Genomic DNA, 144,179 nt, shown 5'->3' on the forward strand with positions numbered 1-144,179 from the left:
TTGATGATATTCTAATTTTGTGAGAAGCCCTTGCAATAGCGGTCTTCAAATATCTGAAGGGCAGTCACAGTGTAGAGGGATCATCATTATTCTCATCTGCTCATGGAAACACGAGAAGCAATGGGATGAAACTGAAAGGGGGGAGATACAGATTAGAAACAACTTTTTGACAATGAGGTAGATCAATAAGTGTAACAGGCGGCCATGAGAAGCGGTGAGATCTCCTTCAATGGAAGTCTTCACACAGAGGCTGGACAGACATCTGTCTGAGATGGTTTAGTGACTCCTGCATTGAACAGGGGGTTGGACACGATGACCCTGGAGGTCCTGATGACCCTGGAGGTCCTGATGATCCTGGAAGTCCTGATGATCCTGGAGGTCCTGATGACACTGGAGGTTCTTATGAGCCTGGAGGTCCTGATGACCCTGGAGGTCCTGATGACCCTGGAATGTTATGTAGGCAATCCAGTGACACAGTGTGCCAGCAATCAGAGCACATACAGTGAACTGACAATAACCCAAAAACAATAGAACGAGCTCTGAGACGTGGAATCTCTGTAGACCGCAATACCTGAACCTAACCTTAACACAACTAAAGGCAGCTGTGGATTGCGCCTGACACTACCTATGCAACTCGGCACAGCCTGAGGAGCTGACTAGCCTGAAGATAGAAAAACAAGCCTGACTTGCCTCAGAGAAATACCCCAAAGGAAAAGGCAGCCCCCCACATATAATGACTGTTAGCAAGATGAAAAGACAAACGTAGGGATGAAATAGATTCAGCAAAGTGAGGCCCGATATTCTAGATAGAGCGAGGATAGCAAAGAGAACTTTGCAGTCTACAAAAAACCCTAAAGCAAAAAACCACGCAAAGGGGGCAAAAAGACCCACCGTGCCGAACTAACGGCACGGAGGTACACCCTTTGCGTCTCAGAGCTTCCAGCAAAACGAAATGACAAGCTGGACAGAAAAAGTAGCAACAAAAGCAAAAAGCACTTATCTAAGCAGAGCAGCAGGCCACAGGAAAGATCCAGAAGCTCAGATCCAACACTGGAACATAGACAAGGAGCAAGGAAGACAGAATCAGGTGGAGTTAAATAACAAAGCAGCCAACAAGCTCACCAGAACACCTGAGAGAGGAAGCTCAGAAGCTGCAGTACCACTTGTGACCACAGGAGTGAATTCAGCCACAGAATTCACAACAGTACCCCCCCCTTGAGGAGGGGTCACCGAACCCTCACCAGAGCCCCCAGGCCGACCAGGATGAGCCACATGAAAGGCACGAACAAGATCTGGAGCATGGACATCAGAGGCAAAAACCCAGGAATTATCTTCCTGAGCATAACCCTTCCATTTAACCAGATACTGGAGTTTCCGTCTAGAAACACGAGAATCCCAAATTTTCTCCACAATATACTCCAATTCCCCCTCCACCAAAACCGGGGCAGGAGGCTCAACAGATGGAACCATAGGTGCCACGTATCTCCGCAACAACGACCTATGGAATACATTATGTATGGAAAAGGAGTCTGGGAGGGTCAGACGAAAAGACACAGGATTGAGTATCTCAGAAATCCTATACGGACCAATAAAACGAGGTTTAAATTTAGGAGAGGAAACCTTCATAGGAATATGACGAGAAGATAACCAAACCAGATCCCCAACACGAAGTCGGGGACCCACACGGCGTCTGCGATTAGCGAAAAGTTGAGCCTTCTCCTGGGACAAGGTCAAATTGTCCACTACCTGAGTCCAGATCTGCTGCAACCTGTCCACCACAGAATCCACACCAGGACAGTCCGAAGACTCAACCTGTCCTGAAGAGAAACGAGGATGGAACCCAGAATTGCAGAAAAATGGAGAGACCAAGGTAGCCGAGTTGGCCCGATTATTAAGGGCGAACTCAGCCAACGGCAAAAAGGACACCCAATCATCCTGGTCTGCAGAAACAAAACATCTCAGATATGTTTCCAAGGTCTGATTGGTTCGTTCGGTCTGGCCATTAGTCTGAGGATGGAAAGCCGAGGAAAAAGATAGGTCAATGCCCATCCTACCACAAAAGGCTCGCCAAAACCTTGAAACAAACTGGGAACCTCTGTCAGAAACAATATTCTCAGGAATGCCATGCAAACAAACCACATGCTGGAAGAACAGAGGCACCAAATCAGAGGAGGAAGGCAATTTAACCAAGGGCACCAGATGGACCATTTTAGAAAAGCGATCACAGACCACCCAAATGACTGACATCTTTTGAGAAACGGGAAGGTCAGAAATGAAATCCATCGAAATATGTGTCCAAGGCCTCTTTGGGACCGGCAAGGGCAAAAGCAACCCACTGGCACGTGAACAGCAGGGCTTAGCCCTAGCACAAATCCCACAGGACTGCACAAAAGTACGTACATCCCGTGACAGAGATGGCCACCAGAAGGATCTAGCCACTAACTCTCTGGTACCAAAGATTCCAGGATGACCAGCCAACACCGAACAATGAAGTTCAGAGATAACTTTACTAGTCCACCTATCAGGGACGAACAGTTTCTCCGCCGGACAACGATCAGGTTTATTTGCCTGAAATTTTTGCAACACTCGCCGCAAATCAGGGGAGATGGCAGACACAATGACTCCTTCCTTGAGGATACTCGCCGGCTCAGATGAACCCGGAGAGTCGGGCACAAAACTCCTAGACAGAGCATCCGCCTTCACATTTTTAGAGCCCGGAAGGTACGAAATCACAAAGTCGAAGCGGGCAAAAAATAACGACCAACGGGCCTGTCTAGGATTCAAGCGCTTGGCAGACTCGAGATAAGTCAAGTTCTTATGATCAGTCAATACCACCACGCGATGCTTAGCTCCTTCAAGCCAATGACGCCACTCCTCGAATGCCCACTTCATGGCCAGCAACTCTCGATTGCCCACATCATAGTTACGCTCAGCGGGCGAAAACTTCCTGGAAAAGAAAGCACATGGTTTCATCACTGAGCAATCAGAACCTCTCTGTGACAAAACCGCCCCTGCTCCAATCTCAGAAGCATCAACCTCGACCTGGAACGGAAGAGAAACATCTGGCTGACACAACACAGGGGCAGAACAAAAACGACGCTTCAACTCCTGAAAAGCTTCCACAGCAGCAGAAGACCAATTAACCAAATCAGCACCCTTCTTGGTCAAATCGGTCAATGGTTTGGCAATGCTAGAAAAATTACAGATGAAGCGACGATAAAAATTAGCAAAGCCCAGGAACTTTTGCAGACTTTTCAGAGATGTCGGCTGAATCCAATCCTGGATGGCTTGGACCTTAACTGGATCCATCTCGATAGTAGAAGGGGTAAAGATGAACCCCAAAAATGAAACTTTCTGCACACCAAAGAGACACTTTGATCCCTTCACAAACAAAGAGTTAGCACGCAGGACCTGAAAAACCATTCTGACCTGCTTCACATGAGACTCCCAATCATCTGAGAAGATCAAAATGTCATCCAAGTAAACAATCAGGAATTTATCCAGGTACTCACGGAAGATGTCATGCATAAAAGACTGAAACACAGATGGAGCATTGGCAAGTCCGAACGGCATCACTAGATACTCAAAATGACCCTCGGGCGTATTGAATGCAGTTTTCCATTCATCTCCTTGCCTGATTCTCACCAGATTATACGCACCACGAAGATCTATCTTAGTGAACCAACTAGCCCCCTTAATCCGAGCAAACAAGTCAGATAACAATGGCAAGGGATACTGAAATTTAACAGTGATCTTATTAAGAAGGCGGTAATCAATACACGGTCTCAGCGAACCATCCTTCTTGGCTACAAAGAAGAACCCTGCTCCCAGTGGTGATGACGATGGGCGAATATGTCCCTTCTCCAGGGACTCCTTCACATAACTGCGCATAGCGGCGTGTTCGGGCACGGATAAATTAAATAATCGACCTTTAGGGAATTTACTACCAGGAATCAAATTGATAGCACAATCACAATCCCTATGCGGAGGTAGAGCATCGGACTTGGGCTCTTCAAATACATCCTGATAATCAGACAAGAACTCTGGGACCTCAGAAGGAGTGGATGACGAAATAGACAAAAATGGAACATCACCATGTACCCCCTGACAACCCCAGCTGGATACCGACATAGAGTTCCAATCCAATACTGGATTATGGATTTGTAGCCATGGCAACCCCAACACGACCACATCATGCAGATTATGCAACACCAGAAAGCGAATAACTTCCTGATGTGCAGGAGCCATGCACATGGTCAGCTGGGCCCAGTATTGAGGTTTATTCTTGGCCAAAGGTGTAGCATCAATTCCTCTCAATGGAATAGGACACCGCAAAGGCTCCAAGAAAAACCCACAACGTTTAGCATAATCCAAATCCATCAGATTCAGGGCAGCACCCGAATCCACAAACGCCATGACAGAAAACGACGACAAAGAGCATATCAAGGTAATGGACAGAAGGAATTTGGACTGTACAGTACCAATGACGGCAGACCTAGCGGACCGCTTAGTGCGCTTAGGACAATCAGAAATAGCATGAGTGGAATCACCACAGTAGAAACACAGACCATTCAGACGTCTGTGTTCTTGCTGTTCAACTCTAGTCATAGTCCTATCATAGTAACATAGTAACATAGTTAGTAAGGCCGAAAAAAGACATTTGTCCATCCAGTTCAGCCTATATTCCATCATAATAAATACCCAGATCTACGTCCTTCTACAGAACCTAATAATTGTATGATACAATATTGTTCTGCTCCAGGAAGACATCCAGGCCTCTCTTGAACCCCTCGACTGAGTTCGCCATCACCACCTCCTCAGGCAAACAATTCCAGATTCTCACTGCCCTAACAGTAAAGAATCCTCTTCTATGTTGGTGGAAAAACCTTCTCTCCTCCAGACGCAAAGAATGCCCCCTTGTGCCCGTCACCTTCCTTGGTATAAACAGATCCTCAGCGAGATATTTGTATTGTCCCCTTATATACTTATACATGGTTATTAGATCGCCCCTCAGTCGTCTTTTTTCTAGACTAAATAATCCTAATTTCGCTAATCTATCTGGGTATTGTAGTTCTCCCATCCCCTTTATTAATTTTGTTGCCCTCCTTTGTACTCTCTCTAGTTCCATTATATCCTTCCTGAGCACCGGTGCCCAAAACTGGACACAGTACTCCATGTGCGGTCTAACTAGGGATTTGTACAGAGGCAGTATAATGCTCTCATCATGTGTATCCAGACCTCTTTTAATGCACCCCATGATCCTGTTTGCCTTGGCAGCTGCTGCCTGGCACTGGCTGCTCCAGGTAAGTTTATCATTAACTAGGATCCCCAAGTCCTTCTCCCTGTCAGTGCATAGGCTCAGATTTAACCTCAGGCAGTACCGCCAAATGGTGCACAGATTTACGCTCGCGCAAGCGTCGACCGATCTGAATGGCCAAAGACAAAGACTCATTCAAACCAGCAGGCATAGGAAATCCCACCATGACATCCTTAAGAGCCTCAGAGAGACCCTTTCTGAACAAAGCTGCCAGCGCAGATTCATTCCACTGAGTGAGTACTGACCATTTCCTAAATTTCTGACAATATACTTCTATCTCATCCTGACCCTGACACAAAGCCAGCAAATTTTTCTCAGCCTGATCCACTGAATTAGGCTCATCGTACAGCAATCCGAGCGCCAGGAAAAACGCATCGACACTACTCAATGCAGGGTCTCCTGGCGCAAGAGAAAATGCCCAGTCTTGAGGGTCGCCGCGCAAAAAAGAAATAATAATCAAAACCTGTTGAATAGGATTACCAGAAGAATGAGGTTTCAAGGCCAGAAATAGCTTACAATTATTTTTGAAACTTAGAAACTTAGTTCTATCTCCAAAAAACAAATCAGGAATAGGAATTCTTGGTTCTAACATAGATTTCTGATCAATAGTATCTTGAATTTTTTGTACATTTATAACGAGATTATCCATTGAAGAGCACAGACCCTGAATATCCATGTCCACACCTGTGTCCAGAATCACCCAAATGTCTAGGGGAAAAAAAAAAATGAACACAGAGCAGAAAAAAAAAAAAATGATGTCAGAACTTTTTCTTTCCCTCTATTGAGAATCATTAGTTTGGGCTCCTTGTACTGTTATGTTTGCTAATGACAGGTGTTATGAAGGCAATCCAGAAACACAGTGTGCTTAGCGATCAGAGCGCACACAGTGATCTGACAAATACCCAAAAATACAAGAACGAGCACTGAGACGTGGAAACTCTGTAGACTGCACACCTGATCCTATCCTAAACACAACTAAAAGCGGCTGTGGATTGCGCCTAACAACTACCTAGGCAACTCGGCACAGCCTAAGAAACTAGCTAGCCTGAAGATAGAAAAATAGGCCTGACTTGCCCCAGAGAAATTCCCCAAAGGAAAAGGCAGCCCCCCACATATAATGACTGTGAGTAAGATGAAAAGACAAAACGTAGGGATGAAATAGATTCAGCAAAGTGGGGCCCGATATTCTAGGACAGAGCGAGGACAGTAAAGCGAACTTTGCAGTCTACAAAAAACCCTAAAGCAAAACCACGCAAAGGGGGCAAAAAAAACCCACCGTGCCGAACTAACGGCACGGTGGTACACCCTTTGCGTCTCAGAGCTTCCAGCAAAACAAAAGACAAGCTGGACAGAAAAAAAGCAACAAAAAAGCAAAAAGCACTTAGCTATACAGAGCAGCAGGTCACAGGAACAATCAGGAGAAGCTCAGATCCAACACTGAAACATTGACAAGGAGCAAGGATAGCAGCATCAGGCGGAGTTAAGTAATGAAGCAGTTAACGAGCTCACCAGAACACCTGAGGGAGGAAGCTCAGAAGCTGCAGTACCACTTGTGACCACAGGAGTGAATTCAGCCACAGAATTCACAACACTGGAAGTCCTGATGATCCTGGAGGTCCTGATGATCCTGGAGGTCCTGATGACACTGGAGGTCCTGATGAGCCTGGAGGTCCTGATGACACTGGAGGTCCTGATGAGCCTGGATGTCCTGATGACCCTGGAGGTGCTTTCCAACTCTTACATTCTAGAATTCTATGACTCGCCAGTATTTGTTCTATGATAATAAGTTCTAGATTGGTGTTTTTATTCATGCCTCAATAAACTATGGTTCATAATTTCATTTTTATATTAGACCTGTGCTTATTCATCCTGAGATGTACGGCCATCGTGGTCCATCCCATGTATAGCAATTTACATTGACACTGCAATACAGAAACCACATACAAACTGTTAGAATTTTAGACATTTTCCCCTGTAGCAATTGATACAAATTGCTTTCTACCTGAGTGTCCATTTACAGCTCTCATATTTCTGATTTAACTTGTAGGTTCTGCTAGTTTCCAGAATGGTCCTCATATTCATAGTCCCCTGCTCCAGAGATGGTTTTCTTGTTAACCCCTTAATGACTGCCGATAAGCCTTTTAATGGCGGCAGTTAAGGGTACTTATTCCTCAGCACCGCTTTTTAACGGCACAGAAAAATAAGGTTATTGCACCCCCCAGCATCGGAAAATCTCCGGGGTCTCGGCTACCGGGGGTAGAACATGCTTCGGGTCGGTTTTTACCGTCCTCGGTCTTGTCATCACTGTTATTCACGGAATAACGGCGATCGCAAAAAAAAGTCTGATTTCCCATTCATTTCTCTCTCCTCTGATATGATTTAGCACATCAGAGGAGAGAGAAATGGGGTCCCCTGAGCCCCCGGTACTTTCTGCATCCCCCGGCCCTTGGCATCTTCTCCCAGGAAAATAATGGTGGGCGCATGTGTAGTGCGCCCACTGAAATCTGCTGGCCTGCACCAGGCAACAATAGATTTTTCCTATTGGTTCATTTTGATCACTGTGATAGACCCTATCACAGTGATGAAAATAATAAATCAAACCCCCTTTATTACACCCCTTCAATTAGGGTAAGGGTTGCGGCTAGGGTTAGGCTTGTGTTGGAGTTACGGTAGCGGTGTTGGGGTTAGGGTTGAGTTGGGGTTAGGGTTGAGTTGGAGATAAGGTTGATGTGTTGGGGTTAGGGTTGTGTTTGGGGTTGGGGCTAGGGTTAGGGTTGTGTTGGAGTTACGGTAGCGGTGTTGGGGTTAGGGTTGTGATTGGGTTAGGGTTGAGTTGGGGTTAGGGTTGAGTTGGGGATAAGGTTGATGTGTTGGGGTTAGGGTTGTGTTTGGGGTTGGGGCTAGGGTTAGGGTTGTGTTGGAGTTACGGTAGCGGTGTTGGGGTTAGGGTTGTGATTGGGTTAGGGTTGAGTTGGGAATAAGGTTGATGTGTTGGGGTTAGGGTTGTGTTTGGGGTTGGGGCTAGGGTTAGGGTTATGTTTGGGATACGGTTGGAGTGTTTGGGTTATGGTTGTGTTGGGTTATGGTTGTGGTTAGGGTGGTTTCGGAGTTGGGATTAGGGTTAGGGTTGGGGCTGTGTTAGGGTTGGAGTTAGAATTGGGGGGTTTCCACTGTTTAGGTACATCAGGGGGTCTCCAAACACGACATGGTGCCTGCCATTCATTCCAGCCAATTTTGGGTAAAAAAAAGTCAAACGTTGCTCCCTCCCTTCTGAGACCCAAACAATGGCTTTCCCCCACATACGGGTTATCGGTGTACTCGGGAGAAATTGAACAACAAATTTTGTGGTCAATTTTCTCCTGATACCCTTGTCAAAATAAAAAAGTTTGGGTCTAAAGTACATTTTTTGTGAAAAAAGTAAAATGTTCATTTTTCCTTCCACATTGCTTTAGTTATCGTGAAGCACCTGAAGGGTTAATAAACTTCTGGAATGTGGTTTTGAGTACCTTGAGGGGTGCAGTTTTTAGAATGGTGTCACTGTTGGGTATTTTCTGTCATATTGACCCCTCAAAGTCCCCAAATGTGAGATGATCACTAAAAAATGGTTTTGTAAATTTTGCTGGAAAAATGAGAAATCGCTGCTCAACTTTTAACCTTATAACTTCCTAACAAAAAAAAATATGGTTCCAAAATTGTGCTGATGTAAAGTAGAAATGTGGGAAATGTTATTTATTAACTATTTTGTGTGACATATCTCTGTGATTTAACATCATAAAGTGACAGTTGTCAGAATTGTAAAAATTGGCCCTGTCACTAATGGGTTAATCTGACATGATCAGGTTTTTATTATACCTCTATGGTACAACAGGACCCTCAGGCAATTTTTTTTTATAATTTATAAAATGGGGTCTGCAGCCAGAATAAACCAATTTCTTGCACTTTTTTTATATGATTTATTAAAAGGTATTACAAAACTAAATTGAAATCTATTTTCCCGAACAGGCGGTCTTCTCAGATCTTCTCGCAATTTCAGCTAAAGAATCTTTGTTTCAATCTTCTATGTTTTTCATCTTTTATTAGTGGTTTGGGGTAGCCCTTTTCCAAAGGTCTTCTCCTTAGAATCCTGGATTCATTACAAAAATCAACTTCAGACGTACAACTTTTAGGAATCGGCCAGAATTGCAATATGTGGACGGACCACGATTCCAATATATCTCTGGCCGCATATAAAAACTGGAATTATGAGTCATAGTTTGTGGAGGCCGAACCCCGCGAGTCCTACTGATAGATATCACAGACTGGGGAATGGGGAAAGGTTCTGGATTTTGTCCACATTAGTCCCTGAAGGATCGATGAATGCATGGACCTTACGGGCTGAATGGGGACACGGAAAGGGGACATCCTTATATGAGATTACATGGTAAGGGTTAAGTAATGGATCTCAATCCCTACACCTGGTCTATAAGAATGCAATTCATGCTCTATGGATATTTTTATCTTTATTTGTACCTGAGGAAGAGAGCAGCCTTGGTTTATTAATAAAAACATTATTTAACCTTCGGATCTACATTTTTTCCTTCCTTTACTGAAGGCTTACAGAAGATCATATCCGGTCACCAGTCATTGGTCAGAGCTCAGGACCGAACTCCTCATCAGTCAATGGCTGCACAAACTGTATGACAGGTTCAGGGCAATCACTATCCACATGATGACATTGGCCACAACATCTGTATAATGGGTTCAGGGGGGACATCGCTGGTCTATGGCCGCAGCATTCGTATGACGGGCTCAGGGGGGACATCACTGGTCTATGGCCACAACATCTGTATAATGGGTTCAGGGGTCATCGCTGGTCTATGGCTGCTCCATCCATATGATATGTTCAGGGGGGACATCGCTGGTCTATGGCCGCAGCATCCGTATGATGGGCTCAGGGGGGACATCGCTGGTCTATGGCCGCAGCATTCGTATGACGGGCTCAGGAAGGACATCGCTTGTCTATGGCCGCAGCATCCGTATGATGGGCTCAGGAAGGACATCGCTGGTCTATGGCCGCAGCATCCGTATGACGGGCTCAGGGGGGACATCGCTGGTCTATGGCCGCAGCATCCGTATGATGGGCTCAGGAAGGACATCGCTGGTCTATGGCCGCAGCATCCGTATGACGGGCTCAGGGGGGACATCGCTGGTCTATGGCCGCAGCATCCGTATGACGGGCTCAGGGGGGACATCGCTGGTCTATGGCCGCAGCATCCGTATGACGGGCTCAGGGGGGACATCGCTGGTCTATGGCCGCAGCATCCGTATGATGGGCTCAGGGGGGACATCGCTGGTCTATGGCCGCAGCATCCGTATGACGGGCTCAGGAAGGACATCGCTGGTCTATGGCCGCAGCATCCGTATGACGGGCTCAGGGGGGACATCGCTGGTCTATGGCCGCAGCATCCGTATGACGGGCTCAGGAAGGACATCTCTGGTCTATGGCCGCAGCATCCGTATGACGGGCTCAGGGGGGACATCGCTGGTCTATGGCCGCAGCATCCGTATGACGGGCTCAGGAAGGACATCGCTGGTCTATGGCCGCAGCATCCGTATGATGGGCTCAGGAAGGACATCGCTGGTCTATGGCCGCAGCATCCGTATGACGGGCTCAGGGGGGACATCGCTGGTCTATGGCCGCAGCATCCGTATGACGGGCTCAGGAAGGACATCGCTGGTCTATGGCCGCAGCATCCGTATGACGGGCTCAGGAAGGACATCGCTGGTCTATGGCCGCAGCATCCGTATGACGGGCTCAGGAAGGACATCTCTGGTCTATGGCCGCAGCATCCGTATGACGGGCTCAGGGGGGGACATCGCTGGTCTATGGCCGCAGCATCCGTATGACGGGCTCAGGAAGGACATCGCTGGTCTATGCCCGCAGCATCCGTATGATATGTTCAGGGGGGACATCGCTGGTCTATGGCCGCAGCATCCGTATGACGGGCTCAGGAAGGACATCGCTGGTCTATGCCCGCAGCATCCGTATGATATGTTCAGGGGGGACATCGCTGGTCTATGGCCGCAGCATCCGTATGACGGGCTCAGGGGGGACATCGCTGGTCTATGGCCGCAGCATCCGTATGACGGGCTCAGGGGGGACATCGCTGGTCTATGGCCGCAGCATCCGTATGACGGGCTCAGGAAGGACATCGCTGGTCTATGGCCGCAGCATCCGTATGACGGGCTCAGGGGGGACATCGCTGGTCTATGGCCGCAGCATCCGTATGACGGGCTCAGGAAGGACATCGCTGGTCTATGGCCGCAGCATCCGTATGACGGGCTCAGGAAGGACATCGCTGGTCTATGGCCGCAGCATCCGTATGACGGGCTCAGGGGGGACATCGCTGGTCTATGGCCGCAGCATCCGTATGACGGGCTCAGGAAGGACATCGCTGGTCTATGGCCGCAGCATCCGTATGACGGGCTCAGGAAGGACATCGCTGGTCTATGGCCGCAGCATCCGTATGACGGGCTCAGGAAGGACATCGCTGGTCTATGGCCGCAGCATCCTTATGATGGGCTCAGGAAGGACATCGCTGGTCTATGGCCGCAGCATCCATATGACGGGCTCAGGAAGGACATCTCTGGTCTATGGCCGCAGCATCCGTATGATGGGCTCAGGAAGGACATCGCTGGTCTATGGCCACAACATCTGTATAATGGGTTCAGGGGTCATCGCTGGTCTATGGCTGCTCCATCCATATGATATGTTCAGGGGGGACATCGCTGGTCTATGGCCGCAGCATCCGTATGACGGGCTCAGGGGGGACATCGCTGGTCTATGGCCGCAGCATCCGTATGACGGGCTCAGGGGGGACATCGCTGGTCTATGGCCACAACATCTGTATAATGGGTTCAGGGGTCATCGCTGGTCTATGGCTGCTCCATCCATATGATATGTTCAGGGGGGACATCGCTGGTCTATGGCCGCAGCATCCGTATGATGGGCTCAGGGGGGACATCACTGGTCTATGGCCGCAGCATCCGTATGACGGGCTCAGGAAGGACATCGCTGGTCTATGGCCGCAGCATCCGTATGATGGGCTCAGGGGGGACATCGCTGGTCTATGGCCGCAGCATTCGTATGACGGGCTCAGGGGGGACATCGCTGGTCTATGGCCGCAGCATCCGTATGACGGGCTCAGGAAGGACATCTCTGGTCTATGGCCGCAGCATTCGTATGATATGTTCAGGAAGGACATCGCTGGTCTATAGCCACGCCATCCATATGATGGGCTCAGGAGGGACATCGCTGGTCTATAGCCACGCCACCCATATGACGGGCTCAGGAGGGACATCACTGGTCTATAGCCGCGCCATCCATATGACGGGCTCAGGAGGGACATCGCTGGTCTATAGCCGTGCCACCCATATGACGGGCTCAGGAGGGACATCGCTGGTCTATAGCCGCACCATCCATATGACGGGCTCAGGAGGCACATCACTGGTCTATAGCCGCGCCACCGAAATGACGGGCTCAGGAGGGACATCGCTGGTCTATAGCCGAGCCACCCATATGACGGGCTCAGGAGGGACATCGCTGGTCTATAGCCGTGCCACCGATATGACGGGCGGGCTCAGGAGGGACATCGCTGGTCTATAGCCGCGCCACCTATATGACGGGCTCAGGAGGGACATCGCTGGTCTATAGCCGCGCCATCCATATGACGGGCTCAGGAGGGACATCGCTGGTCTATAGCCGCGCCATCCATATGACAGGCTCAGGAGGGACATCGCTGGTCTATAGCCGCGCCATTCATATGACAGGCTCAGGAGGGACATCGCTGGTCTATAGCCACGCCACCCATATGATGGGCTCAGGAGGGACATCGCTGGTCTATAGCCGCGCCACCCATATGACGATCTCAGGAGGGACATCGCTGGTCTATAGCCGCGCCACCCATATGACGGGCTCAGGAGGGACATCACTGGTCTATAGCCACGCCACCCATATGATGGGCTCAGGAGGGACATCGCTGGTCTATAGCCGCGCCACCCATATGAAGGGCTCAGGCGGTTGATATAAAAGGGTTAATGTTACTGTTTTTACTTCTTGCTCTAGAATTTGTTTTCATGTTCGTGTTGTAGTGTGCATGCTTTTGTTATTTCTTGGCCTTAACTGTTAATTGGGCCTTACTGGTGATCCGGCATATCTGACTTTGGGTCAGAACAAAAACAGGTACAACAGTGTCATTGCTGGTCTATAGCAGCACCATCCGTATGAAGAATTCATGGGGGTAATATCCGGTCTATGGCTGCACCATTATTTTGAAGAGCCCGGGGGAGTTATCGCTGGTTTATGGCCGCACCAGTAATATGATGGGTTCAGGGGGGTCATTGCTGGTATGTTGCTGCACCATCCGTGTTATGGGCTCAGGGGGTCATCGCTGGTGTATGGCCACACCATCTGTGTGTTTGGTTCAGAGGGGGGTCAGCGCTGGTCTATGGCAGGTCCATCTCTATGATGGGTTTAAGGAGTCATCGTTGGTGTTCGGTTGCATCATCTGTATGATGGGCTGAGGAGGGATCATCGCTGGTCTATGGACGCAACAGCCATATGATGGTGTCAAGGTGAAAATATATGTCTTTATACACTTTTGTACTTTTATATATACTTATGCTGTGAAACAATAAGTTTTTCCCCTTCATGCTTATTAATGCATATGTACTTGTATTTAAGATGGCTGCCAGTATTCACCTTTGCCTTAGTTTTTGTTCTTGCCAAGAATCTACTTTCGTTTCTGAAGCTAAAGTATCGTTTCTGGAGAAATGGAAACTTAAAGTGACGTGGAGGAAGGAGGATCCATCATATGACGTCAGACCAACCAGAAGGACTGAATACTAGATACATTGCTTAAACCCTGCCTATCCCCGCCCTCTGCACACCTTCCCCCAATAGGTCATATAGTGTTGTGTATTAGAAAATAAAGTTCAGTTGTTGCTGTGACGTTACACACGAGCATGCAATGAGTTTGAACCAGCATTGTGTCTGACTCATTCTTATCCGGTACCAACATGCTCTTAATCTGATTTGGAATGTCTGGTGGATGAAGGGTATTGTCGTGACGACCCCGACAATGGGCTTAGAGGGACATTGGTGGTCTATGGCCGCACCATCTGTATGTTTGGTTCAGTGGGGGTAGATCGCTGGTCTATGGTCATACCATTCGAATTTTGGGCTCAGGGATTAGACCTGGTCTTTGGACACATTATCCATACAGTGGGTATGGAAAGTATTCAGACTCCTTTAAATTTTTCACTCTTTGTTTCATTGCAGCCATTTGGTAAATTCAAAAAAGTTCATTTTTTTCTCATTAATATACACTCTGCACCCCATTTTGACTGAAAAAAAAACTGAAATGTAGAAATTTTTGCAAATTTATTAAAAACTAAAACCTGAACTATCCCATGGTCATAAGTAGGGTTGAGCGAAACGGGTCGGCCATTTTCAGAAGTCGCCGACTTTTGGCAAAGTCAGGTTTCATGAAACCCGACCCGACCCCTGTGTGGGGTCGGCCATGAGGTCGGCGATCTTCTGATCTGGTATCGGAATTCCGATACCGAGTTCCGATATGATTGCGATATCGGGAATCGGTATCGGAATCCATATTTAAGTGTAAAATAAAGAATAAAGATAAAAAATATTGATATACTCACCCTCGGACGCGCCCTGGTTCTAACCGGCAGCCTGCGTTCCTAAAAATGAGCAAGTGAAGGACCTTCGATGACGTCGCGGCTTGTGATTGGTCGCGTGAGCGGTCACATGGGCGGTCACATGGGCGGTCACATGGGCGGTCACGTGACCAATCACAAGCCGCGACGTCATCGAAGGTCCTTCACGCGCTCATTCTTAGGAAGGAAGGCTGCCGGTTAGAACCAGGGAGCGTCCGAGGGTGAGTATATTCCTATTTTTTATTTTTATTCTTTATTTTACACATTAATATGGATCCCAGGGCCTGAAGGAGAGTTTCCTCTCCTTCAGACCCTGGGAACCATTAGTATCCCATTGCACTGCAATGGGTTTCGTGTTTCAGCCGACCCCGATTTTTCTATAGGATCGGCCGATTTCACTCGACCCGACTTTTGAGAAAGTCGGGTTTCGTGAAACCCGACCCGATCATAAAAAAAGAAAAGTCGCTCAACCCTAGTCATAAGTCTTCAGCCCCTTTGCTCAGTATTGAGTAGAAGCACCTTTTGAGCTTGTAGAGCCATGAGTCTTCTTGGGAATGATGCAACAAGTTTTTCACACCTGGATTTGGGGATCCTCGGCCATTCTTCCTTGCAGATCCTCTCCAGTTCCGTCAGGTTGGATGGTGAACGTTGGTCGACAGCCATTTTCAGGTATCTCCAGAGATGCTCCATTGGGTTTAGGTCAGGGCTCTGGCTGGGACAGTCAAGAATGGTCACAGAGATGTTCTGAAGCCGCTCCTTTGTTATTTTAGCTGTGTGTTTAGGGTCATTGTCTTGTTGGAACATGAACCTTCGGCCAAGTCTGAGGTCCAGAGCACTCTGGAAGAGGTTTTCATCCAGGATATCTCTGTACTTGGCCGCATTCATGTTTCCTTCAATGACAACCAGTCGTACTGTCCCTGCAGCTGAAAACCACCACATGGCATGATGCTGCCACCACGTTTCACTGTTGGGATTGTACTGGGCAGGTAATGAGCAGTGCCTGGTTTTCTCCACACATACCTCTTAGAATTATTACAAAGTCTTCGTCTCTTCAGACCAGAGAATCTTATTTCTCATAGCCTGGGTGTAACACCCCAGGTTCCTGGTTGTCACAGTGGCATTGCTTTCCTCACAGTGAGAGTGATGTCATGCTTGGAAGAGAGGAAGGATCTCTTTTATCAGGTATTCACAAACATGCAACATGTTCTTACTCCAGGCCAGAAGGGGGAGCTCTGATCCAGTTTGTGGGAGGCTCCCCTATATATATTCTGGCTGGAGGGAAAGTAGTCAGTCTGTGAGAGAGACAGAGGAAAGGGGCCGTGCAGATGAGAAAATCTGCAGCTCCTGTGAGGAAAGTGTGGGGCCGTGCAGACCGAGTTCTGCAGCTCCTAGAAAGGAGAGAGAAGGTCAGAATAAGTTGTAGAGAGCGTGAAAGAGGAAAAGGAGCAAAGGCGAGCAAAGTGCTGGAGATAGAAGCTGTGAGTGAGCTTCCTCCACGCTGAGCGCAGATACCGGTAGCCGGAAGACCGAGGTTGTGGGGGTAACTTTATGCTCCACGGTAGAAACCAATATGAAAAAGTCTCGCACTCAACTTAAGCATCAATTTGTAGATTTATTAGTAGCACTAGAAACGTTTCAGTCCATAAGGACTTTCATCAGTCACGTGCTGTGCCTATTTATGTTTGCCAACAATTTCTCACTGGAGCGTGGTACACGTGTTGTGCAGAAAAGGGCCGCCGCACTATATGGCAGAGGTAATCGGAAAGATTTTTTGAAAAGTTTTTTGAAATAACTTGAACTGTATGCTGTGGGGGTGGGGCGGTGACCACATGTAGCCTCTTAGCAAACAGGGGCTGTAAAAGCCGATAGGAAGCAAGGGATTAATCCTCTAGACTCGGTATCCACCGAGAGACAAATGGTCGTGATAGAGATCCTGTAAAAAGGCTCGAGCTACCTGTCGTACGGGTAGTGTCCTACCTAAAGGGGGACAGAGAGAACACGCGAGGACCTTGTGAGAGGTTTAAGACAGCAAGGGACTACACCACAGCGCTAGAGAGAAGGCTTCTAACCCCACCTGGTAAGGGGGATTCCAGACTCGCTTCCAAGTCGCCGGACCATCGACACCTGTTATCCGGTACCCTGGACTGTGGATGCCTGAAGCCTTCAGTAAAGAGACTGCAACCCCGTGTCCTCCATTTCTTTCCGGCACCACAGCATCCTTGCTAAATACACCGGGAGCCAGCTTCACCTGTAATAAGCCATACCATCCCAGCTGCCATAACATCACCCCAGTGGACCCCTTTAAGCAGCGTCAGTCACCCCAAACCGAGTACCACAGGTGGCATCATGAACAAACTTTATTCAAACCCCTTTAAAGACCTTCCCTTTTACATGGGCGCCCAGGGCCACGGACCGGGTCGCCACTGCTGTGACACATCCCTTTTAAGAACCGAGTACCCCACAGCCCTGGCGGGCGTTCCATGGGTATCCTTCATGTGTTGTTTAGTAAACTCTATGCGGCTTTGATATGTCTTGCACTGAGGAGAGGCTTCCGTCGGGCCGCTCTGCCATAAAGGTCTGACTGGTGGAGGCTGCAGTGATAGGTGACTTTGTGGAGCTTTCTCCCATCTCCCTACTGCATCTCTGGAGCTCAGCCACAGTGATCTTGGAGATCTTCTTTACCTCTCACCAAGGCCCTTCTCCCACGATTGCTCAGTTTGGCTGGACGGCCAGATCTAGGAAGATTCTGGTGGTCCCAAACTTCTTCCATGTAAGGATTATGGAGGCCACTGTGCTCTTAGGAACCTTGAGTCCTGCAGAAATTCTGCTGTAACCTTGGCCAGATCTGTGCCACAATTCTGTCTCTGAGCTCCTTGGCCAGTTCCTTTGGCCTCATGATTCTCATTTGGTCTGACATGCACTGTGAGCGGTGAGGTCTTATATAGACAGGTGTGCGCCGCTCCAAATCACGTCCTACCAGTGTAATTACACACAGCTGGACTCCAATGAAGGAGAAGAACCATCTCAAGGAGGATCACAAGGAAATGGACAACATGGGACCTATATGAGTGTCTGAGGAAAGAGGATGAAGACTTATGACCATGGGATAGTTCAGGTTTTATTATTTAATAAATTCGCAAAAATGTCTACATTTGTTTTTTTCAGTCAGGATGAGGTGCAGAGTGAACATTAATGAGAAAAAAATGAACTTTATTCAATTTACCAAATGGCTGCAATGAAACAAAGAGTGAAAATGTAATGGGGTGTGAATACTTTCGGTACCCGCTGTGTGATCGGTTCAGAGGTTGATGCACTGCGGAATATGTTGGCGCTATATTATTATTATGACCGGGAGCAGGTTCGGGGTCCGCGCGTGTCGCTTCTCCTCTCCGGAGCTCCAGGGGTTAAGGCTGTCATCTGAGCCGGACTACTGAGCTCCAATTATCGGGCACGGCCTGTAATTAGCGCCGGTAATTGGCAGCAGGTCAGGGCTGGAGCCGATGGCGGAGGCCGATAGCGGAAAATCGCTGCCATTACTGAAACCCGAGAGGGGAGATGGCGGAGGCCGCCGGCACATTGTGCTGTCAGGGACTCCCGGCTGCACCGACATTTCCTGGAGAACGAGATAAACGGCGACAGGTAAAGACAAGGAGACGCCATCATCCGCGGCGATTCCCGCAGCTCCGCTCCAGCGTGGCGGCGGCGGTCACCGTCACTCCCTGGTCTGTGTCGCCCTCTGCTGGTGGACGGGAGGATTTCTCCAGCCGGTTCCTGTCATCGTCGCAGCAGGAATGGCAGAGTGGACGGGTTCTGTTCTGGGGCAGATTCATGTTCCTGAGAACTTCCCCCATGAACCATCGTCCTGGACCGGGAGAAATCTCACAGCAGCTGCAGCCCCGTACAGGCCGCGGAGCCCGGGCTCCAGGGTGCGCTCCTTCCATGGCTGCTGCGACTTCTTCCTACCCGAGAGGCCGCGACTGTCCTCAATGTGAGCAGTATTGGAAGCAATGGTAGCCTCTGTTCACACCGTCCGCGGGCTCCTCCGTCCTCGGTGTGACACTGCAGGACACACAGCCATCATCTTCCTCGCTGCGACGCGAGCTCCTCCGTCCTCGGTGTGAGCGACGCGAGCTCCTCCGTCCTCGGTGTGACACTGCAGGACACACAGCCATCGACACACAGCTCCTCCGTCCTCGGTGTGAGCGACGCGAGCTCCTCCGTCCTCGGTGTGAGCGACGCGAGGTCCTCGGTGTGAGCGACGCGAGCTCCTCCGTCCTCGGTGTGAGCGGCGCGAGCTCCTCCGTCCTCGGTGTGAGCGACGCGAGCTCCTCCGTCCTCGGTGTGAGCGACGCGAGCTCCTCCGTCCTCGGTGTGAGCGACGCGAGCTCCTCCGTCCTCGGTGTGAGCGACGCGAGCTCCTCCGTCCTCGGTGTGAGCGACGCGAGCTCCTCCGTCCTCGGTGTGAGCGGCGCGAGCTCCTCCGTCCTCGGTGTGACACTGCAGGACACACAGCCATCGACACACAGCTCCTCCGTCCTCGGTGTGAGCGACACGAGCTCCTCCGTCCTCGGTGTGAGCGACGCGAGCTCCTCCGTCCTCGGTGTGAGCGACGCGAGCTCCTCCGTCCTCGGTGTGAGCGACGCGAGCTCCTCCGTCCTCGGTGTGAGCGACGCGAGCTCCTCCATCCTCGGTGTGAGCGACGCGAGCTCCTCCGTCCTCGGTGTGAGCGACGCGAGCTCCTCCGTCTTCGGTGTGAGCGACGCGAGCTCCTCCGTCCTCGGAATCTCACAGCAGCTGCAGCCCCGTACAGGCCGCGGAGCCCGGGCTCCAGGGTGTGCTCCTTCCATGGCTGCTGCGACTTCTTCCTACCCGAGAGGCCGCGACTGTCCTCAATGTGAGCAGTATTGGAAGCAATGGTAGCCTCTGTTCACACCGTCCGCGGGCTCCTCCATCCTCGGTGTGACACTGCAGGACACACAGCCATCATCTTCCTCGCTGCGACGCGAGCTCCTCCGTCCTCGGTGTGAGCGACGCGAGCTCCTCCGTCCTCGGTGTGAGCGACGCGAGCTCCTCCGTCCTCGGTGTGAGCGACGCGAGCTCCTCCGTCCTCGGTGTGAGCGACGCGAGCTCCTCCGTCCTCGGTGTGAGCGACGCGAGCTCCTCCGTCCTCGGTGTGAGCGACGCGAGCTCCTCCGTCCTCGGTGTGAGCGACGCGAGCTCCTCCGTCCTCGGTGTGAGCGACGCGAGCTCCTCCGTCCTCGGTGTGAGCGACGCGAGCTCCTCCGTCCTCGGTGTGAGCGGCGCGAGCTCCTCCGTCCTCGGTGTGAGCGACGCGAGCTCCTCCGTCTTCGGTGTGAGCGACGCGAGCTCCTCCGTCTTCGGTGTGAGCGACGCGAGCTCCTCCGTCCTCGGTGTGAGCGACGCGAGCTCTTCAGTCCTCTGTGTTAGCGACGCGAGCTCCTCCGTCCTCGGTGTGAGCGACGCGAGCTCTTCAGTCCTCTGTGTTAGCGACGCGAGCTCCTCAGTCCTCTGTGTGACACTGCAGGACACTCAGCCATCATCTTCCTCGCTGCGATGCGAGCTCCTCCGTCCTCGGTGTGACACTGCAGGACACACAGCCATCATCTTCCTCGCTGCGACGCGAGCTCCTCCGTCCTCGGTGTGACACTGCAGGACACACAGCCATCATCTTCCTCGCTGCGACGCGAGCTCCTCCGTCCTCGGTGTGACACTGCAGGACACTCAGCCATCATCTTCCTCGCTGCGACGCGAGCTCCTCCATCCTCGGTGTGAGGGACGCGAGCTCCTCCGTCCTCGGTGTGATGCGAGCTCCTCCACCCTTGCTGTGAGTGACGCAAGCTCCTCCGTTCTCACTGTGACGCAAGCTCCTCCATCTTTGATGTGACCCAAGCTCCTCCACCCTTGCTGTGAGTGACGCAAGCTCCTCCGTTCTCACTGTGACGCAAGCTCCTCCATCTTTGATGTGACGCAAGCTCCTCCATTCTCGCTGTGAGTGACGTGAGCTCCTCAGTCCTCGCCGTGACGCAAGCTCCTCCGTTCTCACTGTGACGCAAGCTCCTCCATCTTTGATGTGACGCAAGCTCCTCCACCCTTGCTGTGAGTGACGCAAGCTCCTCCATTCTCGCTGTGAGTGACGTGAGCTCCTCAGTCCTCGCCGTGACGCAAGCTCCTCCGTTCTCACTGAGTGACGCAAGTTCTTCCATTCTCGCTGTGTTGCAGCCTTCTCCTTCCAAGGTGTGATGGGGCAGGACACATGCACCATTCTGTTCTCGCTGTACACGGTGTGCCTTACCCCATCCTTGGTGTGGTGTTGTGGGACATACAACTTCTTGCGGACAGATGACTGCACCTCCACACGCTGAATAAGTCAGTTTAATTTTGGTCCACATAGAGGAAAACAAGGGTATAAATACAGAACCTGAACAAACGCAGCAAGCAGCACATGAGAAAAGGAGACGGGAGGAAGGGACAATAACAGACCATGGTTTGGCGGCATTTTCATTTTTACAACTTTTATACAAATGAAAAAGCAGCTGAAGAGATCCAGCAAGTAGGAGTGCTGTGTCAGGAGTTCACGGCTCAGTCCCTCACCTTTAAGATAGCATCAAGAGTTCAAGTCTTCTTTAAAACAAAAATATATATGTTCCTATGTATATACATCCAAAAGAGGTGGTGCTTATTAACAGTCCACATGGCTCCACAGAAGCCTCAGCACTCAGTCCACAAGGTATCACCACTGCACAACCCATCTCATCTGTAACTCGGAGAACTGCTGCATGAGCCATCTGCAAAAAAAAATAGAGACACATGAGGAAACATCATGGCATGTATGGAACCGAGAGCAAGAGAGTAAATCCCACCTGCGAGACACATTGATCTAGAGTCTATGAATAAAAATACCCAGAAAGGTTAATAAAAACCAGCACTGTCAAAAACGGGCACAAAACATACTCCAGAAAGGATATAAACACAAGGAAGGAAGGAGCACCAAACTACCCATAAATAAAATCTAGTATTTATTGGTAATATAAAAACGTATAGCATCAAAATACAAAGTAATGTAAATCAAAAGTGAAGGACACAGACAGAAATCAACCAGGTTGCATAATGTAAACAGGACCAGAGAGAAATAGCATTATAATAATAATAATTTTATTTATATAGCGCCAACATATTCCGCAGCGCTTTACAAATTATAGAGGGGACTTGTACAGACAATAGACATTACAGCATAACAGAAATACAGTTCAAAATAGAAACTAAGAGGAATGAGGGCCCTGCTGCTCGCAAGCTTATATATAGTCCAACATCCATCACCGGTTACAGGGAAAGATCTAGGGTAAAAGCCACATAAATCACCACAATTGTGGCCCAAAGCTAGGTATCCAGAACTCAATGCGATATGTGGCAATATAAGCAATAGTGTCACCCAAATAGGTCCGTGCACGTGGTTGAAAGCAGCCCCAACGCGCGTTTCACGTGGGCTTCCTCAGGGGGCTTTTACCCTAGATCTTTCCCTGTAACGGATGTTGGACTATATATAATGCTATTTCTCTCTGGTCCGGTTTACATTATGCAACCTGGTTGATTTCTGTCTGTGTCCTTCACTTTTTAATCTGTTTGTCCAGGGTATACTTTTGATTTACATTACTTTTTATTTTGATGCTATACGTTTTTATATTACCAATAAATACTAGATTTTATTTATGGGTAGTTTGGTGCTCCTTCCTTCCTTGTGTTTATAACGTTGATCTAGATTCTGCCTGCAATAGTTCAAACCAATGTGTTCATGTGGAGAGGTGATGCTCCGTCCACCACACGGACTGCGGACAACCCTCCCATCCCAGTGGCTCCTCCAGCTGCCACTCCTGCCCTAGTCCTCACATCACCACCTCCCCCGCCGCATGCTCCCACCTAATACTGTATAGATGGGCCAGCAGGCTGTTTGATAGTAGGGACATGTGCATTTTCCTGCTTCATTAAGCCTCTCCAAATTTTTAAGATAATTGTCGCTAATCAGCTACAATGTGCAGCACTGGCATAAAAGGGCTGCGTCCACAAGCCGATGCTGCGCTCTGCTCCTGGGAGATTTCTGCGAGTAAAGCCAATGTGTTTAGGATGTTGTGCGCTAAGCCCAGCTCTGAGGAGTCAGGATGTCCATGTGTTAGCCAGTCGGCCAACGACTCTTTTCTATCATTTTTCTTTCACAGATTTACATACAGAACCAATAAAACGGATTGTGGCCAGTTACACCACAACTGCCTGGTGTGAACTGTGCCTTGTAGTGCTCAATACACCAGTCTGACCCAGTGGACAGCAATCCTATGAGCGAATCATCTTACCGGTCACATATGGTGGAGACTGCTCCAGCACAAAAATCTAACAGGTTGTATGTTTCGGGTTGCTAATCCTCAAAAGATCAATGCCAATCAACACGAGACTAACCATTTGCTCGCAGAGTCTCATAGATGGCGACTGGGGCAGATAAACCTCCAGTCCTGGGGTAGGACCTGCCTCTGCTCACTGGAGTACATTTCAAAAACCTGACCGGCACATCCAAACATAGACTCAGTGTGAATAGGTGCTGAATCTAGAGTCGCCAACTCGTATATAGTTAAGTAAATAAGGCAGCACACTGCAGCGCTAGAACATGCAAACTTGAAATACTTAGCCTTCTGATCGTGCACTCCGCCTCCTAGCCACAGGTGTTGTAATTACAGCAGTTCCAATACCCCTCCACAGAGAGAATTTTAGTCTAGGAAGAGGTTTCACATGTACCCATTCAGATGGAGACGTTTATTCTCAGCGAGGTAAGGCAAGCGTAGGACCTCGTATAAGAGAGATGCCGTAAAGGGGCTACCAGGTACACATAAAATTGGCCATTTTTATGCGCTAAATGCTCTCATTTTTCTAGTGCAGTAATGCAGTTCAAACTTCGTATTTCAAGTTTGCATGTTCTAGCGCTGCAGTGTGCTGCCCTATTTACTTAATTATCTGCTCACTGGAGAGCACAAGAGTGAGCACCAAAAATAACACCACGGATACTTGCTAGCGTTCCTCACAATGTTTGCGGATCTTCCAGAGTGCAGATACCATGGCTCCTTTCTCAGTGAGGAGTCACAGAAAGTGACTAATTCCAGAGTGTAAGATAACATACAGTAGCCAAGGGGTCTACATCTTGCTGGCTTGGGAGTTAAACCTGCCGTCAGAGCCCAGTGAGTTCACACACGGACATTAGCTGGACAAACTGGTGATATCGCAAATGTATTATCCGTTGTTTGGCAGCAACCAAAGAGCTAGACTAGAGTCCAGGACATGGAGAGTAATCCTGGACTGATTGGTTTGAGTTTTCTAGGTCGGACACAATGTTATGTGGGACCAGTGGACCACAAGGAATATGGATGAGTCCGGAGAAATATCTGAAAATGGAGGTCTGTCTACAGGGTCTCTCTCCCACTCAGCCGACCCCAAAGACACTCGGAGTACTAATCAGGTAAAAAAACAGGACTGGAAATCAAGAAGACGACAAAAAATAATATACCATATAAAATCAGTTGAGGGCAAAACGGATATATATATACTAGATGGTGGCCCAATTCTAGTGCATCAGGTATTCTAGAATATGCATGTCCACGTAGTATATTGCCCAGCCACGTAGTATATTGTCCAGTCACGTAGAATATTGCCCAACCACGTAGTATATTGCCCAGTCACGTACAGTGGGGCAAAAAAGTATTTAGTCAGTCAGCAATAGTGCAAGTTCCACCACTTAAAAAGATGAGAGGCGTCTGTAATTTACATCATAGGTAGACCTCAACTATGGGAGACAAACTGAGAAAAAAAAATCCAGAAAATCACATTGTCTGTTTTTTTTAACATTTTATTTGCATATTATGGTGGAAAATAAGTATTTGGTCAGAAATAAACAATCAAGATTTCTGGCTCTCACAGACCTGTAACTTCTTCTTTAAGAGTCTCCTCTTTCCTCCACTCATTACCTGTAGTAATGGCACCTGTTTAAACTTGTTATCAGTATAAAAAGACACCTGTGCATACCCTCAAACAGTCTGACTCCAAACTCCACTATGGTGAAGACCAAAGAGCTGTCAAAGGACACCAGAAACAAAATTGTAGCCCTGCACCAGGCTGGGAAGACTGAATCTGCAATAGCCAACCAGCTTGGAGTGAAAAAATCAACAGTGGGAGCAATAATTAGAAAATGGAAGACATACAAGACCACTGATAATCTCCCTCGATCTGGGGCTCCACGCAAAATCCCACCCCGTGGGGTCAGAATGATCACAAGAACGGTGAGCGAAAATCGCAGAACCACGCGGGGGGACCTAGTGAATGAACTGCAGAGAGCTGGGACCAATGTAACAAGGCCTACCATAAGTAACACACTACGCCACCATGGACTCAGATCCTGCAGTTCCAGACGTGTCCCACTGCTTAAGCCAGTACATGTCCGGGCCCGTCTGAAGTTTGCTAGAGAGCATTTGGATGATCCAGAGGAGTTTTGGGAGAATGTCCGATGGTCTGATGAAACCAAACTGGAACTGTTTGGTAGAAACACAACTTGTCGTGTTTGGAGGAAAAAGAATACTGAGGTGCATCCATCAAACACCATGCCTACTGTAAAGCATGGTGGTGGAAACATCATGCTTTGGGGCTGTTTCTCTGCAAAGGGCCAGGACGACTGATCCGGGTACATGAAAGAATGAATGGGGCCATGTATCGTGAGATTTTGAGTGCAAACCTCCTTCCATCAGCAAGGGCATTGAAGATGAAACGTGGCTGGGTCTTTCAACATGACAATGATCCAAAGCACACTGCCAGGGCAACGAAGGAGTGGCTTCGTAAGAAGCATTTCAAGGTCCTGGAGTGGCCTAGGCAGTCTCCAGATCTCAACCCTATAGAAAACCTTTGGAGGGAGTTGAAAGTCCGTGTTGCCAAGTGAAAAGCCAAAAACATCACTGCTCTAGAGGAGATCTGCATGGAGGAATGGGCCAACATACCAACAACAGTGTGTGGCAACCTTGTGAAGACTTACAGAAAACGTTTGACCTCTGTCATTGCCAACAAAGGATATATTACAAAGTATTGAGATGAAATTTTGTTTCTGACCAAATACTTATTTTCCACCATAATATGCAAATAAAATTATAAAAAAAACAGACAATGTGATTTTCTGGATTTTTTTTTCTCAGTTTGTCTCCCATAGTTGAGGTCTACCTATGAGGTAAATTACAGACGCCTCTCATCTTTTTAAGTGGTGGAACTTGCACTATTGCTGACTGACTAAATACTTTCTTGCCCCACTGTATATTACCCAACCACGTAGTATATTGCCCAGTCACGTAGTATATTGCCCAGTCACGTAGTACACTGGCCAGTCACATAGTATATTGCCCAGTCACGTAGTATATTGCCCAACCACGTAGTATATTGCCCAGTCACGTATATTACCCAACCACGTAGTATATTGCCCAGCCACGTAGTATATTGCCCAGTCACGTAGTATATTGCCCAGCCACGTAGTATATTGCCCAGCCACGTAGTATATTGCACAGAGCCACGTAGTATATTACCCAGCCACGTAGTACACTGGCCAGTCACGTAGTATATTGCCCAGTCACGTAGTATATTGCCCAGCCACGTAGTATATTGCCCAGACACGTATATTGCCCAACCACGTAGTACACTGGCCAGTCACGTAGTATATTGCCCAGTCACGTAGTATATTGCACAGAGCCACGCAGTATATTGCCCAGCCACGTAGTACACTGGCCAGTCACGTAGTATATTGCCCAGTCACGTAGTATATTGCACAGAGCCATGTAGTATATTGCCCAGCCACGTAGTACACTGGCCAGTCACGTAGTATATTGCCCAGTCACGTAGTATATTGCCCAGTCACGTAGTATATTGCACAGAGCCATGTACTATATTGCCCAGCCACGTAGTACATTGCCCAGTCACGTAGTATATTGCCCAGCCACGTAGTATATTGCACAGAGCCACGCAGTATATTGCCCAGCCACGTAGTATATTGCCCAGTCACGTAGTATATTGCACAGAGCCATGTAGTATATTGCCCAGCCACGTAGTACACTGGCCAGTCACGTAGTATATTGCCCAGTCACGTAGTATATTGCACAGAGCCACGCAGTATATTGCCCAGCCATGTAGTACACTGGCCAGTCACGTAGTATATTGCCCAGTCACGTAGTATATTGCACAGAGCCATGTAGTATATTGCCCAGCCACGTAGTATATTGCCCAGTCACGTAGTATATTGCCCAGTCACGTAGTATATTGCACAGAGCCATGTACTATATTGCCCAGCCACGTAGTACATTGCCCAGTCACGTAGTATATTGCCCAGCCACGTAGTATATTGCACAGAGCCACGCAGTATATTGCCCAGTCACGTAGTATATTGCACAGAGCCATGAAGTATATTGCCCAGCCACGTAGTACACTGGCCAGTCACGTAGTATATTGCCCAGCCACGTAGTATATTGCCCAGCCATGTAGTACACTGGCCAGTCACGTAGTATATTGCCCAGTCACGTAGTATATTGCACAGAGCCATGTAGTATATTGCCCAGCCACGTAGTATATTGCCCAGTCACGTAGTATATTGCCCAGTCACATAGTATATTGCACAGAGCCATGTACTATATTGCCCAGCCACGTAGTACATTGCCCAGTCACGTAGTATATTGCCCAGCCACGTAGTATATTGCACAGAGCCACGCAGTATATTGCACAGAGCCACGCAGTATATTGCCCAGCCACGTAGTATATTGCCCAGTCACGTAGTATATTGCACAGAGCCATGTAGTATATTGCCCAGCCACGTAGTACACTGGCCAGTCACGTAGTATATTGCCCAGCCACGTAGTATATTGCCCAGCCACGTAGTATATTGCCCAGTCACGTAGTATATTGCCCAGCCACGTAGTATATTGCCCAGTCACGTAGTATATTGCCCAGTCACGTAGTATATTGCCCAGCCACGTAGTATATTGCCAAGTCACGTAGTATATTGCAGAGCCACGTAGTATATTGCACAGAGCCATGTAGTATATTGCCCAGCCACGTAGTACACTGGCCAGTCACGCAGTATATTGCCCAGCCACGTAGTATATTGCCCAGCCACGTAGTATATTGCCCAGTCACGTAGTATATTGCCCAGCCACGTAGTATATTGCCCAGTCACGTAGTATATTGCCCAGCCACGTAGTATATTGCACACAGCCATGTAGTATATTGCCCAGCCACGTAGTACACTGGCCAGTCACGTAGTATATTGCCCAGTCACGTAGTATATTGCACAGAGCCATGTAGTATATTGCCCAGCCACGTAGTACACTGGCCAGCCACGTAGTATATTGCCCAGTCACGTAGTATATTGCCCAGTCACGTAGTATATTGCACAGAGCCATGTAGTATATTGCCCAGCCACGTAGTACACTGGCCAGCCACGTAGTATATTGCCCAGTCACGCAGTATATTGCCCAGCCACGTAGTATATTGCCCAGTCACGTTGTATATTGCCCAGCCACGTAGTACACTGGCCAGTCACGTAGTATATTGCACAGAGCCACGCAGTATATTGCCCAGCCACGTAGTACACTGGCCAGGCACGTAGTATATTGCCCAGTCACGTAGTATATTGCACAGAGCCATGTAGTATATTGCCCAGCCACGTAGTACACTGGCCAGCCACGTAGTATATTGCCCAGTCACGTAGTATATTGCCCAGCCACGTAGTATATTGCACAGAGCCACGCAGTACACTGGCCAGCCACGTAGTATATTGCCCAGTCACGTAGTATATTGCCCAGTCACGTAGTACACTGGCCAGTCACGTAGTATATTGCCCAGCCACGTAGTACACTGGCCAGTCACGTAGTATATTGCCCAGCCACGTAGTATATTGCCCAGTCAAGTAGTATATTGCCCAGTCACGTAGTATATTGCCCAGCCACGTAGTATATTGCCCAGTCACGTAGTATATTGCCCAGTCACGTAGTATATTGCCCAGTCACGTAGTATATTGCCCAGTCACGTAGTATATTGCCCAGCCACGTAGTATATTGCCCAGTCACGTAGTACACTGGCCAGTCACGTAGTATATTGCCCAGCCACGTAGTATATTTCCCAGCCACGTAGTATATTGCCCAGTCACGTAGTATATTGCCCAGTCACGTAGTATATTGCCCAGCCACGTAGTATATTGCCCAGTCACGTAGTATATTGCCCAGCCACGTAGTATATTGCCCAGTCACGTAGTACACTGGCCAGTCACGTAGTATATTGCCCAGCCACGTAGTATATTTCCCAGCCACGTAGTATATTAACATAGTAACATAGCTAGTAAGGCCGAAAAAAGACATTTGTCCATCCAGTTCAGCCTATATTCCATCATAATAAATCCCCAGATCTACGTCCTTCTACAGAACCTAATAATTGTATGATACAATATTGTTCTGCTCCAGGAAGACATCCAAGCCTCTCTTGAACCCCTCGACTGAGTTCGCCATCACCACCTCCTCAGGCAAGCAATTCCAGATTCTCACTGCCCTAACAGTAAAGAATCCTCTTCTATGTTGGTGGAAAAACCTTCTCTCCTCCAGACGCAAAGAATGCCCCCTTGTGCCCGTCACCTTCCTTGGTATAAACAGATCCTCAGCGAGATATTTGTATTGTCCCCTTATATACTTATACATGGTTATTAGATCGCCCCTCAGTCGTCTTTTTTCTAGACTAAATAATCCTAATTTCGCTAATCTATCTGGGTATTGTAGTTCTCCCATCCCCTTTATTAATTTTGTTGCCCTCCTTTGTACTCTCTCTAGTTCCATTATATCCTTCCTGAGCACCGGTGCCCAAAACTGGACACAGTACTCCATGTGCGGTCTAACTAGGGATTTGTACAGAGGCAGTATAATGCTCTCATCATGTGTATCCAGACCTCTTTTAATGCACCCCATGATCCTGTTTGCCTTGGCAGCTGCTGCCTGGCACTGGCTGCTCCAGGTAAGTTTATCATTAACTAGGATCCCCAAGTCCTTCTCCCTGTCAGATTTACCCAGTGGTTTCCCGTTCAGTGTGTAATGGTGATATTGATTCCCTCTTCCCATGTGTATAACCTTACATTTATCATTGTTAAACCTCATCTGCCACCTTTCAGCCCAAGTTTCCAACTTATCCAGATCCATCTGTAGCAGAATACTATCTTCTCTTGTATTAACTGCTTTACATAGTTTTGTATCATCTGCAAATATCGATATTTTACTGTGTAAACCTTCTACCAGATCATTAATGAATATGTTGAAGAGAACAGGTCCCAATACTGACCCCTGCGGTACCCCACTGGTCACAGCGACCCAGTTAGAGACTATACCATTTATAACCACCCTCTGCTTTCTATCACTAAGCCAGTTACTAACCCATTTACACACATTTTCCCCCAGACCAAGCATTCTCATTTTGTGTACCAACCTCTTGTGCGGCACGGTATCAAACGCTTTGGAAAAATCGAGATATACCACGTCCAATGACTCACCGTGGTCCAGTCTATAGCTTACCTCTTCATAAAAACTGATTAGATTGGTTTGACAGGAGCGATTTCTCATAAACCCATGCTGATATGGAGTTAAACAGTTATTCTCATTGAGATAATCCAGAATAACATCCCTCAGAAACCCTTCAAATATTTTACCAACAATAGAGGTTAGACTTACTGGCCTATAATTTCCAGGTTCACTTTTAGAGCCCTTTTTGAATATTGGCACCACATTTGCTATGCGCCAGTCCTGCGGAACAGACCCTGTCACTATAGAGTCACTAAAAATAAGAAATAATGGTTTATCTATTACATTACTTAGTTCTCTTAGTACTCGTGGGTGTATGCCATCCGGACCCGGAGATTTATCTATTTTAATCTTATTTAGCCGGTTTCGCACCTCTTCTTGGGTTAGATTGGTGACCCTTAATATAGGGTTTTCATTGTTTCTTGGGATTTCACCTAGCATTTCATTTTCCACCGTGAATACCGTGGAGAAGAAGGTGTTTAATATGTTAGCTTTTTCCTCGTCATCTACAACCATTCTTTCCTCACTATTTTTTAAAGGGCCTACATTTTCAGTTTTTATTCTTTTACTATTGATATAGTTGAAGAACAGTTTGGGATTAGTTTTACTCTCCTTAGCAATGTGCTTCTCTGTTTCCTTTTTGGCAGCTTTAATTAGTTTTTTAGATAAAGTATTTTTCTCCCTATAGTTTTTTAGAGCTTCAATGGTGCCATCCTGCTTTAGTAGTGCAAATGCTTTCTTTTTACTGTTAATTGCCTGTCTTACTTCTTCGTTTAGCCACATTGGGTTTTTCCTATTTCTAGTCCTTTTATTCCCACAAGGTATAAACCGCTTACACTGCCTATTTAGGATGTTCTTAAACATTTCCCATTTATTATCTGTATTCTCATTTCTGAGGATATTGTCCCAGTCTACCAGATTAAGGGCATCTCTAAGCTGTTCAAACTTTGCCTTCCTAAAGTTCAATGTTTTTGTGACTCCCTGACAAGTCCCCCTAGTGAAAGACAGGTGAAACTGCACAATATTGTGGTCGCTATTTCCCAAATGCCCAACCACCTGCAGATTTGTTATTCTGTCAGGTCTATTAGATAGTATTAGGTCTAAAAGTGCTGCTCCTCTGGTTGGATTCTGCACCAATTGTGAAAGATAATTTTTCTTGGTTATTAGCAGAAACCTGTTGCCTTTATGGGTTTCACAGGTTTCTGTTTCCCAGTTAATATCCGGGTAGTTAAAGTCCCCCATAACCAGGACCTCATTATGGGTTGCAGCTTCATCTATCTGCTTTAGAAGTAGACTTTCCATGCTTTCTGTTATATTTGGGGGTTTGTAACAGACCCCAATGAGAATTTTGTTACCATTTTTCCCTCCATGAATTTCAACCCATATGGACTCGACATCCTCATTCCCTTCGCTAATATCCTCCCTTAAAGTGGACTTTAGACAAGACTTTACATAGAGACAAACCCCTCCTCCTCTCCGATTTTTACGATCCTTTCTAAACAGACTGTAACCCTGTAAGTTAACTGCCCAGTCATAGCTTTCATCTAACCATGTCTCGGTTATTCCCACTATGTCAAAGTTACCTGTAGATATTTCTGCTTCTAGTTCTTCCATCTTGTTTGTCAGGCTTCTGGCGTTTGCGAGCATGCAGTTTAGAGGATTTTTTTTTGTTCCAATCTCCACACTGTGGATTGTTTTAGAAATGTTCTTACCTCCCTTCTGAGTATGTTTTCCTGGGTCGTCTTTGTTCGAGTCTAATGTTTTTCTTCCCGTCCCCTCTTCTTCTAGTTTAACGCCCTCCTGATGAGTGTAGCGAGTCTTCTGGCGAATGTGTGTTTCCCAGGTTTGTTGAGGTGTAGTCCGTCTCTGGCGAGGAGTCCATCATACCAGTAATTCACACCGTGGTCCAGGAATCCAAATCCTTGTTGTCTGCACCATCGTCTTAGCCAGTTGTTTGCATCAAGGATCCTGTTCCATCTCCTGGTGCCATGCCCATCTACTGGAAGGATAGAAGAAAAAACTACCTGTGCATCCAGTTCCTTTACTTTCTTCCCCAACTCTTCAAAGTCCTTGTAGATTGTCGGTAGGTCCTTCCTTGCCGTGTCATTGGTGCCAACATGTATCAGAAGAAATGGGTGGACGTCCTTGGAGCTGAAGAGCCCAGTCACGTAGTATATTGCCCAGTCACGTAGTATATTGCCCAGCCACGTAGTATATTGCCCAGCCACGTAGTATATTGCAAAGCGACGGAGTATACAGCACAGAGCCATGTAGTATACAGACTTAAAATAAAAAATAAACATATACTCACCCTCCGTTGAAGTCCTGGCACCTGTGTGCGGTGAACACGGCAGCTTCCGGTCCCAGGGTTGGTATGGGCGCAGGACCTGTGATGACATCGCGGTCACATGACCGTGACATCATGGCAGGTCCTTGTCGCATACCATTCTTGCCACCAGAACCTGCCACTTGCTTGGAGCGGTCACCGGAGCAGCGCGAGGAGCGGGAAAGGCGCTGGAATGTGAGTATATGATGATTTTTAATTTTTTTTATTATTTTTTAACATTAGATCTTTTCCTATTGAGGCTGCATAGGCATCATCAATAGTAACAAACGTTGGTCACACAGGGTTAATAGCAGCATTAATGGAGTGCGTTACACCGCGGCATAACGCGGTCCATTGGCGCTGCCATTAACCCTGTGTAAGCGGTGACTGGAGGGGAGTATGCGGGCACAGACTGCGGGGAGGAAGGAGCGGCCATTTTCTTCCAGACTGTGCCCGTCGCTGAATGGTCGTGGCTGTCTTAAAGCGACCAATCAGTGACTTGGATTTCCGCGACCAATGAATATCCATGACAGAAAGAAGGATGGAAGTGACCCTTAAATACAAATATATTGGTCTGCACTCTATAATAAGTCGGGGTGCTGGTGCGACAGACCGTGAGGTCGAATATCAATAGTATACTAAATCCACTGCACTCCCTAAGAGCAGAAATATAGATTTTTTTGAAAATGCTAATTTATTTTAAATATATAAAGAATCAATCAAGTATATGGGATCAAAAAGAAATGTATACAGGAATGTACATGCGACTCAGAATGGTTGATGTTTCCACCCTCCCGGGTCTTAGTCTAAGGTCGCGCTTAGTCCAGGTATTGTGAGCAATTCTTATGATATGGAGGACGTTGTCCCTGTGATGTCCAAGGGCAGAGATCGTTCTTCATTAGTCTGACCTAATGGGTGATCGTCTCTGGGTAACAAACCTTATTCAGCGTCCTGCTGGTGAGGATATCAGCATGGAGTCCTCCAGGGGTGGATGAACGCGCTCCTGCGTCCTGTGAGGTGGGGTCTAAGTTACACAATTATATAGGAGATGCTACAAAATGTGCCTGGACATGGAACATTTAAAAATAGATCAATACTTAACAATAAGTAAATAGCAGGACGGACAAAGATAAATTCAAAGTTCATGTAGGACTTGGAATGGAAAGCATGGAACACCCTCAAAAAAATATGTAGAACTACGTCTGTAAGTACACCATGATGTAGAAGAAAACGATGTGCACATACAACGAAGAGATCTATAAATGTGGATAAGAATCGCTCAGAATACAGCCAAAGAAAAGCCGCAATATTCAGGCTGGAAGCTAGCCAATGAAGATGGAGGTCATATACCGATATACTACATACATTGTGCACCAAAGCTGTAAAAGGAAGTGTATCAGATATAAGAAAGTGCTAGATAATATGCAATTAAAACCAAGGAAAAAACACAACGTTCAAGCTGGAAGCTGTCCAATGGAGGTGAAAAAATGGAGGTCATATGCCTATACATACTACATATAATTTGTACGCCAGAGGCAAAATATAAAAAGGGAATGTGATATGTATCTTATATAGTCAAGGCTAAAAGCCAATTGAGGGAAAGATGATAAAAACGTACATGCCAAAGTCCTACGTGTGAAATATACTGAAAACGGAATAAAAGATCAATGATATATACCTTTCAATGTCCGTCCCTCCAAGTACAGCACACCCCGACGCGCGTTTAGGATAAAAACCTTCAGCAGGGGGTGGTGTACATGCGGGACCGGAGGGTTTATATAGCTATATGGTGAGCGCCGATGAGAAGGAGCCATTTGCCAAAAAATGAATAAAGGCAATTTTATATATATATCTGTTTTGGCCTTAACTGATTTTATATGGTATATTATTTTTTGTCATCTACTTGATTTCCAGTCCTGTTTTTTTACCTAATATAAAGGGCAGATCGAAGTACTGCAGTGTGCAGGGAAAGGTCAGAGGCCCAGCGCCTGCGCGTTGCAGTACTTTTCTCTGCCCTCAACAGGACAGATCAGTACGCCTGCGCAGGAGTCCCGACGCCCATCGGATCGCCCCTGGGTGAGTATGATCTAACCTCCATCTCCTCTTTCAGGATACATCGGGGCTTATCTACAGCATTACAAAATGCATTACAGAATGCTGGAGATAAGCCCCTGATGCCGGGGGCCGCAGTTTATAAGCAAAAAATTAGGTGACAGGTTCCCTTTAAGTGGGAGCTGATATAGGCGTAGTAGCCTTGCCTTTAAAGGTAGTTGTGCCTAAAAGACCTTTATATGGCAAGGACATTGTTTGCTGTGGCTGTCAAGGACTGGGACATATTGGATCAGCCCACAGAGGGTGACAAGGGGTGGAGAAAGTCACCATTTGCTAGTTAGACGTACTCACAAAATCTCTGAATCCTAGGGATCCATTGAAGCATTCTAAAGTTATGCTGGGGAAACAGGCATGGGGTGAAGGGGTTAAAATACAGACACAGACAGGCAGGATTACTAACTAAATTCAATGACACCTTTCCAGCTTCCATCTGTGATAACATTCCCAAGAAATTAGAGGTTTCATGCACATGAAAATGGCATTAAGTGCTCTGGGTGTGGAAGAGCACTTAAGGAGCCACTGCCTCTTTAGCTTGATTGACAGCTAAGGCGGCTGGTGCTGGGAGCACAACCTGGGGAGGCATCAGCTTGTTAAGTGCTCTGGCATGTCCAGAGCACTGAACACCTCATTTACTAGTGATGAGCGAGCACTAGAATGCTCGGGTGCTCCACCTGATTAAGAAGTATAATGGAAGTCAATGGGAAACTCCAGCCTTTTACCGGAAGTGTGGAGGGGTGTACAAATTAATTCAATCAATACAAAACGCTGACATCACATGGGAACAGCATGGGGAAGACCCCTGGAAGTGTCCCAGGACGCTGCAGGGAACAATGAGCTCAGAGTATTACGCCATTTTTAAGGACTGACATAAAACAAACAAAACCGCACTCAAAATGAATTCTACTGGAAGAAATGCTAAGAAACATTCATTCCAGAATAAAGACTTGTGCATAAGGCAAAATAAACAGGAAAAAAATGCTCCTCCACAACTTGGGCCGTGTGCACACGCAGGGTTTTTGTTGCGTTTTTTCACTTTTGCATCGATTTCGATGCTGAAAAAAAAATATTCATCAGGAAAATGTCATTTTACTACCTGGGGGCTCAAAGTCATATGGCCATCACTATTTGTAGAGGGCCATCAGAAGGCGCTCACTAAGCATTGTTGGAGGACCAGCACAAAGCGATGCAGCATTGTTGGAGGACCAGCACAAAGCGATGCAGCATTGTTGGAGGACCAGCAGATGGCGATGCAGCATTGTTGGAGGACCAGCAGAAGGCGATGCAGCATTGTTGGAGGACCAGCAGAAGGCGATGCAGCATTGTTGGAGGACCAGCAGAAGGCGATGCAGCATTGTTGGAGGACCAGCAGATGGCGATGCAGCATTGTTGGAGGACCAGCAGATGGCGATGCAGCATTGTTGGAGGACCAGCAGATGGCGATGCAGCATTGTTGGAGGACCAGCAGATGGCGATGCAGCATTGTTGGAGGACCAGCAGAAGGCGATGCAGCATTGTTGGAGGACCAGCAGAAGGCGATGCAGCATTGTTGGAGGACCAGCAGAAGGCGATGCAGCATTGTTGGAGGACCAGCAGAAGGCGATGCAGCATTGTTGGAGGACCAGCAGATGGCGATGCAGCATTGTTGGAGGACCAGCAGATGGCGATGCAGCATTGTTGGAGGACCAGCAGATGGCGATGCAGCATTGTTGGAGGACCAGCAGATGGCGATGCAGCATTGTTGGAGGACCAGCAGATGGCGATGCAGCATTGTTGGAGGACCAGCAGATGGCGATGCAGCATTGTTGGAGGACCAGCAGATGGCTATGCTTTGCATAACCGTATATTGCTACCGCAATATACTTTATCCATCTGAAGTGGGCACATATTTTTTCCTATTAATACTGTAAAGTTTTAAACTTGGAGAGCCAGCAGGCGGCCCCCTCAATTTATAGTGGGATAGCAGGCACCCCCAACTATTTTTAGAGGGCCAGTAGGCCTCTTGTGGACAGATGAGAGTAAGATAGAGCTTTTTGGTAAAGCACATCATTCTACTGTTTACTGTAAATGGAATGAGGCCTACAAATAAAAACACAGAAGTTAGTTAACACCTTAGTGACAGAGCCAATTTGGTTCTTAATGACCAGGACAATTTTTACAATTCTGACCACTCTTTTTAGGAGGTTATAACTCTGGAACGCTTCAAGGTATCCCACTGATTCGGAGATTATTTTTTCGTGACATTGTTCTTCATGTTAGTGGTAAAATTTCTTCTTGCGTTTATTTATGAAAAAAATGGAAATTTGGCAAAAATTTAGAAAATTTTCAAACTTAATTTTTGTACCTTTAAGTCAGAGTGGTATCACACAAAATAGTTAATAAATAATATTTCCCATATGTCTACATTACATCAGCACAATTTTGGAAACAATTTTTTTGGTTAGGACATTATAAGGGTTTCTCATTTTTACAACAAAATTTATAAAACCATTCTTTTTCAGGGACCACATCCCATTTGAAGTGAGTGTGAGGGTTCAATATAACAGAAAATACCCAAAAGTGACACCATTCTAAAAACTGCGCCCCTCAAGGTGCGCAAAACCACATTCAAGAAGCTAATTAACCCTTCAGGTTTTTCACGAGAACTAAAGCAATGTGGAAGGAAAAAAATGAACATTTAACTTTTTTTTTTTTTTCATAAAATATTTACTTTGGAACCAATTTTTTTATTTTTACAAAGGAATCATGAGAAAATGGACTACAAAATTTGTTGTGCAATTTCTCCTGATTTCACCGATACCCCGTATGTGGAGGAAAGCCCCTGTTTGGACGCATGACAGGGCAAAAAATGGAGGGAGCACGGTTTGACTTTTTGAACACAAAATTGGTTGGAATCAATTGATTTCCAATTTATTATTTTGATCACCGTGTCTATCACAGTGATCAAAATGAACCAATAGGAAACATTTCCTATCGTTGCTGGGTGCCGACTGCCACCATGGCCAGTCTGGAAATGAAGCGGTTTAGTATTGTGGCCTGTGGGTGGCTTAATATTTACGGTTATGTTCCAAGGACTGGGGTAGGGACAAATGAACACTGCACTGGGACAAGGACGTGGTTGCAAGTGTGCATCGACAGGGGCAGGGTGGGAGGCAGCTCTGCAGCATCATGGATGTAGTGGTGTCACCCACAGACAAGGTTTTTGGACCCTGGCGTTCAGCCCGACTAGTTGGGTCCTTTGCGGTCATGTACCTGAACATGCTGGTGGTGGTCTGGCTGGTAGTTGTGCTGCCCCTGCTGATACTGGGATGGCATTTGATGCAAATGGTCTTTTTTGGGTTAACTGGACTGTCTTTAACCCCTTTCTGCCATTGGACGTACTATTCCGTCCATGTGGGGTGGGCCCTACTTTCCATGGACGGAATAGTACGTCCAGCCGCACTCATGGGGGGAGCGCGGCTGAGTGTCAGCTGACTATTGCAGCAGACATCTGGCACTATGTGCCAGGAGCGGACTGCCCCCGGCACATTAACCCCCGGCACACTGCGATCAAACATGATTTTAAGTGTTCCGGCAGTATAGGTAAGCATCGCTCAGGGAGGGGGCTCCCTGCGGGCTTCCCTGAGACCCTCGGAGCAACGCGATGTGATCGCACTGCTCCGAGAGTCTCCGACCTTCCTCCCTGCAGCAGGCCCGGATCCAAAATGTCCGCGGGGTTACATCCGGGCCCTGCAGGGAGGTGGCTTACCAGCGCCTGCTCAGAGCAAGCACCTGTAAGCCTGGAGCTGTTCACGTCAGATCAGCGACCTGTCACTTTACCGTGATGTCCCCGCCTGGGGCAAAGTAAAAAAAAATATATATATATTGTTCCAATAAATACATTTCTTTATCTAAATAAAAAAAACACAATAATAAAAGTACATATATTTAGTATCGCCGCGTCCGTAACGACCCAACCTATAAAACTGTCCCACTAGTTTCAGGAAACACCGTAAAAAAAAAAAAAAAAACAGGCAAAAAAACGCTTTATCATCATACCGCCAAACAAAGTGGAATAACACGCGATCAAAAAGACAGATATAAATAACCATGGAACCGCTGAAAACGTCATCTTGTCCCGCAAAAAATGAGCCGCCACACAGAGAAAAATAAAAAAGTTATAGTCCTCAGAATAAAGCGATGCAAAAATAATTATTTTTTCTATAAAATAGTTTTTATCGTATAAAAGCGCCAAAACGTATAAAAGTTATAAATGAGATATCGCTGTAATCGTACTGACCCGAAGAATAAAACTGATTTATCCATTTTACCAAACGCGGAACGGTATAAACGCCTCCCCCAAAAGAAATTCATGAATAGCTGGTTTTTGGTCATTCTGCCTCACAAAAATCAGAATAAAAAGCGATCAAAAAATGTCACGTGCCCGAAAATGTTACCAATAAAAATGTCAACTCGTCCCGCAAAAAACAAGACCTCACATGATTCTGTGGACCAAAATATGGAAAAATTATAGCTCAAAATGTGGTAACGCAAAAAATATTTTTTTGCAATAAAAAAACGTCTTTTAGTGTGTGACGGCTGCCAATCATAAAAATCCGCTAAAAAACTCGCTATAAAAGTAAATCAAACCCCCCTTCATCACCCCCCTAGTTAGGGAAAAATAAAATTAAAAAAATGTATTTATTTCCATTTTCCCGTTAGGGTTAGGGTTGGGGCTACAGTTACGGTTGGGATTAGGGTTAAGGGTGTGTCAGGGTTAGAGGTGTGGTTAGGGTTACCATTGAGATTAGGGTTAGGGGTGTGTTTGGATTAGGGTTTCAGTTATAATTGGGGGTTTCCACTGTTTAGGCACATCAGGGGCTCTCCAAATGCGACATGGCGTCCGATCTCAATTCCAGCCAATTCTGCGTTGATAAAGTAAAACAGTGCTCCTTCCCTTCCGAGCTCTCCTGTGTGCCCAAACAGGGGTTTACCCCAACATATGGGGTATCAGCGTACTCAGGACACATTGGACAACAACTTTTGGGGTCCAATTTCTCCTGTTACCCTTCGGAAAATACAAAACTGGGGGCTAAAAAATAATTTTTGTGGAAAAAAAAAGGATTTTTTATATTCACGGCTCTACATTATAAACTGTAGTGAAACACTTGGTGGTTCAAAGTTCTCACAACACATCTAGATAAGTTCCTTGGGGGTTCTAGTTTCCAATATGGGGTCACTTGTGGGGGGTTTCTACTGTTTAGGTACATCAGGGGCTCTGCAAACACAATGTGACGCCTGCAGACCAATCCATCTAAGTCTGCATTCCAAACGGCGCTTCTTCCCTTCCGAGCTCTGCCATGCGCCCAAACGGTGGTTCCCCCCCACATATTGGGTATCAGCATACTCAGGACAAATTGGACAACAACATTTAGGGTCCAATTTCTACTGTTACCCTTGGGAAAATACAAACCTGGGGGCTAAAAAATAATTTTCGTGGGGATAAAAAAGAATTTTTATTTTCACGGCTCTGCGTTATAAACTGTAGTGAAACACTTGGGGGTTCAAAGCTCTCACAACACATCTAGATGAGTTCCTTAGGGGGTCTTCTTTCCAAAATGGTGTCACTTGTGGGGGGGTTCAATGTTTAGGAACATCAGGGGCTCTCCAAATGCAGCATGGTGTCCCATCTCAATTCCAGTCAATTTTGCATTGAAAAGTCAAATGGCGCTCCTTCGCTCCCAAGCTCAGCCATGCGCCCAAACAGTGGTTTACCCCCACATATGGGGTATCAGCGTACTCAGGACAAATTGTACAACAACTTTTGGGGTCCATTTTCTTCTGTTACCCTTGGTAAAATAAAACAAATTGGAGCTGAAGTAAATTTTTTGTGAAAAAAAGCTAAATGTTTTTTTATTTAAACATTCCAAAAATTCCTGTGAAACACCTGAAGGGTTAATAAACTTCTTGAATATGGTTTTGAGCACCTTGAGGGGTGCAGTTTTTAGCATGGTGTCACACTTGGTTATTTTCTATCACATGGACCCCTCAAAATGACTTCAAATGAGAGGTGGGCCCTAAAAAAAAATGGTGTTGTAAAAATGAGAAATCGCTGGTCAACTTTTAACCCTTATAACTCCTAACAAAAAAATTTTAGTTCCAAAATTGTGCTGATGTAAAGTAGACATGTGGGAAATGTTACTTATTAAGTATTGTGTGACATATCTCTGTGATATAATTGCATAAAAATTCAAAGTTGGAAAACTGCGTAATTTTCTAAATTTTCGCCAAATTTCCGTTTTTTTTTCACAAATAAATGCAAGTAATATGAAAGAAATTTTACCAATATAATGAAGTACAATATGTCACAAGAAAACAATGTCAGAATCACCAGGATCCGTTGAAGCGTTCCAGAGTTATAACCTCATAAAGGGACAGTGGTCAGAATTGTAAAAATTGGCCCGGTCATTAACTCACAAAGCACCCTTGGGGGTAAAGGGGTTAAAAAAGCGCCAGACTCAGGTACACCTAAACCTTGGCTTGCCAACTTCAGTGTGATGTGATCTTGGAATCAGTTGCCTGGCTTGTGTCTCTGGCCATCCCCCATTGCCTTTTCCTGCCTGTTGTGGTGCTGTGGATCCTTCCCACTGGGCGCTGCTGTCCTCGCTCTGCATGTCACCTTCTCTGGTTGGGTCAGTGACTTCAGCATCCACCACCTCGTCTTCCACTTACACAACCTGGTGCTCCTCCTGACTTGCTAACGTAACACCAATTGTTGGCAATTGTGTCTCATCATCATCATCATCATCTATCTCTTGCGACAGTAATTGCATTTTCCCATCGTCACCTTCTTGTGAGTGTGGCTGCTAAAATATTTAAGCATTACTACATGCAATTTCATGTCCAGCTTGAAACGGGAAGGGTAAGAGGCCAGAATCTATAAATGGAAATGTGAACAGCTTTTCAGAGCGTCCAAGTGTGGGATCACTTGTCTCTGGGCACTCGGCATGGTGGGAGGAAGGAGGATCAGGGTGAGGATTATGTGGTTCAGAACCACAGCTAGTGAGGCTGGACAGTGTGGAAGACAGGGTGGTGCTGGCAAAGTGACTGGAAGCATTATTGGCGATCCATCCAGCAACCTTTTCACACTGTGTTCCGTGCTCCCCCACAAATTGGGACAGGAAGCTAGATTGACATGATGTGTTTGTTGTGCTCCCACGGCAGGCACAGTACCTCGCCCACGGCCTCAGCGCTCACCATCAGCATCCCGTCCACTTCCCTGTTCATTAGAACGTGCCATGCCCATTTTAAATTATGTATGATATATCTGTGTAGAAAAAAAACCAAAAAAAAACTTTGCAGTATTCGTATTGCAGGAAATTTCGCCCACCTCAGATGGACTGGTTACACTGCAGGAGCAATAGATCGATGCTCTTGAGACCCAACCAAGTCTGGCTGCATGTTTTTAACGCACAACTGCTGCAGTAAAAATGGTGTATAATATTTACCTGCTCAGAACAATTTGCAGGACTAAGAGTAAAATAGTATTAGTCCTGAGAAGGGGTGTTCGTATGAGCTGCAGGCTGCAGCATAAAGGATGTAGTATTCCCCCTTTTCTGTCCTACACAATCCCTCCAGCACAATATCTCCCTAAGTGCCGCCAACAGCATTAGCCCCAAGAAGGGCTGTTGTACTTTACATAAATATAAATGTAGTTGAAACCCTGCTAATATGCAGCTACAATTAAGACCCTGTTTCACCAGCACCTCTCCCTACGCTGCCTATGTCCAGGGTACAGTGTGCCGAGCATGGATTCAGAGGTCCTATATACACTTGATAACGTTAGGCGGCCAGCCAATCACAGTACTTCCACAACCAAGATGGCTACAGCATTACAGTGACTGGCAGGCAATCACTGAATGCTTATTGGCTGTAACAAGCAACAAACATGGAGGGGCGGGGACTCATAGTAACATAGTTATTAAGGTTGAAGGAAGACTAAGTCCATCTAGTCCAACCCATAGCCTAACCTAACATGCCCTAACATGTTGATCCAGAGGAAGGCAAAAAAAAAACCCATGTGGCAAATAGTAAGCTCAACATTGGGGGAAAAAATTCCTTCCCGACTCCACATACGGCAATCAGACTAGTTCCCTGGATCAACGCCCTATCAAGGAATCTAGTGTATATACCCTGTAACATTATACTTTTCCAGAAAGGTATCCAGTCCCCTCTTAAATTTTAGTAATGAATCACTCATTACAACATCATACGGCAGAGAGTTCCATAGTCTCACTGCTCTTACAGTAAAGAATCCGCGTCTGTTATTATGCTTAAACCTTCTTACCTCCAGACGTAGAGGATGCCCCCTTGTCCCTGTCTCAGGTCTATGATTAAAAAGATAATCAGAAAGGTCCTTGTACTGTCCCCTCATATATTTATACATTAACATAAGATCATCCCTTAGTCTTCGTTTTTCCAAACTAAATAGCCCCAAGTGTAATAACCTATCTTGGTATTGCAGACCCCCCAGTCCTCTAATAACCTTGGTCGCTCTTCTCTGCACCCGCTCTAGTTCAGCGTTGTCTTTCTTATACACCGGAGACCAGAACTGTGCACAGTATTCTAAGTGTGGTCGAACTAGTGACTTGTATAGAGGTACAATTATGTTCTCCTCATGAGCATCTATGCCTCTTTTAATGCATCCTGTTGTGAATTCTGCTTTTGGGCTCCCTCCGGTGGTTGTAGGTGGTAATGCAGTTGTCCCTGGGTTGCAGTCCTGGTCAGGTGTATCTGCTGATTGCAGTTCTGACTGGGGTATTTAGGTGTGCAGGATTCATTAGTCCTTGTCAGTTGTCCATGGTTGTTGGGAGGTGTTGGACCTCTGTCTGGTTCCTCCTGCCTTGCTGCCAAATCAGCAAAGATAAGTGTCTGGTTTTGTTCCTGTGGCACACATGCTGTGTGCTTGATAATTCAGTGCTATTCATTTGCTTTTTCTTGTCCAGCTTAGATTGTGTCAGTATTTTCTCAGTCTTGTTGGATTCTCAGGAGTTGCAGATATACGTTCCACGTCTTTAGTTAGATGGAGGAATTTTTTGTATTATCTGCTGTGGATATTTTTGGAAGGGTTTTAATACTGACCGCTTAGTATTCTGTCCTATCCTTTCCTATTTAGCTAGAGTGGCCTCTTTTGCTAAATCCTGTTTTCTGCCTGCGTGTGTCTTTCCTCTCCTACTCACAATCAATATTCGTGGAGAGCTGCCTATCCTTTGGGGTTCTGCTCTGAGGCAAGGTAGAATTCCTATTTCCATCTATAGGGGTATTTAGTTCTCCGGCTGTGTCGAGGTGTCTAGGGTTTGTTAGGCACACCCCACGGCTACTTCTAGTTGCGGTGTTAAGATCAGGATTTGCAGTCAGTATAGTTACCACCTACTCCAGAGAAAGTTTCATGCGGCTCCAAGGTCACCGGATCATAACAGTACAACTGGCCAATAATGAGTTAAATGCATCTCAGAAGAAGGGAAGAAAGGTGTTGAGCCATTTTTTTTTCTGTACTTTGCTTTCTCTTCTCTTCCCTCTTTTTCTCTGGGTGGCTGAGGAGTCTTGTGCTAGCATGGATATTCAGGAATTAGTTTCTCGTATAGACCAGCTTGCTGCTAGAGTACAGGGTATTTCTGATTATATTGTTCAGACTCCTGTTTTAGAGCCGAAGATTCCTACTCCTGATTTGTTTTTTGGTGACAGGTCCAAATTTTTGAGTTTTAAAAACAACTGTAAACTGTTTTTTGCTCTGAGACCTCGATCCTCCGGTGATTCCATTCATCAGGTTAAAATAGTCATCTCCCTGCTGCGTGGCGATCCACAGGATTGGGCATTTTCCCTGGAATCTGGGAATCCGGCTTTGCTTAATGTAGACTCCTTTTTTCAGGCTTTAGGATTATTATATGATGAACCGAATTCTGTGGATCAAGCGGAGAAGACCTTGTTGGCCCTGTATCAGGATCAAGAGGCGGCAGAATTGTATTGTCAGAAATTTAGAAAATTGTCTGTGTTGACTAAATGGAATAATGATGCTTTGGCAGCAATTTTCAGAAAAGGTCTTTCTGAATCCGTTAAAGATGTTATGGTGGGGTTTCCCACGCCTTTCGGTCTGAGTGATTCTATGTCTCTGGCCATTCAGATTGACCGGCGCTTGCGGGAGCGCAGAACTGTGCGCGCTGTGGCGTTATCCTCAGAAAAGATTACTGAGCCAATGCAGTGTGATAGGATTCTGTCTAGAACGGAACGACAAGGATTCAGACGTCAGAATGGGTTGTGTTATTATTGTGGCGACGCTTCTCATGTCATTTCAGTCTGCCCTAAGCGGACAAAGAGGATCGCTAGTTCATTTATTCAGTACTGTACAACCTAAATTTCTGTTATCTGTGTCCTTGATCTGCTCATTGTCATCATTTTCTGTCATGGCGTTTGTGGATTCAGGCGCCGCCTTGAACTTAATGGACTTTGAGTTTGCCAGGCGTTCTGGTTTTCCCTTGCAGCCTTTGCAGAACCCTATTCCTTTAAGGGGCATTGATGCTACACCTTTGGCTAAAAATAAGCCCCAGTTTTGGACACAGCTGACCATGCGCATGGCGCCAGCCCATCAGGAAGATTGTCGATTTCTGGTGTTGCATAATTTGCATGATGCTATCGTGCTGGGTTTTCCATGGTTGCAAGTACATAATCCTGTTTTGGATTGGAAGTCTATGTCTGTGACTAGTTTGGGTTGTCAGGGGGTTCATAATGATGTTCCTTTGATGTCAATCTCCTCTTCTTCCTCTTCTGAAATTCCAGAGTTTTTGTCTGATTTTCAGGATGTATTCGATGAGCCCAAGTCCAGTTCCCTTCCACCGCACAGGGACTGTGATTGTGCGATTGATTTGATTCCAGGCTGTAAGTTTCCTAAGGGCCGACTTTTCAACCTGTCTGTGCCTGAACATACCGCCATGCGGAGTTATGTTAAGGAGTCTTTGGAGAAAGGGCATATTCGGCTATCTTCTTTACCGTTGGGAGCGGGATTTTTTTTTTGTTGCTAAGAAGGATGGCTCCTTGAGACCCTGTATTGATTATCGCCTCTTGAATAAGATCACGGTCAAGTTTCAATACCCTTTACCTTTGCTTTCCGAAATGTTTGCTAAGATACAGTGGGCTAGTTGGTTTACGAAGATTGATCTTCGGGGGGCATATAATCTTGTTCGTATTAAGCAGGGTGATGAATGGAAAACTGCGTTTAATACGCCCGAAGGCCATTTTGAATACCTTGTGATGCCATTCGGGCTCACTAATGCTCCATCTGTTTTTCAGTCCTTCATGCATGATATCTTCCGGACTTATATTGATAAATTCTTGATTGTATATTTGGACGATATTTTGATTTTTTCCCGATGATTGGGAGTCTCATGTGGAACAGGTCAGGATGGTATTTCAGATCCTTCGTGACAATGCTTTGTTTGTGAAGGGGTCTAAGTGTCTCTTTGGGCTTCATTTTTTCTCCCTCATCTATGGAGATGGATCCGGTTAAGGTTCAGGCCATTCATGATTGGATTCAGCCCACATCCGTGAAGAGCCTTCAGAAATTTTTAGGTTTTGCAAATTTTTATCGCCGTTTCATTGCTAACTTTTCCAGCGTGGTTAAACTCTTGACCGATCTGATGAAGAAAGGTGCTGATGTGGCGAATTGGTCCTCTGCGGCTGTCTCTGCCTTTCAGGAGCTTAAACGTCGATTTACTTCTGCTTCGGTGTTGCGCCAACCGGATGTTTTTCTTCCGTTTCAGGTTGAGATTGACGCTTCTGAGATTGGGGCAGGGGCCGTTTTGTCTCAGAGGGATCCTGTTGGTTCCTTGATGAAACCGTGTGCCTTCTTTTCCCGTAAGTTTTCGCCTGCTGAACGCAATTATGATGTCAGCAATCGGGAGTTGTTGGCTATGAAGTGGGCGTTTGAGGAGTGGCGACATTGGCTTGAGGGAGCTAAGCACCGTATTGTGGTCTTGACCGATCATAAGAATCTGATTTACCTCGAGTCTGCCAAACGGCTGAATCCTAGACAGGCTCGATGGTCCTTGTTTTTTTCCCATTTTGATTTCGTGGTCTCGTATCTTCCGGGTTCTAAGAATATTAAGGCTGATGCCCTCTCTAGGAGTTTTTTTGCCTGATTCTCCTGAGGTCCTTGAACCGGTCGGCATTCTGAAAGAAGGGGTGGTCCTTTGCCATTTCCCCTGATTTACGACGGGTTCTTCAGGAATTTCAGGCTGACAGACCTGACCGCTGTCCAGTGGGGAAACTGTTTGTTCCTGACAGATGGACTAGTAGAGTGATTTCTGAGGTTCACTGTTCTGTGTTGGCTGGTCATCCTGGTATTTTTGGTACCAGAGACTTGGTTGGTTGGTCCTTTTGGTGGCCTTCTTTGTCACGTGATGTGCGTTCTTTTGTGCAGTCCTGTGGGACTTGTGCGCGGGCCAAGCCTTGTTGTTCCCGTGCTAGTGGGTTGCTTTTGCCATTGCCGGTCCCCGAGAGGCCCTGGACGCATATTTCTATGGATTTTATTTCTGATCTTCCGGTTTCCCAGAGGATGTCGGTTATCTGGGTTGTTTGTGACCGGTTCTCTAAGATGGTTCATTTGGTGCCTTTGCCTAAATTGCCTTCCTCTTCAGATTTGGTTCCGTTGTTTTTTCAGCATGTGGTTCGTTTGCATGGTATTCCGGAGAATATTGTGTCCGACAGAGGTTCCCAGTTTGTTTCTAGGATTAGGCGGGCCTTTTGTGCTAAGCTGGGCATTGATTTGTCTTTTTCTTCTGCATTTCATCCTCAGACGAATGGTCAGACCGAGCGAACTAATCAGACTTTGGAGACCTATTTGAGATGCTTTGAGTCTGCTGATCAGGATGATTGGGTGGCCTTCTTGCCATTGGTCGAGTTTGCCTTTAATAATTGGGCTAGTTCGGCTACTTTGGTTTCGCCTTTCTTTTGTAATTTTGGTTTTCATCCTCGTTTTTCTTCTGGGCAGGTTGAGCCTTCTGACTGTCCTGGTGTGGATTCTGTGGTTGACAGGTTGCAGCAGATTTGGGCTCATGTGGTGGACAATTTGGTGTTGTCTCAGGAGGAGGCTCAACGTTTTGTCGTCGGTGTGTTGGTTCCCGGCTTCGGGATGGGGATCTGGTCTGGTTGCCTTCCCGTCATGTTCCTATGAAGGTTTCTTCCCCTAAGTTTAAGCCTCGGTTTATTGGTCCTTATAGGATTTCTGGGATTATTAATCCGGTGTCTTTTCGATTGGCGCTTCCGGCCTCTTTTGCTATCCATAATGTCTTCCATAGATCTTTATTGCGGAAATATGTGGAGCCCGTTGTTCCCTCTGTTGATCCTCCGGCCCCTGTGTTGGTTGATGGGGAGTTGGAGTATGTGGTTGAGAAGATTTTGGATTCTCGTTTTTCGAGGCGGAGGCTTCAGTACCTTGTCAAATGGAAGGGTTATGGCCAGGAGGATAATTCTTGGGTTTTTGCCTCTGATGTCCATGCTGCTGATTTGGTTCATGCCTTTCATCTGGCTCGTCCTGATCGGCCTGGGGGCTCTGGTGAGGGTTCGGTGACCCCTCCTCAAGGGGGGGTGTTATGAAGGCAATCCAGTAACACAGTGTGCCAGTAATCAGAGCACATACAGTGATCTGACAAAAACCCAAAAACAATAGAACGAGCTCTGAGACGTGGAATCTCTGTAGACCGCAATACCTGAACCTATCCTACACACAACTAAAGGCAGCTGTGGATTGCGCCTGACACTACCTATGCAACTCGGCACAGCCTGAGGAACTGACTAGCCTGAAGATAGAAAAACAAGCCTGACTTGCCTCAGAGAAATACCCCAAAGGAAAAGGCAGCCCCCCACATATAATGACTGTTAGCAAGATGAAAAGACAAAACGTAGGGATGAAATAGATTCAGCAAAGTGAGGCCCGATATTCTAGATAGAGCGAGGATAGCAAAGAGAACTTTGCAGTCTACAAAAAACCCTAAAGCAAAAACCACGCAAAGGGGGCAAAAAGACCCACCGTGCCGAACTAACGGCACGGCGGTACACCCTTTGCGTCTCAGAGCTTCCAGCAAAAACGAATAGACAAGCTGGACAGAAAAAACAGCAACAAAAGCAAAGAAGCACGAATCCAAGCAGAGCAGCAGGCCACAGGAAAGATCCAGAAGCTCAGATCCAACACTGGAACATTGACAAGGAGCAAGGAAGACAGAATCAGGTGGAGTTAAATAACAAGGCAGCCAACGAGCTCACCAGAACACCTGAGGGAGGAAGCCCAGAAGCTGCAGTACCACTTGTGACCACAGGAGTGAATTCAGCCACAGAATTCACAACAGTACCCCCCCCTTGAGGAGGGGTCACCGAACCCTCACCAGAGCCCCCAGGCCGACCAGGATGAGCCACATGAAAGGCACGAACAAGATCTGGAGCATGGACATCAGAGGCAAAAACCCAGGAATTATCTTCCTGAGCATAACCCTTCCATTTAACCAGATACTGGAGTTTCCGTCTAGAGACACGAGAATCCAAAATTTTCTCCACAATATACTCCAATTCCCCCTCCACCAAAACAGGGGCAGGAGGCTCAACAGATGGAACCATAGGTGCCACGTATCTCCGCAACAACGACCTATGGAATACATTATGTATGGAAAAGGAGTCCGGGAGGGTCAGACGAAAGGACACAGGATTGAGAATCTCAGAAATCCTATACGGACCAATAAAACGAGGTTTAAATTTAGGAGAGGAAACCTTCATAGGAATATGACGAGAAGATAACCAAACCAGATCCCCAACACGAAGTCGGGGACCCACACGGCGTCTGCGATTAGCGAAAAGTTGAGCCTTCTCCTGGGACAAGGTCAAATTGTCCACTACCTGAGTCCAGATCTGCTGCAACCTGTCCACCACAGAATCCACACCAGGACAGTCCGAAGACTCAACCTGTCCTTAAGAGAAACGAGGATGGAACCCAGAATTGCAGAAAAATGGAGAGACCAAGGTAGCCGAGCTGGCCCGATTATTAAGGGCGAACTCAGCCAACGGCAAAAAGGACACCCAATCATCCTGGTCTGCAGAAACAAAACATCGCAGATATGTTTCCAAGGTCTGATTGGTTCGTTCGGTCTGGCCATTAGTCTGAGGATGGAAAGCCGAGGAAAAAGATAGGTCAATGCCCATCCTACCACAAAAGGCTCGCCAGAACCTTGAAACAAACTGGGAACCTCTGTCAGAAACAATATTCTCAGGAATGCCATGCAAACGAACCACATGCTGGAAGAACAAAGGCACCAAATCAGAGGAGGAAGGCAATTTAACCAAGGGCACCAGATGGACCATTTTAGAAAAGCGATCACAGACCACCCAAATGACTGACATCTTTTGAGAAACGGGAAGGTCAGAAATGAAATCCATCGAAATATGTGTCCAAGGCCTCTTCGGGACCGGCAAGGGCAAAAGCAACCCACTGGCACGTGAACAGCAGGGCTTAGCCCTAGCACAAATCCCACAGGACTGCACAAAAGTACGCACATCCCGCGACAGAGATGGCCACCAGAAGGATCTAGCCACTAACTCTCTGGTACCAAAGATTCCCGGATGACCAGCCAACACCGAACAATGAAGTTCAGAGATAACTTTACTAGTCCACCTATCAGGGACGAACAGTTTCTCGGCCGGACAACGATCAGGTTTATTAGCCTGAAATTTTTGCAACACTCGCCGCAAATCAGGGGAGATGGCAGACACAATGACTCCTTCCTTGAGGATACTTGCCGGCTCAGATAAACCCGGAGAGTCGGGCACAAAACTCCTAGACAGAGCATCCGCCTTCACATTTTTAGAGCCCGGAAGGTACGAAATCACAAAATCGAAGCGAGCAAAAAATAACGACCAACGGGCCTGTCTAGGATTCAAGCGCTTGGCAGACTCGAGATAAGAAAGGTTCTTATGATCAGTCAATACCACCACGCGATGCTTAGCTCCTTCAAGCCAATGACGCCACTCCTCGAATGCCCACTTCATGGCCAGCAACTCTCGGTTGCCCACATCATAATTACGCTCAGCAGCAGAAAACTTCCTGGAAAAGAACGCACATGGTTTCAACACTGAGCAACCAGAACCTCTCTGTGACAAAACCGCCCCTGCTCCAATCTCAGAAGCATCAACCTCGACCTGGAACGGAAGAGAAACATCTGGTTGACACAACACAGGGGCAGAACAAAAACGACGCTTCAATTCCTGAAAAGCTTCCACAGCAGCAGAAGACCAATTAACCAAATCAGCACCCTTCTTGGTCAAATCGGTCAATGGTTTGGCAATGGTAGAAAAATTACAGATGAAGCGACGATAAAAATTAGCAAAGCCCAGGAACTTTTGCAGACTTTTCAGAGATGTCGGCTGAGTCCAATCCTGGATGGCTTGGACCTTAACCGGATCCATCTCGATAGTAGAAGGGGAAAAGATGAACCCCAAAAATGAAACTTTCTGCACACCGAAGAGACACTTAGATCCCTTCACGAACAAAGAATTAGCACGCAGGACCTGGAAAACCATTCTGACCTGCTTCACATGAGACTCCCAATCATCTGAGAAGATCAAAATGTCATCCAAGTAAACAATCAGGAATTTATCCAGATACTCACGGAAGATGTCATGCATAAAAGACTGAAAAACAGATGGAGCATTGGCAAGTCCGAACGGCATCACTAGATACTCAAAATGACCCTCGGGCGTATTAAATGCCGTTTTCCATTCATCTCCTTGCCTGATTCTCACCAGATTATATGCACCACGAAGATCTATCTTAGTGAACCAACTAGCCCCCTTAATCCGAGCAAACAAGTCAGATAACAATGGCAAGGGATACTGAAACTTAACAGTGATCTTATTAAGAAGGCGGTAATCTATACAAGGTCTCAGCGAACCATCCTTCTTGGCTACAAAAAAGAACCCTGCTCCTAATGGCGACAATGACGGGCGAATATGCCCCTTCTCCAGGGATTCCTTCACATAACTGCGCATAGCGGTGTGTTCAGGCACGGATAAATTAAATAAACGACCTTTAGGGAATTTACTACCAGGAATCAAATTGATAGCACAATCACAATCCCTATGCGGAGGTAGGGCATCGGACTTGGGCTCTTCAAATACATCCTGATAATCAGACAAGAACTCTAGGACCTCAGAAGGGGTGGATGACGAAATCGACAAAAATGGAACATCACCATGTACCCCCTGACAACCCCAGCTGGATACCGACATGGAATTCCAATCCAATACTGGATTATGGGTTTGTAGCCATGGCAACCCCAACACGACCACATCATGCAGATTATGCAACACCAGAAAGCGAATAACTTCCTGATGTGCAGGAGCCATGCACATGGTCAGCTGGGCCCATTATTGAGGTTTATTCTTGGCCAAAGGTGTAGCATCAATTCGTCTCAATGGAATAGGACACCGCAAAGGCTCCAAGAAAAACCCACAACGTTTAGCATAATCCAAATCCATCAGATTCAGGGCAGCGCCCGAATCCACAAACGCCATGACAGAAAACGACGACAAAGAGCATATCAAGGTAATGGACAGAAGGAATTTGGACTGTACAGTACCAATGACGGCAGACCTAGCGGACCGCTTAGTGCGCTTAGGACAATCAGAAATAGCATGAGTGGAATCACCACAGTAGAAACACAGACCATTCAGACGTCTGTGTTCTTGCCGTTCAACTCTGGTCATAGTCCTATCGCACTGCATAGGCTCAGGTTTAATCTCAGACAATACCGCCAGATGGTGCACAGATTTACGCTCGCGCAAGCGACGACCGATCTGAATGGCCAAAGACATAGACTCATTCAAACCAGCAGTCATAGGAAAACCCACCATGACATCCTTAAGAGCCTCAGAGAGACCCTTTCTGAACAAAGCTGCCAGCGCAGATTCATTCCACAGAGTGAGTACTGACCACTTCCTAAATTTCTGACAATATACTTCTATATCATCCTGACCCTGGCACAAAGCCAGCAAATTTTTCTCAGCCTGATCCACTGAATTAGGCTCATCGTACAGCAATCCGAGCGCCAGGAAAAACGTATCGACACCACTCAATGCAGGGTCTCCTGGCGCAAGAGAAAATGCCCAGTCCTGAGGGTCGCTGCGCAAAAAAGAAATAATCAAAACCTGTTGAACTGAATTACCAGAAGAATGAGGTTTCAAGGCCAGAAATAGCTTACAATTATTTTTGAAGCTCAGAAACTTAGTTCTATCACCAAAAAACAAATCAGGAATAGGAATTCTTGGTTCTAGCATAGATTTCTGATCAATTGTATCTTGAATCTTTTGTACATTTATAACGAGATTATCCATTGAAGAGCACAGAGCCTGAATATCCATGTCCACACCTGTGTCCTGAAACACCCAAATGTCTAGGGGAAAAAAAAGACTGAACACAGAGCTGAGAAAAAAAAAATGATGTCAGAACTTCTTTTTTCCCTCTATTGAGAATCATTAGTTTTGGCTCCTTGTACTGTTATGAAGGCAATCCAGTAACACAGTGTGCCAGTAATCAGAGCACATACAGTGATCTGACAAAAACCCAAAAACAATAGAACGAGCTCTGAGACGTGGAATCTCTGTAGACCGCAATACCTGAACCTATCCTACACACAACTAAAGGCAGCTGTGGATTGCGCCTGACACTACCTATGCAACTCGGCACAGCCTGAGGAACTGACTAGCCTGAAGATAGAAAAACAAGCCTGACTTGCCTCAGAGAAATACCCCAAAGGAAAAGGCAGCCCCCCACATATAATGACTGTTAGCAAGATGAAAAGACAAAACGAAGGGATGAAATAGATTCAGCAAAGTGAGGCCCGATATTCTAGATAGAGCGAGGATAGCAAAGAGAACTTTGCAGTCTACAAAAAACCCTAAAGCAAAAAACCACGCAAAGGGGGCAAAAAGACCCACCGTGCCGAACTAACGGCACGGCGGTACACCCTTTGCGTCTCAGAGCTTCCAGCAAAAACGAATAGACAAGCTGGACAGAAAAAACAGCAACAAAAGCAAAGAAGCACTTATCAAAGCAGAGCAGCAGGCCACAGGAAAGATCCAGAAGCTCAGATCCAACACTGGAACATTGACAAGGAGCAAGGAAGACAGAATCAGGTGGAGTTAAATAACAAGGCAGCCAACGAGCTCACCAGAACACCTGAGGGAGGAAGCCCAGAAGCTGCAGTACCACTTGTGACCACAGGAGTGAATTCAGCCACAGAATTCACAACAGGGGGGGTACTGTTGTGAATTCTGCTTTTGGGCTCCCTCCGGTGGTTGTAGGTGGTAATGCAGTTGTCCCTGGGTTGCAGTCCTGGTCAGGTGTATCTGCTGATTGCAGTTCTGACTGGGGTATTTAGGTGTGCAGGATTTATTAGTCCTTGCCAGTTGTCCATGGTTGTTGGGAGGTGTTGGACCTCTGTCTGTTTCCTCCTGCCTTGCTGCCAAATCAGCAAAGATAAGTGTCTGGTTTTGTTTCTGTGGCACACATGCTGTCTGCTTGATAATTCAGTGCTATTCATTTGTTTTTTCTTGTCCAGCTTAGATTGTGTCAGTATTTTCTCAGTCTTGTTGGATTCTCAGGAGTTGCAGATATACGTTCCACGTCTTTAGTTAGATGGTGGAATTTTTTGTATTATCTGCTGTGGATATTTTTGGAAGGGTTTTAATACTGACAGCTTCGTATTCTGTCCTATCCTTTCCTATTTAGCTAGAGTGGCCTCTTTTGCTAAATATTGTCTTCTGCCTGCGTGTGTCTTTCCTCTCCTACTCACAGTCAATATTCGTGGGGGGCTGCCTATCCTTTGGGGTTCTGCTCTGAGGCAAGGTAGAATTCCTATTTCCATCTATAGGGGTATTTAGTCCTCCAGCTGTGTCAAGGTGTCTAGGGTTTGTTAGGCACACCCCACGGCTACTTCTAGTTGCGGTGTTAGTTCAGGATTTGCGGTCAGTACAGTTACCACCTACTCCAGAGAAAGTTTCATGCGGCTCCAGGGTCACCGGATCATAACAGCATCCCATTATTTTATTTGCCTTTGTAGCAGCTGCCTGACACTGGCCACTGAATATGAGTTTGTCATCCACCCATACACCCAGGTCTTTTTTATTGATGGTTTTGCCCAGAGTTTTAGAATTAAGCACATAGTTACACATCTTATTACTTCTACCCAAGTGCATGACCTTACATTTATCCCCATTAAAGCTCATTTGCCATTTATCAGCCCAAGCTTCTAGTTTACATAAATCATCCTGTAATATAAAATTGTCCTCCCCTGTATTGATTACCCTGCAGAGTTTAGTGTCATCTGCAAATATGGAAATTCTGCTCTGAATGCCCCCTACAAGGTCATTAATAAATATGTTCAAAAGAAGAGGGCCCAATACTGACCCCTGTGGTACCCCACTGCTAACCGCTACCCAGTCCGAGTGTGCTCCATTAATAACCACCCTTTGTTTCCTATCCCTGAGCCAGCTCTTAATCCACTTACACATAGTTTCCCCTATCCCCATTATTCTCATTTTATGTATCAACCTTTTGTGTGGCACCGTATCAAAAGCTTTTGAAAAGTCCATATACACTACATCCACTGGGTTCCCTTGGTCCAGTCCGGAACTTACCTCTTCATAGAAGCTGATCAGATTAGTCTGACATGAACGGTCCCTAGTAAACCCGTGCTGATACTGGGTCATGAGGTTATTCCTCTTCAGATACTCCAGTATAGCATCCCTTAGAATGCCCTCCAGGATTTTACCCACAGTAAAGGTGAAGCTTATTGGCCTATAATTTCCGAGTTCAGTTTTTGTCCCCTTTTTGAATATTGGCCCCACATTTGCTATACGCCAGTCCTGTGGTACAGACCCTGTTATTTTGGAGTCTTTAAAGATTAAAAATAATGGTCTATCTATGACTGTTCTTAATTCCTGCAGTACTCGAGGGTGGATCCCATCCGGGCCCGGAGATTTGTCAATTTTGGTGATTTTTAGACGCCGGGAATTTTTGCTATCACGGATCATATTGTCGCCATGGGATTTTCTTGTGTAAATACTGATAAAAAAGTCATTTAGCAGATTCCACTCGAGTTCTCCCACTTGAGCATTCAAAAAATACAAGCATGTCGGGGATACAGACGCTCGAGCAAGTAATGAATAGTGAGGAGCACACTGATGATGGAGCAAGTAACGAGTAGTGACGCACACACTGATGATAGAGCGAGTAACGAGTAGTGACGAGCACACTGATGGAGCGAATAGTGAGGAGCACACTGATGATGGAGCGAGTAACCAGAAGTGACGAGCACACTGATGATGGAGTGAGTGACGAGCAGTGAGGAGCGCACTGATGATGGAGTGAGTGACGAGCAGTGAGGGGCACACGGATGATGGAGCGAGTAACGAGTCGGGGGAGCCAGAGGCAGGGTCCCAGAGGTGGGGAGCCAGATTCAGGGATCCAGAGGCAGGGAGCCAGAGGCAGGGTCCCAGAGGGAAGGTCCCAGAGGCAGGGAGCCAGAGGGAAGGTCCCAGAGGCAGGGAGCCAGAGGGAAGGTCCCAGAGGCAGGGAGCCAGAGGGAAGGTCCCAGAGGCAGGGAGCCAGAGGGAAGGTCCCAGAGGCAGGGAGCCAGAGGGAAGGTCCCAGAGGCAGGGAGCCAGAGGGAAGGTCCCAGAGGCAGGGAGCCAGAGGGAAGGTCCCAGAGGCAGGGAGCCAGAGGGAAGGTCCCAGAGGCAGGGAGCCAGAGGGAAGGTCCCAGAGGCAGGGTCCAGAGGCAGGGTCCCAGAGGCAGGGATCTAGAGTCGAGGGAGCCAAAGGCAGGGAGCGGAGCAGAGCAGCTCTGATCACAGCAATAACCGGAGAGCACAAATCCTTCACCCAATGACGAATATCTCCCATACCTACAGTGGTCACAGATGGGACTGCTCCGCTCAGGCCACAATAAGTAGCGGTCACAGAGGGAACCTGCAGCTCAGTGCTGGGCTGCAAGAAAATGGCATCTGACTACACCGACAGCAGTGACCAGATCACAGCACAGATGATGAGCCAGACACCGGACTTGAAGTGGCCGGATTTTCAGCCCCCAGAGGCCGAAAATAAAAGTAAAATATAAGCCCCTGGCAAAGTCCCAGGTTTTTGTCCTGTAGATTAAAAATTTCAGAAACTTTTTCCCTTTTGATGTTGCCATAATCTGTACAAATCACTGAGAAAGAAACAGATCTTTTAAGGTGGAAAAAGAAAATGTAAACTAATAATGCAGTTAATAATCTGCACACCCTCACACTAATACTTTCCTGCAGCCCCTGTGAATTTCTGGAAGCGTTCAGTCTTTTTGGGTCGGAGTCCATCTAGAACAGTCAGAACCGTCAGATTGTGGGGACATCTCCCGTGTACAGCGCCCTCTTCAGGTCACCATGTGAGGATAATGTATAATATAAGTTTTAGTCTCTCATTGCCAGCACATATAGGGTGGGCGTGCTGAGGGATTTTTGTACTTCTAACCATGGTCCTGAAAAACACATGGCAGCTGTAAAACCCCCTCTCTTCCCCCCCTTCCCTGAATACAACAAACCAGCCCTATGGCAGACACTGGGTAACCTGAAGCTTGTGTGTGAGCAGGGTGTGGCAATCCTGCAAAGCCACCTGTGGTCCCTCCCTTCTCAGTCAGGAATTTCTTTGTCTCCAGGGTCTGAGAACGTAAAGATCTCTGACCTCATTGAATATCATTAACCAGCCCTTTTGTGAGGTCACGAGGCTGTGGTTATTTAAGTGACTCCACTTTACCCAGAGGAGCTGTACTATGCACTGGGATATTTGAGAGCCCTGCCTATCAGCATGGTTTTGCCTGAAATGAACTGAGAACATGCGAGTTTTACCCTTCTTCTTTAATCCATGTTATTTTTATAATTACTTTGTACATATTTCAATTGTCTCATATTGTAACATCTTTCTATGCCTTTTTACAAACACTGCCTTCTTTCGGAGTAAAATATATAAATTACTAGTTTTCGTTCTTCCTGCTCTAAAACGTACTCTAAGTCTTCTGAAGGGAATTACGCTACTGTTTTGGGTTAGCTTCGGACCCGTTTAAATCGAAGCTGGTGGCAGCATACCGCTTGCTGTGCCTTTGGGAGACCGTTACAGCGATGGCGGCGTTGATAATTATTGTTCCTGCTTGAGTGGGAGTAGTTCAATCGCCTCGCTGCAGCGTGCCCAATAGCCAGTACATAGCAGGCAGCCTCTCTGGCGACTAATTACCCCAGGTGCAGTACCTAGTCTGACCTGAGGGTGAGGGGGGCGCCAGAGAGCTGCAAGTTTTCAAGAGGAACTGTAAAGCGGGATATACATAAATCTCTGCAGTGCGTGTTAGGGATACCTAAAATAAGCCCCTGCTGTAAACTAAGAGGTCAATAGCCTTGTGTGTGTTTTTTCATCACATTATAGCAGAGGGATAACTAAGATAAGCCCCCCTGCACATGTGATAGCCGTGACGTAGGGGTGACGGTCACGGTGTTATCGTGACACACCACAGATTGCGAGGGCATCTCCTGTGTACAGCGCCCTCTTCAGGTCACCACAGATTGCGGGGACATCTCCTGTGTACAGCGCCCTCTTCAGGTCACCACAGATTGCAGGGACATCTCCTGTGTACAGCGTCCTCTTCAGGTCACCACAGATTGCGGGGACATCTCCTGTGTACAGCGTCCTCTTCAGGTCACCACAGATTGCGGGGGCATCTCCTGTGTACAGCGTCCTCTTCAGGTCACCACAGATTGCGGGGACATCTCCTGTGTACAGCGTCCTCTTCAGGTCACCACAGATTGCGGGGACATCTCCTGTGTACAGCGTCCTCTTCAGATCACCACAGATTGCGGGGATATCTCCTGTGTACAGCGTCCTCTTCAGGTCACCACAGATTGCGGGGACATCTCCTGTGTACAGCGTCCTCTGCAGGTCACCACAGATTGCGGGGGCATCTCCTGTGTACAGCGTCCTCTTCAGGTCACCACAGATTGCGGGGACATCTCCTGTGTACAGCGTCCTCTTCAGGTCACCACAGATTGCGGGGGCATCTCCTGTGTACAGCGTCCTCTTCAGGTCACCACAGATTGCGGGGACATCTCCTGTGTACAGCGCCCTCTTCAGGTCACCACAGATTGCGGGGGCATCTCCTGTGTACAGCGCCCTCTTCAGGTCACCACAGATTGCGGGGACATCTCCTGTGTACAGCGCCCTCTTCAGGTCACCACAGATTGCGGGGACATCTCCTGTGTACAGCGCCCTCTTCAGGTCACCACAGATTGCGGGGACATCTCCTGTGTACAGCGCCCTCTTCAGGTCACCACAGATTGCGGGGACATCTCCTGTGTACAGCGCCCTCTTCAGGACACCACAGATTGCGGGGACATCTCCTGTGTACAGCGTCCTCTTCAGGTCACCACAGATTGCGGGGGCATCTCCTGTGTACAGCGCCCTCTTCAGGTCACCACAGATTGCGGGGACATCTCCTGTGTACAGCGCCCTCTTCAGGTCACCACAGATTGCGGGAACATCTCCTGTGTACAGCGTCCTCTTCAGGACACCACAGATAGCGGGGCTTCTCCTGTGTACAGCGCCCTCTTCAGGACACCACAGATTGCGGGGACATCTCCTGTGTACAGCGTCCTCTTCAGGTCACCACAGATTGCGGGACATCTCCTGTGTACAGCGTCCTCTTCAGGTCACCACAGATTGCGGGACATCTCCTGTGTACAGCGTCCTCTTCAGGTCACCACAGATTGCGGGGACATCTCCTGTGTACAGCGCCCTCTTCAGGACACCACAGATTGCGGGACATCTCCTGTGTACAGCGTCCTCTTCAGGTCACCACAGATTGCGGGGGCATCTCCTGTGTACAGCGTCCTCTTCAGGTCACCACAGATTGCGGGGACATCTCCTGTGTACAGCGTCCTCTTCAGGTCACCACAGATTGCAGGGACATCTCCTGTGTACAGCGTCCTCTTCAGGTCACCACAGATTGCGGGGACATCTCCTGTGTACAGCGCCCTCTTCAGGTCACCACAGATTGCAGGGACATCTCCTGTGTACAGCGTCCTCTTCAGGTCACCACAGATTGCGGGGACATCTCCTGTGTACAGCGCCCTCTTCAGGTCACCACAGATTGCGGGGGCATCTCCTGTGTACAGCGTCCTCTTCAGGTCACCACAGATTGCAGGGACATCTCCTGTGTACAGCGTCCTCTTCAGATCACCACAGATTGCGGGGACATCTCCTGTGTACAGCGCCCTCTTCAGATCACCACAGATTGCGGGGACATCTCCTGTGTACAGCGCCCTCTTCAGGTCACCACAGATTGCAGGGACATCTCCTGTGTACAGCGTCCTCTTCAGGTCACCACAGATTGCGGGGACATCTCCTGTGTACAGCGTCCTCTTCAGGTCACCACAGATTGCAGGGACATCTCCTGTGTACAGCGTCCTCTTCAGGTCACCACAGATTGCGGGGACATCTCCTGTGTACAGCGCCCTCTTCAGGTCACCACAGATTGCGGGGGCATCTCCTGTGTACAGCGTCCTCTTCAGGTCACCACAGATTGCAGGGACATCTCCTGTGTACAGCGTCCTCTTCAGATCACCACAGATTGCGGGGACATCTCCTGTGTACAGCGCCCTCTTCAGGTCACCACAGATTGCGGGGACATCTCCTGTGTACAGCGCCCTCTTCAGGTCACCACAGATTGCGGGGACATCTCCTGTGTACAGCGCCCTCTTCAGGTCACCACAGATTGCGGGGACATCTCCTGTGTACAGCGCCCTTTTCAGGACACCACAGATCGCGGGACATCTCCTGTGTACAGCGTCCTCTTCAGGACACCACAGATTGCGGGAACATCTCCTGTGTACAGCGCCCTCTTCAGGTCACCACAGATTGCGGGGACATCTCCTGTGTACAGCGTCCTCTTCAGGTCACCACAGATTGCGGGGACATCTCCTGTGTACAGCGCCCTCTTCAGGTCACCACAGATTGCGGGGACATCTCCTGTGTACAGCGTCCTCTTCAGGTCACCACAGATCGCGGGACATCTCCTGTGTACAGCGTCCTCTTCAGGACACCACAGATTGCGGGAACATCTCCTGTGTACAGCGCCCTCTTCAGGTCACCACAGATTGCGGGGACATCTCCTGTGTACAGCGTCCTCTTCAGGTCACCACAGATTGCGGGGACATCTCCTGTGTACAGCGCCCTCTTCAGGTCACCACAGATTGCGGGGACATCTCCTGTGTACAGCGTCCTCTTCAGGTCACCACAGATTGCGGGGACATCTCCTGTGTACAGCGTCCTCTTCAGGTCACCACAGATTGCGGGGACATCTCCTGTGTACAGCGCCCTCTTCAGGACACCACAGATTGCGGGACATCTCCTGTGTACAGCGTCCTCTTCAGGTCACCACAGATTGCAGGGACATCTCCTGTGTACAGCGTCCTCTTCAGGTCACCACAGATTGCGGGGACATCTCCTGTGTACAGCGCCCTCTTCAGGTCACCACAGATTGCGGGGGCATCTCCTGTGTACAGCGCCCTCTTCAGGTCACCACAGATTGCGGGGGCATCTCCTGTGTACAGCGCCCTCTTCAGGTCACCACAGATTGCGGGGACATCTCCTGTGTACAGCGCCCTCTTCAGGTCACCACAGATTGCGGGGACATCTCCTGTGTACAGCGCCATATTCAGGTCACCACAGATTGCGGGGACATCTCCTGTGTACAGCGTCCTCTTCAGGTCACCACAGATTGCGGGGACATCTCCTGTGTACAGCGTCCTCTTCAGACACCACAGATTGCGGGGACATCTCCTGTGTACAGCGTCCTCTTCAGGTCACCACAGATTGCGGGGACATCTCCTGTGTACAGCGTCCTCTTCAGACACCACAGATTGCGGGGACATCTCCTGTGTACAGCGCCCTCTTCAGGACACCACAGATTGCGGGGACATCTCCTGTGTACAGCGTCCTCTTCAGACACCACAGATTGCGGGGACATCTCCTGTGTACAGCGCCCTCTTCAGGTCACCACAGATTGCAGGGACATCTCCTGTGTACAGCGCCCTCTTCAGGACACCACAGATTGCAGGGACATCTCCTGTGTACAGCGCCCTCTTCAGGTCACCACAGACTGCCCCCATGGGTTCACGGATTGGGCCGTTCCAGAACCTCCATCTTCTCTTGCAGAAGCCGTTCTTTGGGCGGTTTGAAGGTCGCTCAGGGTCGATGTCTGCTGAGAGGTGAAATTCCTCCTCAGCTTCAGCTTTTAGCAGAGGCCGGAAGAATTGTCTGATATTTGTTCGGACCTTAATTCCCTCTCCCTTGGCTAAAGCCCCAGAGCACAATGCTGCCCGCCATACCTCACTGTGGGGATGATGATCTTCAGGTGATGACCGGTGATGACTTTGCACATTCTGGGATTACGGCCACAAAGTTCTTCCTCGGTCTGATCAGACAGGATACATTTCTGCTTCTGACCGACGTGATGGAAGTTCTAGCACAACGTAGCCAGGTCTGGATGATTAGCGTTGTACATAAAGACTCCATCCCACCCCACCGCCGGAGATATGACGAGGATGGCAGACTGTTGCCACATGCAGGTCACAACCACATCTGGTCAGAAGCTCCTGCAGCTCCTCCAACGTTGGCTTCGGCCTCTTGGATCCTCATGCGACAAAGTTCTTCTTACCAATATTTCCGGGACAAGCAGTTCCCGATAATGTCACTGAGCACAACCACAGCCCCGAGTATAGGAGGGTGCTCACACTTATGCAACCACATTACTGCAGTTTTTTCAATTTTTATTTTCCTCATCAAAATTATTTCAGTTTATTTCTCCATTAATCTGTACAGATTATGACGACATTAACAGGGGATAAAGTCTTGAAAGGAGTCTTCACGTTAGGATTATTCACTTGCTAAAATCCTGAGACTTTCCTGCATGGTTTATACACACACTCAATTATGCACACAGCCACATATACAGCACACACACTGCAGTGTGGATGGCCATACTTACTGTAGGACAGCTCCTCGCCTGCTCTTTTACGGGACTGGTCACCTCTGAGAAGAGAATAAAGGGTTGATAAGTGGACAAAGCAGCGTCACCACACAGTTGTAAGTATGGGCGGGCGGGCTTGCATGACACAGACCTCCACAATAGCCCCCCATCAGAGCAGACCACAGCGCTGCCAGCGACCCCATCAGAGCAGATCACAGCGCTGCCAGCGACCCCCATCAGAGCAGACCACAGCGCTGCCAGCGACCCCCATCAGAGCAGACCACAGCGCTGCCATAGGCCTCCATCAGAGCAGACCACAGCACTGCCAGCGACCCCCATCGGAGCAGACCACAGCGCTGCCATAGGCCTTCATCAGCAGACCACAGCACTGCCAGCGACCCCATCAGAGCAGACCACAGCACTGCCAGCAAACCCCATCAGAGCAGACCACAGCACTGCCAGCGACCCCCATCAGAGCAGACCACAGCGCTGTCAGCGACCCCATCAGAGCAGACCACAGCGCTGTCAGCGACCCCATCAGAGCAGACCACAGCACTGCCAGCGACCCCCATCAGAGCAGACCACAGCGCTGTCAGCGACCCCATCAGAGCAGACCACAGCGCTGCCAGCGACCCCCATCAGAGCAGACCACAGCACTGCCAGCGACCCCCATCAGAGCAGACCACAGCACTGCCAGCGACCCCCATCAGAGCAGACCACAGCACTGCCAGCGACCCCCATCAGAGCAGACCACAGCGCTGCCATAGGCCTCCATCAGAGCAGACCACATCACTGCCAGCGACCCCATCAGAGCAGACCACAGCACTGCCAGCGACCCCCATCGGAGCAGACCACAGCGCTGCCATAGGCCTCCATCAGCAGACCACAGCACTGCCAGCGACCCCATCAGAGCAGACCACAGTGCTGCCAGCGACCCCATCAGAGCAGACCACAGCGCTGCCAGCGACCCCCATCAGAGCAGACCACAGCACTGCCAGCGACCCCCATCAGAGCAGACCACAGCGCTGCCATAGGCCTCCATCAGAGCAGACCACAGCACTGCCAGCGACCCCATCAGAGCAGACCACAGCACTGCCAGCGACCCCCATCAGAGCAGACCACAGCGCTGTCAGCGACCCCATCAGAGCAGACCACAGCGCTGTCAGCGACCCCATCAGAGCAGACCACAGCACTGCCAGCGACCCCCATCAGAGCAGACCACAGCGCTGTCAGCGACCCCATCAGAGCAGACCACAGCACTGCCAGCGACCCCCATCAGAGCAGACCACAGCGCTGCCATAGGCCTCCATCAGAGCAGACCACATCACTGCCAGCGACCCCATCAGAGCAGACCACAGCACTGCCAGCGACCCCCATCGGAGCAGACCACAGCGCTGCCATAGGCCTCCATCAGCAGACCACAGCACTGCCAGCGACCCCATCAGAGCAGACCACAGTGCTGCCAGCGACCCCATCAGAGCAGACCACAGTGCTGCCAGCGACCCCATCAGAGCAGACCACAGCGCTGCCAGCGACCCCCATCAGAGCAGACCACAGCACTGCCAGCGACCCCCATCAGAGCAGACCACAGCGCTGCCATAGGCCTCCATCAGAGCAGACCACAGCACTGCCAGCGACCCCCATCGGAGCAGACCACAGCGCTGCCATAGGCCTTCATCAGCAGACCACAGCACTGCCAGCGACCCCATCAGAGCAGACCACAGCACTGCCAGCGACCCCCATCAGAGCAGACCACAGCGCTGCCATAGGCCTCCATCAGAGCAGACCACATCACTGCCAGCGACCCCATCAGAGCAGACCACAGCACTGTCAGCGACCCCATCAGAGCAGACCACAGCGCTGTCAGTGACCCCCATCAGAGCAGACCACAGTGCTGCCAGCGACCCCATCAGAGCAGACCACAGTGCTGCCAGCGACCCCATCAGAGCAGACCACAGCGCTGCCAGCGACCCCCATCAGAGCAGACCACAGCGCTGCCAGCGACCCCCATCAGAGCAGACCACAGTGCTGCCAGCGACCCCCATCAGAGCAGACCACAGTGCTGCCAGCGACCCCCATCAGAGCAGACCACAGTGCTGCCAGCGACCCCATCAGAGCAGACCACAGTGCTGCCAGCGACCCCCATCAGAGCAGACCACAGTGCTGCCAGCGACCCCATCAGAGCAGACCACAGCGCTGCCATAGGCCTCCATCAGAGCAGACCACAGCGCTGCCAGCGACCCCCATCAGAGCAGACCACAGCACTGCCAGCGACCCCATCAGAGCAGACCACAGCGCTGCCATAGGCCTCCATCAGAGCAGACCACAGCGCTGCCAGCGACCCCCATCAGAGCAGACTACAGTGCTGCCAGCGACCCCATCAGAGCAGACCACAGTGCTGCCAGCGACCCCATCAGAGCAGACCACAGCGCTGCCAGCGACCCCCATCAGAGCAGACCACAGCACTGCCAGCGACCCCATCAGAGCAGACCACAGCGCTGCCATAGGCCTCCATCAGAGCAGACCACAGCGCTGCCAGCGACCCCCATCAGAGCAGACTACAGTGCTGCCAGCGACCCCATCAGAGCAGACCACAGTGCTGCCAGCGACCCCATCAGAGCAGACCACAGTGCTGCCAGCGACCCCCATCAGAGCAGACCACAGCACTGCCAGCGACCCCATCAGAGCAGACCACAGCGCTGCCATAGGCCTCCATCAGAGCAGACCACAGCGCTGCCAGCGACCCCCATCAGAGCAGACTACAGTGCTGCCAGCGACCCCATCAGAGCAGACCACAGTGCTGCCAGCGACCCCATCAGAGCAGACCACAGCGCTGCCAGCGACCCCCATCAGAGCAGACCACAGCGCTGCCAGCGACCCCCATCAGAGCAGACCACAGTGCTGCCAGCGACCCCCATCAGAGCAGACCACAGCACTGCCAGCGACCCCATCAGAGCAGACCACAGCGCTGCCAGCGACCCCCATCAGAGCAGACCACAGCGCTGCCAGCGACCCCCATCAGAGCAGACCACAGTGCTGCCAGCGACCCCCCATCAGAGCAGACTACAGCGCTGCCAGCGACCCCATCAGAGCAGACCACAGTGCTGCCATAGGCCTCCATCAGAGCAGACCACAGCACTGCCAGCGACCCCCATCAGAGCAGACCACAGCACTGCCAGCGACCCCCATCAGAGCAGACCACAGCGCTGCCAGCGACCCCCATCAGAGCAGACCACAGTGCTGCCAGCGACCCCCCATCAGAGCAGACTACAGCGCTGCCAGCGACCCCATCAGAGCAGACCACAGTGCTGCCATAGGCCTCCATCAGAGCAGACCACAGTGCTGCCAGCGACCCCCATCAGAGCAGACCACAGCGCTGCCAGCGACCCCCATCAGAGCAGACCACAGCGCTGCCAGCGACCCCATCAGAGCAGACCACAGTGCTGCCATAGGCCTCCATCAGAGTGGCTCAAGTACCCAGACTGTAGCTCCAGCCCCAGCCAGGACCACCACCGGCTCTAGAACTAGTCACATTCCCATAGGACCCTCGGTTCACAGCGATCTTAAGGGTTTTCTAGACTTTTCTATTCTGGGATAAAGTTTCCCAAATCCTGCACAATATAAAAGGGTCTGACCCTCGGAGACACTAGGGGGCAGTACAGAGCAGATCATCACAGGAAACTGCAGCTCATGTGACCAAAGGATGAGATAACATTACACGATGTGATGACATCACTCCCTGACCCCTCCCTTAGCACTCAATGACCCCTCCCGGCACTCACTTGCCCCTCCCCCACACTCACTGATCCCCTCCCCCACACTCACTGACCCCCTCCCCCAGACTCACTGACCCCCTCCCCCACACTCACTGACCCCCTCCCCCACACTCACTGACCCCTCCCACACTCACTGGTCCCTCCCCTGCACTCACAGGCCCCTCCCCCACACTCACTGACCCCCTCCCCCACACTCACTGACCCCTCCCACACTCACTGGTCCCTCCCCTGCACTCACAGGTCCCTCCCCCACACTCACTGACCCCTCCCACACTCACTGGTCCCTCCCCTGCACTCACAGGTCCCTCCCCCACACTCACTGACCCCCTCCCCCACACTCACTGACCCCTCCCACACTCACTGGTCCCTCCCCTGCACTCACAGGTCCCTCCCCCGCACTCACTGGCCCCTCCCTCGCACTCACTGACCTGTTGAATCCGTTCTGCAGAAGATCTCGCTGAAGCTTCCGGTCCTGCACGGCGTAATCCTGCAGCTGCGACTCCAAGGCCGGAGGCAGAATATTGGGGATGAACTTGGAGAAAAGCGCAGGAGCGAGCTGCACCCAGTCTGAAAGAGCGAGCAAATAATGACCGGAAGGAACCAGCCCCCAATACACACCTAGGACACCAGAGACCACCCCAGAACTACAATAACAGGAGTGGGGCTGGAGTCACTACACACAGGAGACCCCCGATCTGGTAATATGGAGGACACTACACACAGGAGATCCCCGATCTGGTAATATGGGGGACACTACACACAGGAGACCCCCGATCTGGTAATATGGGGGACACTACACACAGGAGACCCCCGATCTGGTAATATGGAGGTACTTGTACTACTTTTATAATATCTTTTTATACTTCTGTAAACACTGCCTACCTTTTGGGAGTAAAATATATAAAATTACTAGCTTCATTTCTCCTTGCTCTATAACGTACACTACTAATTTGGGTTGGCTCCGGACCAGTTATTAATTAAGGAATCGGAGCTGGTGGCAGCGGATTTGTCCTGTGTGTTTGGGAGACTTTGTAGCGACAGCGGCGTTGATCATTATTGTGCCCGCCTGAGTGGGAGTAGTTATATCGCCCTCGCTGCAGTGTGCCCATTAGCCAGTACATAATAAGGCAGCCTTTCGGCGACTAATTACTCTAGGTGCAGCACCTAGTCTGACCTGAGGAAAAGGAGGGCGCCAGAGAGCTGCAAGTTCCAAACCGGAACTGGGAAGTGGGACATAGATAAATCCCCTTCATAAAAGAACCGGGGGCAACCAAACAACCCCTGTTCATGACATGTGAGCGGTGGGGATAATAAAGGTATCCTCCCTGGGATCCATGACAGTGGGGGACACTACACACCGGAGACCCCCCCGATCTGGTAATATGGGGGACACTACACACAGGAGACCGCAATCTGGTAATATAGAGGATACTACACACCGGAGACCCCCCCGATCTGGTAATATGGGGGACACTACACACAGGAGACCGCAATCTGGTAATATAGAGGATACTACACACCGGAGACCCCCCCGATCTGGTAATATGGGGGACACTACACACAGGAGACCGCAATCTGGTAATATAGAGGATACTACACACCGGAGACCCCCCCCGATCTGGTAATATGGGGGACACTACACACAGGAGACCGCAATGTGGTAATACAGAGGTTACTACACACCTGAGACCCCCCCGATCTGGTAATATGGGGGGGGACACTACACACAGGAGACCCCCGATCTGGTAATATGGGGGACACTACACACAGGAGACCCCCGATCTGGTAATATGGGGGACACTACACACAGGAGACCCCCGATCTGGTAATATGGGGGACACTACACACAGGAGACCCCCGATCTGGTAATATGGGGGACACTACACACAGGAGACCGCAATCTGGTAATATAGAGGATACTACACACCGGAGACCCCCCCCGATCTGGTAATATGGGGGACACTACACACAGGAGACCGCAATCTGGTAATATAGAGGATACTACACACCGGAGACCCCCCCGATCTGGTAATATGGAGGACACTACACACAGGAGACCCCCGATCTGGTAATATGGGGGACACTACACACAGGAGACCCCCGATCTGGTAATATGGGGGACGCTACACACAGGAGACCCCCGATCTGGTAATATGGAGGACGCTACACACAGGAGACCCCCGATCTGGTAATATGGGGGACGCTACACACAGGAGACCCCCGATCTGGTAATATGGGGGACACTACACACAGGAGACCCCCTGATCTGGTAATATGGAGGATGCTACACACAGGAGATCCCCCGATCTGGTAATATGGAGGACGCTACACACAGGAGACCCCCGATCTGGTAATATGGGTGTCAGGAAATAGGAGGAAGTTCTGGTTACTTCAATTACACATACAGAGCTCTCAGCTGCAGTTTCCTCTGCCGGCCAGCACAAGGCTGGAATTCTAAGCCCCTCTTCCTCTCTCCCCCCTGCTATATAGCTGTAATGTGAGACCAGCGTGCCAGCTTCACTGAGGTATTTTTATGGCTTTGTGCTGGGAAAGCCAGTCCTCTGTCTAAACCCCTCATCCCCCCTCTCACCTGATACCAGCTATAACTGGTACAGCAACTTTCAAACCACATGGGACTTTTTTGTTCTTGAAAAGTTATGTATAATGGCACTGATCAGGGATAGAGATATAAGGGTTACATATTCTGAATGTCCGAGAGATCTATAACTCACTGAAATCGCAAGGCTCTAAGCCAAACCAACAGATCTCTCCATAAACGGGTCATATATCTACGCTGTGTTTATACTTAAAAGAACCCCCATGATGTGGTGAGCATCATGATCACTGGGTCATTCGTCTCTGAGGTTCATACAGCGAGTTATGTATGGAAATACTATACACAAAGTGTGATGCCGCGCTTAGGGGTTAGGTGCTACGTGGTGTAACCAGTGACTGAGCACCGCAAGTAAAGAGGCAATGGCAGAAACAGATTATAATAATTTCCCCTTAATTTAGTAACTATAATGTGCGAAGAACCATGCAGGCCGATGCTTACCCTGCTAGTAGTGCACGTGTAGTCTTGGTATCACGTACCTCTGAGAGGTGGATCCAGTCGGCATAGAATATAAGGAAGGGGGGAAGCCCCACAATGGTGGTTCAGGCGTTATTGGAGGATAGGCACAGATCCTGTTGTTGATTCCAGCAGCTAGGGGTATATACATTTTTTGTCTCTTATCCTCTCCTGATTCAGGCACTTGTCCACAGTGAGGCGAGTGCCAGTGTGTTTTATCTTTTTCACTTACGTATAGAAATGGTTTCTCATAACTCTAAGAATGGGAGTATTCAGCCTCTGAGTGAGGTCACCACAGGGGGAATGCCTAGTTTTTGGGCACGGAGATAAGCGAGTGAGAAATCAGTCTTGACTAGTCTTTGTCCCTGATCTAGCTGCGAGACAGATCTGTAATGCATCTAGATTATCCCCCACAGCACATGGTCAGCCATGAGATGAAATGACGTAACGAACTGTAAGTGTTTTTCAACTTTAATCCCATTTTATTTGTAATTGTACTGTACATACGATACTTGTCTACTTTTATAATATCTTTTTATACTTCTGTAAACACTGCCTACCTTTTGGGAGTAAAATATATAAAATTACTAGCTTCATTTCTCCTTGCTCTATAACGTACACTACTAATTTGGGTTGGCTCCGGACCAGTTATTAATTAAGGAATCGAAGCTGGTGGCAGCGGATTTGTCCTGTGTGTTTGGGAGACTTTGTAGCGACAGACGGCGTTGATCATTATTGTGCCCGCCTGAGTGGGAGTAGTTATATCGCCCTCGCTGCATTGTGCCCATTAGCCAGTACATAGCAGGCAGCCTTTCTGGCAACTAATTATCCTAGGTGCAGTACCCTGTCTGACCTGAGGAAAAGGAGGGCGCCAGAGAGCTGCAAGTTCCAAACCGGAACTGGGAAGTGGGATATAGATAAATCCCCTTCATAAAAGAATTGGGGGCAACCAAACAACCCCTGTTCATGACATGTCAGCGGTGGGGATAATAAAGGTATCCTCCCTGGCATCCGTGACAGTGGGGGACACTACACACAGGAGACCCCCCCCCCCCACTCTGGTAATATGGGGGACACTACACACCGGAGACCCCCCCGATCTGGTAATATAGAGGATAACTACACACAGGAGACTGCAATCTGGTAATATAGAGGATACTACACACCGGAGACCCCCCCGATCTGGTAATATGGAGGACACTACACACCGGAGACCCCCCCGATCTGGTAATATGGAGGACACTACACACAGGAGACCCCAGATCTGGTAATATGGGGGACGCTACACACAGGAGACTGCAATCTGGTAATATAGAGGATACTACACACCGGAGACCCCCCCCCGATCTGGTAATATGGAGGACACTACACACAGGAGACCCCCGATCTGGTAATGTGGGAGCAGTGCAGTTACCTGGCCTCAGTGTGTACAGACCCTTCACGATGGCCGCCATGGTGGAGGGGGTGACCTGGAATGGTGTGGACTGCGCTTCCAGCAACAGAGCTGTAAGGAAGGAACAGAGGTGAGTGGATCCCGTGATCATGTGCGGAGTGCAATAATGAAGTGGGGCCGGTGGGTGATGGGGGCAGCTAAGACACTCACGCATCAGGCTGTAGATGTGCTTCTCGGCGACGTGCTCGGTGAACAGCAGGATCAGCTCGTCCCTCAGGTCACGGTTCAGCTTAGTTTCTATATAAAACTTGTTCTGGAGGAAAAACATTTTTTTTTTCACATGATTGGAAGAATGTGGGAGTCCCAGCTCAGTCATGCCATCCCACCAGGGTGATCACCGCCATTACTCACCACACCTAAGGACCATGAAAAACATTCACAGATCAATCTTTACAACATTCTGACAAAAGATCCCAGTAGACACATGGAAGGGCCCAGTGCCTCCCAGAGAGATCCGCCAAGAGGGGCCCAGTGCCTCCCAGAGAAATCCGCCAAGAGGGGCCCAGTGCCTCCCAGAGAGATCCGCCAAGAGGGGCCCAGTGCCTCCCAGAGAGATCCGCCAAGAGGGGCCCAGTGCCTCCCAGAGAGATCCGCCAAGAGGGGCCCAGTGCCTCCCAGAGAAATCCGCCAAGAGGGGCCCAGTGCCTCCCAGAGAGATCCGCCAAGAGGGGCCCAGTGCCTCCCAGAGAAATCCGCCAAGAGGGGCCCAGTGCCTCCCAGAGAGATCCGCCAAGAGGGGCCCAGTGCCTCCCAGAGAAATCCGCCAAGAGGGGCCCAGTGCCTCCCAGAGAGATCCGCCAAGAGGGGCCCAGTGCCTCCCAGAGAAATCCGCCAAGAGGGGCCCAGTGCCTCCCAGAGAGATCCGCCAAGAGGGGCCCAGTGCCTCCCAGAGAGATCCGCCAAGAGGGGCCCAGTGCCTCCCAGAGAGATCCGCCAAGAGGGGCCCAGTGCCTCCCAGAGAGATCCGCCAAGAGGGGCCCAGTGCCTCCCAGAGAGATCCGCCAAGAGGGGCCCAGTGCCTCCCAGAGAGATCCGCCAAGAGGGGCCCAGTGCCTCCCAGAGAGATCCGCCAAGAGGGGCCCAGTGCCTCCCAGAGAGATCCGCCAAGAGGGGCCCAGTGCCTCCCAGAGAGATCCGCCAAGAGGGGCCCAGTGCCTCCCAGAGAGATCCGCCAAGAGGGGCCCAGTGCCTCCCAGAGAGATCCGCCAAGAGGGGCCCAGTGCCTCCCAGAGAGATCCGCCAAGAGGGGCCCAGTGCCTCCCAGAGAGATCCGCCAAGAGGGGCCCAGTGCCTCCCAGAGAGATCCGCCAAGAGGGTCCAGTGCCTCCCAGAGAGATCCGCCAAGAGGGGCCCAGTGCCTCCCAGAGTGATCCGCCAAGAGGGGCCCAGTGCCTCCCAGAGAGATCCGCCAAGAGGGTCCAGTGCCTTCCAGAGTGATCCGCCAAGAAAGGCCCAGTGCCTCCCAGAGAGATCCGCCAAGAGGGGCCCAGTGCCTCCCAGAGAGATCCGCCGGGTCTTCCAGAGAGATCCGCCGGGTCTTCCAGAGAGATCCGCCGGGAGCGGCCCAGGGTCTTCCAGAGAGATCTGCCGGGAGCGGCCCAGGGTCTTCCAGAGAGATCCGCCGGAAGGGGCCCAGGGTCTTCCAAAGAGATCTGCCGGGAGGCACCCAGGGTCTTCCAGAGAGATCCGCCGGGAGCAGCCCAGGGTCTTCCAGAGAGATCCGCCGGGAGCAGCCCAGGGTCTTCCAGAGAGATCCGCCGGAAGGGGCCCAGGGTCTTCCAGAGAGATCCGCCGGGAGGCGCCCAGGGTCTTCCAAAGAGATCCGCCGAGAGCAGCCCAGGGTCTTCCAAAGAGATCCGCCGGGAGCAGCCCAGGGTCTTCCAGAGAGATCCGCCAAGAGGGTCCAGTGCCTTCCAGAGTGATCCGCCAAGAAAGGCACAGTGCCTCCCAGAGAGATCCGCCAAGAGGGGCCCAGTGCCTCCCAGAGAGATCCGCCGGGTCTTCCAGAGAGATCCGCCGGGTCTTCCAGAGAGATCCGCCGGGAGCGGCCCAGGGTCTTCCAGAGAGATCCGCCGGGAGCGGCCCAGGGTCTTCCAGAGAGATCTGCTGGGAGCGGCCCAGGTCTTCCAGAGAGATCCGCCGGAAGGGGCCCAGGGTCTTCCAAAGAGATCCGCCGGGAGGCGCCCAGGGTCTTCCAAAGAGATCCGCCGGGAGCAGCCCAGGGTCGTCCAGAGAGATCCGCCGGAAGGGGCCCAGGGTCTTCCAGAGAGATCCACCGGGAGGCGCCCAGGGTCTTCCAAAGAGATCCGCCGGGAGCAGCCCAGGGTCTTCCAGAGATCCGCCGGGAGCAGCCCAGGGTCTTCCAGAGAGATCCACCGGGAGGCGCCCAGGGTCTTCCAGAGAGATCCGCCGGGAGCAGCCCAGGGTCTTCCAGAGAGATCCACCGGGAGCGGCCCAGGGTCTTCCAGAGAGATCTGCCGGGAGCGGCCCAGGGTCTTCCAGAGAGATCTGCCGGGAGCGGCCCAGGGTCTTCCAGAGAGATCCGCCGGAAGGGGCCCAGGGTCTTCCAAAGAGATCCGCCGGGAGGCGCCCAGGGTCTTCCAAAGAGATCCGCCGGGAGCAGCCCAGGGTCTTCCAGAGAGATCCGCCGGAAGGGGCCCAGGGTCTTCCAGAGAGATCCACCGGGAGGCGCCCAGGGTCTTCCAAAGAGATCCGCCGGGAGCAGCCCAGGGTCTTCCAGAGAGATCCGCCGGGAGCAGCCCAGGGTCTTCCAGAGAGATCCACCGGGAGGCGCCCAGGGTCTTCCAGAGAGATCCGCCGGGAGCAGCCCAGGGTCTTCCAGAGAGATCCACCGGGAGGCGCCCAGGGTCTTCCAGAGAGATCCGCCGGGAGCAGCCCAGGGTCTTCCAGAGAGATCCGCCGGGAGCAGCCCAGGGTCTTCCAGAGAGATCCGCCGGAAGGGGCCCAGGGTCTTCCAGAGAGATCCACCGGGAGGCACCCAGGGTCTTCCAAAGAGATCCGCCGGGAGCAGCCCTGGGTCTTCCAGAGATCCGCCGGGAGCAGCCCAGGGTCTTCCAGAGATCCGCCGGGAGCAGCCCAGGGTCTTCCAGAGAGATCCGCCGGAAGGGGCCCAGGGTCTTCCAAAGAGATCCGCCAGGAGCAGCCCAGGGTCTTCCAGAGATCCGCCGGGAGCAGCCCATGGTCTTCCATAGAGATCTGCCGGGAGCAGCCCACGGTCTTCCAGAGAGTTCCGCCGAGAGGCGCCCAGGGTCTTCCAGAGAGACCCGCCGAGAGGCGCCCAGGGTCTTCCAGAGAGATCCGCCGGGAGCAGCCCAGGGTCTTCCATAGAGATCTGCCGGGAGCAGCCCAGGGTCTTCCAGAGAGATCCGCCGGGAGGCGCCAGGGTCTTCCAGAGAGACCCAGGGTCTCATGAAGAGTGGTGGAGGGTGTCCCCTCTCCCTCACATTAGTGCTGCCGGATGCACAACTTGTCCCAGTCTCATGTGTCTTGTGGAGCCCCCAGTAGCTGTGCAGTGTGGGTTTCTACATGTAGGACTTACCATATAGATGAAGAGGGGGACGATGCTGTGCAGAGCCCCCATATACTGGCTCAGAGCCAGGTTGAACTTCTCTATATACTGCTCCGGAGAAGCCGTCTGCAACACAGGAAGGAAAAAAGTGCACAATATGAGCACCGGCCCAGTCCTACTAAAGCCAGCACCAGAGAACCGGGATCCCAACCCCCACCAGAGGAGGTAGTCAACAAACCACCCCCGAGTGGCAATGTCTAGAACCAGCGCTGCCACCCGCCTGGCTGTAGAGGATAAGCCTTCTGGGTAGAGTCTGCTCCCCTGTCCCGCTAACCCCGAGCTGGGTTTTCATATCGGTGTAATTCCTCTACAGTGTTTCCCAAACTCCAGTGCTCACGGACCCCACGGGTCATGTTTTCAGGATTTCCTTAGTATTGCGCAAGTAATGGAAGCATCATCAAGACATCAGAAATTGTCTCACCTGTGCAACACTATGGAAATCCTGAAAACATGACCCGTGGGGTCCGTGAGCACTGGAGTTTGGGAAACACTGCTCTAGATCATGTACGAGATCTTTGTTCCCCGCTCAACATACACGGCGCCCAGGACCAACCACAAATCACCGGGGGGTAGCGACCTACCTGCAACTCCAGGGACACCTTCTCCAGGTGGCAGGTGATCTTACACATCAGGTCGCTGTACATCTGCTCCGAGTGCTGCTGACACACGCACTTGTACACACAGCTGCAAGAGAGGTTCAGATAAGGGAGCTGCGTCTGCCGGAGGGGGTGCCCGCACTGGACTTTACCTGTAGATCTGCTCGTAGGAGATGGGGATGTAGTCCCCCGGGCTCTGGGTCAGCAGCTGCTCAATGGCGCTCTCCAGCTTCGGCCAATACGTGTTCTTATAATCATCAACGGTGATCACATTCATCACTGGAAAAGAAGAGCAGCAAGATCAGGGGGAGCTGGCGCGGACCTCCTCGGTATATACCAGCACAAACCTACACAGTGGTGAGATCAGGGGGAGCCGGCGCAGACCTCCCCGGTATATACCAGCACAAACCTACACAGTGGTGAGATTAGGGAGAGCCGGCGCGGACCTCCCTCGGTATATACCAGCACAAACCTACACAGTGGTGAGATTAGGGAGAGCGGGCCGCGGACCTCACCCGGTATACAGTACAGACCAAAAGTTTGGACACACCTTCTCATTGAAAGATTTGGGAATGTGTGTGTAGAAGAGGTTTTATTGCTTCTAGCTGCAAATTTCAGGTTCTGGGCAACTTACTCATTCCCTCCCACAAAAGGAATTTTTACAACCGCTATAGCTGCAATAGACAATTGTACAGCTAAAACTGGTCTGATATCGCTCTTAAGACATGTAGTTCTTTGTCCTGTTATAGTAAGATATTGGGCCACCGGTTTGGGCTAGGAAAATAAGTCCATGTTGCAAATCTCCATCGGCGGATCTGTCAGCCACTGTAAGCGCGAACCTCTAATTCCAACAGGTACAAAGTACGGATTTCTCCGGAACTGGGTGTCCCAACCAGCCCGAATTTGGTACCAATAGGAAGCCAAATGTAAAAGAAGATGAATGAGGGGTGTGCTGTGATTCTGACATGTTTGGGAGCGAAAATACAAGAATTATAAGAATTGTTGGAGAAAACTGTACAGCTGAGGAGAGGGGAGGGCGATGTTAACTCAACCCTTTTAGTCATGTCACCAGGCTGCAGCTGTAAGTTTTCTGCAAGGCACCCAGCAGTTAGTCTTACCTGAGGAGCTCTTACTGCCAGCCCTGATGAACTGGGATATTTGGAGCTCCGCCCACTAGCCTGGTTTTGCCTGAAATGACCTAAACACATGTAAAGTGTTAATTTCTCATTTAACCCCTGTTATTTTATAATTACTTTGTACATATTTTCAATTGTCTCTTTTGTAACATCCTTGTAATATTTTGATAAACACTACCTAATCTTTCGGAGTAAAATATTTAAATGACTAGTTTTGTTCTACCTGCTCTAAAACGTACCCTAAGTCTTCTGAAGGGAATTACGCTACTGTTTTGGGTTAGCTTCGGACCCATTAATCGAAGCTGGTGGCAGCATACCTTGTTCTGTGTGTACACACTATATATAATTACACACAGATGTCACACACTGTACACTATATATAATTACACACAGATGTCACACACTGTACACACTATATATAATTACACACAGATGTCACACTGTACACTATATACAATTACACACAGATGTCACACTGTACACACTATATATAATTACACACAGATGTCACACACTGTACACTATATATAATTACACACAGATGTCACACACTGTACACTATATATAATTACACACAGATGTCACACACTGTACACTATATACAATTACACACAGATGTCACACACTGTACACTATATACAATTACACACAGATGTCACACACTGTACACTATATACAATTACACACAGATGTCACACACTATATATAATTACACACAGATGTCACACACTGTACACTATATAATTACACACAGATGTCACACACTGTACACACTATATATAATTACACACAGATGTCACACACTGTACACTATATATAATTACACACAGATGTCACACACTATATATAATTACACACAGATGTCACACACTGTACACTATATATAATTACACACAGATGTCACACACTATATATAATTACACACAGATGTCACACACTGTACACTATATACAATTACACACAGATGTCACACACTGTACACTATATACAATTACACACAGATGTCACACACTGTACACTATATATAATTACACACAGATGTCACACACTATATATAATTACACACAGATGTCACACACTGTACACTATATATAATTACACACAGATGTCACACACTGTACACACTATATATAATTACACACAGATGTCACACTGTACACTATATACAATTACACACAGATGTCACACACTGTACACTATATATAATTACACACAGATGTCACACACTGTATACACTATATATAATTACACACAGATGTCACACACTGTACACTATATACAATTACACACAGATGTCACACACTGTACACTATATACAATTACACACAGATGTCACACACTGTACACTATATACAATTACACACAGATGTCACACACTATATATAATTACACACAGATGTCACACACTGTACACTATATAATTACACACAGATGTCACACACTGTACACACTATATATAATTACACACAGATGTCACACACTGTACACTATATATAATTACACACAGATGTCACACACTATATATAATTACACACAGATGTCACACACTGTACACTATATATAATTACACACAGATGTCACACACTATATATAATTACACACAGATGTCACACACTGTACACTATATACAATTACACACAGATGTCACACACTGTACACTATATACAATTACACACAGATGTCACACACTGTACACTATATATAATTACACACAGATGTCACACACTATATATAATTACACACAGATGTCACACACTGTACACTATATATAATTACACACAGATGTCACACACTGTACACACGATATATAATTACACACAGATGTCACACACTATATATAATTACACACAGATGTCACACACTGTACACTATATAATTACACACAGATGTCACACACTGTACACTATATATAATTACAAACAGATGTCACACTGTACACTATATATAATTACACACAGATGTCACACATTGTACACACTATATATAATTACACACAGATGTCACACTGCACACTATATATATATAATTACACACAGATGTCACACACTGTACACACTATATATAAATACACACAGATGTCACACTGTACACTATAATTACACACAGATGTCACACACTGTACACTATATATAATTACACACAGATGTCACACTGTACACACTATATATAATTACACACAGATGTCACACACTGTACACACTATATATAATTACACACAGATGTCACACACTGCACACTATATATAATTACACACAGATGTCACACACTGCACACTATATATAATTACACACAGATGTCACACACTGTACACACTATATATAATTACACACAGATGTCACACACTGTACACTATATATAATTACACACAGATGTCACACACTGCACACTATATATAATTACACACAGATGTCACACTGCACACTATATATAATTACACACAGATGTCACACACTATACACACTATATATAATTACACACAGATGTCACACACTGTACACTATATATAATTACACACAGATGTCACACACTATACACACTATATATAATTACACACAGATGTCACACACTGTACACTATATATAATTACACACAGATGTCACACACTATACACACTATATATAATTACACACAGATGTCACACACTGTACACACTATATATAATTACACACAGATGTCACACACTGTACACTATATATAATTACACACAGATGTCACACACTGCACACTATATATAATTACACACAGATGTCACACTGCACACTATATATAATTACACACAGATGTCACACACTATACACACTATATATAATTACACACAGATGTCACACACTGTACACTATATATAATTACACACAGATGTCACACACTATACACACTATATATAATTACACACAGATGTCACACACTGTACACTATATATAATTACACACAGATGTCACACACTGTACACTATATATAATTACACACAGATGTCACACACTGTACACTATATATAATTACACACAGATGTCACACACTGTACACTATATATAATTACACACAGATGTCACACACTGTACACTATATATATAATTACACACAGATGTCACACACTGTACACACTATATATAATTACACACAGATGTCACACACTGTACACTATATATAATTACACACAGATGTCACACACTGCACACTATATATAATTACACACAGATGTCACACACTGTACACTATATATAATTACACACAGATGTCACACTGTACACACTATATATAATTACACACAGATGTCACACTGTACACACTATATATAATTACACACAGGTGTCACACACTGTACACACTATATATAATTACACACAGATGTCACACACTGTACACACTATATATAATTACACACAGATGTCACACACTGTACACTATATATAATTACACACAGATGTCACACACTGTACACTATATATAATTACACACAGATGTCACACACTGTACACTATATATAATTACACACAGATGTCACACACTGTACACACTATATATAATTACACACAGATGTCACACACTGTACACACTATATATAATTACACACAGATGTCACACACTGTACACACTATATATAATTACACACAGATGTCACACTGCACACACTATATATAATTACACACAGATGTCACACACTGTACACTATATATAATTACACACAGATGTCACACTGCACACACTATATATAATTACACACAGATGTCACACACTGTACACTATATATAATTACACACAGATGTCACACACTGCACACTATATATAATTACACACAGATGTCACACACTGTACACTATATATAATTACACACAGATGTCACACACTGTACACTATATATAATTACACACAGATGTCACACACTGTACACTATATATAATTACACACAGATGTCACACACTGTACACACTATATATAATTACACACAGATGTCACACACTGTACACTATATATAATTACACACAGATGTCACACACTGTACACACTATATATAATTACACAGATGTCACACACTGTACACACTATATATAATTACACAGATGTCACACACTGTACACTATATATAATAACAGATGTCACACACTGTACACTATATATAATAACAAACAGATGTCACACACTGTACACTATATATAATTACACACAGATGTCACACACTATATATAATTACACAGATGTCACACACTGTACACACTATATATAATTACACACAGATGTCACACACTGTACACTATATATAATTACACACAGATGTCACACACTGTACACTATATATAATTACACACAGATGTCACACACTGTACACACTATATATAATTACACACAGATGTCACACACTGTACACTATATATAATTACACACAGATGTCACACACTGTACACTATATATAATTACACACAGATGTCACACACTGTACACTATATATAATTACACACAGATGTCACACACTGTACACTATATATAATTACACACAGATGTCACACACTGTACACTATATATAATTACACACAGATGTCACACACTGCACACTATATATAATTACACACAGATGTCACACACTGCACACTATATATAATTACACACAGATGTCACACACTGTACACTATATATAATTACACACAGATGTCACACACTGTACACTATATATAATTACACACAGATGTCACACACTGTACACACTATATATAATTACACACAGATGTCACACACTGTACACACTATATATAATTACACACAGATGTCACACACTGTACACACTATATATAATTACACACAGATGTCACACACTGTACACACTATATATAATAACAAACAGATGTCACACACTGTACACACTATATATAATTACACACAGATGTCACACACTGTACACACTATATATAATTACACACAGATGTCACACACTGTACACTATATATAATTACACACAGATGTCACACACTGTACACACTATATATAATTACACACAGATGTCACACACTGTACACACTATATATAATTACACACAGATGTCACACACTGTACACTATATATAATTACACACAGATGTCACACACTGTACACTATATATAATTACACACAGATGTCACACACTGTACACACTATATATAATTACACACAGATGTCACACACTGTACACTATATACAGGTCCTTCTCAAAAAATTAGCATATAGTGTTAAATTTCATTATTTACCATAATGTAATGATTACAATTAAACTTTCATATATTATAGATTCATTATCCACCAACTGAAATTTGTCAGGTCTTTTATTGTTTTAATACTGATGATTTTGGCATACAACTCCTGATAACCCAAAAAACCTGTCTCAATAAATTAGCATATCAAGAAAAGGTTCTCTAAACGACCTATTACCCTAATCTTCTGACTGTGGAGACCTGGGTGTCGTAACCAGTGCCTTCCCCCCTCCCATCAATCCCGTAATAAAACACACACCGTCCTAGGTGGGTTGAACAGGTCGGTCACAGTTTATTAATTAACTAATCGGAGAAAGGGCAATTACATATCGTAACGAGCGGCTCACGCCGAGCTCCTGTCAGTGATCGACAGGGGAATTGGCCCAACGAGCGGTTACGACCTTTGCCCTCCTCCGCTTTTTCCGCTGTGACTTAATAAAGGTTACCAGGGTTAGTTATAACAACATACGTAATAAAAAAATTTTTTTTTTTTTTTTTTTAAAATCTTATAACATAATTCACACATTTACATTCTCCTGGGGGTTAGTTTAATCATTAGCCTTTAAAAGGGAGGGTGGGTGGGACAAAAGCTTCCAGGTGTCCTGCCGAGAGTGAAAGAGAAAGTTCTCGGCCGGACACCTGGATTTAACCCCTGTAGGAGTGGCCGTAGGACCCCTCCCCTCTAGTGCCCACTGGCCGGCTGGGGGTCTTCCAATTAGTGCATCACTAAGGGGGAGTGATGCTAGGGGGGAACTGGCACAGACATTCTTTTCGTGCAGCTCTCTGTGTGCTCCCCAGTCAGAGACGCGTACCTTATTCAGTACCGCGTCTGCCAGACTGTGGAGACCTGGGTGTCGTAACCAGTGCCTTCCCCCCTCCCATCAATCCCGTAATGAAACACACACAGTCCTAGGTGGGTTGAACAGGTCGGTCACAGTTTATTAATTAACTAATCGGAGAAAGGGCAATTACATATCATAACGAGCGGCTCGCGCCGAGCTCCTGTCAGTGATCGACAGGGGAATTGGCCCAACGAGCGGTTACGACCTTTGCCCTCCTCCGCTTTTTCCGCCACGGAGGATCCCGTGTATTAACTACGCGGGACTCCGACCCCACCCCTCGATGCTAAGGCCTGTTCAACCCCATCCTGTAAACCAGACAGAAAAATATTGAGGCCAATGTCCGTTAGGTGAACTCCGTCCGGTCTTAATTGTGGCGTGTTATCCCCTTGTAGCTGGCGGTGCCGGATCACGATACCGCCTCTTCCTCTCACATATTTTCCAATCCGCGCGTTGAATTTCCTTCTTGTCCGCTCTATGGCTTTTTTATCTCTTACTCCTCGCCAAACGGCCCGTGGTGTTATATCCGACCACACCAGTATCATGTTCCTGAATAGACAGTATCCGACCACACCAGTATCATGTTCCTGAATAGACAGTTGCACCTTTCCATATCCGTTGTCACCCATTTGTACAATTCAGCCACCTTTTGTTTGCCCAGGTCATTGCCACCCGCGTGTACCACCATTATCACCGGATGTTCCGCCATCCTTGCTATGCCAACCATCTCTTTGAACACCTGTTTCCACTGGAGGCCTCTGACACCCCTCCAGTTTACTTTTATGCCCGGGAGGTAAAGATTTGTTCCTCCTGGCCGCAGTTTGGCCCTCTTTTCGGCCCAGTAAACGTAGGAATCTCCTACAACCCAAACATCAACCCCTGAAAGAGACAACACATGTTAATTAAGCAAGTCGGGTCTTATGTATCTGGCGAAGCATGCGGACCTCCAACGACCCATTCTCTGCACCTCGGCCTCTGGCACTCCTGCCCTAGCCGCTTCTGCGGCTGCTCCTATGCGGAACGAATGTGTTCCGTACTCCTTTGGATTTGCGCCGGCTTTTTCCAAGCATAGCTTGAACATCGCCTGAAATTGGTACTTGGTCATAGGGGACCCGTCTGTATGAGTGAAGAAAAATCTACCAGCGTGTCTTATCCCGGCGTATCTTCTAACCATTTTTAGCGGGCAAGCTGGGCCATCTGTGGAGTTAACCAGTACCCATGTGCCCCTACCAGTGGGATCGCATTTGGATTTTCTAACCCTGATGCGCAGGGCGTCACTGCATATAACTATGTCCTCATTAATTAGGCCTCCTTCCGACGCGTTTTTTGACCGCGGTAGCAATTCGCTGATACGCAGCGCTCCGAAAAAGACGGTCGCAAAAGTTGCTGATATGAGGGCCGCCTCATATTGCGATAAGCAGACCGACGGGGATATCGCAATCAGGTCCTGCAATAGTCTCAGAGAAATGGGGCGGCGACATTCTTGGCTCGGCTGAAGCCTTTTCCAACCGTTTATGGCTTGTCTTATGCAAAAGGACTTAGTTACGTGTACCCAACCCAATAATTGAAAGAAAAATGCTAGCCCCGATAATTTCCGTTGTGCCGAGGTGCCCGACGCCCCACTTTCCCTCATCCGTAATAAGAAATCGGTTGTCACCGCGCTTCGTGCTCGGTCGCATTTATCGACTGGCCTACCCCGAATTAGTGAGCACCACTCCTCCCAAGCCTTACCATACATGTGCCAGGTAGCTGGCGAAACAGAGGCCCGGATTAAGGGCATCAATGATTGGCCACTGTGTCCCACAGGGACTGTGGACACCGAATACCCCGGGGGTTGCGCGTTGGGCTGCTGGATTCTGAAAGCCTGCCAATTGGAAAATAACAATGGGTTAATGATATTCTCGTCGACTTCCGCCACCACGGTGGCTCTACACCAAATATTGTTTTCAAGGCATAACAGCGCAAGCCGTCGCAAAAGAGCAAGTATGGGCAAGGATGAAGAAGACATGTGATTTAAACTCTTCGCTGTTTTCACATTTTTAGTTTGGAAACGAATGTTCATGTTCCTCAACTGATCGGCCCATATCTCCAATGCTGCTACAACCACAAACAATTCCCATAGGGCTGGGTCTTGCCCCCACTTTGTTGTCGTCCATTTCTCTGGCCAACCAGATTTGCACCATTGGTTTTTATAGATTGCTGCGAAACCCTCTTTTTTGTTCCATCCTATTGTCAGCCCTAAATCCTCGCTTGTGATCTCTCTAGCCATGACGCACGTGTGACCGTTGTACGATTGTAGGAACGTCTGCCATACCAGCAGATCTGCTTTTAGCGAACGAGTGAGCCTAATTCTAGGGCCGGGCTAAGAAGCGCCTTTTGTTGCCAGGGATAGTCTGCGCGAGAAAGCTCTGCCGACCGGCATTACGCGGCAGGCGAAGGTCAGTAGACCCAATAACGCCTGCATTTGCTGTAGGGTTACCTTGTTAACTTCGAGGAAGCCTTTCAACATTTGCAGGGTTTTTTGTATTTTATCCTCTGGTAATCAGAAAACCATCATCTTGGTATCTATTTCAATGCCCAGAAAGGGCAATACATTACATGGTCCCTCCGTTTTCTCCGGTGACAAGGGCACGCCGAATTTCAGTGAGATAGATTTGAATTTTTCTAGTAGATTGGAGCAGAGTTTAGAATTTCTGGGGCCGACAAACAGGAAATCGTCGAGGTAGTGAATTAGGGATTTACTGCCCGTTTCGTACCGAACTACGTGTTGAATAGCTCGAAATAGTGACATGAGATGGAACATCCCATTGGGAGGCACATGTCGAAGTAATAGTATTGGTCCCCTTTGCAGCCCAGAAAGTGGAAACATTCGGGGTGCACGGGTAGTAACCGGAATGCCGATTCTATGTCGGATTTGGCTAGCAGGGCGCCGGGTCCGGCTGCCCGTACTAATTCTACCGCTTTATCGAACGACGCGTATGAGACAGAAGTTTCTTCTGGGAAAATTGCGTTGTTAACCGAATCGCCCTTTGGGTGAGATAAATGATGGATTAGGCGGTATTTACCGGGTTCCTTTTTTGGTATGATGCCTAATGGAGATATTTTAATGTTTTTGAAGGGGAGCGACTTAAAGGGGCCTGCTACCCTACCCATTTCCACCTCCTTGATGATTTTTTGTCTAAGAATTTTGGGGAATTCGCGAGCCGATTTTAGGTTATCAGATAGGGTTGGCGTTCTTGTTAACCTAAAGGGAAGAAAGAACCCGTCAGAGAATCCTGCCTGCAGCTGCTGAGCCGCTTCCTTATTAGGGTAGAGCTTTAGCCAGGGGGCCATCGCGGTTGCGCTCACTGGGGTTCTGCCTTGTAGGCCCTTTGTATGCCTGACAAATGCACCTTGACGCTGGGTGTCCCCCCCCCCGCAAGCGGAACAGTCATGTCTGAATTTGCATAAATTGTGGAAACGGCAGTTTCCCTCGTTATATAGCCAGCAGGCCCCGGGTTTTCGCACGACCACTGAGTTCTGACCTGCAGTTGTGGACTAATACTGCGAAGGCCTGGAGCCAATTATTCATGGTTAACCCGATTTTTGATCTCCCTCTATCGAAACCCCCTTTCGTTAGCTCTATCAACCGTTTGTTGGTCCGTTGATAACAGCGACCAAATATCAATATAATCGTTGTCCCAGATTTTCTGTCTCGTTTCCTGGTCTATATGAGCGCCTAGCGGGCTGATCCCGCAGAAGAAGGCGGTGTTGTGTTGTTCACCACATTTCCCCTTGCATGAGTTAATTGTAGGATTATCTCCTTTAACGCTGAAGTTAGCTCCACTTCCTTTACATTAACCCCGTAGCGTAACGTTTCCTCGCTATCCTTGGTACACTCACCGCTGTGTGACTCTGGACGAGTGTACACCGATCCTGGAGGAACCCCCGCAGATGTTGACGGGGGGATGTCGCAGGACGGGGAAACTCTGGCTCCCGCTACAGCGAGGGATTGGCCGATGTGCTGGCCGATGCACTGAGTATTGTGCGTTGGAGCCCGATTACTACCACGCAGTGGTGGATTGATGGCTCTGTCTTCCGTGACTGCGTGGTGGTTGTTGTGGCTGGAAGCCGCGGGGGATTGTTCTCCCCGGCTGATAGCCCTAGAGGGTGACCGTGATTTAGAGGACTTGCCGCGTGCATGATGACTCCTATCCGGACTTAGCGATACATCAGACCCCTCGGATGTTGCTGATGACAGCCATCCTCTGGCCGGGATCTGCGGCGGCTCCTATGGGAGCTGCGTTTGCAGGAGTAGCGGGAACGGCGAAGGGAGTTATCGGAGGAAGATTGGGAGGACGTGCGGCGTCTACGCCTTCGTCCGCCGTTATAATGCGGTGTAATGGGGGGGGATTCTATGAGTAGACAGAGGGGGATTATTGGCTGTAGATGGTCCTGCAGTGCTAATTAGAAGGGGGGGGCGTAAGGAGGTCACTGTATTCTTCCCTATTGCTGGGATTTGACGGGGCGGTGGTTAACGGAAGATTTTTATTAAGGTTTTGGGCAGTGGGGGGAGGTGAGAATGTGTCTGTGCTTGGTGCGTTTACTGAGATGTCGCCGTAATTCCCGCTGCACGGCTGTTGAGCGCCCTGCTCGGTCCCATGGGACCGAAAACAGCGCTCTTCAGCCGCCCTATGACCTCTCTGGCCTGACCCCTGATACCCCCGTGCAGGCATCAGTGCTGCGCCTGCCGGGGGTAGGCTAGAGGTCACGCCCGGTGACAAATCAGCACGCTGTTCGGTCGAGTTCAACCGAACAGCGCGCTCTGGGGAACGTGAGGGGTTAAAACCAGCCTCCAGGTTACCCCCTGCGGGCAGCGTATATGTGCCCGCAGGGAAGGTAATGGAGGACTGGCTAGCGCTGTTCTCCTCGCTGGGATCCGATGACCGGAAGTGGGTGGGCGGAGACAGGAAGTTGGTGGGTGGAGCTTTTCCCCGGTGCCGGACCAAGCCCGAGGAGGGAGCCGGAAGATGCCGGCAGCTGCGAGGCGGTGAGCCAGCCCCCTCCCCGACCTGGAGCCGCTCTGGGGCGCGGGGTAAGCGGGCGGACCGCCTTTCCCCCTGTATCGCCCGCAGCGGCCCTGGAGCGGCCGGGGATTGGGGCGATACCTCTAACCGCCCGGCGCTGCACACCCCCGCTGCTGCCCCCGGAGCTGCAGGAGGGGAAAGTGGCGGCGCCGCGGGCAGAACGGCGCGACCGGGGATTGGGGCGAGGGCTCTAATCGCCCGGCCCTACTCCGCCGCCTATGCCCGCCCGACGCTGGTCGGGCCCCGGACAGCTGCGGACCAGAGGGGGGCGCAGGTATCCAGGCAGCTCCACCCTCCGTACCCCCGGCACCCATCGCAGAACGACCCGTAGCCGGCGTGCGGAGAGCCGGACATGGAGCGACCTGAGGGCCCAGGGGAGACGACTCTAGCCGGACCACCAGGTGAGGGGATTGTGAGCAGGGGGGAGGAGAGGGAACAGAAAGCTGAGCCCTGACCCCGGTAAAATTGGCCTGAAGCCAGTGCTCACCTTTCTGTGCCGCTCCCTTCAACAGGGCCGCAACCAGGGGGTCCGACATCACTGCAGGGGTACAGACAAAAGCTTCCAGGTGTCCTGCCGAGAGTGAAAGAGAAAGTTCCTGGCCGGACACCTGGATTTAACCCCCGTAGGAGTGGCCGTAGGACCCCTCCCCTCTAGTGCCCACTGGCCGGCTGGGGGTCTTCCAATTAGTGCATCACTAAGGGGGAGTGATGCTAGGGGGGAACTGGCACAGATATTATTTTCGTGCAGCTCTCTGTGTGCTCCCCAGTCAGAGACGCGTACCTTAATCAGTACCGCGTCTGCCAGAATCAACTAATTAACTCTAAACACATGCAAAAGATACCTGAGGCTTTTATAAACTCCCTGCCTGGTTCATTACTCAAAACCCCCATCATGGGTAAGACTAGCGACCTGACAGATGTCAAGAAGGCCATCATTGACACCCTCAAGCAAGAGGGTAAGACCCAGAAAGAAATTTCTCAACAAATAGGCTGTTCCCAGAGTGCTGTATCAAGGCACCTCAATGGTAAGTCTGTTGGAAGGAAACAATGTGGCAGAAAACGCTGTACAACGAGAAGAGGAGACCGGACCCTGAGGAAGATTGTGGAGAAGGACCGATTCCAGACCTTGGGGAACCTGAGGAAGCAGTGGACTGAGTCTGGTGTGGAAACATCCAGAGCCACCGTGCACAGGCGTGTGCAGGAAATGGGCTACAGGTGCCGCATTCCCCAGGTAAAGCCACTTTTGAACCATAAACAGCGGCAGAGGCGCCTGACCTGGGCTACAGAGAAGCAGCACTGGACTGTTGCTAAGTGGTCCCAAGTACTTTTTTCTGATGAAAGCAAATTTTGCATGTCATTCGGAAATCAAGGTGCCAGAGTCTGGAGGAAGACTGGGGAGAAGGAAATGCCAAAATGCCTGAAGTCCAGTGTCAAGTCCCCACAGTCAGTGATGGTGTGGGGTGCCATGTCAGCTGCTGGTGTTGGTCCACTGTGTTTCATCAAGGGCAGGGTCAATGCAGCTAGCTATCAGGAGATTTTGGAGCACTTCATGCTTCCATAGGCTGAAATGCTTTATGGAGATGAAGATTTCATTTTTCAGCACGACCTGGCACCTGCTCACAGTGCCAAAACCACTGGTAAATGGTTTACTGACCATGGTATTACTGTGCTCAATTGGCCTGCCAACTCTCCTGACCTGAACCCCATAGAGAATCTGTGGGATATTGTGAAGAGAAAGTTGAGAGACGCAAGACCCAACACTCTGGATGAGCTTAAGGCCGCTATTGAAGCATCCTGGGCCTCCATAACCTCTCAGCAGTGTCACAGGCTGATTGCCTCCATGCCACGCCGCATTGAAGCAGTCATTTCTGCCAAAGGATTCCCCACCAAGTATTGAGTGCATAACTGAACATTATTATTTGATGGTTTTTTTGTTTGTTATTAAAAAACACTTTTATTTGATTGGATGGGTGAAATATGCTAATTTATTGAGACAGGTTTTTTGGGTTATCAGGAGTTGTATGCCAAAATCATCAGTATTAAAACAATAAAAGACCTGACAAATTTCAGTTGGTGGATAATGAATCTATAATATATGACAGTTTAATTGTAATCATTACATTATGGTAAATAATGACATTTAACACTATATGCTAATTTTTTGAGAAGGACCTGTATAATTACACACAGATGTCACAAACTGTACACTATATATAATTACACACAGATGTCACACACTGTACACTATATATAATTACACACAGATGTCACACACTGTACACTATATATAATTACACACAGATGTCACACACTGCACACTATATATAATTACACACAGATGTCACACACTGTACACTATATATAATTACACACAGATGTCACACACTGTACACTATATATAATTACACACAGATGTCACACACTGTACACTATATATAATTACACACAGATGTCACACACTGTACACACTATATATAATTACACACAGATGTCACACACTGTACACTATATATAATTACACACAGATGTCACACACTGTACACTATATATAATTACACACAGATGTCACACACTGCACACTATATAATTACACACAGATGTCACACACTGTACACTATATATAATTACACACAGATGTCACACACTGTACACTATATATAATTACACACAGATGTCACACACTGTACACACTATATATAATTACACACAGATGTCACAAACTGTACACTATATATAATTACACACAGATGTCACAAACTGTACACTATATATAATTACACACAGATGTCACACACTGTACACTATATATAATTACACACAGATGTCACAAACTGTACACTATATATAATTACACACAGATGTCACACACTGTACACTATATATAATTACACACAGATGTCACACACTGTACACTATATATAATTACACACAGATGTCACACACTGCACACTATATAATTACACACAGATGTCACACACTGTACACTATATATAATTACACACAGATGTCACACACTGCACACTATATATAATTACACACAGATGTCACACACTGTACACTATATATAATTACACACAGATGTCACACACTGTACACACTATATATAATTACACACAGATGTCACACACTGTACACTATATATAATTACACACAGATGTCACACTGTACACTATATATAATTACACACAGATGTCACACACTGCACACTATATAATTACACACAGATGTCACACACTGTACACACTATATATAATTACACACAGGTGTCACACACTGTACACACTATATATAATTACACACAGGTGTCACACACTGTACACTATATATAATTACACACAGATATCACACACTGTACACACTATATATAATTACACACAGATGTCACACTGTACACTATATATAATTACACACAGATGTCACACACTGTACACTATATATAATTACACACAGATGTCACACACTGTACACACTATATATAATTACACACAGATGTCACACTGTACACACTATATATAATTACACACAGATGTCACACACTGCACACTATATATAATTACACAGATGTCACACACTATACACTATATATAATTACACACAGATGTCACACACTGCACACTATATATAATTACACACAGATGTCACACACTGCACACTATATATAATTACACACAGATGTCAAACACTGCACACTATATATAATTACACAGATGTCACACACTGTACACACTATATATAATTACACACAGATGTCACACACTGTACACTATATATAATTACACACAGATGTCACACACTGTACACTATATATAATTACACACAGATGTCACACTGTACACTATATATAATTACACACAGACGTCACACACTGCACACTATATAATTACACACAGATGTCACACACTGCACACTATATATAATTACACACAGATGTCACACTGTACACTATATATAATTACACACAGATGTCACACACTGCACACTATATAATTACACAGATGTCACACACTGCACACACTATATATATAATTACACACAGATGTCACACTGTACACACTATATATAATTACACACATATGTCACACACTGTACACTATATATAATTACACACAGATGTCACACTGTACACTATATATAATTACACACAGATGTCACACACTGCACACTATATATAATTACACACAGATGTCACACACTGCACACTATATATAATTACACACAGATGTCACACACTGCACACTATATATAATTACACACAGATGTCACACACTGCACACTATATATAATTACACACAGATGTCACACTGTACACACTATATATAATTACACTCAGATGTCACACACTGTACACTATATATAATTACACACAGATGTCACACACTGTACACACTATATAATTACACACAGATGTCACACACTGTACACTATATATAATTACACACACTGTACACACTATATATAATTACACACAGATGTCACACACTGTACACTATATATAATTACACACAGATGTCACACACTACACTATATATAATTACACACAGATGTCACACTGTACACTATATATAATTACACACAGATGTCACACACTGTACACTATATATAATTACACAGATGTCACACACTGTACACTATATATAATTACACACAGATGTCACACACTGTACACACTATATATAATTACACACAGATGTCACACACTGTACACTATATATAATTACACACAGATGTCACACACTGTACACTATATATAATTACACACAGATGTCACACACTGTACACTATATATAATTACACACAGATGTCACACACTGTACACTATATATAATTACACACAGATGTCACACACTGTACACACTATATATAATTACACACAGATGTCACACACTGTACACTATATATAATTACACAGATGTCACACACTGTACACACTATATATAATTACACACAGATGTCACACACTGTACACTATATATAATTACACACAGATGTCACACTGTACACACTATATATAATTACACACAGATGTCACACACTGTACACACTATATATAATTACACACAGATGTCACACACTGTACACTATACATAATTACACACAGATGTCACACTGTACACACTATATATAATTACACACAGATGTCACACACTGTACACACTATATATAATTACACAGATGTCACACACTGTACACACTATATATAATTACACACAGATGTCACACACTGTACACTATATATAATTACACACAGATGTCACACACTGTACACTATATATAATTACACACAGATGTCACACACTGTACACTATATATAATTACACACAGATGTCACACACTGTACACACTATATATAATTACACACAGATGTCACACACTGTACACACTATATATAATTACACACAGATGTCACACACTGTACACTATATATAATTACACACAGATGTCACACACTGTACACACTATATATAATTACACACAGATGTCACACACTGTACACTATATATAATTACACACAGATGTCACACACTGTACACTATATATAATTACACACAGATGTCACACACTGTACACTATATATAATTACACACAGATGTCACACACTGTACACACTATATATAATTACACACAGATGTCACACACTGCACACTATATATAATTACACACAGATGTCACACACTGCACACTATATATAATTACACACAGATGTCACACACTGCACACTATATATAATTACACACAGATGTCACACACTGTACACACTATATATAATTACACACAGATGTCACACACTGTACACTATATATAATTACACACAGATGTCACACACTGTACACACTATATATAATTACACACAGATGTCACACTGCACACTATATATAATTACACACAGATGTCACACACTGTACACACTATATATAATTACACAGATGTCACACTGCACACTATATATAATTACACACAGATGTCACACACTGTACACTATATATAATTACACACAGATGTCACACTGTACACACTATATATAATTACACACAGATGTCACACACTGCACACTATATATAATTACACAGATGTCACACACTGTACACTATATATAATTACACACAGATGTCACACACTGTACACTATATATAATTACACACAGATGTCACACACTGTACACTATATATAATTACACACAGATGTCACACACTGTACACTATATATAATTACACACATATGTCACACACTGCACACTATATATAATTACACAGATGTCACACACTGTACACACTATATATAATTACACACAGATGTCACACACTGTACACACTATATATAATTACACACAGATGTCACACACTGTACACTATATATAATTACACACAGATGTCACACTGTACACACTATATATAATTACACACAGATGTCACACACTGTACACACTATATATAATTACACACATATGTCACACACTGCACACTATATATAATTACACACAGATGTCACACACTGCACACTATATATAATTACACACAGATGTCACACACTGTACACTATATATAATTACACAGATGTCACACACTGTACACACTATATATAATTACACACAGATGTCACACACTGTACACTATATATAATTACACACAGATGTCACACTGTACACTATATATAATTACACACAGATGTCACACACTGTACACTATATATAATTACACATATGTCACACACTGTACACACTATATATAATTACACACAGATGTCACACACTGTACACTATATATAATTACACACAGATGTCACACACTTTACACACTATATATAATTACACACAGATGTCACACACTGTACACTATATATAATTACACACAGATGTCACACACTGTACACTATATATAATTACACACAGATGTCACACACTGTACACTATATATAATTACACACAGATGTCACACACTGTACACTATATATAATTACACACATATGTCACACACTGCACACTATATATAATTACACACAGATGTCACACACTGCACACTATATATAATTACACACAGATGTCACACACTACACTATATATAATTACACACAGATGTCACACACTGTACACTATATATAATTACACACAGATGTCACACACTGTACACACTATATATAATTACACACAGATGTCACACACTGTACACTATATATAATTACACACAGATGTCACACACTGTACACTATATATAATTACACACAGATGTCACACTGTACACACTATATATAATTACACACAGATGTCACACTGTACACTATATATAATTACACAGATGTCACACACTGTACACACTATGTATAATTACACACAGATGTCACACACTGTACACTATATATAATTACACACAGATGTCACACACTTTACACACTATATATAATTACACACAGATGTCACACACTGTACACTATATACAATTACACACAGATGTCACACTGCACACTACATATAATTACACACAGATGTCACACACTGTACACACTATATATAATTACACACAGATGTCACACTGTACACTATATATAATTACACAGATGTCACACACTGTACACACTTTGTATAATTACACACAGATGTCACACACTGTACACTATATACAATTACACACAGATGTCACACACTGTACACTATATACAATTACACACAGATGTCACACTGCACACTACATATAATTACACACAGATGTCACACACTGTACACACTATATATAATTACACACAGATGTCACACTGTACACTATATATAATTACACAGATGTCACACACTGTACACACTTTGTATAATTACACACAGATGTCACACACTGTACACTACATATAATTACACACAGATGTCACACACTGTACACTATATATAATTACACACAGATGTCACACACTACACACTATATATAATTACACACAGATGTCACACACTGTACACACTATATATAATTACACACAGATGTCACACACTTTAGACACTATATATAATTACACACAGATGTCACACACTTTACACACTATATATAATTACACACAGATGTCACACACTGTACACTATATATAATTACACACAGATGTCACACACTGTACACTATATATAATTACACACAGATGTCACACACTGTACACACTATATATAATTACACACAGATGTCACACACTGTACACACTATATATAATTACACACAGATGTCACACACTGTACACTATATATAATTACACACAGATGTCACACACTTTACACACTATATATAATTACACACAGATGTCACACACTGTACACTATATATAATTACACACAGATGTCACACACTGTACACTATATATAATTACACACAGATGTCACACACTTTACACACTATATATAATTACACACAGATGTCACACACTGTACACTATATATAATTACACACAGATGTCACACACTTTACACACTATATATAATTACACACAGATGTCACACACTTTAAACACTATATATAATTACACACAGATGTCACACACTGCACACTATATATAATTACACACAGATGTCACACACTGTACACTATATATAATTACACACAGATGTCACACACTGTACACACTATATATAATTACACACAGATGTCACACACTGCACACTATATATAATTACACACAGATGTCACACTGTACACACTATATATAATTACACACAGATGTCACACACTGTACACACTATAATTACACAGATGTCACACACTGCACACTATATATAATTACACACAGATGTCACACACTGTACACACTATATATAATTACACACAGATGTCACACACTGCACACTATATATAATTACACACAGATGTCACACACTGCACACTATATATAATTACACACAGATGTCACACACTGCACACTATATATAATTACACACAGATGTCACACACTGTACACTATATATAATTACACACAGATGTCACACACTGTACACACTATATATAATTACACACTGATGTCACACACTGTACACTATATATAATTACACACAGATGTCACACACTGTACACTATATATAATTACACACAGATGTCACACACTGTACACACTATATATAATTACACACAGATGTCACACACTGTACACACTATATATAATTACACACAGATGTCACACTGCACACACTATATATAATTACACACAGATGTCACACACTGTACACTATATATAATTACACACAGATGTCACACTGCACACACTATATATAATTACACAGATGTCACACACTGTACACTATATATAATTACACACAGATGTCACACACTGTACACTATATATAATTACACACAGATGTCACACACTGTACACTATATATAATTACACACAGATGTCACACACTGTACACACTATATATAATTACACACAGATGTCACACACTGTACACACTATATATAATTACACACAGATGTCACACACTGTACACACTATATATAATTACACACAGATGTCACACACTGCACACTATATATAATTACACACTGATGTCACACACTGTACACTATATATAATTACACACAGATGTCACACACTGTACACTATATATAATTACACAGATGTCACACACTGCACACTATATATAATTACACACAGATGTCACACACTGTACACTATATATAATTACACACAGATGTCACACACTGTACACTATATATAATTACACAGATGTCACACACTGCACACTATATATAATTACACACAGATGTCACACACTGTACACACTATATATAATTACACAGATGTCACACACTGCACACTATATATAATTACACACTGATGTCACACACTGTACACACTATATATAATTACACACAGATGTCACACACTGCACACTATATATAATTACACACTGATGTCACACACTGCACACTATATATAATTACACACTGATGTCACACACTGTACACACTATATATAATTACACACAGATGTCACACACTGCACACTATATATAATTACACAGATGTCACACACTGCACACTATATATAATTACACAGATGTCACACACTGTACACTATATATAATTACACACAGATGTCACACACTATATATAATTACACACAGATGTCACACACTGTACACACTATATATAATTACACACAGATGTCACACACTGTACACACTATATATAATTACACACAGATGTCACACACTGCACACTATATATAATTACACACAGATGTCACACACTGTACACTATATATAATTACACACAGATGTCACACACTGCACACTATATATAATTACACACAGATGTCACACACTGTACACTATATATAATTACACACAGATGTCACACACTGTACACTATATATAATTACACACAGATGTCACACACTGTACACACTATATATAATTACACACAGATGTCACACACTGTACACACTATATATAATTACACACAGATATCACACACTGTACACTATATATAATTACACACAGATGTCACACACTGTACACTATATATAATTACACACAGATGTCACACACTGTACACTATATATAATTACACACAGATGTCACACACTGTACACTATATATAATTACACACAGATGTCACACACTGTACACTATATATAATTACACACAGATGTCACACACTGTACACACTATATATAATTACACACAGATGTCACACACTACACACTATATATAATTACACACAGATGTCACACACTGTACACTATATATAATTACACACAGATGTGTCACACTGTACACTATATATAATTACACACAGATGTCACACTGTACACACTATATATAATTACACACAGATGTCACACACTGTACACTATATATAATTACACACAGATGTCACACACTGTACACTATATATAATTACACACAGATGTCACACACTGTACACACTATATATAATTACACACAGATGTGTCACACTGTACACTATATATAATTACACACAGATGTCACACACTGTACACTATATATAATAACACACAGATGTGTCACACTGTACACTATATATAATTACACACAGATGTCACACACTGTACACTATATATAATTACACACAGATGTCACACACTGTACACACTATATATAATTACACACAGATGTGTCACACTGTACACTATATATAATTACACACAGATGTGTCACACACTGTACACTATATATAATTACACACAGATGTCACACACTGTACACACTATATATAATTACACACAGATGTCACACTGTACACACTATATATAATTACACACAGATGTCACACACTGTACACTATATATAATTACACACAGATGTCACACACTGCACACTATATATAATTACACACAGATGTCACACACTGTACACTATATATAATTACACACAGATGTCACACACTGTACACTATATATAATTACACACAGATGTCACACACTGTACACTATATATAATTACACACAGATGTCACACACTGTACACTATATATAATTACACACAGATGTCACACACTGTACACTATATATAATTACACACAGATGTCACACACTGTACACTATATATAATTACACACAGATGTCACACACTGTACACTATATATAATTACACACAGATGTCACACACTGTACACTATATATAATTACACACACTGTACACTATATATAATTACACACAGATGTCACACACTGCACACTATATATAATTACACACAGATGTCACACACTGTACACTATATATAATTACACACAGATGTCACACACTGCACACTATATATAATTACACACAGATGTCACACACTGCACACTATATATAATTACACACAGATGTCACACACTGCACACTATATATAATTACACACAGATGTCACACACTGCACACTATATATAATTACACACAGATGTCACACACTGTACACTATATATAATTACACACAGATGTCACACACTGTACACTATATATAATTACACACACTGTACACTATATATAATTACACACAGATGTCACACACTGCACACTATATATAATTACACACAGATGTCACACACTGTACACTATATATAATTACACACAGATGTCACACACTGCACACTATATATAATTACACACAGATGTCACACACTGTACACACTATATATAATTACACACAGATGTCACACACTGTACACACTATATATAATTACACACAGATGTCACACACTGTACACTATATATAATTACACACAGATGTCACACACTGTACACACTATATATAATTACACACAGATGTCACACACTGTACACACTATATATAATTACACAGATGTCACACACTGTACACACTATATATAATTACACACAGATGTCACACACTGTACACACTATATATAATTACACACAGATGTCACACACTGTACACTATATATAATTACACACAGATGTCACACACTGTACACACTATATATAATTACACACAGATGTCACACACTGTACACACTATATATAATTACACACAGATGTCACACACTGTACACTATATATAATTACACACAGATGTCACACACTGCACACTATATGTAATTACACACAGATGTCACACACTATATATAATTACACACAGATGTCACACACTGTACACTATATATATAATTACACACAGATGTCACACACTGTACACACTATATATAATTACACACAGATGTCACACACTGTACACTATATATAATTACACACAGATGTCACACACTGTACACACTATATATAATTACACACAGATGTCACACACTGTACACTATATATAATTACACACACTGTACACTATATATAATTACACACAGATGTCACACACTGTACACACTATATATAATTACACACAGATGTCACACACTACACACTATATATAATTACACACAGATGTCACACACTGTACACTATATATAATTACACACAGATGTCACACACTGTACACACTATATATAATTACACACAGATGTCACACACTACATATAATTACACACAGATGTCACACACTGTACACTATATATAATTACACACAGATGTCACACACTGTACACACTATATATAATTACACACAGATGTCACAAACTACACACTATATATAATTACACACAGATGTCACACACTACACACTATATATAATTACACACAGATGTCACACACTGTACACTATATATAATTACACACAGATGTCACACACTGTACACACTATATATAATTACACACAGATGTCACACACTGTACACTATATATAATTACACACACTGTACACTATATATAATTACACACAGATGTCACACACTGTACACACTATATATAATTACACACAGATGTCACACACTGTACACTATATATAATTACACACAGATGTCACACACTGCACACTATATATAATTACACACAGATGTCACACACTGTACACACTATATATAATTACACACAGATGTCACACACTGTACACTATATATAATTACACACAGATGTCACACACTGTACACACTATATATAATTACACACAGATGTCACACACTGTACACTATATATAATTACACACAGATGTCACACACTGCACACTATATATAATTACACACAGATGTCACACACTGTACACACTATATATAATTACACACAGATGTCACACACTGTACACTATATAATTACACACAGATGTCACACACTGCACACTATATATAATTACACACAGATGTCACACACTGTACACTATATATAATTACACACAGATGTCACACACTGTACACACTATATATAATTACACACAGATGTCACACACTGTACACTATATATAATTACACACAGATGTCACACACTGTACACTATATATAATTACACACAGATGTCACACACTGTACACACTATATATAATTACACACAGATGTCACACACTGTACACTATATATAATTACACACAGATGTCACACACTGCACACTATATATAATTACACACAGATGTCACACACTGTACACTATATATAATTACACACAGATGTCACACACTACACACTATATATAATTACACACAGATGTCACACACTGTACACTATATATAATTACACACGTCACACACTGTACACACTATATATAATTACACACACTGTACACTATATATAATTACACACAGATGTCACACACTGTACACTATATATAATTACACACAGATGTCACACACTGTACACTATATATAATTACACACAGATGTCACACACTGCACACTATATATAATTACACACAGATGTCACACACTGTACACTATATATAATTACACACAGATGTCACACACTGCACACTATATATAATTACACACAGATGTCACACACTGTACACTATATATAATTACACACAGATGTCACACACTGTACACTATATATAATTACACACAGATGTCACACACTGTACACACTATATATAATTACACACAGATGTCACACTGTACACTATATATAATTACACACAGATGTCACACACTGTACACTATATATAATTACACACAGATGTCACACACTGTACACACTATATATAATTACACAGATGTCACACACTGTACACACTATATATAATTACACACAGATGTCACACACTGCACACTATATATAATTACACACAGATGTCACACTATACACACTATATATAATTACACACAGATGTCACACACTGTACACTATATATAATTACACACTGATGTCACACACTGTACACTATATATAATTACACACAGATGTCACACACTGTACACTATATATAATTACACACAGATGTCACACACTGTACACTATATATAATTACACACAGATGTCACACACTGTACACACTATATATAATTACACACAGATGTCACACACTGCACACTATATATAATTACACACAGATGTCACACACTGTACACTATATATAATTACACACAGATGTCACACACTGCACACTATATATAATTACACACAGATGTCACACACTGTACACTATATATAATTACACACTGATGTCACACACTGTACACTATATATAATTACACACATATGTCACACACTGTACACTATATATAATTACACACAGATGTCACACACTGTACACTATATATAATTACACACAGATGTCACACACTGTACACTATATACAATTACACACAGATGTCACACACTGCACACTATATATAATTACACACAGATGTCACACACTGTACACTATATATAATTACACACAGATGTCACACACTGTACACACTATATATAATTACACACAGATGTCACACTGTACACTATATATAATTACACACAGATGTCACACACTGCACACTATATATAATTACACACAGATGTCACACACTGTACACTATATATAATTACACACAGATGTCACACACTGTACACACTATATATAATTACACACAGATGTCACACACTGTACACTATATACAATTACACACAGATGTCACACACTGTACACTATATATAATTACACAGATGTCACACACTGTACACTATATATAATTACACACAGATGTCACACACTGTACACTATATATAATTACACACAGATGTCACACACTGTACACTATATATAATTACACACAGATGTCACACACTGTACACTATATATAATTACACACAGATGTCACACTGTACACTATATATAATTACACACAGATGTCACACACTGTACACTATATATAATTACACACAGATGTCACACACTGTACACTATATATAATTACACACAGATGTCACACACTGTACACACTATATATAATTACACAGATGTCACACACTGTACACACTATATATAATTACACAGATGTCACACACTGTACACACTATATATAATTACACAGATGTCACACACTGTACACTATATATATAATTACACACAGATGTCACACACTACACACTATATATAATTACACACAGATGTCACACACTGCACACTATATATAATTACACACAGATGTCACACACTGTACACACTATATATAATTACACACAGATGTCACACACTGTACACTATATATAATTACACACAGATGTCACACTGCACACTATATATAATTACACACAGATGTCACACACTGTACACTATATATAATTACACACAGATGTCACACACTGTACACACTATATATAATTACACACAGATGTCACACACTGTACACTATATACAATTACACACAGATGTCACACACTGTACACTATATATAATTACACACAGATGTCACACACTGTACACTATATATAATTACACACAGATGTCACACACTGCACACTATATATAATTACACACAGATGTCACACACTGTACACTATATATAATTACACACAGATGTCACACACTGTACACTATATACAATTACACACAGATGTCACACACTGTACACACTATATATAATTACACACAGATGTCACACACTGTACACTATATATAATTACACACAGATGTCACACACTGTACACTATATATAATTACACACAGATGTCACACACTGTACACACTATATATAATTACACACAGATGTCACACACTGTACACACTATATATAATTACACACAGATGTCACACACTGCACACTATATATAATTACACACAGATGTCACACACTGCACACTATATATAATTACACACAGATGTCACACACTGCACACTATATATAATTACACACAGATGTCACACACTGCACACTATATATAATTACACACAGATGTCACACACTGCACACTATATATAATTACACACAGATGTCACACACTGTACACTATATATAATTACACACAGATGTCACACACTGCACACTATATATAATTACACACAGATGTCACACACTGTACACTATATATAATTACACACACTGTACACTATATATAATTACACACAGATGTCACACACTACACACTATATATAATTACACACAGATGTCACACACTGCACACTATATATAATTACACACAGATGTCACACACTGTACACTATATATAATTACACACACTGTACACTATATATAATTACACACAGATGTCACACACTGCACACTATATATAATTACACACAGATGTCACACACTGCACACTATATATAATTACACACAGATGTCACACACTGTACACTATATATAATTACACACACTGTACACTATATATAATTACACACAGATGTCACACACTGTACACACTATATATAATTACACACAGATGTCACACACTGTACACACTATATATAATTACACACAGATGTCACACACTGTACACTATATATAATTACACACAGATGTCACACACTGTACACACTATATATAATTACACACAGATGTCACACACTGTACACTATATATAATTACACACAGATGTCACACACTGCACACTATATATAATTACACACAGATGTCACACACTGTACACTATATATAATTACACACAGATGTCACACACTGCACACTATATATAATTACACACAGATGTCACACACTGTACACTATATATAATTACACACAGATGTCACACACTGCACACTATATATAATTACACACAGATGTCACACACTGTACACTATATATAATTACACACACTGCACACTATATATAATTACACACAGATGTCACACACTGTACACTATATATAATTACACACAGATGTCACACACTGCACACTATATATAATTACACACAGATGTCACACACTGTACACACTATATATAATTACACACAGATGTCACACACTGTACACACTATATATAATTACACACAGATGTCACACACTGTACACACTATATATAATTACACACAGATGTCACACACTGTACACACTATATATAATTACACACAGATGTCACACACTGTACACACTATATATAATTACACACAGATGTCACACACTGTACACTATATATAATTACACACAGATGTCACACACTGTACACACTATATATAATTACACACAGATGTCACACACTGTACACTATATATAATTACACACAGATGTCACACACTGTACACTATATATAATTACACACAGATGTCACACACTGTACACACTATATATAATTACACACAGATGTCACACACTGTACACTATATATAATTACACACAGATGTCACACACTGTACACTATATATAATTACACACAGATGTCACACACTGTACACACTATATATAATTACACACAGATGTCACACACTGTACACTATATATAATTACACACAGATGTCACACACTGTACACTATATATAATTACACACAGATGTCACACACTGTACACACTATATATAATTACACACAGATGTCACACACTGTACACTATATATAATTACACACAGATGTCACACACTGTACACACTATATATAATTACACACAGATGTCACACACTGTACACTATATATAATTACACACAGATGTCACACACTGTACACTATATATAATTACACACAGATGTCACACACTGTACACACTATATATAATTACACAGATGTCACACACTGCACACTATATATAATTACACACAGATGTCACACACTGTACACTATATATAATTACACACACTGCACACTATATATAATTACACACAGATGTCACACACTGTACACTATATATAATTACACACACTGCACACTATATATAATTACACAGATGTCACACACTGTACACTATATATAATTACACACAGATGTCACACACTGTACACTATATATAATTACACACAGATGTCACACACTGCACACTATATATAATTACACACAGATGTCACACACTGTACACTATATATAATTACACACAGATGTCACACACTGTACACTATATATAATTACACACAGATGTCACACACTGTACACACTATATATAATTACACACAGATGTCACACACTGCACACTATATATAATTACACAGATGTCACACACTGTACACTATATATAATTACACACAGATGTCACACACTGTACACTATATATAATTACACACAGATGTCACACACTGTACACTATATATAATTACACACAGATGTCACACACTGCACACACTATATATAATTACACAGATGTCACACACTGTACACACTATATATAATTACACACAGATGTCACACACTGTACACTATATATAATTACACAGATGTCACACACTGTACACTATATATAATTACACACAGATGTCACACACTGCACACTATATATAATTACACAGATGTCACACACTGTACACACTATATATAATTACACACAGATGTCACACACTGCACACTATATATAATTACACAGATGTCACACACTGTACACACTATATATAATTACACACACTGTACACACTATACACTATATATAATTACACACAGATGTCACACACTGTACACTATATATAATTACACACAGATGTCACACACTGTACACTATATATAATTACACACACTGTACACACTATACACTATATATAATTACACACAGATGTCACACACTGTACACTATATATAATTACACACAGATGTCACACACTGTACACTATATATAATTACACACAGATGTCACACACTGCACACTATATATAATTACACACAGATGTCACACACTGTACACTATATATAATTACACACAGATGTCACACACTGTACACACTATATATAATTACACACAGATGTCACACACTGTACACACTATATATAATTACACACAGATGTCACACACTGTACACTATATATAATTACACACAGATGTCACACACTGTACACTATATATAATTACACACAGATGTCACACACTATATATAATTACACACAGATGTCACACACTGTACACTATATATAATTACACACAGATGTCACACTGTACACACTATATATAATTACACACAGATGTCACACACTGTACACTATATATAATTACACACAGATGTCACACACTGTACACTATATATAATTACACACAGATGTCACACACTGCACACTATATATAATTACACACAGATGTCACACACTGCACACACTATATATAATTACACACAGATGTCACACACTGCACACACTATATATAATTACACACAGATGTCACACACTGTACACTATATATAATTACACACATATGTCACACACTGCACACTATATATAATTACACACAGATGTCACACACTGCACACTATATATAATTACACACAGATGTCACACACTGCACACTATATATAATTACACACAGATGTCACACACTGTACACTATATATAATTACACACAGATGTCACACACTGCTCACTATATATAATTACACACAGATGTCACACACTGCTCACTATATATAATTACACACAGATGTCACACACTGCTCACTATATATAATTACACACAGATGTCACACACTGTACACACTATATATAATTACACACAGATGTCACACACTGTACACTATATATAATTACACACAGATGTCACACACTGTACACTATATATAATTACACACAGATGTCACACACTGTACACTATATATAATTACACACAGATGTCACACACTGCTCACTATATATAATTACACACAGATGTCACACACTGCTCACTATATATAATTACACACAGATGTCACACACTGTACACTATATATAATTACACAGATGTCACACACTGTACACTATATATAATTACACACAGATGTCACACACTGTACACTATATATAATTACACACAGATGTCACACACTGCACACTATATATAATTACACACAGATGTCACACACTGTACACTATATATAATTACACACTGATGTCACACACTGTACACACTATATATAATTACACACAGATGTCACACACTGTACACTATATATAATTACACACAGATGTCACACACTGCTCACTATATATAATTACACACAGATGTCACACACTGTACACACTATATATAATTACACACAGATGTCACACACTGCTCACTATATATAATTACACACAGATGTCACACACTGTACACTATATATAATTACACACAGATGTCACACACTGTACACTATATATAATTACACACAGATGTCACACACTGTACACACTATATATAATTACACACAGATGTCACACACTGTACACTATATATAATTACACACAGATGTCACACACTGCTCACTATATATAATTACACACTGATGTCACACACTGTACACACTATATATAATTACACACAGATGTCACACACTGCTCACTATATATAATTACACACAGATGTCACACACTGTACACTATATATAATTACACACAGATGTCACACACTGTACACTATATATAATTACACACAGATGTCACACACTGTACACTATATATAATTACACACAGATGTCACACACTGTACACTATATATAATTACACACAGATGTCACACACTGTACACACTATATATAATTACACACAGATGTCACACACTGTACACTATATATAATTACACACAGATGTCACACACTGTACACTATATATAATTACACACAGATGTCACACACTGTACACACTATATATAATTACACACAGATGTCACACACTGTACACTATATATAATTACACACAGATGTCACACACTGCTCACTATATATAATTACACACAGATGTCACACACTGTACACTATATATAATTACACACAGATGTCACACACTGTACACTATATATAATTACACACAGATGTCACACACTGTACACACTATATATAATTACACACAGATGTCACACACTGTACACTATATATAATTACACACAGATGTCACACACTGCTCACTATATATAATTACACACAGATGTCACACACTGTACACTATATATAATTACACACAGATGTCACACACTGTACACTATATATAATTACACACAGATGTCACACACTGTACACACTATATATAATTACACACAGATGTCACACACTGTACACTATATATAATTACACACAGATGTCACACACTGCACACTATATATAATTACACACAGATGTCACACACTGTACACACTATATATAATTACACACAGATGTCACACACTGTACACTATATATAATTACACACAGATGTCAGACACTGCTCACTATATATAATTACACACTGATGTCACACACTGTACACTATATATAATTACACACAGATGTCACACACTGTACACACTATATATAATTACACACAGATGTCACACACTGTACACTATATATAATTACACACAGATGTCACACACTGCTCACTATATATAATTACACACAGATGTCACACACTGTACACTATATATAATTACACACAGATGTCACACACTGTACACTATATATAATTACACACAGATGTCACACACTGTACACACTATATATAATTACACACAGATGTCACACACTGTACACACTATATAATTACACACAGATGTCACACACTGTACACTATATATAATTACACACAGATGTCAGACACTGCTCACTATATATAATTACACACTGATGTCACACACTGTACACTATATATAATTACACACAGATGTCACACACTGTACACTATATATAATTACACACAGATGTCACACACTGTACACACTATATATAATTACACACAGATGTCACACACTGTACACACTATATAATTACACACAGATGTCACACACTGTACACTATATATAATTACACACAGATGTCACACACTGTACACACTATATATAATTACACACACTGCACACTATATATATATATACATCTCTCTGCACTCACAGAACTTGTTGGCGCTGTTGCTGATTCCGGCCAGTCCGCCTCCTCCGCTCCTCCCGCCGTCCCGTCCTCTCCTGCTCAGCTCCGGGGCGCAGTCCGGCCGCTGCCGCCAGTGGTTGTGGTTCGGATCCTCCTCCTCCTCCATGTATCTGGATGTGTCCGACCATTATCGGCCCGGCACCGGGCACTTCCGTTCCGGTCGCGCAGCATGCCGGGAGCTGTAGTCATAGAGACAGCGGACATCCGGCGGCGAATCAGAAGCTTCCCTGCCGGAAGTCGTCCTGTCACATGGCGGCGGCCATCATATTCCTGCTCCAGCGGAGATCAATGCGATATCACGGACATGCTATATACCCCGAGCCCCGTATACCCCGAGCCCTATATACCCCGAGCCCCGTATACACCGAGCCCCGTATACCCCGAGCCCCGTATACCCCGAGCCCCGTATACAGCATCCTATATACCCCGAGCCCCGTATACAGCATCCTATATACCCCGAGCCCTATATACCCCGAGCCCTATATACCCCGAGCCCTATATACCCCGAGCCCCGTATACAGCATCCTATATACCCCGAGCCCCGTATACACCGAGGCCTATATACCCCGAGCCCCGTATACAGCATCCTATATACACCGAGCCCTATATACCCCGAGCCCTATATACCCCGAGCCCCGTATACAGCATCCTATATACCCCGAGCCCCGTATACACCGAGGCCTATATACCCCGAGCCCCGTATACAGCATCCTATATACCCCGAGCCCTATATACCCCGAGCCCTATATACCCCGAGCCCCGTATACAGCATCCTATATACCCCGAGCCCCGTATACCCCGAGCCCCATATACCCCGAGCCCCGTATACAGCATCCTATATACCCCGAGCCCCGTATACACCGAGGCCTATATACCCCGAGCCCCGTATACAGCATCCTATATACACCGAGCCCTATATACCCCGAGCCCTATATACCCCGAGCCCCGTATACAGCATCCTATATACCCCGAGCCCCGTATACCCCGAGCCCCATATACCCCGAGCCCCGTATACAGCATCCTATATACCCCGAGCCCCGTATACACCGAGCCCCGTATACCCCGAGCCCCGTATACAGCATCCTATATACCCCGAGCCCTATATACCCCGAGCCCTGTATACACCGAGCCCCGTATACAGCATCCTATATACCCCGAGCCCTATATACCCCGAGCCCTGTATACACCGAGCCCCGTATACAGCATCCTATATACCCCGAGCCCTATATACCCCGAGCCCCATATACACCGAGGCCTATATACCCCGAGCCCTATATACCCCGAGCCCCGTATACACCGAGGCCTATATACCCCGAGCCCCGTATACCCCAAGCCCTATATACCCCGAGCCCCGTATACCCCGAGCCCCGTATACACCGAGGCCTATATACACCGAGCCCTATATACCCCGAGCCCCGTATACAGCATCCTATATACCCCGAGCCCTATATACCCCGAGCCCCGTATACACCGAGCCCCGTATACAGCATCCTATATACCCCGAGCCCTATATACCCCGAGCCCCGTATACACCGAGCCCCGTATACAGCATCCTATATACCCCGAGCCCTATATACCCCGAGCCCCGTATACACCGAGCCCCGTATACAGCATCCTATATACCCCGAGCCCCGTATACACCGAGGCCTATATACCCCGAGCCCCGTATACACCGAGGCCTATATACCCCGAGCCCCGTATACCCCAAGCCCTATATACCCCGAGCCCCGTATACCCCGAGCCCCGTATACACCGAGGCCTATATACACCGAGCCCTATATACCCCGAGCCCCGTATACAGCATCCTATATACCCCGAGCCCTATATACACCGAGCCCCGTATACCCCAAGCCCTATATACCCCGAGCCCCGTATACACCGAGCCCCGTATACACCGAGGCCTATATACCCCGAGCCCTATATACACCGAGCCCCGTATACCCCGAGCCCTATATACCCCGAGCCCCGTATACACCGAGCCCCATATACACCGAGCCCCGTATACCCCGAGCCCTATATACCCCGAGCCCCGTATACAGCATCCTATATACCCCGAGCCCCGTATACACCGAGCCCCGTATACATCATCCTATATACACCGAGCCCCGTATACACCGAGCCCTGTATACACCGAGCCCCGTATACACCAAGCTCTATATACACCGAGCCCTATATACACCGAGGCCTATATACACCGAGCCCCGTATACACCGAGCCCCGTATACACCGAGCCCTATATACACCGAGCCCCGTATACACCGAGCCCTATATACACCGAGCCCTATATACACCGAGCCCCATATACACCAAGCTCTATATACACCGAGCCCTGTATACACCGAGCCCTGTATACACACCGAGCCCTGTATACACACCGAGCCCTATATACACCAAGCTCTATATACACCGAGCCCTATATACACCGAGCCCTATATACACCGAGCCCCGTATACACCGAGCCCTGTATACACCGAGCCCTGTATACACACCGAGCCCTATATACACCAAGCTCTATATACACCGAGCCCTATATACACCGAGCCCCGTATACACCGAGCCCTGTATACACACCGAGCCCTATATACACCGAGCCCTGTATACACACCGAGCCCCGTATACCCGAGCCCTATATACACCGAGCCCTGTATACACACCGAGCCCTATATACACCGAGCCCTGTATACACACCGAGCCCTGTATACACACCGAGCCCTGTATACACCAAGCTCTATATACACCGAGCCCTATATACACCGAGCCCTATATACACCGAGCCCCGTATACACCGAGCCCCGTATACACCAAGCTCTATATACACCGAGCCCTGTATACACATCGAGCCCTGTATACACCAAGCTCTATATACACCGAGCCCCGTATACACCGAGCCCTATATACACCGAGCCCCGTATACACCGAGCCCCGTATACCCCGAGCCCTGTATACACACCGAGCCCTGTATACACACCGAGCCCTGTATACACCGAGCTCTATATACACCGAGCCCTATATACACCGAGCCCTATATACACCGAGCCCTATATACACACCGAGCCCTGTATACACCGAGCCCTGTATACACACCGAGCCCTATATACACCAAGCTCTATATACACCGAGCCCTATATACACCGAGCCCTGTATACACCAAGCTCTATATACACCGAGCCCTATATACACCGAGCCCTATATACACCGAGCCCTATATACACACCGAGCCCTGTATACACCGAGCCCTGTATACACACCGAGCCCTGTATACACCAAGCTCTATATACACCGAGCCCTATATACACCGAGCCCTATATACACCGAGCCCTATATACACCGAGCCCTATATACACCGAGCCCCGTATACACCAAGCTCTATATACACCGAGCCCTGTATACACATCGAGCCCTGTATACACCAAGCTCTATATACACCGAGCCCCGTATACACCGAGCCCTATATACACCGAGCCCTATATACACCGAGCCCCGTATACCCCGAGCCCCGTATACCCCGAGCCCTGTATACACACCGAGCCCTGTATACACACCGAGCCCTGTATACACACCGAGCCCTGTATACACCAAGCTCTATATACACTGAGCCCTATATACACCGAGCCCCGTATACACCGAGCCCTGTATACACACCGAGCCCTGTATACACCGAGCCCTGTATACACACCGAGCCCTATATACACCGAGCCCTGTATACACACCGAGCCCTATATACACCAAGCTCTATATACACCGAGCCCTATATACACCGAGCCCTATATACACCGAGCCCCGTATACACCGAGCCCTGTATACACCGAGCCCTATATACACCGAGCCCTGTATACACACCGAGCCCTATATACACCAAGCTCTATATACACCGAGCCCTATATACACCGAGCCCCGTATACACCGAGCCCTGTATACACACCGAGCCCTATATACACCGAGCCCTGTATACACACCGAGCCCTATATACACCGAGCCCTGTATACCCCGAGCCCTATATACACGCCGAGCCATATATACACCGAGCCCTGTATACACACCGAGCCCTATATACCCCGAGCCCCGTATACAGCATCCTATATACCCCGAGCCCTATATACCCCGAGCCCCGTATACCCCGAGCCCCGTATACACCGAGCCCCGTATACAGCATCCTATATACCCCGAGCCCTATATACCCCGAGCCCCGTATACACCGAGGCCTATATACCCCGAGCCCTATATACCCCGAGCCCCGTATACACCGAGGCCTATATACCCCGAGCCCCGTATACCCCAAGCCCTATATACCCCGAGCCCCGTATACCCCGAGCCCCGTATACACCGAGGCCTATATACACCGAGCCCCGTATACACCGAGCCCTATATACCCCGAGCCCCGTATACAGCATCCTATATACCCCGAGCCCTATATACACCGATCCCCGTATACCCCAAGCCCTTTATACCCCGAGCCCCGTATACACCGAGGCCTATATACACCGAGCCCCGTATACCCCGAGCCCTATATACACCGAGCCCCGTATACCCCGAGCCCTATATACCCCGAGCCCCGTATACACCGAGCCCCATATACACCGAGCCCCGTATACCCCGAGCCCTATATACCCCGAGCCCTATATACACCGAGCCCCGTATACAGCATCCTATATACCCCGAGCCCCGTATACACCGAGCCCCGTATACAGCATCCTATATACACCGAGCCCTATATACACCGAGCCCCGTATACACCGAGCCCTGTATACACCGAGCCCCGTATAAACCAAGCTCTATATACACCGAGCCCTATATACACCGAGGCCTATATACACCGAGCCCCGTATACACCGAGCCCTATATACACCGAGCCCCGTATACACACCGAGCCCCGTATACACACCGAGCCCTGTATACACACCGAGCCCTGTATACACACCGAGCCCTGTATACACCAAGCTCCATATACACTGAGCCCTATATACACCGAGCCCCGTATACACCGAGCCCTGTATACACACCGAGCCCTGTATACACCGAGCCCTGTATACACACCGAGCCCTATATACACCGAGCCCTGTATACACCGAGCCCTGTATACACACCGAGCCCTATATACACCAAGCTCTATATACACCGAGCCCCGTATACACCGAGCCCTATATACACACCAAGCCCCGTAAACACCGAGCCCTGTATACACACCGAGCCCCGTATGCCCCGAGCCCTATATACACCGAGCCCCGTATACACCGAGCCCTATATACACCGAGCCCTATATACACCGAGCCCCATATACACCAAGCTCTATATACACCGAGCCCTGTATACACACCGAGCCCTATATACACCGAGCCCTGTATACACACCGAGCCCTATATACACCGAGCCTTGTATACACACCGAGCCCTATATACACCAAGCTCTATATACACCGAGCCCTATATACACCGAGCCCTATATACACCGAGCCCCGTATACACCAAGTCCTGTATACACCGAGCCCTGTATACACACCGAGCCCTATATACACCAAGCTCTATATACACCGAGCCCTATATACACCGAGCCCCGTATACACCGAGCCCTGTATACACACCGAGCCCTATATACACCGAGCCCTGTATACACACCGAGCCCCGTATACCCGAGCCCTATATACACCGAGCCCTGTATACACACCGAGCCCTATATACCCCGAGCCCTATATACACGCCGAGCCATATATACACCGAGCCCTGTATACACACCGAGCCCTATATACCCCGAGCCCCGTATACAGCATCCTATATACCCCGAGCCCTATATACCCCGAGCCCCGTATACCCCGAGCCCCGTATACACCGAGCCCCGTATACAGCATCCTATATACCCCGAGCCCTATATACCCCGAGCCCCGTATACACCGAGGCCTATATACCCCGAGCCCTATATACCCCGAGCCCCGTATACACCGAGGCCTATATACCCCGAGCCCCGTATACCCCAAGCCCTATATACCCCGAGCCCCGTATACCCCGAGCCCCGTATACACCGAGGCCTATATACACCGAGCCCCGTATACACCGAGCCCTATATACCCCGAGACCCGTATACAGCATCCTATATACCCCGAGCCCTATATACACCGAGCCCCGTATACCCCAAGCCCTATATACCCCGAGCCCCGTATACACCGAGGCCTATATACACCGAGCCCCGTATACCCCGAGCCCTATATACACCGAGCCCCGTATACCCCGAGCCCCGTATACACCGAGCCCCATATACACCGAGCCCCGTATACCCCGAGCCCTATATACCCCGAGCCCTATATACCCCGAGCCCCGTATACAGCATCCTATATACCCCGAGCCCCGTATACACCGAGCCCCGTATACAGCATCCTATATACACCGAGCCCCGTATACACCGAGCCCTGTATACACCGAGCCCCGTATAAACCAAGCTCTATATACACCGAGCCCTATATACACCGAGGCCTATATACACCGAGCCCCGTATACACCGAGCCCCGTATACACCGAGCCCTATATACACCGAGCCCCGTATACACCGAGTCCCGTATACCCCGAGCCCCGTATACACACCGAGCCCTGTATACACACCGAGCCCTGTATACACACCGAGCCCTGTATACACCAAGCTCTATATACACTGAGCCCTATATACACCGAGCCCCGTATACACCGAGCCCTGTATACACACCGAGCCCTGTATACACCGAGCCCTGTATACACACCGAGCCCTATATACACCGAGCCCTGTATACACCGAGCCCTGTATACCCCGAGCCCCGTATACCCCGAGCCCCGTATACAGCATCCTATATACCCCGAGCCCCGTATACCCCGAGCCCCGTATACCCCGAGCCCCGTATACCCCGAGCCCTATATACCCCGAGCCCCGTATACCCCGAGCCCCGTATACCCCGAGCCCCGTATACAGCATCCTATATACCCCGAGCCCTGTATACACCGAGCCCTATATACCCCGAGCCCCGTATACCCCGAGCCCCGTATACAGCATCCTATATACCCCGAGCCCCGTATACCCCGAGCCCCGTATACCCCGAGCCCCGTATACCCCGAGCCCCGTATACCCCGAGCCCCGTATACCCCGAGCCCCGTATACAGCATCCTATATACCCCGAGCCCTATATACCCCGAGCCCCGTATACACCGAGCCCTATATACCCCGAGCCCCGTATACACCGAGCCCCGTATACAGCATCCTATATACCCCGAGCCCCGTATACACCGAGGCCTATATACCCCGAGCCCTATATACCCCGAGCCCCGTATACACCGAGCCCCGTATACAGCATCCTATATACCCCGAGCCCCGTATACACCGAGGCCTATATACCCCGAGCCCTATATACCCCGAGCCCCGTATACACCGAGGCCTATATACCCCGAGCCCCGTATACCCCAAGCCCTATATACCCCGAGCCCCGTATACCCCGAGCCCCGTATACACCGAGGCCTATATACACCGAGCCCTATATACCCCGAGCCCCGTATACAGCATCCTATATACCCCGAGCCCTATATACACCGAGCCCCGTATACACCGAGCCCCGTATACAGCATCCTATATACCCCGAGCCCTATATACCCCGAGCCCCGTATACACCGAGCCCCGTATACAGCATCCTATATACCCCGAGCCCCGTATACACCGAGGCCTATATACCCCGAGCCCCGTATACACCGAGGCCTATATACCCCGAGCCCCGTATACCCCAAGCCCTATATACCCCGAGCCCCGTATACCCCGAGCCCCGTATACACCGAGGCCTATATACACCGAGCCCTATATACCCCGAGCCCCGTATACCCCAAGCCCTATATACCCCGAGCCCCGTATACCCCGAGCCCCGTATACACCGAGGCCTATATACACCGAGCCCTATATACCCCGAGCCCCGTATACAGCATCCTATATACCCCGAGCCCTATATACACCGAGCCCCGTATACCCCAAGCCCTATATACCCCGAGCCCCGTATACACCGAGCCCCGTATACACCGAGGCCTATATACCCCGAGCCCTATATACACCGAGCCCCGTATACCCCGAGCCCTATATACCCCGAGCCCCGTATACACCGAGCCCCATATACACCGAGCCCCGTATACCCCGAGCCCTATATACCCCGAGCCCCGTATACAGCATCCTATATACCCCGAGCCCCGTATACACCGAGCCCCGTATACATCATCCTATATACACCGAGCCCCGTATACACCGAGCCCTGTATACACCGAGCCCCGTATACACCAAGCTCTATATACACCGAGCCCTATATACACCGAGGCCTATATACACCGAGCCCCGTATACACCGAGCCCCGTATACACCGAGCCCTATATACACCGAGCCCCGTATACACCGAGCCCTATATACACCGAGCCCTATATACACCGAGCCCCATATACACCAAGCTCTATATACACCGAGCCCTGTATACACCGAGCCCTGTATACACACCGAGCCCTATATACACCGAGCCCTGTATACACACCGAGCCCTATATACACCAAGCTCTATATACACCGAGCCCTATATACACCGAGCCCTATATACACCGAGCCCCGTATACACCGAGCCCTGTATACACCGAGCCCTGTATACACACCGAGCCCTATATACACCAAGCTCTATATACACCGAGCCCTATATACACCGAGCCCCGTATACACCGAGCCCTGTATACACACCGAGCCCTATATACACCGAGCCCTGTATACACACCGAGCCCCGTATACCCGAGCCCTATATACACCGAGCCCTGTATACACACCGAGCCCTATATACACCGAGCCCTGTATACACACCGAGCCCTGTATACACACCGAGCCCTGTATACACCAAGCTCTATATACACCGAGCCCTATATACACCGAGCCCTATATACACCGAGCCCCGTATACACCGAGCCCCGTATACACCAAGCTCTATATACACCGAGCCCTGTATACACATCGAGCCCTGTATACACCAAGCTCTATATACACCGAGCCCCGTATACACCGAGCCCTATATACACCGAGCCCTATATACACCGAGCCCCGTATACACCGAGCCCCGTATACCCCGAGCCCTGTATACACCAAGCTCTATATACACCGAGCCCTGTATACACATCGAGCCCTGTATACACCAAGCTCTATATACACCGAGCCCCGTATACACCGAGCCCTATATACACCGAGCCCTATATACACCGAGCCCCGTATACACCGAGCCCCGTATACCCCGAGCCCCGTATACCCCGAGCCCTGTATACACCAAGCTCTATATACACCGAGCCCTGTATACACATCGAGCCCTGTATACACCAAGCTCTATATACACCGAGCCCCGTATACACCGAGCCCTATATACACCGAGCCCTATATACACCGAGCCCCGTATACACCGAGCCCCGTATACCCCGAGCCCCGTATACACCAAGCTCTATATACACCGAGCCCTGTATACACATCGAGCCCTGTATACACCAAGCTCTATATACACCGAGCCCTATATACACCGAGCCCTATATACACCGAGCCCTATATACACCGAGCCCCGTATACACCGAGCCCCGTATACCCCGAGCCCTGTATACACACCGAGCCCTGTATACACACCGAGCCCTGTATACACCAAGCTCTATATACACCGAGCCCTATATACACCGAGCCCTATATACACCGAGCCCTATATACACCGAGCCCCGTATACACCAAGCTCTATATACACCGAGCCCTGTATACACATCGAGCCCTGTATACACCAAGCTCTATATACACCGAGCCCCGTATACACCGAGCCCTATATACACCGAGCCCTATATACACCGAGCCCCGTATACCCCGAGCCCCGTATACCCCGAGCCCTGTATACACACCGAGCCCTGTATACACACCGAGCCCTGTATACACACCGAGCCCTGTATACACCAAGCTCTATATACACTGAGCCCTATATACACCGAGCTCTATATACACCGAGCCCTATATACACCGAGCCCTATATTCACCGAGCCCCGTATACACCGAGCCCCGTATACACCAAGCTCTATATACACCGAGCCCTGTATACACATCGAGCCCTGTATACACCAAGCTCTATATACACCGAGCCCCGTATACACCGAGCCCTATATACACCGAGCCCCGTATACACCGAGCCCCGTATACACCAAGCTCTATATACACCGAGCCCTGTATACACATCGAGCCCAGTATACACCAAGCTCTATATACACCGAGCCCCGTATACACCGAGCCCTATATACACCGAGCCCTATATACACCGAGCCCCGTATACACCGAGCCCCGTATACCCCGAGCCCTGTATACACCAAGCTCTATATACACCGAGCCCTGTATACACATCGAGCCCTGTATACACCAAGCTCTATATACACCGAGCCCCGTATACACCGAGCCCTATATACACCGAGCCCTATATACACCGAGCCCCGTATACACCGAGCCCTACACCGGTATATAGAGCTCGGTGTATATAGGGCTCAGTGTATATAGAGCTTGGTGTATACAGGGCTCGGTGTGTATACAGGGTGTATACACCAAGCTCTATATACACCGAGCCCTATATACACCGAGCCCTATATACACCAAGCTCTATATACACCGAGCCCCGTATACACCGAGCCCTGTATACACACCGAGCCCCGTATACACCGAGCCCTGTATACACACCGAGCCCTATATACACCGAGCCCTATATACACCGAGCCCCGTATACCCCGAGCCCTATATACACCGAGCCCCGTATACACTGAGCCCTATATACACCGAGCCCTATATACACCGAGCCCCATATACACCAAGCTCTATATACACCGAGCCCTATATACACTGAGCCCTGTATACACACCGAGCCCTATATACACCGAGCCCTGTATACACACCGAGCCCTATATACACCGAGCCCTGTATACACACCGAGCCCTATATACACCAAGCTCTATATACACCGAGCCCTATATACACCGAGCCCTATATACACCGAGCCCCGTATACACCGAGCCCTGTATACACCGAGCCCTATATACACCGAGCCCTGTATACACACCGAGCCCTATATACACCAAGCTCTATATACACCGAGCCCTATATACACCGAGCCCCGTATACACCGAGCCCTGTATACACACCGAGCCCTATATACACCGAGCCCTGTATACACACCGAGCCCTATATACACCGAGCCCTGTATACCCCGAGCCCTATATACACGCCGAGCCATATATACACCGAGCCCTGTATACACACCGAGCCCTATATACCCCGAGCCCCGTATACAGCATCCTATATACCCCGAGCCCTATATACCCCGAGCCCCGTATACCCCGAGCCCTATATACCCCGAGCCCCGTATACACCGAGCCCCGTATACAGCATCCTATATACCCCGAGCCCTATATACCCCGAGCCCCGTATACACCGAGGCCTATATACCCCGAGCCCTATATACCCCGAGCCCCGTATACACCGAGGCCTATATACCCCGAGCACCGTATACCCCAAGCCCTATATACCCCGAGCCCCGTATACCCCGAGCCCCGTATACACCGAGGCCTATATACACCGAGCCCCGTATACACCGAGCCCTATATACCCCGAGCCCCGTATACAGCATCCTATATACCCCGAGCCCTATATACACCGAGCCCCGTATACCCCAAGCCCTTTATACCCCGAGCCCCGTATACACCGAGGCCTATATACACCGAGCCCCGTATACCCCGAGCCCTATATACACCGAGCCCCGTATACCCCGAGCCCTATATACCCCGAGCCCCGTATACACCGAGCCCCATATACACCGAGCCCCGTATACCCCGAGCCCTATATACCCCGAGCCCTATATACCCCGAGCCCCGTATACAGCATCCTATATACCCCGAGCCCCGTATACACCGAGCCCCGTATACAGCATCCTATATACACCGAGCCCTATATACACCGAGCCCCGTATACACCGAGCCCTGTATACACCGAGCCCCGTATAAACCAAGCTCTATATACACCGAGCCCTATATACACCGAGGCCTATATACACCGAGCCCCGTATACACCGAGCCCTATATACACCGAGCCCCGTATACACCGAGCCCCGTATACACACCGAGCCCCGTATACACACCGAGCCCTGTATACACACCGAGCCCTGTATACACACCGAGCCCTGTATACACCAAGCTCTATATACACTGAGCCCTATATACACCGAGCCCCGTATACACCGAGCCCTGTATACACACCGAGCCCTGTATACACCGAGCCCTGTATACACACCGAGCCCTATATACACCGAGCCCTGTATACACCGAGCCCTGTATACACACCGAGCCCTATATACACCAAGCTCTATATACACCGAGCCCCGTATACACCGAGCCCTGTATACACACCAAGCCCCGTATACACCGAGCCCTGTATACACACCGAGCCCTATATACACCGAGCCCCGTATGCCCCGAGCCCTATATACACCGAGCCCCGTATACACCGAGCCCTATATACACCGAGCCCTATATACACCGAGCCCCATATACACCAAGCTCTATATACACCGAGCCCTGTATACACACCGAGCCCTATATACACCGAGCCCTGTATACACACCGAGCCCTATATACACCGAGCCTTGTATACACACCGAGCCCTATATACACCAAGCTCTATATACACCGAGCCCTATATACACCGAGCCCTATATACACCGAGCCCCGTATACACCGAGTCCTGTATACACCGAGCCCTGTATACACACCGAGCCCTATATACACCAAGCTCTATATACACCGAGCCCTATATACACCGAGCCCCGTATACACCGAGCCCTGTATACACACCGAGCCCTATATACACCGAGCCCTGTATACACACCGAGCCCCGTATACCCGAGCCCTATATACACCGAGCCCTGTATACACACCGAGCCCTATATACCCCGAGCCCTATATACACGCCGAGCCATATATACACCGAGCCCTGTATACACACCGAGCCCTATATACCCCGAGCCCTGTATACAGCATCCTATATACCCCGAGCCCTATATACCCCGAGCCCCGTATACCCCGAGCCCCGTATACAGCATCCTATATACCCCGAGCCCTATATACCCCGAGCCCCGTATACACCGAGGCCTATATACCCCGAGCCCTATATACCCCGAGCCCCGTATACACCGAGGCCTATATACCCCGAGCCCCGTATACCCCAAGCCCTATATACCCCGAGCCCCGTATACCCCGAGCCCCGTATACACCGAGGCCTATATACACCGAGCCCCGTATACACCGAGCCCTATATACCCCGAGCCCCGTATACAGCATCCTATATACCCCGAGCCCTATATACACCGAGCCCCGTATACCCCAAGCCCTATATACCCCGAGCCCCGTATACACCGAGGCCTATATACACCGAGCCCCGTATACCCCGAGCCCTATATACACCGAGCCCCGTATACCCCGAGCCCTATATACCCCGAGCCCCGTATACACCGAGCCCCATATACACCGAGCCCCGTATACCCCGAGCCCTATATACCCCGAGCCCTATATACCCCGAGCCCCGTATACAGCATCCTATATACCCCGAGCCCCGTATACACCGAGCCCCGTATACAGCATCCTATATACACCGAGCCCTATATACACCGAGCCCCGTATACACCGAGCCCTGTATACACCGAGCCCCGTATAAACCAAGCTCTATATACACCGAGCCCTATATACACCGAGGCCTATATACACCGAGCCCCGTATACACCGAGCCCCGTATACACCGAGCCCTATATACACCGAGCCCCGTATACACCGAGCCCCGTATACCCCGAGCCCCGTATACACACCGAGCCCTGTATACACACCGAGCCCTGTATACACACCGAGCCCTGTATACACCAAGCTCTATATACACTGAGCCCTATATACACCGAGCCCCGTATACACCGAGCCCTGTATACACACCGAGCCCTGTATACACCGAGCCCTGTATACACACCGAGCCCTATATACACCGAGCCCTGTATACACCGAGCCCTGTATACACACCGAGCCCTATATACACCAAGCTCTATATACACCGAGCCCCGTATACACCGAGCCCTGTATACACACCAAGCCCCGTATACACCGAGCCCTGTATACACACCGAGCCCTATATACACCGAGCCCCGTATGCCCCGAGCCCTATATACACCGAGCCCCGTATGCCCCGAGCCCTATATACACCGAGCCCCGTATACCCCGAGCCCTATATACACCGAGCCCCGTATACACCGAGCCCTATATACACCGAGCCCTATATACACCGAGCCCCATATACACCAAGCTCTATATACACCGAGCCCTGTATACACACCGAGCCCTATATACACCGAGCCCTGTATACACACCGAGCCCTATATACACCGAGCCCTGTATACACACCGAGCCCTATATACACCAAGCTCTATATACACCGAGCCCTATATACACCGAGCCCTATATACACCGAGCCCCGTATACACCGAGTCCTGTATACACCGAGCCCTGTATACACACCGAGCCCTATATACACCAAGCTCTATATACACCGAGCCCTATATACACCGAGCCCCGTATACACCGAGCCCTGTATACACACCGAGCCCTATATACACCGAGCCCTGTATACACACCGAGCCCCATATACCCGAGCCCTATATACACCGAGCCCTGTATACACACCGAGCCCTATATACACCGAGCCCTGTATACACACCGAGCCCTGTATACACACCGAGCCCTGTATACACCAAGCTCTATATACACCGAGCCCTATATACACCGAGCCCTATATACACCGAGCCCCGTATACACCGAGCCCTATATACACCGAGCCCTGTATACACATCGAGCCCTGTATACACCAAGCTCTATATACACCGAGCCCCGTATACACCGAGCCCTATATACACCGAGCCCTATATACACCGAGCCCCGTATACACCGAGCCCCGTATACCCCGAGCCCTGTATACACACCGAGCCCTGTATACACACCAAGCCCTGTATACACCAAGCTCTATATACACTGAGCCCTATATACACCGAGCCCCGTATACACCGAGCCCTGTATACACACCGAGCCCTGTATACACCGAGCCCTGTATACACACCGAGCCCTATATACACCGAGCCCTGTATACACTGAGCCCTGTATACACACCGAGCCCTATATACACCAAGCTCTATATACACCGAGCCCCGTATACACCGAGCCCTGTATACACACCGAGCCCCGTATACACCGAGCCCTGTATACACCGAGCCCTATATACACCGAGCCCTATATACACCGAGCCCCGTATACCCCGAGCCCTATATACACCGAGCCCCGTATACACCGAGCCCTATATACACCGAGCCCTATATACACCGAGCCCCATATACACCAAGCTCTATATACACCGAGCCCTATATACACCGAGCCCTGTATACACACCGAGCCCTATATACACCGAGCCCTGTATACACACCGAGCCCTATATACACCGAGCCCTGTATACACACCGAGCCCTATATACACCAAGCTCTATATACACCGAGCCCTATATACACCGAGCCCCGTATACACCGAGCCCTGTATACACCGAGCCCTATATACACCGAGCCCTGTATACACACCGAGCCCTATATACACCAAGCTCTATATACACCGAGCCCTATATACACCGAGCCCCGTATACACCGAGCCCTGTATACACACCGAGCCCTATATACACCGAGCCCTGTATACACACCGAGCCCTATATACACCGAGCCCCGTATACCCCGAGCCCTATATACACGCCGAGCCATATATACACCGAGCCCTGTATACACACCGAGCCCTATATACACCGAGCCCCGTATACCCCGAGCCCTATATACACCGAGCCCTGGATACACCGAGCCCTGTATACAGCATCCTATATACACTCGAGCCCTGTATACACCGAGCCCTATATACACCGAGCCCTGTATACACCAAGCTCTATATACACCGAGCCCTATATACACCGAGCCCCGTATACCCCGAGCCCTATATACACCGAGCCCTGGATACATCGAGCCCTGTATACAGCATCCTATATACACTCGAGCCCTGTATACACCGAGCCCTACACACTGAGCCCTGTATACACCGAGCCCTGTATACACCGAACCCTATATACACCGAGCCCTGTATACAGCATCCTATATACACCGAGCCCTATATACACCGAGCCTTGTATACACCGAGCCCTGTATACAGAGCCCTGTATACACCGAGCCCTATATACACCGAGCCCTATATACCCCGAGCCCTATATACACCGAGCCCAGGATACATCGAGCCCTGTATGCAGCATCCTATATACACTCGAGCCCTATATACACCGAGCCCTGTATACACCGAGCTCTATATACACCGAGCCCCGTATACACCGAGCCCTGTATACACTGAGCCCTGTATACAGCATCCTATATTACTGTCTCCTTCCCCATAATCCTGTAGAATGTAAGCCCGCAAGGGCAGGGTCCTCGCCCCTCTGTATCAGTCTGTCATTGTTAGTTTGTTTACTGTATGTGATATTTGTAACTTGTATGTAACCCCTTCTCATGTACAGCACCATGGAATCAATGGTGCTATATAAATAAATAATAATAATATACACCGAGCCCTATATACACCGAGCCCTGTATACACCGAGCCCTGTATACAGCATCCTATATACACCGAGCCCTGTATACAGCACCCTATATACACCGAGCCCTGTATACAGCATCCTATATACACCGAGCCCTATATACAGCATCCTATATACACCGAGCCCTATATACACCGAGCCCTGTATACCCCGAGCCCTATATACACCGAGCCCTGTATACACTGAGCCCTATATACACCGAGCCCTATACACTGAGCCCTATATACACCGAGCCCTATACACCGAGCCCTGTATACCCCGAGCCCCGTATACACCGAGCCCTGTATACACGGCGCCCTATACACCGAGCCCTGTATACACCGAGCCCTGTATACACCGAGCCCTGTATACACACCGAGCCCTGGATACACCGAGCCCTATATACCCCGAGCCCCTTATACACCGAGCCCTATATACACCGAGCCCCGTATACCCCGAGCCCTATATACACCGAGCCCTGGATACATCGAGCTTGTATACAGCATCCTATATACACTCGAGCCCTGTATACAGCGAACCCTATACACCGAGCCCTGTATACACTGAGCTCTATATACACCGAGCCCTATATACACCGAGCCCTGTATACACCGAGCCCTATATACACCGAGCCCCGTATACACCGAGCCCTGTATACACTGAGCCCTGAATACAGCATCCTATATACACCGAGCCCTATATACACCGAGCCCTGTATACAGCATCCTATATACACCGAGCCCTGTATACACCGAGCCTTGTGTACACCGAGCCCTGTATACAGCATCCTATATACACCGAGCCCTGTATACACCGAGCCCTGTATACAGCATCCTATATACACCGAGCCCTGTATACAGCACCCTATATACACCGAGCCCTGTATACAGCATCCTATATACACCGAGCCCTATATACACCGAGCCCTGTATACAGCATCCTATATACACCGAGCCCTGTATACACCGAGCCCTATATACACCGAGCCCTATATACACCGAACCCTGTATACACCGAACCCTGTATACACCGAGCCCTGTATACATCGATCCCTATATACCCCGAGCCCTGTATACCCCGAGCCCTATATACCCCGAGCCCTATATACACCGAGCCCTGTATACACCAAGCCCTATATACACCGAGCCCTGTATACAGCATCCTATATACACCGAGCCCTGTAAAATTAAATAAATTCTGTAAAAAGCAAATCAAGGCAGCAAAGATTGAGACAGAGAGACTCATTGCCAGAGAGAGTAAAAATAATCCTAAAATATTCTTTAACTACATAAATAGTAAGAAACTAAAAAATGATAGTGTTGGCCCCCTTATAAATGGTCTGGGTGAGATGGTGGATGAGGATGAGGAAAAAGCCAATATGCTAAAAGACTTTTTTTCATCAGTATTTACACAAGAAAATCCCATGGCGACAAAATGACTAGTGATAAAAATTCCCAATTAAATGTCACCTGCTTAACCCTGCTTAAGCAGGAAGTGCGGCGGCGTCTAAAAATCACTAAAATTGACAAATCTCCGGGCCCGGATGGGATCCACCCCCGAGTACTGCAGGAATTAAGTACAGTCATCGATAGACCATTATTATTAATCTTTAAAGACTCCATAATAACAGGGTCTGTACCACAGGACTGGCGTATAGCAAATGTGGTGCCAATATTCAAAAAGGGGACAAAAACTGAACTCGGAAATTATAGGCCAGTAAGCGTAACCTCTACTGTGGGTAAAATCCTGGAGGATTCTAAGGGATGCTATACTGGAGTATCTGAGGAGGAATAACCTCATGACCCAGTATCAGCACGGGTTTACTAGGGACCGTTCATGTCAGACTAATCTGATCAGTTTCTATGAAGAGGTAAGTTCCGGATTGGACCAAGGGAACCCAGTGGATGTAGTGTATATGGACTTTACAAAAGCTTTTGATACGGTGCCACACAAAAGGTTGATACATAAAATGAGAATAATGGGGATAGGGGAAAATATGTGTAAGTGGGTTGAGAGCTGGCTCAGGGATAGGAAACAAGGGTGGTTATTAATGGAACACACTCGGACTGGGTAGCGGTTAGCAGTGGGGTACCACAGGGGTCAGTATTGGGCCCTCTTCTTTTTAACATATTTATTAATGACCTTGTAGGGGGCATTCAGAGTAGAATTTCAATATTTGCAGATGACACTAAACTCTGCAGGGTAATCAATACAGAGGAGGACAATTCTATATTACAGGATGATTTATGTAAACTAGAAGCTTGGGCTGATAAATGGCAAATGAGCTTTAATGGGGATAAATGTAAGGTCATGCACTTGGGTAGAAGTAATAAGATGTGTAATTATGCGCTTAATTCTAAAACTCTGGGCAAAACCGTCAATGAAAAAGACCTGGGTGTATGGGTGGATGACAAACTCATATTCAGGGGCCAGTGTCAGGCAGCTGCTACAAAGGCAAATAAAATAATGGGATGCATTAAAAGAGGCATAGATGCTCATGAGGAGAACATAATTTTACCTCTATACAAGTCACTAGTTCGACCACACTTAGAATACTGTGCACAGTTCTGGTCTCCGGTGTTTAAGAAAGACATAGCTGAACTGGAGCGGGTGCAGAGAAGAGCGACCAAGGTTATTAGAGGACTGGGGGGTCTGCAATACTAAGATAGGTTATTACACTGGGGGCTATTTAGTTTGGAAAAACGAAGACTAAGGGGTGATCTTATTTTAATGTATAAATATACGAGGGGACAGTACAAAGACCTTTCTGATGATCTTTTTAATCCCGGTTTCAGGTCTAAGGGGGCATCCTCTGCGGTTGGAGGAAAAAAGGTTTAAGCATAATAACAGACGCGGATTCTTTACTGTAAGAGCAGTGAGACTATGGAACTCTCTGCCGTATGTTGTAATGAGGGATTCATTACTTAAATTTAAGAGGGGACTGGATACCTTTCTGGAAAAGTATAATGTTACAGGGTATATACACTAGATTCCTTGATAGGGCGTTGATCCAGGGAACTAGTCTGATTGCCGTATGTGGAGTCGGGAAGGAACTTTTTTTCCCCAATGTGGAGCTTACTCTTTGCACATGGGTTTTTTTTGCCTTCCTCTGGATCAACATGTTAGGGCATGTTAGGTTAGGCTATGGGCTGAACTAGATGGACATATAGTCTTCCTTCAACCTTAATAACTATGTAACTATGTATACAGCACCCTATATACACCGAGCCCTGTATGCACCGAGCCCTATATACACCGAGCCCTGTATACACCGAGCCCTGTATACACCAAGCCCTGTATACACCGAGCCCTGTATACAGCACCTTATATACACTGAGCCCCGTATATACCGAGCCCCGTATACACCGAGCCCTGTATACACCGAGCCCTATACACCGAGCCCCGTATACACCGAGCCCTGTATACACCGAGCCCTGTATACACCGAGCCCTGTATACAGCACCCTATATACACCGAGCCCTGTATACACCAAGCCCTATATACACCGAGCCCTGTATACAGCACCTTATATACACCGAGCCCCGTATACACCGAGCCCTATACACTGAGCCCTATATACACCGAGCCCTGTATACAGCACCCTATATACACCGAGCCCTGTATACACCGAGCCCTACACACGGAGCCCTATATACAGCACCCTATATACACCGAGCCCTGTATACAGCAACTTATATACACCGAGCCACGTATACACCGAGCCACGTATACACTGAGCCCCGTATACACCGAGCCCCTTATACACCGAGCCCCTTATACACCGAGCCCTGTATACACCGAGCCCTGTATACAGCACCTTATATACACCGAGCCCCGTATACACCGAGCCCTGTATACACCAAGCCCTGTATACACCGAGCCCTGTATACAGCACCCTATATACACCGAACCCTATACACCGAGCCCTATATACACACGAGCCCTGTATACAGCACCTTATATACACCTAGCCCTGTATACACTGAGCCCTGTATACAGCACCCTATATACACCGAGCACTATATACATCGAGCCCTGTATACACCGAGCCCTATATACACCGAGCCCTGTATACACCAAGCCCTGTATACAGCACCTTACATACACCGAGCCCTGTATACACCGAGCCCTGTATACAGCATTCTATATACACCGAGCTCTGTATACACCGAGCCCTATATACACCGAGCCCTGTATACAGCACCTTATATACACCGAGCCCTGTATACACCGAGCCCTATATACAGCATTCTATATACACCGAGCCCTGTATACACTGAGCCCTGTATACACCAAGCCCTATATACAGCACCCTATATACACCGAGCCCTATATACACCGAGCCCTGTATACACCGAGCCCTATACACCGAGCCCTGTATACACCGAGCCCTATATACACCGAGCCCTGTATACACCGAGCCCAATATACATCGAGCCCTGTATACACCGAGCCCTGTATACACCAAGCCCTGTATACAGCACCTTATATACACCGAGCCCTGTATACACCGAGCCCTATATACAGCATTCTGTATACACTGAGCCCTGTATACACCGAGCCCTATATACACCGAGCCCTGTATGCACCGAGCCCTGTATACACCGAGCCCTATATACACCGAGCCCTGTATACACCGAGCCCTGTATACACCGAGCCCTATATACTGCGCCCTATATACACTGAGCCCTGTATACACCGAGCCCTGTATACACCGAGCCCTGTATACAGCATTCTATATACACTGAGCCCTGTATACACCGAGCCCTGTATACAGCATGCTATATACACCGAGCCCTGTGTACACCGAGCCCTAAATACAGCATCCTTTATACACCGAGCCCCATATACAGCAACCTATATGCACCGAGCCCTATATACACCGAGCTCTATATACACCGAGCCCTGTATACACCGAGCCCTATATACACCGAGCCCTGTATACACCAAGCCCTGTATACACCGAGCCCTATATACACCGAGCCCTGTATACACCGAGCCCTGTATACACCAAACCCTATATACTCCGAGCCCTGTATACAGCATCCTATATACACCGAGCCCTGCATACAGCACCCTATATACACCGAGCCCTACATACAGCACTCTATATACACCAAGCCCTGTATACAGCATCCTATATACACCGAGCCCTGTATACACGGCGCCCTATACACCGAGCCCTATATACACCGAGCCCTGTATACACCGAGCCCTATATACACCGAGCCCTATATACACGGCGCCCTATACACCAAGCCCTATATACACCGAGCCCTATACACCGAGCCCTATATACACCAAGCCCTATATACACCGAGCTCTATGTCACGATTCACACCGTGACCGTCACCCCCACTTCACAGATCGGGGTGACTTTAGGCCAACAGACGGCTATCACATGTGCAGGGGGCTTATCTTAGTTATCCCTCCACTCCACAATGTGATTAAAAAAAACTCACACAAGGCTATTGACCTCTTAGTTTACAGCAGGGGCTTATTTTAGGTATCCCACTGCTCTTCAATATACCACGAACTGCAGGGATTTATGTATATCCCGCTTACAGTTCCACTTGAAACTTGCAGCTCTCTGGCGCCCCCCTTTCTCTCAGGTCAGATTAGGTACTGCACCCTGTGTAATTAGTCGCCAGAAAGGCTGCCTGCTATGTACTGGCTATTGGGCACGCTGCAGAAACGCGATAAACTACTCCCACTTAGGCAGAATCACTAATTATCAACGCCGCAGTCGCTATAACGCCACCCAACTACCCAGTACAAAATGTATGCTGCCACCAGCTTCGATTAAACGGGTCCGAAGCTAACACAACACAACAGTAGCGTATTTTCCCTTCAAGAGACTTAGGGTACGGTTTAGAACAGGAGAAAGAACTAGTATTAAATAATATACCCCATCAAAAGTTTCAGGCAGTGTTTTATCGAAATATTTTGCAAAGATGTTACAAATGAGACAATTGCAAATATGTACACGGTAATTAGAACATAAAGGGAATAAAGGAGAAAAGCTAACACTCACATGTTCAAAGCATGGCAGGCACCCAGGCTAGTGCAGTTTTCCATACGTCCCAGTTCATGGGATGTGCTCAGCTCTTCCAGGAAAATAGGACAAGAAGACTGAGCTGGGGATGTGGGCTGACAGTTATAGCTAAGCCTGTAACATCCCAGAAAGGGGTTGGATCACCTCGTCCCTCCTACCTATTCAGTTAACTCATTTTATCCTAATCTATATCTACTTTCGATAACTCCGCTACAAAACATGTCATAGTCATAACAAACCCATCATTCATCTCGGATTAACGTGGGCATTCTAATGAGATCAAATATGTCCTATCTGGGATACATATTTACAGAGAAAACCCTACTTCTTTACCAGATGGAGTTAGAAGCCCGTGTTTTGAGTGATGTATAGAACCTCCGATGGACTCTAACAATATATATTTTCGTATTCGTAACGTCAACGGTTTGCATAAAATCGTACAAAAACTAAACAAAGGACTTTCATGCATTTTAGAAGTTTCTAGTTCACGTATAGCTGGACAAGAGCTTACACGGCAGGAAATGCCGTCGTAAATACCTTTCGGCCATAAAACTCCCCCCAGTACATTGGCAAAGCAGTTCTTGGCTGAATGAAAGGGAAGGGGGGCTTGGGAGTTTTAAGTCAGGAATTTGAAGCTACAAACTGTTGCAGCATCACTCCAAGAAGGGGGGCTTAGCCCACGCAGGCTAGCAAGAGAACTACTTATGATATTTCATACCATATCGTGACACCTCCCCCTTTTGGTGTGCGCTAGGGAGGTAGAACCTGACGGTATGCCTCCATGAGCACCTCAGTAGGTTCACCCTGGCGGGACAGTCCATCTGCATTCCCATGCTCCCTGCCCGTTTTGTGTTCAATGGTGAAGTCAAACTGCTGAAGGGCAAGGCTCCAGCGTAGCAACCTGCCGTTGGTTCCACACATGGCGTTTAGCCAGCGCAGAGGGTCGTGGTCGGTCACCACAGTGAAGGTGCGACCGTACAAGTAGGGCTGCAAGCGCTGCAGGGCCCAGACTATGGCCAGGCACTCCTTCTCGATGGTGGAGTAGGCCACTTCCCTCGGCAAAAGTTTCCGGCTCAGGTATAACACGGGGTGCTCTTGGTCCTCCGAGTCAACCTGGCTGAGTACAGCACCAAGGCCAAACTCGCTGGCGTCGGTCTGCACCAAGAACGGTCGACTGCTGTCGACTGCTTTCAACACAGGGGCGTTGCACAGTGCGGTTTTCAACTCCTGGAAGGCCCCCTCACAGCCATCTGTCCAGTTGACAATGTGGGGTAGCTTCTTCCTGGTAAAGTCCGTCAAAGGTTTTGCCAGGCTACTATAGTGCTGTACGAAGCGCCTATAGTACCCTGCAGTGCCCAAGAAGGACATCACCTGTTTCTTGGTCACGGGAGTGGGCCAGTTCACGATCGTGCCCACTTTCTCCGGCTCTGGCTTCAGGGTGTTCCCGCCTACCCGGTGCCCCAGGTAGTGAACCTCCCTCATGCCCATCTGGCACTTTCCTGGCTTGATAGTCAGTCCTGCTTGGTGAATTCGCCTGAGCACCTCCTCGAGATGCTGCAGGTGTTCCTCCCAGGAGGAGCTGAAGATGGCAATGTCATCCAAGTACGCCACGGCGTACTTCTCCAGTCCTTGAAGCAGGAGGTTGACCATCCGCTGGAAAGTGGCAGGGGCATTCTTCATGCCGAAGGGCATGACCGTGGACTCGTACAGTCCAAAAGGTGTGATAAAGGCAGACTTCTCCTGCGCCTCGGGGCTCAGGGGAATCTGCCAGTATCCTCGACTCAGATCCATTATTGTTAGGTAATCTGCGCCAGCTAACTTATCCAGCAGCTCCTCGATGCGCGGCATTGGGTGCGCGTCAGAGGCTGTGAGGGCGTTGAGCCCCCTGTAGTCCACGCAGAACCGGGTGGTCCGGTCCTTCTTTGGCACGAGAACTACAGGTGATGCCCACGTGCTCTTTGACCGTCGAATCACCCCCAGCTGTAACATCTCATCAATCTCTTGGCGCATAATCTGCTGCACCTGGTCAGAGATTCGATAGGGTGTTCGCCGTAGTGGGGCGTGATTCCCGATGTCCACCTCGTGGACTGCTAACTGAGTCCTCCCAGGTCGGTTGGAGAACACGACCCGGAAGGGTTCCAGTGTGGTTTGCAACTGCAACCGCTGGGGTTCAGTTAACGAGGCGCTTACCTCCACGTCCTCGATGGACCCATTGGCCTTGGCTTGGGCCAGCATGTCCAGGAGGGTGTCTTCCTCACCGTCTTCGGGCAAGCTGCAGACCGGTAGGGCGAAAGGTTCACGTTCGTGATGAGCCTTCATCATGTTGACGTGAAAGGCCTTTCGCCTACCCCGAGCGTGGTCAAGCGTGACCACGTAAGTGACCGGGTTGAGCTGTTGGTGGACGACATACGGGCCCTCCCAGGCTGCCTGAAGCTTATCCGTTGGTACGGGGACCAGCACCCACACCTTTTGACCCACGTGGTAGGTCCGCTCCCAGGCGTTCTGGTCATACCAGTGCTTCTGGTCAGCCTGAGCCTGCGTCATGTTGTCATGCACCAACTGCGTCAAGGTCTGCATCTTGTCACGGAAGCGCATGACATACTCCACTATGGACACTTCAGAAGGGCTCGGCTCCTCTTCCCAGGATTCTCTTACCAACCCAAGGGGTCCCCGGACTCACCTGCCGTACAGGAGCTCGAAGGGGGAGAACCCCGTCGAGGCCTGCGGAACCTCTCGGTAAGCGAACAGCAGGTGTGGGAGGTACCTCTCCCAGTCGCGCCCTTGAGTCTCAACCAGCATGCGTAGCATCTGTTTGAGGGTACCATTGAAGCGTTCACACAAGCCATTGGTCTGTGGGTGATACGCACTCGATACCAGGTGCTTCACCTGCATTCTCTTACAGAGAGCCTCCATTAGGCGAGACATAAATTGGGTCCCTTGATCAGTAAGCATTTCCCTGGGAAATCCTACACGTGAAAAGATGGCCAACAAGGCATCCGCCACCTTATCTGCCCTAGTTGACGACAGCTACTGCCTCTGGGTACCGGGTAGCGTAGTCTACCACAGTAAGGATGTATTGCTTTCCAGAGCTGCTGGGGACGGCCAGCGGGCCCACAATGTCCAACGCGATCCTCTGGAAAGGCTCCTCTATCACTGGCAAAGGGATCAGGGGAGCCTTAAGAGCAGGCCCCGCCTTCCCCACTCTTTGACAAGTGATACAGGCGCGGCAGTAGTTTGACACATCTGTCCCCATCTTAGGCCAATAGAAGTGTTGAGACAGCCGGGCCTTAGTTTTGCTAATCCCCAAGTGTCCAGCTAGCGGGATCTCATGGGCAATCCGCACCAACTCACCCCGGAATTGCTGCGGGACGACCAGCTGTCTGTCCCTCAACCACTCCTTTTGTGATTCTCCGGGTACTGTTTCCCGGTACAACCTTCCTTGTTCCCAGAGCACCCTCTCCTTATCAGCCTCGGAGAAGTGCATTCCGGCAAGTTGTCTCAAACTCTCTAGGCTCGCATCTGTGTGCAGAGCGGCCTGAAACTCCTGGCTAGGGGAAGCCAAAAGCGACGTCAGGGTCCCTTCCCCACAGGAACCCTCTTGGACCTGCTCTGAGTCCACCTCTGGTTCAGTCACAGTGATGACTGAGGAGGTTCCGGAAGGCTGACAGTTATCTGCGTTCCGGGCACTCTGACTGCGGGTGACAGCAGCTACGTAGGTTGTCTCCCCGGGGGTTTCTACAGACCCATCAGCCGGCGCTGCTATGGGCTCTACCTCCCCATCCACCCCCAACACTCCAGGGGCAGTGCTACTTATGGGCCAGTTACCTTCCTCGGTGGCACTGGTCACTTTCATGGCGTCACCTTCCTCACGGTTCCCATGCATCTCCCCATTTCCTGTAGCACCGACACTTGCCCCTGTTAGGGGTTCCTCAGCCGTCTCACTCCGCAGAGCGACATGGCTGGGCACGCCTGTACCTATGGACACATTAACCTTCACAGAAAAATCATCAGGTTCAGCTGGCACAGGTACAACATTTTCACCATCAATCCTAGGAAAAAAATGGTTATTAGATGCATCATTACAAGATAAAGCATGGTCAGGTAACACATGCGATTTCCCATCATCATCATCAGGGTTAACTTTACCCTCATTAGTAGATTGGGGAGGGGTGTTAGGGACGTAGTATGCAACCATCCTCCCCAAATCAGTCCCCAACAAAACATCAGTGGGCAAATTATCAGACAGCCCCACTTCCTTCACCCCGCTCCCGGCACCCCAATCAATAAAAACCCGGGCCATCGGTAAGGGACAGCTGATGCCCCCAATCCCAGTGACAGTTAGGGTTTTCCCCAGAATGATTTCTTCAGGGGCCGCCAGTTCGGGTCGGATGATGGATCGTTCAGCCTCGGTGTTCTTGAGGCCTGTAGCAACATGGCCTCCCACAGTGACGTGCTGTACGTTGTCACACACCCTCCCAACCACACCACCCACCAAAAGAACTGCTGCATTAGGCCCTGGGGCCTTGGCTGGGGTGTTCTTCTGCTTGGTTGGGCAGGAGGAACTGAGATGACCAGTCTGATTGCAGGTGTAACACTTGCGAGGTTCGGTGGTAGGTCTGGTGCTGTTGGCTACGGGCACAGGACCTCTGGTGTGCTGGCTGGCAGGGGTACTGGCGTTGGTTGCAGGCTTACCCCCTCTCCAGCTGGTGGTGACTGGCTTCCGCGCTTCCGATCTACGGTTGGCCTCATAGGCATCGGCAATCTGCGCTGCTTTCGTCACGTCTTTGGGTTCTCTGTCCATCACGAACTGTCGCGCCTCAGCTGGGCAAAGATGAAAGAACTGGTCTTTGATCATCAGGTCTCGCAGCTGTGCAAAGGTGGCCACTGACAGTCCTTGGGTCCACTGGTCAAAGTGGGTCCCCAGTCCATGCACCACATCACTGTAACTGTCGTGTGGGCCACGTTGGAGGGTCCGGAACTTTCTACGGTACACCTCGGGTGTAAGCTGGTACTTTGCTATCAGGGCCTGCTTGATGGCCTCATAGTCACCATCTTGTTCTTGAGGGAGGGCAGCAAACGCCTCCAGAGCTTTACCTCTCAGCCCTGGTGTCAGGTATCGTGCCCATTCATCTGTAGGCAGCCGGTACTGTCTGCAGGCTTTCTCAAAGGCCCGCAGAAACGTGTCCAAGTCTCCGTCCTTCTCCATAACAGGGAAGTGATCGGGCCGGGGCTTAGGTATCTGAGCGCTGCTGGGCTCACGGCTGGACTGGGACGACCCCTGCATTTGCAGTTGGGCTAACTGCAGCTGGTACTCCCGCTCCGCTTGCCGCTCGGCTCGCTGGGCCTCTCGCTCTGCCTCTCGCTCGGCTCGCTCATGGTATTGCTGAATCAGCTGCCGACGTCCCTCTAGGTCATCTGCGGAGCATTGTTGCAGAGCCAGCTGCAGGAGGAGGTCTGCACCCCCCTGGTTGCCAGTAGGGCCCGTATTCAGTGGTTGGACCTCTGCTGCAGCACCATGTTCGCTTGTGCTGGCTTCTGCGGCCTCTGGGCTCTGTGACCTGGCTTGGTCTGCTTCAAATTGCACCAGTTCAGCGACCATTTGACTCTTGGTCTTACCCTGGGGGTTCAGGCCATGGCACGTGCATATGCCAGCAAGAAAGTCCTTCTTCTGCTGGTTGTACCAGGCTTCCCCTTTCGCAGCCATGGTTGCCAAATAAAAGATAGGATAGAAAAACGAAGAGGAAGGGAAGGGATAATTACCAGTACGCAATTGTCTCAAGACTAATAAAGCACTGAGTTCGTTCTCCAAACTTATTTGCGCAGAGTCCTCGCAAGAACTTTCTGCAAGTTTTTAGTGAGAGGAATGATTACTCAAACCAAATCACTAATGCTCTAAGATATCCCACCGCCTTGCCACCAATTTGTCATGAATCCCCGACCGCTGTCACCAATTTGTCACGATTCCCACCGTGACCGTCACCCCTACGTCACGGATCGAGGTGTGTTATGAAGGCAATCCAGTAACACAGTGTGCAGTAATCAGAGCACATACAGTGATCTGACAATAACCCAAAAACAATAGAACGAGCTCTGAGACGTGGAATCTCTGTAGACCGCAATACCTGAACCTATCCTAAACACAACTATAGGCAGCTGTGGATTGCGCCTGACACTACCTATGCAACTCGGCACAGCCTGAGGAACTGACTAGCCTGAAGATAGAAATACAAGCCTGACTTGCCTCAGAGAAATACCCCAAAGGAAAAGGCAGCCCCCCACATATAATGACTGTTAGCAAGATGAAAAGACAAAACGTAGGGATGAAATAGATTCAGCAAAGTGAGGCCCGATATTCTAGATAGAGCGAGGATAGCAAAGAGAACTTTGCAGTCTACAAAAAACCCTAAAGCAAAAAACCACGCAAAGGGGGCAAAAAGACCCACCGTGCCGAACTAACGGCACGGCGGTACACCCTTTGCGTCTCAGAGCTTCCAGCAAAAACGAATAGACAAGCTAGACAGAAAAAACAGCAACAAAAGCAAAGAAGCACTTATCTAAGCAGAGCAGCAGGCCACAGGAAAGATCCAGAAGCTCAGATCCAACACTGGAACATTGACAAGGAGCAAGGAAGACAGAATCAGGTGGAGTTAAATAACAAGGCAGCCAACGAGCTCACCAGAACACCTGAGGGAGGAAGCCCAGAAGCTGCAGTACCACTTGTGACCACAGGAGTGAATTCAGCCACATAATTCACAACAGAGGTGACTTTAGGCCAACAGACGGCTATCACATGTGCAGGGGGGCTTATCTTAGTTATCCCTCCACTCCACGATGTGATGAAAAACCACACACAAGGCTATTGACCTCTTAGTTTACAGCAGGGGCTTATTTTAGGTATCCCACTGCTTTTCTATGTACCACGAACTGCAGGGATTTATGTATATCCCGCTTACAGTTCCACTTAACACTTGCAGCTCTCTGGCGCCCCCCTTACTCTCAGGTCAGATTAGGTACTGCACCCTGGGTAATTAGTCGCCAGAAAGGCTGCCTGCTATGTACTGGCTATTGGGCACGCTGCAGCGACGCGATAACTACTCCCACTCAGGCAGGAACAATAATTATTAACGCCACCGCCGCTACAACATAACCCAAAAGTCTGCACACTTCTCGCTGCCACCAGCTTCGATTAAACGGGTCCGAAGCTAACCCAACACAGTAGCGTAATTCTCTTCAAGAGACTTAGGGCACGGTTTAGAGCAGGAGAATGAACTAACATATAATAGTATATCCCATTGAAAAATTAGGCAGTGCTTTATCAAAAATATTTTATAAAGAGAAAAGATAACACTCACATGTTCAAAACATTGCAGGCAACCAGGCTAGTGGAGTTTTTCCCATACGTCCCAGCTAATTTGAACGTGTGCAGGGCTCTTCCCGGAGAAGACAAGAAATCAAGCAGAAAAGTCTGAGCTGGGGATGTGTGCAGCCAGTTATAACTTCAAGGCTGTGACATCACAGAAAGGCTGGCTTATCCAGACCCTACTCTCTCTACCTTCTGAGTAAACTTTAAACTATTTTCTCTGATTTCTATAACTTCACTACAAAATATGTCAGAGTCCTAACATACTCATAATTCATCTCGGATTAACGTGAGCATTCTAATGAGATCAAATACGTCCTATCTGGGATACATATTTACAGAGAAATCCCTACTTCTTTACCAGACGGAGTTAGAAGCCCGAGTTTCAAGGGATGGGTAGATACACCGAGTGAGAATAAGAATATATATTTTCGTATTTCTAGCTTAAATCGTTTGCCTAATATCTAACAAAAACTAAACAAAGAATCTTTCATGAATTTTTGGAGCCACTTTTCAGTTCTAGCTAGTGGAAGATTCTAACCTGGTCGTAAATACCGTTCGGCCATAAAACTCCCCACACTCTCTGAGAAGGAAAGCCAGGAATTGGCAGCTACAAACTGTTACTCCAAGAAGGGGGGCTTAGCCCACGCAGGCTAGCAAGAGAACTACTTATGATATTTCATACCATATCGTGACAGGATTAATGTTGAAAAGAGAACTTACAGGTTATGTCATGGTATCATCTTGGCTGGCCTGTGGCTTAGGAGGATAATTACATCCAGATGCATGGAACAGCTTTGCGTGTTAGATCGCTTCCCGGGCCAAGACGGACTCGTTACTCAGCAGGCGTAAAAGATATGCCCTCTGTCGTGAACTGTAAGCGGGATATACATAAATCCCTGCAGGTTGTGGTATATTGAAAGCAGTGGGATACCTAGAATAAGCCCCTGCTGTAAGCTAAGAGGTCAATAGCCTTGTGTGTGGTTTTTCATCACATCGTGGAGTGGAGGGATAACTAAGATAAGCCCCCTGCACATGTGATAGCCGTCTGTTGGCCTAAAGTCACCTCAATCCGTGACGTAGGGGTGACTGTCACGGTGTGAATCCTGACCAATTGGTGACAGCGGTCAGGGGAATCGTGACAAATCCTATTTTATTTTGTAATCTGTAATGTATATACGAATTGTCTCCTTTCTAATATCTTTTAATACTTTGTAAACACTACCTAATTTTTCATGGAGTAAAATACTTAATTGCTAGCTTATCTCTTCTGCTCTATACAACTGTGCGTCCTCTGAAGTGAATTACACTACTGATTTGGGTAGGCTTCGGACCCGTTAATCGGAGCTGGTGGCAGCATACTTTGTTTGGTGTGATTGGAAATCTTTGCAGTGATGGCGGCGTTGATAATTATTGCTCCCACCTGTGTGTGAGTAGTTATTTTGCCCTCGCTGCAGTGTGCCCAATAGCCAGTACATATCAGGCAGCCTTTCTGGCGACTAATTACCCTAGGTGCAGTACCTAGTCTGACCTGAGGGTAAGGGGGCGCCAGAGAGCTGCAAGTTCCAAACCGGAAGTGGGATATAGATAAATCACCTTCAGAAGGAACCAGGGGCAACCAAACAACCCCTGTTCATGACAAATTGGTGTGAGTATTGGGGATGATAAATATATCCTCCCCGGGATCCCTGACATATTGGTGGAACCCGTGACCTAGTGTTGGCAGCACGGTGTGAACCGTGACACACCCTATATACAGCCCCCTATACCCAGCACCTTATATACAGCCCCCTATACACATCACCCTATGTAAAGCGACCTATACCCAGCACTCTATACACTGTGACCTACATACAGCACCCTATACACGGCGACCTTGTCACGATAATGTAAGAAATGTCATAATGTGAGATTAATTCTAGAAAGTACCATGTCACAGACACACACTGCAGCTTCGACCCCCCTTTTCTCCGCCCTCTGCATTCGCTCATACCACAAAGTCCTATGGCAAAGACACTGTGCAACTTGATACTAATGTGTGAGCAGGGTGTGGCTTTTAAACTGCAGGCGACCAATCCTGTAAAGCCACTCACCCTCCCTCTCCCCTGCTATATAGTGTAATGGGAGACCCATGTGCAGCAGCCCCTCCCTACTCTCAGGAATGCCTTTGTCTGGGGACTCTAAAAATGTAAATTCTGAGAAAAGAGTGCATATCATTACTCAGCCCACTTAGTGATGTCACAACGAGAGTGCATATCTTACGCTGCTGAGTTGTGTTTTAGTATTGATCCAGGACTCGAGCTAAAAACAGCTCGGCAAAGCTGTGCTTATGCATCTGGATATATGGAAACCCTTTCTTCTTCATAGCACCCGGCCAACCACAAGCTGAAATGATCTAAACGACCTGTAAGTGTTCTCTTTTCAATGTTAATCCTATTTTTTGTAATCTGCAATGTACACATGACTTTGTCTTCTTTGTAATATCTTTTATACTTTGTAAACACTGCCTAACTTTTTATGGAGTAAAATATATAATTTACTAGCTGTCTCTTCCTGCTCTATGAACGAACTGTCGCTTCCTCTGAAGTGAATTATGCTAATGATTTGGGTTGGCTCCGAACCCGTTAACCTTTGGTAGAATCGGAGCTGGTGGCAGCATACTTGTTCTGTGCGATTGGAAATCTTTGTAGCAACGGTGGCATTGACAATTATTGTTCCCGCCTGTGTGGGAGTAGTTATATTGCCCTCACTGCAGTGTGCCCAATAGCCATTACATAGCAGGTAGCCTTTCTGGCAACTAATTACCCTATGTGCAGTACCTAATCTGACCTGAGGGTAAAGGGGGCACCTGAGAGCTGTAATTTCCAAAATGGAACTGGGAAGTGGGATATAGAAATCCCCTTCAGAAGGAACCAGGGGCATAAAGATATCCTCCCCAGGATCCCTGGCATATTGTTGGGATCCGTGACATATTGTTGGCAGCATGGCAGGAACCGTGACAGCCCTATACACAACAACCTATATAGAGCGCCCTATACACAACAACCTATATACAGCACCCTATACACAGTGCCCTGTACAGAGCGCCCTATATACAGCGCCCTATACACAGCCCCCTATACACAGCACCCTATATACAGCGCCCTATACACAGCACCCAATATACAGCGCACTATACACAGCCCCTATTGTTATGATCTGGTGGACTAGGAGCAGCATGTGACATACTCTGGAGAAGGTGGTACCTGTACTGACCGCAGATCCTGAACTTAGCAGCGCAACTAGAAATAGCCGTGGGTTAGTACCTAACACTCCCTAGACACCTCGACATAGCCTAAGGACTAACTTCCCCTAAAGATAGAAACGGGAAAACTATCTTGCCTCAGAGAAAATCCCCAAAGGATAGACAGCCCCCCACAAATATTGACTGTGAGAGGAGAGGGAAA

General features: G+C 47.1%; 2 protein-coding genes across 3 annotated transcripts; both read right to left on the bottom strand.

The window, feature by feature from the left end:
• Positions 1 to 19,108: 19,108 nt before the first annotated feature.
• LOC138666896 (splicing regulatory glutamine/lysine-rich protein 1-like) lies at positions 19,109 to 21,255 on the bottom strand. Its single transcript, XM_069755075.1, has 4 exons — positions 21,234 to 21,255; positions 20,031 to 20,438; positions 19,556 to 19,825; positions 19,109 to 19,506 (listed from the first exon to the last, which is right to left on the bottom strand). The coding sequence occupies exons 1-4, from the start codon at positions 21,253 to 21,255 to the stop codon at positions 19,109 to 19,111; spliced, it is 1,098 nt and encodes a 365-aa protein (XP_069611176.1).
• Positions 21,256 to 21,406: 151 nt separating this feature from the next.
• On the bottom strand, positions 21,407 to 110,799 carry CACUL1 (CDK2 associated cullin domain 1). Of its 2 annotated transcripts, XM_069754405.1 has the most exons (10): positions 110,595 to 110,780; positions 76,816 to 76,895; positions 75,850 to 75,976; positions 75,683 to 75,785; positions 75,072 to 75,167; positions 71,663 to 71,765; positions 71,474 to 71,563; positions 67,418 to 67,556; positions 63,232 to 63,275; positions 21,407 to 21,837 (listed from the first exon to the last, which is right to left on the bottom strand). In XM_069754405.1, the coding sequence occupies exons 3-10, from the start codon at positions 75,972 to 75,974 to the stop codon at positions 21,803 to 21,805; spliced, it is 735 nt and encodes a 244-aa protein (XP_069610506.1). In that variant the 5' UTR covers positions 75,975 to 75,976; positions 76,816 to 76,895; positions 110,595 to 110,780; the 3' UTR covers positions 21,407 to 21,802. The 2 variants fall into 2 exon arrangements, with proteins under 2 accessions (XP_069610506.1, XP_069610505.1); XM_069754404.1 differs by lacking the exon at positions 76,816 to 76,895 and having other exon boundaries at positions 110,595 to 110,799.
• Between the last annotated feature and the right edge of the window lie 33,380 nt (positions 110,800 to 144,179).

This window comes from Ranitomeya imitator, chromosome 2 (genome assembly GCF_032444005.1).
Source record: "Ranitomeya imitator isolate aRanImi1 chromosome 2, aRanImi1.pri, whole genome shotgun sequence".
Taxonomy (NCBI): Eukaryota; Metazoa; Chordata; class Amphibia; order Anura; family Dendrobatidae; genus Ranitomeya; species Ranitomeya imitator.

What these genes read in the sequence shown, in the direction of transcription:
- LOC138666896 (XM_069755075.1), bottom strand. Translation starts at nt 21,255, where the DNA reads ATGGAAGAACTTGCGTCACTCA. An exon ending in GGAAGAACTTGCGTCACTCA is followed by an intron (nt 20,439 to 21,233) that starts GTGAGAACGGAG and finishes GCTCACACCGAG; the next exon opens with GACGGAGGAGCTCGCGTCGC. An exon ending in ACACCGAGGACGGAGGAGCT is followed by an intron (nt 19,507 to 19,555) that starts GTGTGTCGATGG and finishes AGGACGGAGGAG; the next exon opens with CTCGCGCCGCTCACACCGAG.
- CACUL1 (XM_069754404.1), bottom strand. Translation starts at nt 110,736, where the DNA reads ATGGAGGAGGAGGAGGATCCGAACCACAACCACTGGCGGCAGCGGCCG. An exon ending in TCCTACGAGCAGATCTACAG is followed by an intron (nt 75,786 to 75,849) that starts GTAAAGTCCAGT and finishes CCTCTCTTGCAG; the next exon opens with CTGTGTGTACAAGTGCGTGT. An exon ending in TCCCCCTCTTCATCTATATG is followed by an intron (nt 71,766 to 75,071) that starts GTAAGTCCTACA and finishes TTTTTCCTCCAG; the next exon opens with AACAAGTTTTATATAGAAAC.